This window comes from Haemorhous mexicanus, chromosome 3 (genome assembly GCF_027477595.1).
Source record: "Haemorhous mexicanus isolate bHaeMex1 chromosome 3, bHaeMex1.pri, whole genome shotgun sequence".
Taxonomy (NCBI): domain Eukaryota; kingdom Metazoa; phylum Chordata; class Aves; order Passeriformes; family Fringillidae; genus Haemorhous; species Haemorhous mexicanus.
The window spans coordinates 43517603-43659974 of NC_082343.1; the positions used below are offsets into that span (position 1 = coordinate 43517603).

General features: G+C 41.7%; 5 protein-coding genes across 14 annotated transcripts; 3 read left to right on the forward strand and 2 right to left on the reverse strand.

Annotated features, from left to right (window-relative positions):
- Positions 1-885: 885 nt before the first annotated feature.
- Positions 886-15601, reverse strand: ARV1 (ARV1 homolog, fatty acid homeostasis modulator). Its single transcript, XM_059841563.1, has 5 exons — positions 15467-15601; positions 6187-6306; positions 4361-4514; positions 2902-3126; positions 886-2289 (listed from the first exon to the last, which is right to left on the reverse strand). Exons 1-5 carry the CDS (start codon positions 15563-15565, stop codon positions 2183-2185), a joined length of 705 nt encoding a protein of 234 aa, XP_059697546.1. The 5' UTR covers positions 15566-15601; the 3' UTR covers positions 886-2182.
- Positions 15564-55153, forward strand: TTC13 (tetratricopeptide repeat domain 13). Of its 4 annotated transcripts, none has more exons than XM_059841559.1 (23): positions 15564-15990; positions 19689-19783; positions 22568-22643; positions 25439-25509; positions 27767-27832; positions 29319-29411; positions 30465-30581; positions 31420-31530; positions 33939-34021; positions 35140-35281; positions 36519-36693; positions 37118-37274; positions 37568-37698; positions 38037-38169; positions 38614-38706; positions 42842-42925; positions 44351-44435; positions 46759-46868; positions 48219-48354; positions 49028-49107; positions 50220-50298; positions 51767-51846; positions 55003-55153. In XM_059841559.1, the coding sequence occupies exons 1-23, from the start codon at positions 15564-15566 to the stop codon at positions 55124-55126; spliced, it is 2748 nt and encodes a 915-aa protein (XP_059697542.1). In that variant the 3' UTR covers positions 55127-55153. The 4 variants fall into 4 exon arrangements, with proteins under 4 accessions (XP_059697542.1, XP_059697543.1, XP_059697544.1 ...); XM_059841560.1 differs by having other exon boundaries at positions 46762-46868; XM_059841561.1 differs by lacking the exon at positions 42842-42925.
- Positions 55154-57879: 2726 nt separating this feature from the next.
- C3H1orf198 (chromosome 3 C1orf198 homolog) lies at positions 57880-79303 on the forward strand. The gene is made up of 4 exons (XM_059841565.1): positions 57880-58324; positions 65685-65735; positions 74416-74967; positions 76862-79303. Exons 1-4 carry the CDS (start codon positions 57977-57979, stop codon positions 76916-76918), a joined length of 1008 nt encoding a protein of 335 aa, XP_059697548.1. The 5' UTR covers positions 57880-57976; the 3' UTR covers positions 76919-79303.
- Positions 79304-93025: 13722 nt separating this feature from the next.
- On the reverse strand, positions 93026-119553 carry CAPN9 (calpain 9). Of its 2 annotated transcripts, none has more exons than XM_059841567.1 (20): positions 119216-119553; positions 114722-114791; positions 114175-114293; positions 113537-113670; positions 113015-113183; positions 112457-112540; positions 112131-112216; positions 110270-110347; positions 107746-107906; positions 106800-106957; positions 105973-106181; positions 105281-105317; positions 104084-104164; positions 103526-103583; positions 102884-102948; positions 100478-100546; positions 99019-99097; positions 98248-98364; positions 97153-97211; positions 93026-93139 (listed from the first exon to the last, which is right to left on the reverse strand). In XM_059841567.1, the coding sequence occupies exons 1-20, from the start codon at positions 119426-119428 to the stop codon at positions 93026-93028; spliced, it is 2160 nt and encodes a 719-aa protein (XP_059697550.1). In that variant the 5' UTR covers positions 119429-119553. The 2 variants fall into 2 exon arrangements, with proteins under 2 accessions (XP_059697550.1, XP_059697551.1); XM_059841568.1 differs by lacking the exon at positions 93026-93139 and adding an exon at positions 95933-96362.
- A 14019-nt stretch (positions 119554-133572) lies between these two features.
- Positions 133573-140621, forward strand: AGT (angiotensinogen). Of its 6 annotated transcripts, none has more exons than XM_059841574.1 (5): positions 133573-133664; positions 136039-136852; positions 139137-139401; positions 139826-139970; positions 140423-140621. In XM_059841574.1, the coding sequence occupies exons 2-5, from the start codon at positions 136066-136068 to the stop codon at positions 140612-140614; spliced, it is 1389 nt and encodes a 462-aa protein (XP_059697557.1). In that variant the 5' UTR covers positions 133573-133664; positions 136039-136065; the 3' UTR covers positions 140615-140621. The 6 variants fall into 6 exon arrangements, with proteins under 6 accessions (XP_059697557.1, XP_059697560.1, XP_059697561.1 ...); XM_059841577.1 differs by having other exon boundaries at positions 136042-136852; XM_059841578.1 differs by having other exon boundaries at positions 133583-133668; positions 136042-136852.
- The last annotated feature ends 1751 nt before the right edge of the window (positions 140622-142372 follow it).

A 142372-nucleotide genomic window follows, 5' to 3' on the forward strand; every position in this document is an offset into this window, starting at 1 on the left:
AAAATAGTCTTGGTTCTCTCTGAAGCAGTATATGCTTTCAAAAGCATAAAAAATGCACTCATCTGCCCCTGCCTCCCTCAGTGGGTGTCCTTAAGCTCCCCCTAGATTTGTGAAATATTAGTGTATTTGTCATGTTAGTTTCGGTAAAGGAGTAACTTTAACAGCAAACAATCTGAATGCCCTACATTACTAATGATGCCTCTGAAGACTGAGAACCTGGACCACACCTGCTTTTGTTCCACAGTTCTGTAGCTTTTAATTGTCTTCTCTTGCTTCAAAGTTGTGTAAGGGCAGTGGTGGCTCCTGGCAGGATTACAGAGTGCATAACTGATACATTATCAGTGTATGTGACAAGATAGGTAAACACTGCTTCTTTCAGAATGTGTTTGTGTCCATTCTAGGTGTTCTGGAAAAAACCTCAGAAAATACCTGAAATCAGTTTTTAAAAATTCAAAATCAAGTTTAATTTAAGAAGACTGTCCTCAAATAAAATTTATATACATTGTATTTACAATTTTGCTGCTGACAACATCATGTTTACATATAATAACCTGCATTAGTTACACCGAAATGGGCTCCACTCAGCCTCGAGACTGAAGCCACTGCCAGTGCCAGTCTGGATGTCAGATGCTCTCCAAAGCTGCTCTGTCACTCCCCAGCCAGGCACTGGAGAGAAAACAAAAGGAAGGGCTCATGGGCTAAGACAAGGATGGGGAGAGTTTAGTCACCAATTACTGTCATGGACAAAACAGACTCAACTTAGGGGAAATTAATTAATTACCAATCAAATTAAGAGTCTTACATACTTAAATATAATGCAATTGGGGTTTCTTGCTTTCTCTGACATGCTCAGGAAGTTGTGAAGTATAACACAAACAACAAAAGTGCTGTCAGCCTTTGATTTAATAAAAGAGAATTAGCAACCATTTGCTTTTCTGATCAAGTAACTTGCATAGCATGGGCAGTTCCATCAGACAAACACGTTTGATGTCTTTTGTGGTCATAATCTAGACTTGCTCTAAACCTGTTGGGAATTAACTTGAAGATGTTGCAAAATGTTTTTTGATTCACTCTGGAAAACACAGACATGAGACAGCATCTGAGGAAAACAAAGAATGGAAGTAATCCCAATGGACAGTACAGCCTTCCAGAACTCAAGCAGGAGAGTTAAATATTGGATGGAATGAATGGAAACTGGTCTGCACAAAAGTGGGTTTGTGCCCTTTTTACTGTCTTGTGGAAACTGATTCTGTCAGTTCCTTTGTGGGCCACATGCTCTCCTTTTGCCTGCTGAGGAAGAAGGTGCAGAACTTCTAAAAATGTTTCTTCATTAATTGAAGCCTAAACATTTTTGTTTGTTTTATTATTTTTAAACTACTACTCTATTGCTGAATGGCTTCATGTTTCAATTTTTGCTTCCACTAAATGTGCAGCCAGATGAAGACTGGGTGTGGGGGATGTGACTTAAATGCAGAAGAAGCAGTATCCTGAACAGCCCTGCATGTTGGGAGTCAGTCCTTTCACTCTCTCTTCAGCTTTCAGAAGAAAGCAGCTTTTATGAGATCACACAAAATTTCAAGTATTTATGAGATCACCTAAAATGTCAAGCCAGTTTAAAACTATCATTCTTAGAGGTTACTCTAGAACTAGATATTTTATTATTTTGGGTTGTTAACATAAACATTCCAGAGAATGCAGCTCGGTTTTCCCACTGTAGTTTCACTCTGGAATACTTGCCTTTTCTCTAATAAACTATTTGCAAATGTTCACTTTTCTCTTTGAAAATCTGGTTTTACAGAAATATAAATTTTGGCTTTTACATTTTTCCACTGACTCCCTTACTCTTAAGGGAACAATTCATCCCCCTCTCTCTGCCAAAATGCACTGATTGGTAGCAGGGCTGGGTTTTTTTAGTGTACCTTTCTTCTTACAGCCACAGCAATACAGCCAGATTTATAAAACTGTTAGGATAGTGAGACATTCATAATTCTAATGGGAAAGTAAACAACCTAAGGCTGAAGTTTTATGGCTCAGCACAGAAAATAGCCAAACTTCTAATGCTTTGCTGTTATCTATCACCTTCTTTATCCCTATGAAAACAGTGCTTTTGGAGCCTGCTGGCAGAGATCATTCTTAGAAAATTATCATCTTGTTGTTGGTATTTCTTCACTGAGCTGACACTTCAAACATCCCATCCCATTTTCTGGAACAAGCAGACCACACCATTTTCCAAAATTAATCCAAAGAAGATGGCAAACCAAGGGAGTATTCGGTTCAAGTTCAATGTAACTGCAAAAAAAAACCAGAACAAAATTATTGTGTACCATTTAAGAAGATCACAGAAATCATATGAGAATTCATATTAATTTGTGTGCATTAGAAATCACACAAATTTGTTAAAAGTCTGCATTCCAAAGACATGAAAAAAATTAATATGAAATTTTCATTTTTAAGACACTCAAAAGAAATCGATTTTATGAGAATTCATATTAATTTGTGTGTATTAAAAATCACACAAATTTGTTAAAAGTCTGCATTCCAAAGACATGAAAAAAATTAATATGAAATTTTCATTTTTCAGACACTCAAATCTATTTTTTGTTTCAATGATCCATGAGTTGCCTCAAATTGTAACAGATGGATCTGGTGGATATAATACCATACATACAAAGAGATGATGGTGAGATAAGAGGTACTTTTTTTTCTTCCTTTTAAATTTTTTTTTTTAGTTTCAATCACTTTCTATTAAAGTTTAAGGAACACAGTTTTAAACTAGAGCTATTTCAGTCATGTATCTGATATAGATTAAAAAGATAACAATAATAGTGACTTCTGTAACATCAGCAGTCTCTCACACATATTCTATACACATAATGCAGTATATAAAATGCAAAAATGTACCTCTAATTGCCTGAGAGTTTGATATCAAGACAAACACTTTTATAAATGCAAGGCACAAAGGCGTGTAGTCATGCTCCCAAATAACAGCTGGAATTAGCAGGAGCTTTCCATAGGTGGACAACAGCAGTGCTTTGAGAAGTAAGATGAAGTCAGACTTTCTTTTCAGCATCTCAGGTGTCATCCACCACAAGGTAATAAAAATGCCAATGAAAAATGAAGTTTGTTCTGAAAGGAAATAAGAGGCATTGGAAAGAGAGAACAAAGTGCCAAAAATCAAGTCCAGATCTGAATGACATGTTCATTAAAATGACATGTCCCAAATGCAATGGAGCCACTTTTTAAAAGCCACAGGCAAATACAAATTTTTGTTCTCTATCTCCTGTGATCATTTTAATAGCCAAATATTCCTTAAACCAATCAGTATCATGACATTCAGAATAATTCTATCACAGGATTCTATCTCTAGGATTATCATATTTGTGATTTCTGACTCCATATAGCACAGGAAGTTAAGCACAAGAACCTCTTCACTTTCACTTTTTAGCAACAAGAGAGGGGTTTCTTTCAACTGTCTGTTAGGCTGTAAAACAAAATCAATCCTTCTTTGCAAAAGGTCACCAGCAATGAACCCTTTTCATCCAGCGTGAGAAAGAACATCAAGGTGAAAATACCTTTGAGCTACCAGACCTTTTCTGACACCACTCCTGTGATATGCTGGCATTAATGCAGATATCAAAGAAACTCCCACAATAATTGTCATAGATGAGTCACTTCTGAAAAATCAGAAGTGACTCATCAATATTCAATATTTTGACTGACATATTATAAAAACCTACTTAAAACAACACTAGACAATAAAGGATTTAAATTAAGCTCTGAATGTGTAAGAAAAATACTAGTTTTAGTGTGCAAGTTTGACTTAAACACTATCATCTGAAAAAGTATGGGAAAAAATGTTTTAACCAGCATAGAACAAAACCGCTCCCCTGCCTTCAAGTGCAGTCTTAGAGCACAGAAGTATTTACTCTTTATCATGGATGACACTGGTCTATATTTTACTGTATTTCTTTAAAAAAACAACCCCAAGCAGATACAGCTTTTCCCAATTGTTTACTTTAGTAAGGTTGTATCACCTTAATGAACAGTAAACCTTGAAGTCAACAGAAACATGGAAAAAGGCTGAGCTCTGCACTGGTCTTCAAACTAGGTCAAGAGATATCAGGAAAATATTTCTGAATATTGCCACTTTTCAGTCTCTTCATATCTAATGCTGATCATATCAGTCTGAACTGTAATCAGGACAGGCATTTCCATTAAATGCAGGCAAATTAGAGAGTATGTGTGTAATTGTTTAACCATACTGGGTTGGATATCACATCCATTCTCTATCAATTCTTGCAGTATGGGCCTAAAGTTCTTCAATGCTTAAGGAGTATATAATACAAATCACCAACCTTACCTAAAGAAGCTATGCCAAACATTCTATAAAAATCCCATTCTTTGGCATATCTGATTAAGTCATCAGGATCTGTATTTTGGCTTGAATCCTGTAGTTGCAACCACCTGAGATAAGCTTCACAGAGCAAACAAAATATGCAGAGCTTCCCGTGAATCTGGTAAATGAAAGAATAATAAAAGGAGTAGTATTACATCAGCATAAATTAAAGCATTAGTATGAAATCAGCATTTAAAAAAACACCTCTACAGAAACTCTGTAGGAGTATTATTTTTCTTAAACATATAAGCAAAATTACTTCTGTTGAGCCACTAGTTTAGCACATCATCCTTTTAACATCTGTTGACATGATAGTCAAATTACAAGATGCACAAAACTGCATCAACAGTTCTGTACAGCAGAAGGTATATAACTGTGGTTAAGGCCTGATCCATATTATTTAAAATTGGGAAGGCTATTCAGCTAGGAATGAAAAACCAAAATTGTACCACTGCTAGCACAGAATTATACTATCTAAAATTTCTGTTTAAGGGCAACTGCTCCATTCAGCAAACTGGTTTAAGTAGCCTTGTTTCTCTTTTTCCCGGGGACAATCTCCATTAGAAGAAACTGGTAGTGTAGTTATACCAAAATATTTCTTACCTTATCTAAGAGTGAGGCACCAAAAATAAAGGAAGCAATATAACCTAAAAAAGCTACTTAAAATATCTTCTGAAGCGACATCAAAAATTATGTTGTGAGGGCCAACAGTTAACATGTTTCCACATTATACAGTCTATAAGCCAGTGCACATATGAGGTGATTTCTGGTTTTATACAGCCATAACAATTTTTGTGCTGGATTCTACTTTTTCTGTTGGAGGAAAAAGTTATGCCAACTGCACATACAGGCATAGGCTTTGCCAGTTTAAAATTCAACTCAATTTATTTTAATAGATGAACTTTTCACAGACAGTCCTTGCAGAAGCCTCACAGGAAACATCGTTACCAGTCTTCAGAAGCACCAAATTAATTAAAAATATTTAGATAGATTTATGCTTGAAAGATGAAACGAGTGTATTTATCTACACTGCTTAAAATGAAATGGCAAAGAGGTACCAACATGAACAGAGCACATACTTATGCTTAGAGATTTCGCTCTAGATTAGCTTCCCTCTCCTGGGAAATCAGTCCTTACAGTAAAAATATGCAATACTAAAACCCTGCACCTCTACACTCCAGACTGGCCATGTATGTAATTCTGCATCAACCACAATTCAACCACGATGTAATTCTGCATCAACCACAATTCAAGTGAAAGCCACCATCTTTTGCTCTGGCTTTGAGGGCATGGGTAATTACACAGGGAGAAACTTGTGAGCAATTAGTATGGTAGGTTTAACTGGCACAGGATTGCTAATTTGATATGTTATACTTCTATTGCTCATTTGAAAAATAATTGTTTCCAAGAGAAATTCAATTTGAAAATTAATTTGCAATTAGGTCTTTCTCTTACAGTGGAATTTAGCACATCATCATTTTAGCATCAATTAACATGACAGGCAGGTTAGAGGTTAGGTAGAAAACTGCATGAACAGTTCTTTGCAGTTCCTTCTCTTTAACATGTAATATGACTTTGTATTTGCTGGTACTGCAGCATCACTTCTGTGAAGACAGCAGCTGTCTTAGTAACAGTGGGAGTTTGAGATTCCATGTGCTCTATTCATGATATATCTGTGGAAGGGCAGGAGATGAACAGTCTTCAAAGTTTTATAACTATTACAACAGGCTTACCAAACCTAAATATATTTTTAACGAAAAAAGCCACAAGGTAGGGACATAGCAACTTACATTTAGCTTTGTATTGAAAAGAATGTGCCTGTATGCTTGTGCTTTGCATAAAACAGCATTAATCAAGATGATAACAGGATCATACTCAATGTATTTATCCACAGGTTTCTGGCAGGATTTCTGAAAATCAAAAAATAAGAAGAATTAGGGGAAAAAAAAAAGCAAAGGAAGAGTTTAGAGAATTATCCTCTGATCTTAATACAGCTGGATAAATACAAATCAGCAATTCAATTATTGGTAGTTTTTCCCTAATGTCATCTTCATTTTCAATACAGTTTTAATCTATCCAGAAAAATTGCTTCTTCTCCCTTGACACTACACTTGACACACAGAGTTCCCTTATAAAATAGAAAGATTTATTATTGATTTTTACAGGGTTTGGATTAAGATTGATAACGAAATATGCAGGAATGGACTTAGTTATCATGTTGTGCTCCACAGATGCAAAAAACTAAACTACTTTCCTAAGACTCAATAAATGCACCAGTATCATGCTAAAGGTTAACTGATCATGGCTCATCTACTGCACATTTTATTTGTGTTATTTTGGGTATTTTTTAGAAAGAAAATTAATTTTTTCTATCACTTCTTTATTTTCAGAGATGCTTTATCCTCCTCTCCTACCTTTTTTCTTCCTTTCAAGGAGAGAGGAAATGTTTTTTGCTGTTGCATTTTTCTTCCATACTGTCAAATTGTCTGGATGTTTCAACCAGTTTTCCATCATTAAGCAAACACCAATACATTCAGAATACTGATAATGTAGTTTTCACACAGATCCACAGCCAAAGAGTCAGTTGCCACTAAACAGTGGTAGGACACTAAACCATAACTTCTCCAACACATCTGCTGGCTCTGCTAGAGAGGTTATTTCACCCAGACCACTGGGAACTGATAGTCATCAATCCCCTCCCTGGCTGATCACTCCTTGATTTGAGTTAGGGCTAATAAAAGGCTGTTATACTGTGAGCAGGAGGGTTAAATAATCTTACAAAAAGCTCATCTAGCAGACCTAAGGGGGAAGTAACTTCTAGCAGAGAGCAGAGGAGCAGCAGCCACCACCTCAGCCCAAACAAGTGCAGTTGCAGCAGGGTGCTCTCCTGCAGGCCAGCTTTCTCCTGCTACCAATCCTCCAGTCTGGCTACTTGTTTCCTCCAAGCTGTCCTCAGCTAATCTTGGTCCCCCAGGCCTTCACATTAGCTGCCACACTGAGAACACAACAGTCAGAGAAATTATCTTTATTTTCATTTTAATGAGTGCATGGTGGTGCACTGCCAGAAGAGAATTGTTGGTACACCACTTTCTGAAATGCCAGGACAGTCAAAAATGCAACATCAGACAACACATACCTACAGACAAACTCCCAGGACAGAACAGACAGGTTTTTTAATTTTCATTTTTCTGTCATACTAAGACCAGCTAAGTACCACACTGCTGCTCACTCACCCTGCAACAGAACGAGGAGGAGACTCAGAAGAAGGTAAAACCCATGGGTGGTTAAAAGAATAGTTTCATAATTGAAATAAAGCAAAATATAATAATAATAGTAATGAAATGGAAGATAACAAGAGAGAGATAAAGCCCAGGAGAAACAAGAGCTGCACAACACGATTTCTCACCAACCACTGACCAATGCCCATTCCATCCCTGAGCAATGATCAGCCCCTCCTGGCCGACTCCCCCCTGTTCATTTACCAGGCACAACACTCTAAGGGGTATGAAGTATCCCTCTGGCCAGTTTGGGTCAGCTGTCCTGGCTGTGCTTCCTCCCAGCTCCTTGTGCACCTGCTGGCTGGCTGAGCATGGGAAACTGAAAAGTCCTTGACTTGGGGCGAGCACTAATAGCAACAACTAAAACATCAGTGTGCTATCAACATTATTCTCCTTCTGAATCCAAAACACAGCACTCTACCAGCTACTAGGCATAAAATTAAACCAGCCAAAACGAGGACAGTGTCCAAAGTTAACACTGCCTTGCTATTTAACAGAATTATTTTTGTAGAATCTGAGAATGCAGAATTTCATCTGCAAATTGACTCAGAAGTCCAACATCAATGTCAGGAAAAGCATCCGAACAAATGCATAAACTGAATAGAGGGTCTAGGGAATGCTGCAACCTCTAATCAATGTTTCTTGGTCCAGCTTAAGGAAAAACTCAACTCATTTCAATAAGAAAACACTGTGTATGACAGTACACAAGTTAGAGGTAATGAATTAAAAAACTCCCTCAACTAACCAAGAGTTTGATAAGTCTAAAATTAAAGTGAATTAAATGGAAAAAGGACATAACACAAGACCACAGTTATAAGATTTAACAGAGTGAAAAAGAAATTGCTACTTTAATTAGAGGCAGTGTCTTGCTTCATTTCTTTCTACTGGGAAATCATAAACAGATATTCTTATAGGTGGTAATTTGCATACGTCAAATCTCTGGGTTGATTTAGCATCGGATAAGTGCAATTTTTTAAATAGGTTTATTCACACAAGCACTGGACAAGTCCATTCAAAGTAAGATTATTTAACACAATGGGTGTCATAAAGGTTAGATGAAGGGTATCCTACATATACCCAGTTTCATTATGCTCAAATTCTCCTACAACAGAACATTTTCTGACCAGGACCAAAAATCTTTCTGAGAAAAGAATGGTATTTTCAAGTGGAAGATCCCAATCAAACACTGATCAAAAAATTTGCAGTTAAGAGATACTGAAAAATTTTGACTGACATCTGACGTGAATATTAGACAATGAAAATTTATCAAACCAACCATCCAGGCAAAACCATCAATTCAGAAATTTACTGCCGATATATATGGAGACTGCTACAAATGAATACACAAATAGTGGTGTCTTCTGCCCCACAGCTTCTGGCAGCCAAATACCAAACCTTCTCTGCAGCTGTGAAAATTATGTTAAATTTAGTATTTCTGTCTTCTAGAGCTAGATGAGAGCCCAATTCTTCATATATTTTATATTCCTAAGATACTTTATTTCTATCTGAGTCTCTGTTGCAAGAAGGAAGTCCTCTGTGCTTACCCAGCCAGCATCCCCCAGGGATTTGTGAGACCTACAAACCACCTTTGCTGCAAAAGACTTGTGTGTGCACTGCTACAGACTAATTGGATGATGGCTGCTGTACCATTAGTCCACTACAGAACTAATATGCCCTCTAGGAAGAATTTTTTCCATACCTGGCTATTTCATTATTTTTTCCAGCTACACAACTAAAACATCTGACACGAACCTCAAATGCCTAGGAAAGAAACCTGTGAGTAAAGCCTGACTTCAGCAAAATCAGTGCAAGCAAGGACTGGTGCTGTTTAATACACATATGTTTCTCTAGATAGTCTCAGCTAGTTAAAGGGATGTAACTTTGGGGACACTGATAATCACTAACACTTTGAGAGAAGATTGGTATGAGCAGCTCAGCTATGGAGAACTGCTTGCACACTTACTTTTAAGATTCTAGTCAGGCAGTTTAACTCCAATCCTGGCGCACACGTCTCGTTCCCCACTGCTGTTCTGCACAGCTGTAGTCAGTGGCCTGGGCAGCATGAGTAAAGAAGGCACACCTTTAACATTCCTGAGCTTTTTCATCCTCTTTGGACTTTATCAAAGACGTGCCTCAGTTATCACAAAAGCAGTAACAAGAGGTAACTGGATTTCTCTATGCTTTTAGCCATTTTCCAATTTCTGCTGTAAATATGTAATTGGCATCAGAAACAAGTAACTGGTATTTTTTCTTAAAAAAACAGACACTACTTTGATTAAAAGGTATTTTCAGATTACGTGCCAGAAGAAAAGTCAAGCTTCACACTATAAATTCTATTTACACATCTTCTGATTTAGTGAATTTAAGGAACATTATGAGTATTTGATACTGACATACAAAAGTCCAGAGATACTGTGCTCCCCTAAAAAAGGATGTTAAAAGGATATCAATATTCTAGCAAATTTAAATGGCTATTACTTTAAGAACTGTTTGACTAATCAAATATTTAGGAAGATTTGACTATGCTTGTTTGTTGTTTAAAAAAAATCTTCCGTTTTCATAACTTAGAAGTTTGCTTAGTTATCTTAAAAAATTTTAAAACCAATTAGCAAAGGCAAATTAAAGAAAAAACAAAACTTCAAAAGCAAATACAACCATCTTCTTCATAGTGTAGTATATGAGATTCTTTTTGATCAAAGCAATCCAAAACATTTAAGGAAAGTAACATAAATTTTAAAGTCTCAGTTGTATTAAATATGACCAAAAAAAAAAAGAAAAGTACTGATATGTTAATTCAAACTTCATGTTTATCAGCTTTTCAAAATCACTACTCAAACGACATAACTCTTGCTTTGTTCATCAAAGATACTCAGCTTGGAAACAGTGTTCACAAATGTGTGCCCAATACAATACAGTATACAAATATTTGAGAAATTACCTTCTGTCTCTGAAGGATAAAGTTTCTAAAGGATATGAACATGACTTTTTTGGATTCATCTCTTTAATTTTAAAATATTACTTATTTTTAAACAAAAATATTTTGGGATGGGGTTGTGGAATGTAAAAGAATTCTTTAAGAGGAAGCCATAGGACATGACAGAAAGTAAAAATATACACTTTTATATTTTTACTTTCTGTCATGTAAAACATGACAAAGAACAAAGCTTCATCCTGATCTAAAACTACCATGAAAAAAACACACCATGAATACATTTGCAAATCTCTGGGCATTAGAAATATCAATGAAAGAGTCTTATTAGAGTATTCCTTTCTCCAGGGTTTGGAGTTTGGCAAAATTAAGCTACAATTTTTTGCTGGACTACACATACAGCAAATTGTAACAGCATTTACATAGCTTCCACATGAACGGGGTCCATTTGCATAGGTTCACAGGCAAATTAAAGACTCTTGTGAGAGTGCCCTTAATCCCAATTGCACCCTTAAATAATAAAACACATTAGCTGTGCTGCTTTCAGGAATGGATTCTTTATTAGGGACGAAGCCAAGTGTCACAGTAGACTGAAAAACAAAACAGCCCAGTTTCGGGTGCATTCCCTTTCAGAAAACAAATTAAAAATATTGTTTTTCCAGTGGTGAGTTGGTCTGTAAATAGAGTTATGTAAAATTAGCATATGTTATTTTCCAGGATGATCTTTGTACTCTTGACAGATTCTTTACCATACCACATAAATGCTTTGTATTCAAAGAAAGGTCTCTCTGCCTTGCTGCAAAAAAAAAAAAAAAAAAAAAAAAAAAAAAAAAAAAAAAAAAGAGCTTTTCAATTATTTTTTAATTGCAGAAAAGCTAAATGAAGTGTGCACTGCTCAGGCAATTTGGCTTTCTTATTACAAAACACAAGGGGGATCCTGACTGTGCTCTATATATTGCAATAAGTAATTTATTTTCCTTTGTTATGGTCTGGAACATTTTTAACATTTTATTTTTAAACACAACAACATATATGAATTGAAAACCAAATTTTAAAAATGTTTGCATGCCTTTCCTTCTATTTCTGAATAAGTGAAATATGCTGATTTCTTTCTGTATCCATTGCACTTCATAGAGTTTATTTTAGGTTAGCCAAATGTGCTCCCACCCCATGCCCCAGAATTATTACTGTAGTAGCAGTGTTATTTGAACAGTATTTTTTCCTTGTTCTTAATGGTTGGTTTGTAATACATTCAGTGAAGATTTGCTCTATTATTTAGAGATCAATTAAATTTTAAGGGTCTCAATATAATTACCAATAACCTTCTCTAGAAGGAGCCAGCTAGGCTTACTTCCACCATAGCTTCTGGCTGGGAATAGGGAACACATCAGTAATTCACAGATTAGGACTAAACCCAGACCCAGGAGATGCAAAGTGAGTGCCAAACCTCACCTCCACTGGAGGCAATCCTAACATGCCCACAGATTCCACACCCTCCCCTGTCACTTCTGTTATCACACTGAACAAAAACCATATTGAAGAGGTCCATCTGTCTCTTGTAATGCTACTTCCACAGCAAAGTACATGCAGGATGAGAAAATGGTTCATCCACTAAATGTGCAATGCCAGAGGTCTGGGCTAGGCTTCAGCTGAAAATGGTCTTAATTAAACAAAACAGATTTTAAAAGAAGCTACAGAACTTGAAGAATTTGTGGCAGTCAGCCACCTTGCAGAGTTACTAAGAAAAGACCTTTCCAACCCAAGTGTACTGTGTGGACTTCTATGTCTATAGAAGAAAGTTTCTTTAGTTCCTTCAGCATCTATTACAAATTTATTCCCAGAGTGGATAATAATACTTGTGAGGTCTTTAATGCTTGCCCACATTAAAATTACAATACGAAGTTCAAAGAAACTTTCAATTATATTAAGAGCAGTAACTAAACTAAAGCAACATTAGGCTGAATTTCCAAAATTGTACTCTAATATTGTGGGCTGGAAACATATGTTCCTTAATGGAAGATTTTAGTATTTGCCTCTGGAAAAAATTCATTCTTCTCTTCAACAAATTAATAGCAGAATACAAAATCATGGTATTTTGCTTAGGCATTCAAATTTAAATCTTCCACCTCAAAATCACATCCAGATCAGGTTAAACACATCCTAAAATAAATGTAGGGCTAGATAGAAGTTGCTGCTGGGAGAACTTATATTCTTCAACCTTGAGATAATGTTCCAAAAAGGGCTGAATGACAGGGTTGTCCTGACAATGGCAAAGACCCTTGAGATGCAGATTTCTTAATGCATCAAGGATGACTTTAAACTAGTATTGGGGGAAGTCTGTAGGTCAGTATGAAACACTGATGATCTTGACAATGTTCTGTTTATTCCCAATTTTCAGGGGCCCTCTCTTTTACTTACTATATGGAACAAATGTTGGGTTGTTGTCTGTTTTTTTTTTTCCTTAAGGTGTCAGTTTTTCCAGGTACTGCTTGAAAACGGGAATGAAACACAAGCGCTTTTAACAAAAAAAATTATCTAGATGATGCCCACTGGCCTCACTTTGAGTATCAACAGACAAACCTTCTATGAATTTTTCACTTCTCTCTTAATGCTACAGTGGAGCAGCAGTACTCAAAGCTTTCACTCCATGAAGACAGATGAAAAATCTTCTCAGACTGAGTGATCACACCTTCTAATCTCACCTCAGACCTTCAATTTTTCTTAAATACCTTCAGCTTTCCTTAAGTTTTTAGAGGCCTACGCTCTGAGTTTTATATATAAATGATGTTTCACACTGATAAGTGGGGTCTTCATATATTTTTAAGTGAAGACTTCTAAGCTATCATTATTTTCAGGTTTGATCATCAAGAAGATTCATAACACCGACACACTCATATCACTACTCATGAAAGTCTGTGAAGGGTATCAAAGGACAATCAGTACTTGACTATTTTTTATTGTCAGCAGCATGATGATGAACAACTTTCCAGGTCTCTGTCCAGAGCACAGCCTTGCCTGCATGGAACAGAATGCTTGCAGAGAGCTGGTACAGTGACAAAACTATCCTTGTAGATTAAAAAGAAAAAAGTAAACCAGGCATTGCTCTATTGGAAACCATAGGGCCTTGGTAGCTGGAGATAACAGTAGGGCTTTTCTGCCGCATGCAGATAAACCCAAAGTCACATCAGTTCAACTGAAAGAATCTTTTGATCTTGGCAATCTTTCAACATTCTCATCTCCACTTTATGTGCCATGAGCTAACATGCCTCCTGCTCTCAGCACTGCCTGGGTGGCCAGAAATTGAGGGAAAGCTTTGTGATAATATGACATGTGCCGCGAAAGAGCAACTAGAACTGAAACTGAACCATGATGACTCACAACAAGCCAGAGCAAACAGACTGGTACGAGTCAGTGAAAAATGGTACAGATCTGGGGCTGCATAGAAAAGTTGGACATAATTCCAGATTGCTTTGCTCTTTTACTCAGCTCTTTACTCTTTTTATATGAGTTTAGCATTTGTGATGAATACAGCAACTGGGACTTAAGTCTTTGATTCTACATGGCATGCCACAGCTCCAACAGACCAAGTACTTTGGTCCTCAAATGGTTAAACGCCGAGGGGAATGAGTGCCATCTACTGGCTCCCAGGTTGCTTTAGATGTGCTTATCAGCACCAGATAAACGAGCAAGAGGAAGCTGTAGATTTCAATGAGGTCTCCCCTCAGCCTCCTCTTCTCCAGGCTGGATAAGCCAAGCGACCTCAGCTGCCCCGCACATGGCTTCCCCTCTACATCCTTCATCATCAGCTTTGTAGTCCTCCTTTAGATGCTCTGCAATAGCTTTACATCTTTCTTACTCTGCTTTGCCCAAACCTGCCCCCAGCACTGGAGGTGAGGCCGGCCCAGTGCAGAGCAGAGCAGGACAATCCCCTCCCTTGCCTGGCTGGTGATGCTGTGCCTGATGTCCCCCAGGCCAGGGTTGGCCCTCCTGGCTGCCAGGGCACTGCTGGCTCATGTTCAACTTACCACTGACCAGGACCCCCACATCCCTTTAAATAATCATCACTCAGACCCTGACATTCAGGTCCAGTGGCAGGGGAGCTGTGTTCAACCACGGAGCCACGCTCAGATCTGCCCTCCAGCAAGAGCCAGGCCGAGCACGCAGAGCAGCAGAGGCACTGCAGTGCCCTGCACAGAAGCACACAGGCCAGTCAGGACAGCTCCAGCACACAGGTGCACTCAAGGAACGGGAGGAAATGACATTGGGAAGCAGAGCAGACAGAAAACCTGCAGAATTGCAGAATGGGTGAGGCTGAAAAGGACCACACGGGGTCATCTGGTCCCACCTCCCTGCTCAGGCAAAGTCATCCTAGAGCACCTGACACAGGATTGCATCCAGATGGTTCTTGAACACCTCCAGTGAGGGAGACTCCACAGCTTCTCAGGACAATTTACTCTAGTGCCCAGTCACCTGCACAGTGAAGAGTTTCTTCCTCATATGCAGGCAGTACTTCCTGTGCATTAGTATCTGCCCATTGCTTGGCACCATTGAGAAGAGCCTGGCTCCATCCTCATGACACCCTCCCTTTAGATATTTATACACATTGATGAGTCCCCCTCTCAGCCGTCTTTCCTGGAGGCTAAACAGGCCCAACTCTCTCAGCGTTTCCTCACAAAGCACCAGGATTCAGGGAGAGGCCACAACGCGCGGGCATGGCTCCATCCCAGCGGCAGGGGGCGCTCCAGGGGGCTCAGCCGCCCGCGTGCCACCGGGCCCACTACCACGTGCCGCCGCCTGCTGACGTCAGAGCTTCCCACATGCATTCCTGGCCTCCCACTCACTGCTCGCCGCGTCGTTACTCACGCAGATGGAGATACGGAGCACCCCGCGCTGGTAGTCCCGGTACAGCTCCGTCGCCTCCTCGTTGCACTCGATACAGCGGTAGGCGCCGAGCGCCGCCATGGCGTGCGGGAGCACGCCCAGCCCTTTCAGCGCTTCCACACCGCCTCCCCGTTTCCGCGTTCGAGCCAGACCGCGCCGCGCTGCATCCCGGGAGCTGTGGTTTTCCTGCCGCTGCCGCACGCCCGACTGCGCCGGCGGAGAACTTCATGTCCCAGGGGGCAGTGCGACGGCGGCCCCGTGGGAGGGGCGGCGGGGACACCCCGCTTTCCCGGGCGAGGCGGCGCACATGCGCGCCGTGAAGATGGCACCTGCCGGCGGGCTGGCGCGGGGTCCGTGGGTGCCGCTGGCCCTGCTGGCCCTGCTGGCCCGGCCCGCGCTCGCCCTCACCGAGCGCTACCCGGCGCTGTCCCTGTTCCAGCAGGAGCGGCACCGGCAGCGCCACGGCCCGGCGGGGGAGTGGGCGGAGCAGTACTCGGCCGAGTGCGGTGAGTCAGGGGCGTCGCCGCGGTGACCGCCCGCAGCCCGGGGCAGCAGTGCCGAGGCCGCTGGAGCGGCGGGCGGGGGCGGCGGTGCTGGTGGGGGCCCAGGGCGGTGCGGGGTGCCGGCGGCCTCTCGGCTGTGCCGCCGCTGCCCTCGGCTGACTCAGAGCGAGGCGGGTGAGCGGCAGCGCCCAGCGCGCCGCGCCGGTGTGTGGCGCGGAGCCACGGAGGCTGTGGCAGCGAGCCGAGGAAAACCTCTCACCCCTGGGCGGGCAAGCCTTAGGTACCACACGGCAGGATCCCTGCTGCCCATTTACCTCCCGAGCCCAGCAGCTGGACTCCGCCTGCTTTTTAATTCCTGCACTCAGTAGTATGGGGATATGCCTGTACTCCGGGCTTATGTTACTGGGTTTCTCAGTACTGGGAGCTGCTGGAGCGGCTCCAGGGGTTTGGAACGTCCTTTACGAAGAGAGACTGTGGGAGCTGGGCCTGTTGAGTCTAAACGAAAGAAGACTGAGAGGGAATCTCATGAAGGTGTCAAGAGTATGGTGCCAGACTTTTTAGTGATGCCCAGAGACGGGATGAGGAGCAGTGACCACAAACTAAAATACAACAAGTTCCAGTTCAGCTTGGGGAAGAACCACTTTATATGAGGGTGTCAGAGCACTTGGAACAGGCTGCCCAAGGAGCTTGCGGATTTTCCCTATCTGGAGACATTCAAAACCCACCTGGATGTGTTCTTGTGTCACCTGCTCGAGGTGACCCTGCAGGAGGGTTGGACTGGATGGTCTCCATAGGTCTCTTCCAACCATATCAGTTCTGTGTTTCAGTGAGTGAGATGTGGCTCGGTTTCATTTCAGCTACAGTTATATCTATTTTACTGGTGAACTGCGTGCTTCTCTTATGAGTGCCAAGTTTGGGTAGCAGATCTTCTGCTATTTTTCAGGTTAATTGATGTCTTGTAATACAGGCATAGTTAAAACTATTTTTATCAGCTTTGAATATCTTTTGTATCTGGATCATGTGGTTTAATGTGTTATGATTGTTGATCTTGAGCATGGTGTGAATGCGCCATACAAAGATGCCAGTCTGAATCACAGTGTGCTCATAATACAGATGAAGAAAAAGGTCTATCAATTGCTTGGAATGTGATACTAAATTATGTATAAGAGAATAACCAGTGATGTGTCATGACATCCTAGCTGTCAGCATGGTTTTGTGATTTTTTTTTTCCTGCCCTTTATTTCATGCAGCCTGTGCTCATATCAGCAAATCCTGTAGTCCCTAACAACTAATAGAAAATTAATGTAATCCATTTGAATAATAGATTTTGTGGAAATAACTTCTTATGAGTTTCCTGCACCTGGGTTTTTGCTTTCTCGCCTCCCTTTTGTGTGCTTTTGTCTTTACTTTATAAAGTTCTTTGGTTAGTTTTTATCACCTTTTTGTGTGTGTGTGTGTGGCTACAGTGGCTGAGAGCCATAGTACGTAAACATGACATCAGATCTTGAAAGTTATCTCGGGTTACCATTGCTACAAATTATTCAAGCTTAAGCATAAAACAAGAAGACTTTCACCCAGTGTTGAGATTAAAATCTGTATACCCTACAAGTTAATAAATGGCAAAGCTCTTGATTACATCTGTTACTAGACCTGACGTGAATGATTGACTCGAGGCACTCCTTCAGAGGTGGAATTGGAAGATTAGATTTTGATTTATCGGCGGATGTTGTTTTAAAGAAACCGGTGTAACTAGGATTGGTACAAAGAATTCTGCTTGAATCATCAGTTATCTCTGGTACCTTGCATGCACTGGTAGTAAGATAGGCCTTACTTACAGAACAGCATACTTACCTTCAAATACCAATTCACTCCTTGCTGTTTAAGTGCTAGGACTAAATTAATTGCCAATTGAAAAATTCCCTTGAGCTCTCGGTCTTTGTTTTAGTACAGCTTGCACAGAATCTGTGAGAGTGTTTTTTTTGGTCTCAAACAGTTTTCCCTGTAGCCTACTACAAGGTCCAAAGTACTTTCTCTGGTTGGTGTTTCTGAAAATGAAGAAAACCTAATTTTCATTAAGTTGTTAATGTGGTTCAGGTTTGATCGTGTCTGACTTGCAGACAAAGGCAGATCCATTTCCCCATATGAGTAAAGCAGTTTGTTGCCCCACAAACTGCAAGATTTGAGGGGCTTTTCCCTGCTGTAGCTTGTATCAAGCTTGTGGCTTGGCTACCTTACTCCCTACCACCTCACAAAAATTTTTTCAGTAAATCCTTGCTGTTGTGAAGGAAATTATTCCAGAGCTAGGCCATGCACCTCTTTGTTTTGATGTCTGAAGCAAAAGTTTCTTGTTGAGTCTGCAGCCAAAGCTCTTAAGTTACTGAATCACAAGCACCAACAGGAACAAGAAACGTGTTAATAACGCTGGTGTAGCACAGGAGTGTTTGACCAATGTGAAGAACAAAGGGCAGCGATGAAACCTCGTGCTGGCAGCACTCTTTTTGGAAACTATGAGTGGTTTGCTGCTGTTCTCACAGGACTGACTTTAAACTTTGAACTTCTGCTTTTTACCACCCTTGCTTTTGTTGTAAGACTTCTCCCACTGGTTATCATTTATGGCTCAACATAAATCCAAGTTCCTATTTGCAGGGAATGATTTTAGATGCTGCCTTTATTTCTCTTTACAAGAAGAGCTGTTTGTTTTTCTTTTTTAGCTCTGTGCTTGTGAGAGATAGAGAATTAATTAACTGCAATCCTTAAGAAGTCAAAATATAAGAGCACACCCTGCCCCCCAGCCTTTCAAACTTAGCATCAAGTTTAGATTTACAAACATCAAGGGAGTTGATAAAATTTGGTATTTGTGACATGGTTTCAAGCAGATAATGCTGTATATTTGCTTTTCCTTGTTTATTCTTGAAATATTTAAAGATGATAGAAGCTTTAGGTTCCAAAAGATTCAAAAGTTAACAATTCTGTTGGAATAGCAATTAGAAGCATCATGTAGGGGAAGTAGTGGTTTCTGTAATCTATCAATCTGCGGGAGTGTTGTTGATTATTATTGTTACTTCTTTATTTGTTTGATATCTTAAACTTTTTCTCTTTGTCAACAAGCTGTGTTTGACTTTCAGGGGAAATGAATCAGCCTTACGCTTTTTGAAATTACATTCTTTGTAACTTACCTTTGTATATGTCCAGTCAATTATAGTTCATTATTCTGGCTGCTTTTTACAGTCTTTATACCTCTGTTTTCTGCAGCTTTCCCCCTACCTCTTTATGGTCCATTCCATTTATTTCCCTCTCTGGGATTGGAATGAATTTTATATGCTACTTTTTGGATGAGAAGGTGGAATCATAATGCTGAAAGACGACATGCCTACCCCAAGCCCTTGCAATTTGCTTCCAGCTTCCTCCTTTTTCACTTCTGCCCGATTTTTTTAGCGCCTCTTTTTATTAATCTATTTATAACCAGAAGCATAAATATAAGTAGGGATAAAACTAATTAGATAAAGCTTTCATGTCAGCTATTGCTTCCCTAGCTCTGCGGGTATAGTGCTATGGGCAGAGAGTGCTTCATGAAAGTTCTGCCCTGTGGGATGCCCGGTGGGGAAGGTGTCCAGTCAAACATGAGGAAATGTGAGACATGATAATAGAACGTATGCATAACTCTGTGAGTTCCTAAAAGTATTTTCTCTCTCTTCTCCCAGATTCATCATTTTTGCACTTCCATGAATCGGATTGTGACATAGGAGGATCAGCGTCCTGTGAATCTATACTTTCCTTGAATACAGAAAAAATTCTGGTATGTTATCAAGAATGTAACGTACAAAATAATTTTACTAGATTGTTGAAGTTGCAGATCACTTCAGCTGCATAGCCAGTTAGAATGAAGTTCAGGGAAATAAGTGCAAATAGATCTATTAATCTGTAGGTATAGCTGCCCAAAAGGCTTAAGTATGAATAAACTCAAGTTGCTTATAAAAGTATTACTTTGTAGTAATCTGCCGTGAGTCTTTAGGGCTGTCAACTAATTGAAGCAGAAATTGTCACTGAGAGCTAACCTTCACCTCAATTAATCAACCAATTAATTTTTTTGCTTTTGGAGGTGCAGGAGCTATGCCTGAAAAAGGGGGAGATGCATTTGCTTTTACCCAGATTATCTTCCTGAGGTTTACTACAAAACATGTGTAAAAGTAAGAGTAATGACTTTTAGTCTCTACAGAAGTAACATTTTGCAAAGATGAGACTTAGAGGCTTCAGACCGTGTTTCACTAAATGTAATACTGACCTGGCATGTGAAGAATATTCTAACAGAAGGAGAGTATTTTTTGGTAGAGAGACCTCAAGAGGATTATTTTGGAATTTGGGTTTTCTTGCAATACTACTCTTAGCCTTTTGAGAACAAAGGTTTGGGGTTGTCTTCAGTCCAATAGAATACAGGTATGGAAAATCTTCAAATACTTTCCATGTGAATAAACAAAGTAGCTGTGGTGAATTTTTAGAAATTACTTGTTGAGGGAGTGTGTAAGCAATATTTTAACTGGAAGCAATTTCTCCAAAGCTGGCACTTGGAATTTAAACTACTATACTGCAAATCCACTCAGCCAATTGTTTAACTTGAATATTCTCCTTAGATTTCATCATATATTGGTCAGAAGATCTTTCTAGTCTAGTCCAACAGTACCAGCAATTCTTTCTAACACAGTGAAATGTATATTTGTTAGAAAGAAATTTCCCTGTTAAAAAAACCAAAACAGTTGTTTTAAAGAGAGCAAGAATTAAACCCGTTGGGATATGGTGCTATGATGAAAATTCTGTTTCTTGAAGACAGAGTGACTGACATTTTTGTGCATGCAGAGCTGCAGGATGTTTAACCTGTACCTGAATTCAGAGTTTGTTGAGGAAGTATGAAACCACTTTCTTTGCCACCCCAATGGTTCTGTTACTCTGTAATGGCAGAACAGATGAGGTAGTGGTACTTCTCCTGCTGTCACATGCAGCTCAGTAATCCATAGGAATTATTCTAATGTATTGTGAGATCCTTCTGCTTGGGGCTTATTTTCCAATACCAGTGTGGAATCTGGCTATGTCTTATCTTTGTCTGCAGACAAAGATATGTAGATCTGTTTTTGTAAGTCCATCAAGGAAGAGATTGTCCTTCAGTAAAAATGTTGTGCTGTTTTTCCTAATATTAAGACAACTATAGAAGAATAATGTTTTGCAGAGTTAAGTGTTAAAGGTAATTTTCTGAATATTGCATGAAGGCCATTGGTGATATGAAAATGTTGTCTTTGTAAGTGCATATGGATTGCAATGTAGATTTAGTTTTCTTATTGTTACATCTGTTGAACCCTGCTCATTTTTATGCTGTTTTATTAATGTTTTTTCTCTATAAGGGTAATAACTGCCACACTGTGTTAGTGTAGAGGTGCAGATATAGGCAGAGAAACAATTTTCAGTGGTATAGTGTAATGTAGAATTCAAACATCGCCTTTAATTGCTGTAAAAAATAAAAAGTTTGTAAAATCCATTTGCTAATCATTCTTGCTTTCCAAAACACTCAAGTTCTTACAGCAGGCCAAATGTTCTCATCATTAGACACACAGGGCAAAAACTGTGCGAAGGAATTTGACCATTTAACTTTTGCACTTTTTAGATAAATGAAATGTCTGTGTCATGGACACAGTTAATGTGACTACTTTTGGACAGGCAAAACAACCTTAAAGGAGGGCAGTAGTGGAAATGAGCTACTTAGTTAAATTTTAGTTAACTAAATTTAGTTTTATTTACTTAAATTGAAAGAAGATAACTGAATGGAGAGAGATGTTATTTTTCCCCCTTCTTGTTTCCTAAAACAGTTTGAAAGACCTATTGATTTAAATGAACATTTTGTATTTTTCTAACATAAACTACTCTGGTAGGCTTACAGCTGTCTCTGAAAAGTACTGGTGGAAATAAATAGAGCTGAATATTTCTACATTTTTGAGGGGCTTGTCTTTGACGCTGTTGGTTTCTATAGGTGCATTATTTAGGGAACAGACATCCTAGATAAGACTACAGTTTGAACAAAGGGCAGAACTGATAGAATGTCGTTGTTGAAAGGACAGCCTCTTTAGTATGGCATTGTGAAGTTTAGCTTTTCTATATTGATGGAGTGATACTCTTTTCAGTGTTTATTTTCAGTGTTTTACTCTTCTGCAGTACTATTCCCTTGCAGGAGACAAAGGAATAATTATAGGGCAAACAGTATAAACTTTCATAAGAAGTAAGGTGTCTTAAAAAGGCCAGAAAACTTCCCCTTAAGCAAATGCAATTTGGAAACATGAGTCCCTGGTAAAATGCTGACAATGTTTTTTCTGAGGTTTGGTTACCCTTATGTTAGAGCAGAAAACAACAACATCTGACTGAAGAGAAGCTTTTCTCCCTGTGGTAGACTAGGAATGAACTTGATTTCAGTTAACTTAGTGAAATCACATTCATTTTAACTTTGTGTTTTAAGGCATTCTCTTAAGGATTTAAAACATGGATTTTCTGTTAAATTCGGTGGTGTTGTTTGCTGAACACTTGAAAATATGATGTTTTACAGAGTCAAGCGAAGTTGCTTGCCGAGCAAAAACGATTTCCATTTGCTACTGATAATGACAACACAAATGAAGAACTGGGTAAGATATTTTATATAAGGTTTGTGCAGGTGAAGGATCTGCTAATTATTAGCACTAAATGTTTTGAAAATTGATGATTGAAGTGATGAATTAACTTCAAATTAATTTTAATAAGTCTGTAAATACAAGTTTTCTCTAGTCATATAAAGCATATATTTATCTCTGTTGCTAAAAACCTTTCCTGATTTCTTCACTAGAATTTTTCACCATGTCTGCATAAACAGATGTGCAAAAAGAATTCTGATTAAGTCCTTTTTAATAGGCTCAGCTACTTCCTGTTCCCATTTTTCTGTCATTATTGATGACTAAAGCTTTTCAAACATCCACAAAATGCTACAAATGTAATATGCTTTCTATGAAGTATAGCTCTTGGATCTGTTTCCTGTTTCCACACTCCTCCCATCAAAATTTATACACAGCAGGAAGACTTTCTGAATTATGTGCAAGGCTGCTACTTGAAGTTTTTTCAAAGCACACTTGGCACAAAGAAATGGGGACATTTCTAATAAATGAACAGGAAATACTTTCCTCAAGGGACTCAGAAATGGAGTTGCACTTCTTCTTTAAATTGAGGTATTACGAGGTAGCAAAGAGATTGTTGAGGATGTGTGTCAAGGAAGGCAGCAGACCATCTTTTGTATAAGAGCAAAGAGAGATTTTAATCCCTTCTAATGAATTTAAAAAAATTAAGAAGGTTTTTTATGACATAGTTTCTACCTTCATGAATTTATCCAGGAAAATTTGGGGGCTTAATCTTTTTTTATATTCCTAGACTGTCTAGCTATGTTCGTAGTATCTTGCAAAGAATACCAGAATTCCATTCAGATGAAAATATCTGATACTTCTACTATCTGTTCTGTAGGCTTGGAATACTGTGCTAGAAGGTCTCTTTCCTCATGTTTGGCATGTAGGCTGGCACCTATCTACCCACTTTAGTCCAAGGATGTTGTGGTGTGAGGAGCCTGGTTAGGTCCTTCTTATTTGTGCATGTTGCTTTTAACTTTTACTGAGGAGAAGTAACACAGAATGTATGGGGCCTTCTGAAGGAATGTTGAGACTGAAATACTTTGGCTAACAAGCCATTGTTAACCATTAGATTTTTTCATAATGAAGTACTTGTAGTTTTGTAATATTAAAGATTAAAAAAATCAAAAAGATACTGTTTAAAAAGAAGCTGGTACTGTATCAGGTACTAGCTGTCCGCCACTTGCCGGAGTTTTACAGACAGCTCACAGTTCAGTTTGGCATTTTGCCAAGTGTCTTGTATAAACTAAATACTGTTGTTATCAGTAAGGCAACTGAGTGACAATATAAGTCTTAGTTATCTTGCAGCCTCCACATTTTCTCTTAACACTGGAATGGTTGAGTTGACTTTATTTTATGTTCCATCTTTCCTGTGTTCTGGGATTGAAACCCTAAAGATTGTACTAATAACACTACAGTCTTGAAGAAGAATGAAATGAGGAAAATTCAAGAGCTCTTCATCCTATCCTTCCCCCTGCCCATTTTTTCCCATTTTTTGGTAATAGTATGTATTTGTGCCAAGTGAAGCTTTTTATGTATTGAGGAGAAAGCTTATATTGCACTCAAATATTTCCTTCTTCATAATAGAAGTGCTTTGAGTATGAGACAAGCTTTGGATTAAATACGCCTCTTATTTCTTTTCCATTTAACTGTTTTCCTTTTATAATGAACTGTGCTTAGCAGCACTGCCAAAACAATGTGGCTCTGCCTGTCTGAAAGATAAGTGTCTGTGTCCTATTAATAATGCCTTTGCTTTAAATGACTTACTTGTCTCTTCTCATGTTTGAATAAATAATTAAGCTAAGAGGTGCCTCTTCTCTTGTTAAATTCATTGTAAGTGGGGAAAGGTAAAATCTGCTCACAGTTCCACTGCCAGGTGTTTGAGCAAACTGCCTGGGGAAAAGTTCTCTCTAACTTTCATAGCTGTGGTCTTCAAGGTACTGGGTTTTGTTGGCAGTGTTGACAGAGCTTAGTTCAGAGTTAAGAATTGTGAGAGATTAAAACATGCAAAATGAAACAGTCTTGATATTCAGCTGTCAGAACTGAACTTCAGTCATGCAAGCAAAACTACAGCATTCCAGTGTTGTGATTTGACTGTATTTTTATATCTTGTAGGGATTACAGGAACGTATTTCTAATAGTCTGTGTCTTTTTCAAACGCTTGGCTTCTACTTCAGAATGGGGGGATGCACAAGAACTTGAAAGCTTTTCATAATTATAACATAGCTGAAGATTCAGTTGTTTTTTAGTTTCAGTTTTATAAATAATGAAATCAGTTTAGTTGAGGTATTTCTAGGTAATTCAAATGCAGGAAAACCTAATTGTGAACTAATAAAGTTTATCAATATGTGTACAAACAATGAGAAGTTCCCTAATGAAATTGTCAAAAAAACTTAGCCAGGTGGCACTTCTAACTGAGAAAGCATCCAGGGCTATTGTATTGGGATCATAGTACCTTTTCTTATCCTGAGTTTTTGAGAAGTATCATGGGCCCTTTCCTAAACGACTTGTAAAAAGGAGAGAAAAAGCCCACAAGCAGATCACAAAACCCCAGAGAGCTCTGAAGAGCGCAGTATGAATTGAATAATTAATGAATGCTAGGTAATGGCTGAGGGAAGTCATGTCATTTTGGTGGCCATTCAGGAATCCTCTGATTAAAATAATCTTCACTGCCATGTAGGAACTTAAACGTTTTACAATTTGATAGTATTTAATAGCTTTTAAAAGTCTGAGTTTTTTCTGTTTTATTTACATTTTTAATGTTTTGTTAGCAATTGCATACGTGTTGATTGGCAACGGCTTGTATGATGAAGCTATACGTCATTTTTCAACAATGCTGCAGGTAAGTTTTCTGCTTGGACCCCAAAAAATAACTTAATGAAAATATCCATTGCCACCTATGGCTTTTAATGAAACAAATATTAAATTAAGGATTTTTAAATGAGAGTAATTATTCTACTGTTTGTTCATTTTCTTTTCCATCCAAACGTAAGCATATTGTTAGAACTGGGTGATCAGTATCTTGGTTATTTGGTGAGTATTTTTCCTCATCTGTAGGCATAATGTTTTTATGGCACTTTGACCAAAAAAACACATGTTTTCAGAGGCTTGACCTCGGCAGAGCTGAAGTTTCTTAGATTATCTGTTTGTTGTGTAGGATGAGATACTTTAAAGTAGACTTATTTGGGTGACAGCATGGTGCCAATTACATGAGAAAAAAGCCCTGACAGAGATAATTTATTGCTAGTGGAAAGTAACACATTGCTTTCACAATGATAAATGATTTTGTATGCTGCCTTTGTCCTTTTTCAACTGTAAGAATTTAATTAGTTTAATATGTAAATAAAACATAACTAATACTTATGAGTGTTTTTCCTGACCAAAATAAAGAATTCAGAACCTTCTGCAGTTAAGTAGGAGGAAGTCACATTTAAAACAAAATCAGCCCCAACAATTTACAAGCTTCAACTAAAGATGATTAAAAAATACTGCATTTTTATGGCTAAAAACCTGAAACATCCAGAAGCATGGACATACTTTTTCATTTGAACTGTTAAAAGTGCACAAATGCAAGCTGAAAGCAATACTGCAAATAATGGCATGTATTTCTTTTAAGTGTCATATGGCTTGTTCTTAAATTGACTGGAAGTGTGGCAATTTAATGGAATTATTCCAGGGAATTTATCTGAGGATAAGAGCATTTGGGGGTTTTGTGTGCTTTTATTTTTATTTGGTTGATATAGGTTTTTAGTGATAGCTGTCTTTGATTTGTTTTAATGTGAGGATTTTTTTTTTACCCTAATGAGAAATCCTGCTTTCATAACCACTGGATTTATGTATTGTTTCCTGTTTTTATTTAGAAGGAAACTTAATACAGGTGAAGATACGCAAGGTACACCAACTGTAGAAAGATACTGGGAGAGGTGTTTATGTGCTAGAGTACTTTTGCAGTGCCCACATCTCAAGTTTAAACTATGCTTTAATGTCATGCTTATGGTATGCCTGAAAGGCTGTCAAGTAATCATGATTGTTCACTCAGTTTTCCACAAGGCAATTTTAAATACATATAAAGTGAGCATTAAAACATTTAACTGAATAAAACAGCCTTGCTTAGCCATAGTATTAAGAGTAGGAAGCTACCTACTGTTGATGTAGCCAAGTGTAAACTTGGAATCAGCTGGAGTCTGGCAAGCTGCTAGCACTGATATGCCGCATATTCTGTTGTTTTGTCCACAGCAGAGTTTGTTTCTTAGGAAACAGTTTGTTTCTTGGCAGATGTCCCAGTTAAAAGAGACCAGGCCTGTGCTACAAACTTTTGTAGGACAGCTGTGTTCCTTGCAGGTGTGAAGATGGTGATTCCTGACTGGTTTTCAGGGAAAGTTCACTGTATAGGCATTGTTGTGTTGATAAAACAGTTTTGCTGTATAATTCTTGAAATTTGTATGGGAAACTGTGGTTGGAGTAAATGACATCAAACAAGAAGTAGATTTACTATGTTGGGTGCATCCTGTCTAATTGCCAAGTAGGAAAGTCACTAAATTAAATCTAACTCAAGGAAAGTTGGTTTGAATGTTACAGAACTATTTTACTAGAATACCTCTGGTTTTAGTTGCTGTCTGAATATAAATTTCATCAGGATGTCATAATATCTTGCTCCCAAATTTTAAATCTCAAATTTAAATTGCATGCAAAATAAGCTTTGAGTGGCCAAATTGTATGTTTCTTACCAGTTCAGTGACATGCGACAGAAGAAGTTACATAATTACGAGTAAAGTTACAAGTAATGCATTGGGTAACAGAGTATTCTAATGAATGTGTATTGTAATCTAGTCTGATATACACAGGGTAATAGTTTCTGGTAGGTGGCACAATAACTGCTCTCTGTTTGGCTTTTTTATCAGACAAATACTCCAGAACAATTCCATTAAATTGAATTGGAAGTTGTGAGCATATGAAAGTATGGGCTGTAATCCAATAAATTTCTTTGCCTGGTAGCTGTGATTGTTCATTGCTTACTACTTTAGATCAGCTAAAATTAAATACATATTGAAGAAACCAAAAAATCCACATGACAAATTAATATTTTATTTGTTTAACAGGAAGAACCAGAGCTGGTTAGTGCAATTTATGGACGAGGGATAGCATACGGAAAAAAAGGACTGCATGTGAGTAGATAATTTTTTTAATTAATACCCAACTGAATGATTTGAGTCTGAACTATAAGAAAGCCTGTAACAGGAATAACTAGACTAGTGAGAACATGTTAAGTACACCCCAAAGTCTTTGTGCTGCTCTACTTCATGAGGAGTCTGTCCCTTGGCTGGTGCACTGTATAACACAGAGGGATCTAGCAGATCATACTGCTCAAGCTGTGGGTATGTTTGCTTTGTGAGACTGTGGAAGAAAAGCTGTACAACATAAGTGTGCCAAAGGAGGAGATTAGGCACTGTTGTGAGTGTTAGATAGTAAGGCTGTGAGCCACAGCTTCTTGAAAGAGTTTCCTATTGAGATAACTGGCAGTGTTTTGCCTTTGAGAGGTTTATGAAGTCCCACTGAATTTATCTCCATATCTCAGCTGTATTTGGAAATTAAAGTCTTTTGCAGCCTGGGAACATTGTCAGCTCTTCCAATACAGTGGACTTTGCATCGCTTTTTGATTGCTTATGCCTCTTGATAAGTATACCACTTTGAATTAAAAAAAAAAAATCAAAGTTAAATTGCTTGCAATACTTACTGCTGAAATAACTTCTTGAGCAGAGAGAAATGTATGAGTAGACTGTGGTCCTTGTAGGAATTTGTGGCCAGTTGAATCATGGTTGAATAGTTGCTAGAATTCTGGAAGAATGAATAATTTAATAACTCCTTGAAAATTTTCTTTGTACAGAATGTTTAATTATCTAGGGGTGCTGACAAGAGCTTGAGGTCCCTCATATTTGCTTGTTTTTAACATCAGTGTGAGTTTGTTTTCTCGGTTTAGCTAGGTCTTGATACAGCTTCACTTTGTAAAAGTTTTTTGAGTGACACCTGCAAGATACAAAAATCATATTAAGCACAAAATTTCTTTGCTTTCAGAAAAAAGAAAAAAGTCTGTGAAATCTAATCTAGAATGTGCTATATAATTACTTCAAATTTTTTTCCAGTGAAGTAGCTACTTCCATCCTATTGATTACCTACTTAATTGAGGACAATTTAAAATTTTAGGTAGGCAGGATGCTGTTGGCATTACCCCATTTATCAGTACTACTTGGCTTAAGTTGCAAACAGTGCTCACAACAACACTGGTGGGTGTGAGTGTTCCTGTGTGTTGGAGTTCATGTGGGAGCTTGAACCAGCTTTGCTGCCAAGCAAGGTACCTCTGGAGCTCTAAATCTAATATTTATTCACAGAGTTGTATTAATAAATTGTTAGAGGTACACCACAAAGATGATGTGAAAAAACAAAGTTCAGTTTTGTTGTTTGTAGCAGACATGTGGTTTTTTCCAGCTATTTGCAGAATAATGCATCTTGATGTTTTTAGCAAAGGTGTGAAGAGCTTTTAATATAAACTGTTACACTTTCAGACACTTAGCCAATCTAGTTGTCCTTCATCTTGAGAATATATTAGTCTAAGTATGCACAGTTGTTCACCTTGTTTATTTTTCTCCTTTTCAGGATATGAAAAATGCTGAACTTGCTCTGTTTGAGCTCAGTAGGGTGATTAGTCTAGAACCAGATCATCCTGAAGTATTTGAACAGCGAGCAGAAGTGAGAATTTTTTTGTGTCTTTTCAGACTTTTGGAGAAGTTGCAATTATACAGTGTTACCAGTTATATCTTAACTGATTTAATGGCTAAAGCTTGGTGTTCTGTTCTCCTTTCTGTTAAAAGATATGCTTTTTTTCTAAATCAGTGTAATTTGTGGAATATTTAGTTTTAAAATAAGACACAGACCATATGGAGTTACTCTAGCCAATGGAATGGCATATATTTTGTGTAAGTGTTCAGTTTTTGACATACTATATAACAAGATTATTTGTTGTTTTTTTTATAAAATTGATCAAAATATCACTTGAACCTTACTGTTTGCACCTTTTGTCACCTTAGTTAATCTAATGTGAATACTAGTTGTTAAAATACCAAGTTTTTTAAAAATGAAATGTTTTGGGTTTATATTTGTGCATGTAATTTAAAAATCATTCCAACCCACATGTATTTATTTTAAAAATCAAGTTTTGTTTCGCTAACTAAATTACAGAAAATGTTAAGATGTTAAAAAGCAGCCTCGTAGACAAGCCAAAAGTATAAATATTAAAGTCAGCATGCTGTATAATGATAGCTGCCATAATATTCAGAGTTTTAATGTTTTTAGTGATCTCTTAGCACATTTGTGAACCTTGATCTAAAAATGTGAAGGGCATTTGAATAGTTGGAAATGGACCATTTTCAATTGGGGAAATGTTTTTTTCAAATTAGGCTATGGAGGATACTTTAATTACATTTTCATTTGAATATGTTGAAATGGCTTGAAATTGAGTATTTTGCTTTGACTGACTTGTTTTTAGTTTGGAATACAGGGTTTCTGTGAGTGTGGTGATGTTCACATAGACTGATAGTTTTGAGAAAAATTCTTTGAAATTTAGTCTTTCATAGGCGTTTAAAAGCCATCATTACTGAAATTTATAGTGGAACTTTCCAGCCTATTCTAGCAAATACAATTACTCTGTTAAAGTTGAACATGGAAAAGAATAATCTTCATAGTTCTAAAACAAATCCATTCAGTCTGTCTGCTCTAAACTGTGTTTTGGTTTTGTACTCTTAGATATTGTCCCCACTAGGACGAATCAGTGAAGCATTGTCAGATCTCACCAAAGCTATTCAGCTACAGCCATCAGCAAGGCTCTACAGGCACAGGGGTACCCTTTACTTCATATCTGAGGTTAGTGGAGTTTGGGGATTCTCTTTGGCTTTGGTTGTTTGGGATGTTGTTCATGATTTTGTTGACTTCTGTGCTAGTTGATAATTTTGTTCTAGAACTTCTTTCCTATTTAGTTAAAAAACCCGAAACCAATATAATAACAAAAGCCCTGGTTCTCCTGTAGCTGGCTTTCTGACAGTTCAGGAGTATTCTCTAAGTATTTCAGTTGCAAATCTATTTGAGAATCTATTTAATGCTGAGAATCATTAGAGGACAAGTACCTTGCATGCGCACCTCAGATTCTTTTGTGTTTGAGGAGTAGGAAGTAGATAAAGACTTTGACTTGATTTATAACTGGCAATTAATTAGTAGTGATAAACACCAGTCTAAAAAGAAAAATACTTACGGCCATGGCAGTAATTCTTCTATATACTTAAGAAAAAACACTTCTCACAATAAACTAAAAACCCCTACAAAAATGATAGCATCCCATTTTGCTGTGTGATCTGTGTGTGGTGTTCTTAAAGCTTTAATGTAGAACAAGTAACTTTATCTTCAAAGATTGTGTGAGTACTAGATAGCTGATTTCCTCCTTGATTCTTCTGATTTCACTCTTTGCTTCTAGCTATTTTTCCATTTGCTTTACCATGTTTTATACAGCACTTTCTGTAAAAGTTGGAAGTGTATTGTGCATTCTTTGATATTGTAATTGGTAGTTGATAATCATTGCTGCTTAGCCCTGAGACTGACTTCATATATTAAACAAAACTCTGAAGCTTATTTTTATGGAAATAAAAGTATATATTCCTCTTTTTTTGTATGGTGTTTTCTGTGTCATCTGAAATCTTCTTTATCATAGGATTATGCAACAGCCCATGAAGATTTTCAGCGCTCACTGGAACTAAACAAAAATCAGCCTATAGCTATGCTTTATAAAGGCTTAACCTTCTTTCACAGAGGACTTCTGAAGGTAAAGCTATATTAAACAATAGTTCATGAAGAACAATACCCTTTATTTGAAGTTATTTCCATAAAATAGTAGAAATATCATTGGCGTTGATATATGTATTTTCTCTCACATAAGGAAGATTTTTAAGGTAAAAGAGTGCAGGCAAAATAAAAATATTCCATTATATGATATGTGAATACTGCAGGTCTTGTTGAATCTCATTAGGTCAGTGATAACAGACATGTTTAAGGACAATGCTTTGAAAGATATTTGTATTTAACACCTCTGCTAGTATTTGTATGATTAGGTTCAAAAATTTTAAAATTAAATGGAGATTTCCTAGGTTTTAGGAAGGGAAGAGGGATGAAGAAGAAATTAATTTTGAACTCTTTCTTGAATGAGCTAGTGAGTAATAAAGGAAAGTGCTGGTAGAGCCTTGAATTTATGCATGTTTATTTCAATTCTATGTTGTTTCTGGAAGGCTGATATCTAACCTGAGGGAACATAACTTGCTCCTTCAGTTTCTAAAATCAGCAGGGAAGTAAGTTCATCCCATGTCTTTTTTTAAGTTTTCACCATTTTTTAACTCAAAACGTCTCGCTGTTTTAGGTGTAGTAATATTGCCCCTGTTTCTTGTTTGTAAAGTATTTAGAAGTACTGCTGCCATTTTCCAGAGGAGAGAGTAATTAGACAAGTTATCTGAAATCCTCAGTTTGAAAAATTAAGATACAATGGTGTGATTCCTGAATTCAGCAGTAGAAGCTGTCTTTTTTTTAAACCTCTAATAGCAGCTTGGGGTTCATTAAGGGTTGTATGCAGAATCTGGAGACAGCCCAGGACTCCTGAGCTTCAGCCCACTATCATTTATAGGCAAGCACTATTTTTTTATCTCTATTTTTTTTTGCAGTACACTTCCTCACTTTTTTAGTTCCCAAGCAGGTATTTTTTTCCACAGCCTCACTGTATGCTGTGGGAACATCAGACTGTCATCAAAATTTTATTGTCTGTATCTTTTTGCAGAAAGAAGAGATACTTGCAAATAATAGTCTGGATTTCTGATTTTTGTTGTAGGCAACAGAGACCCCAAAAAGTGATGGTGAAAATAAAAAGCTGACTGGAAAGTTGACAAAAATAAGTGCTGTCTCAGTTTGCAGAATAGAAGCAAAGTTTCCTCCTTTCTGATACACAGGTCAACACGTTTCTGTACTACCATGTCATTCCCCCCCAGTTTCTTTTCTCAAAGGAAGCATTTTCCCTCTCTGATATTAATGTTCAGAGAGATTGTCACAGAGTGGTTTTTCATCCCCAGATACACTTTAGCTTCCATTCAGCTTCAGGCTGCTTTTTAAAGGAAAACTTTACATGCCATCTGTTAGGTTTTATAAGACTTGCTGAAAATTGAAGAATGGGGTTGAGGGTAGATGTGTTCATTTTTGAGTGAAAAGAGATTTGTTTGAATCACTGGTTTTGGGAATAATAGTCTTGATTTTAAAACTTATCTATATGATATGAGCCTATCGATAGTTGTAGGTGATTATCCTACATTTTTGTTCAATGGGTATTTCTGTGCACATTGTAGTGCTCAGAATATATTTGATAGTTTTTCTAAATAAGAATTTCTAAATTGACTAAAGATACCAGTAATTCTTTACTTACAGCATCTAATTTATTGCATTGAAGACTTCAAGATACTTTTCAGGCATTCCTTAGAAATATAAAGTAGTTGATTATTACATCCTTAATTCGAAGTCTCAGTATTGAATATTCCAGTTTGTGTAGCCACTCTAGTTTGAAAAGCTGAGTTCTTAATCAGATTCTTTGAAGAGGAATATTTCTTTAACCACATGCTTATTTTGTTTGCTTTTTTTTGTATTACCTTGTATTCCTTACAACAGGAGTAGCAGTGATGGCAACAGTACACATGTTGTGTGAAGATGATCACTTTGTAATCCCTAAAGAGAATGTTTCCAACTGAGGCAATAACAAAGAATGCAAAAAGACAATTAAAGGCAGAGTGCAGATTTGAAGGGGTCTTTGGGCCTCCAAAACTTAAGAGGTGTATTATGAATGAAGGAAGACTGTAAGGAGAGATTGTTTTGCCTTTGGGAGCAGACTGTGCTTTGAAAGCAAACTCTGAAGGGATTTCATCTCTGAACGCTGTTAAAATACTAAAAGAACTGCTCATTCCCACTGCATATTAGACAAAGGAATTTCACCTAAATCTGTCAGTACTGTAAAGGATGTTTTGGTATTTCATTTATTATGTAATAATTTTTACTCTATAGATTTTGTAGTAAATTCATGCCTTGTTTGTTCTTTCCAAAGCTTTTGATATATAGCCATAAATTCCATAGCTAATAACTACTGAGGATGCTGAAATTTAATGAATGTAGTAAGTTACAAATTTTTCTGTTGGTCCCTTGCTGTAGGAAGCCATTGAATCCTTCAAAGAAGCTCTGAAGCAGAAAGCAGACTTCATAGATGCGTATAAAAGTCTGGGACAGGCCTACAGGTACTCATATTCAGAAGTAGTTGTAAAGTTATTTTTTCGTCTGGTTGTGTTCTTTCAAATGCCCTCTAAGTTTAACACATTTGTTACAAAGTTGTGCAGAACCAAATGTGATATTTGGTAGCTCCAGCAGCTGATATGGCTATGTCAGGATATGTTCAATATAAATAATTTCTATGTTTGCTTTGTATTTTTAATTTAGTCTCTGGTATCTCTTTGAGTCTCCCAGACTCAGTGGTTAGTTAAATGGTAGTTTTCAGTAAGATATGTTTTAAGTATTCTAAATGATTTTAAATGATAGAAGGAGTTAATACAACATGAGCTGTAGTTGATTAAATCCTACTTCAAATGTATTGGCTTCAGTGTTCATGCATTTATTTGAAATTAAAGAGCTGTGGTTAATCACTACTCTAAAAATTCTTTTTGGCAAATATATTTAAAAGTAGTAAATCTTGTTTTTCTTGAGTTGTTCTTGTTTGAAGTAACGAATAAAAAAACTATTATAAACTAAATTGTATACTATTTCATTTTTAATTTTCTCATGACAGTTTCTCTGTGACTGTTTTTACTGTCTGCTTACATGTACAGCTGTCCTGCACATGGAGTAATTCCAGTCAGTAATTTTTTAGTTAGTTTCAGTTTTCAAACCCCATATGCTTTCTTTTTACTCAGCATTTAAGTAGTTGGTAAAATTTTAAGAACATGTTTTGTACTTAAAAGTTAAAAAGTCTCCTCAAAGATAATTTTTTCCAAGAATGCTTTGTGTGGAAGTTTTATTTACTTTAGTTTCTGAAGAAATACCTTTGGTATGTGTTTTTATAGTTTTAATGTCTGCTGAGGGTTGTGAAGATCTGTGGTCTTGTGGGGTTGTATTTCAGAGTACATATTTCTGGAAGTAACAAACTCTCTGCAACTGTTCTTTTATTACCACAGGAGAATGGTTGCAAAATTACTGCTTTTGTTATAGAAATTTTCCTTTAGTACTTTGTTTCTCTTCAATTATATCCTCTTTGAATACCTTAAAATCACCTTTAACAAGTGGGGGTTTTTTTGGGTTTTTTTTTTTTTTTGTCCCTGTTGCCTTCTGTATTTTTCACTTTCCGTGTTCTGGAATCACCTAGAGAGCTTGGCAACTTTGATGCTGCTACAGAGAGCTTCCAGAAGGCTTTACTGCTGAATCAAAATCATGTTCAGACGTTACAGCTCAAGGGAATGATGCTTTATCATCATGGTAGCTTAGATGAAGCACTAAAGAATTTTAAGGTAAGCAGGCCCTAAGTAAACACAAAATTTAAATGTTTTAACAATGTCTTGTATTCAACAAGTGCAATAAAATGGACAGATTTCCAAGTTTTTCATTCTGAGTGTGTGTGCATTTGAACTAGAAGTGTTCTTTTCTGAAGTCTGTCTTAAAAGATAAAACTTAACAGTTTGTAATTAAAAATGTAATCTTGCTAAAACTAAGGTGGCTTCTTTAACTGTTTTATTTGTTTGTAAAGCCAAGCTCTGGCTGAAATGTTGTATTTTTCTTTTTAAACTGGTACTTGTGTTCTTGCTGATACTTTGACTTGAAACTTAAACTTTTTTCATATTGGATGAAAAGTAAAATGTACTAGTCTGTAATTTTCAGCTGAAAATAAGTTACAATGTTTATCTAATTTTTCTAGAGTATTTTCTTCTGAAAAATTCAGCATATGTTGTGATTCATTGTGCTTGCAAAAATTTTCATGTTGCCAAAATCTTGCCTATCTCTGCTGGCATTAAATAATTGCCTTATTTTGGAGATGGAATAAAAAAAGGCAGGTGTTATTTGTATGCCTATATTCTTAAAACAAGGAATGAAATAAGATCCCTTTCCAAATGAGTCTGTGCTTATCCCAAGGAGAACACTTTATGTTTATTATTACATACTCACTTTCTATAACCCAGTTTGTAGATACTGCTGTAATTGAAAAGGTACTTCAACTTCTGAGATAGAGATGCTCTTCTAAAGACATGTAATTACTGGAAGAATTGGAGCATTCATTTCTGAATCAAACAGGAATTTGCTGTATGTTTAACGTACAGTAAATAACTGACTAACATAGAAGTGTACTAATGCATGAAGTAGTGAAGAGATGAATGGGGGAAATGACAGAAAAGATATATATCTATATACTTAACCCAAAATAATTTGCAATATTGTCAGGAGTATATTTTGCCTAATTTCACCCAGCTAACATTGAGCTAATATTGTTAGAGCAAACTATGCAAAAGCATATTTGCATTGGCAAGGCTTGAGTTTACAGTTTTTTTCTCCTTTGATAAAGCTGAAAATATTTTTTCTAACATTTGCTAGCAGTTTGAGTGCTCAGCAGCATTTGAAAGAAAATTATGATGGAAGTGGATCTTAATAATCAGTAAATCTTTTCATGCGTCTTCTGGCCAGACAGGTTGGATGATTTGAAGATATTCTTTCTGTCTCTTGATTTATGGGTGCTTTGTTCCTTTAATCTCCTAGAGATGTCTACAGCTAGAACCATACAATGAAGTGTGCCAGTACATGAAGGGTCTCAGCCATGTTGCAATGGGACAGTTTTATGAAGGCATAAAAGCTCAGACCAAAGTCATGTTAAATGATCCTCTACCAGGACAGAAGGCCAGTCCAGAATATCTGAAAGTGAAATATCTACGAGGTAAGTTGGAATTATTTGGGGTTTTTAAAATTTTTTTTCTTAAATGCTTCAAGGACCCTAAAAGTGCATGCTTGCTTGTAATTATGGTCATTCTAGAGAAAACAATGTACATTCTCATGAGTACTGTTGACTATGTATGTTAAGAAAAAGATACACTGACTCTTAATGTTCATACAGTTAAAAACTAGGTCTAAAAATGGATCATACATTTCTATATAAGCGTAGACTGTTGTGATACTTAGTTGAAAAAGACTTATTTCTATCTTGGAAATTGGCTAATAGAAAAATGATATTGTCTAAAAATAATGCCTAATTTAAGTCATGTTGTTTAACTGTCAAGCATATAACCTCCTTACTGGTTTTGTGTAATGGCATAAGTAAACTGATTATGCAAACAGTATTTAATTTTATTTCTTTCCACCAGAGTATTCTAGATATTTGCATGCACATTTGGATACCCCTCTTACAGAGTATAATACTGATACAGATCTTCCTGGAAATTTCAAGGATCACTGGGCCAAAAACCTTCCTTTTCTTATAGAAAATTATGAAGAGCAGCCAGGGTTACAGCCACATATAAAGTGAGAATTTTTATTTTTAAAGCCTATGTTAAAGGGGGGGATGGGGATGGGGGGGATGGTCTGCCATTGAATTCAGTTAGACTGAATTAATTTGAGATATTGCATGTAACTGCAACATACTATGTATGTTCAGTGGACTGGAGGAGGAATGAGTGGTCTTTATCCTTTAAGTATTTCTCACACAAATGGTATTGATTTGTAAAACACAGATTTTTTTTTTTTTTTTTTTGCCAAATGCTTTCATGACTGTTATAGCCAATCTATGTCTGATGCATGTTTTTCTCCTCTGTAAGAGATGTGTTATTTCAGAATTTTGAAAGCTATAAGCCTGATGTGCAAGAGCTCATATGTGTAGCTGATCATCTGGGTTCCATGATGCAGTATGAGACACCAGGATTTCTTCCAAACAAAAGGATACATAGAGGTATACTGAAAATGTTCTGTAAATTTGAGGGGGGATGGAGGGGGGCTGGAGAGTCAAGGTGATAATTGAATGCTGTATTTTTTCTATCTTCAAATTGGGTTTATGCGCTGTTTCTTTCAAATCAGATAGAAACTTCAAAATAATCATTATGTCAGCATTTTCTTGACGTAGCTGGGCACTGGAAATCAGGATATCCCAGACTTTTCGATGTCCATTTTATTCCTTTAAATACACTGCTTTCCCACTTCAGTTTTCCTGTCTGTGCAACACTGAGTATTTGGCTCTAATTGGTTTTCTGTTTCTGTTGTTGGTACCTCTGTCCTTGTGCCTCATCTCAGCAATGGGATTGGCCACTCTAGAAGTAATGCAAGCTGTGCAGCGGACTTGGGCAAACTCCAAAGTTCGGATGAATGGGAAGACCAGACTGATGCAGTGGAGAGATATGTTTGATATTGCTGTGAAGTGGCGGAGGTAATGGTCACAGAGGACAGAGTTGTCATAATGATGAGTGCTTCTGCTAGCTAAAGGGCTGCAGTCAGGACAAGAAAATGAACACTAGCTGCCATTCTGTAACTAGAAAGGTTCTGATAAAAGAAAAGGATGGTGTTAGGTACAAGGAGTGTGCTTCTGAAAATACTCCAGAATAGCATTTTCGAATTGAAGCAAAGCTGTGAGAGACCATTGGATCCATTGCAGCTAAGGCAAATAAAAACTAATAGTTTCAACCCCAGAAACATCAAATGTTTTAGTTGTATGGTTTTTACAAGAAAAAAACTGTGTTTCAGGAAAAGTTCTTTTCTGTAATCGCTGAATTCTAATTTTTGCCTAAAATTGTTCTGTCTGTGAGTAAAGCTCCATTAGAAATATTACGTGGATTGAAATGTGTGCCAATGTTGATGTCCTTTGTCTTTGTAGGATAGCTGACCCTGACCAGCCTGTGCTTTGGTTGGACCAAATGCCTGCCCGGAGCCTTAGCAGAGGTTTCAATAATCACATTAACTTAATCAGGTATGAGAGTTTTACCAAACAGCATTCCCACACACACCAAGGGGTTGCACCAGAAATTACCAGCTCTTTGTGAAACAGCATTTTACAGCATTGAATGTATATGTGCTTATTGTTTTACTTTAATATTAATTTTATGATTTCTGATGGAACATTTGGGATTTGTGCATAATTTTCCCTTGTGACATTTCCTCTTTTTCCTGAATTTCAGTTGTACTACTGAGTTGTAGCAATATCTAACAAGGATCCAGAATTTGCGTATTTTCACATGCTGTTTTTATTTCCCAATAACTTTAAGTGTAAAAATTTTATTAAGTTTATCATAGTTGTAATTTTTGTCAGTGCTGCCTCTCAAAGGCAGTGGTATTGAAACAACACTGTTCTGTTAGTTTTAATATTGATTTACAGTGAAGAGGGAAAACAGTTCTCATAGTTGTTTTCAAGGCAGGCCAAAGTAAAAAAAAAACAACAAAATAAGTAACCTGTGAAATGTAACAGTTGCACTTCCAAATAAAGGTAAAATTTAAAAGATTCAACCACTGTTGTACGTTCCATCTTCTCCCATGCTGCAAAACTCTGTAGTCATGACAGTGCTACCCCCCTTGAAGTGGTACAAGTGTGATAGACTCGATGTGGCAACATCACTGTCAATCACAGGAGCAGAGTGTGTGTAAGTAAATATGTAGCCAGGTTTCATCTTAATCCACCCCCTGCTAGGAAATGCTGAATCTTTGATCTGTCATTCTTCTTTTATCTGTGTCTATCTCTTTGTTCTTTGAGAAGCTGTACTATAAAAGGAGAATAAGGAAGACAAAGCCTTCTCAATAATTATTTCAGGCAGAGAAAAATAGTGATGTTCGGATGTTCATATGCAGAGGCCAATGAGGATTTGTCCTCACTCTTCCTTCCAGTCTGTGGAATGGACCCTAGCAGCCTCTCCTTTACTTGGAGTGGTTAATGCAGCATTAAACTCCAGTGCAGATCATTTGCTTTGCAAGATGTGCTGCTTTTTGAACAGTCTTGTGCTCAGGCTTCTCTCTTCACTCAAACCAAGAGTTACATTTGGGCTCCAAGCTGTTTCCATCTTTGCTGCATTTCTCTCTTGTGGTATGTACAATGCAGCAGAAACCATAGCCATCTTACTTGGAGACAGAGATGCATTCCATACTTTACCTGTTTCTTCATGGATTTATTTCTAAATGGGAGAGTAAAAGCCTAACTTATAGGTGATCTGTGTTGGCAGAAAGGCATTCATGTAACAACACTTAATGTATGTCCTGAAACTAATACTGAACCTTTAATCTGCAGAAATATGTCCTTGTATAGGACCTCTGTGTCAGGAACTCTGATTTTGCAGTGGCCAAGGTACTTATTTTCCTTTCATCAGAGATTGCTAGCAAAACTGAAGATGTACTGTTGCAGCTGTTTTGGTCATTTAATAGAAGTCTGAAGTAAGCTTCATGAACATTCAGAATTGTAGGCCCACAGTGAACCAAATTCTAACCTTTTTGGTTTGGCTCAGCCTTGGCTTTTGGGGATCTCATCAGCATTTTAGTTGTGCTTGTTTGATAGCTAAGTAGTGGTTCTCTGAAAAAGACTGGTTTGCTGCCTGTTTTGAAGAAACAATAGATTTGAAGCAGCCTAAATACCACTGTCTTAGGAGTTGCTCGTGCTTTAGTACTGGATGGTGATTGCATTCTTTTTGACTCTGGAAATCTGGTCTGGCTGGTAATTCTCCAGCCTTAAGTAATAACCACTTTCTTTGATCAGCTTTCTGTTATTTGTTTCTGCTTTTGGCTCCATCCTGATTATTTCACGTGACGTGAGGGATAAAATAAGTGAACGTATTAAGTGGTAATAGTTGTTGTTTTACAGTTTTGAAGCATCTAGTTCACAGATTTCTAAATGACCATTTCTTCCTAAAGAATATGCAGATTTGTATAATTTTCTTTTTACATTACTCAGCTTGTAAAATGGCTGCTGATTGAAGAGACTAATAGGGCACAGAGCTAATACCCTTTTCTTGATAACTGAGGTGGCTTTATGGTCTTTTGACTGTCCTTCAGGAACATATACTTTGTTTTACAGTTAGGTTATTGTTTGAAAGTTATTCTCATACCCATATGACTAAGGCTGAATTCTTTCTAAAACAGCATGGCTACCTGACAGCCAGGTGTAACAGTAGATTTAGGCTGACAAATAGCAGTTTGCATGGTTATTATGTATATTAAGATAAAAGCTGTTCAGTCAAACAAGAAATGTATCAACAGCACTTAGGTGTTCTTCTAGCATTTGTAAAAGATCTAGACATGCTGACCTCAAGCTGTCTCTAGCTTTTATTTCGTCTGAACTGTACACCAGAAATTTCTGTGAGCAGAAATACTTGTCTTACTTGTCTGTTAGCACAACCAAGTCCAGTATTGTTCAATGATTCCTGTCAAATGAGTCTTGTCATGGAGGCATTAGCACTCAGTGTTTGCTCAATTAATTTTTTTTTTCTTTTCCAGAATGGCAAATGTTTGGAGGGTCTCAGAAAATAAAAAACTTTTTTGTTTGTTTTGTGTCAATTTAGGGACCTTTTTAAAAAGATATATAAGAAACATCTTGCACTTCACAATTTTTTATAGGATTTCAGATCTTAATGTTCTCAAGATGCAAGTGTGTCAGCTGTCTTTTTGTTGGTCCATATACAAGGGTGAATTTGGCTTATCTCCTTTCTGGCTTAAATGATCAAAGCTAGTAAGTTTGATTTAAAGTAGAGAAAATGTTTTGGAAAGCTTTAGTTGTTCTCATAGACAAAGCAAGGATTTGTGATCAGCTAAACATTAATGATAGGCTTAATGTTCTTATGAAAAAAAAGACACTGGAACACTGCAACTTTTGAATTTTTGGTGGTAGTGTTTACTAAACAAGAAGAAAGAGTGGGAATAAACACAAATCACTTCTGGCCACCCACCAAAATTCTTTCTTGGTACAACAGCTTCTAAATGGTCTTATAGAGGATAGGTCTGCTTTGGATGTATTTTCCAAGATGACACTAAAGGCGAATTCACTTCCTTATACTGACACACTGCTGCCTGTTGTACAGATATTTTTTAAATAGAGATGGGAAAGGATGGGACGTACAACAAGGGCAAATTCTGTATATTAGGCTTGTCTTCATCCTTCCGCTTTCCCTGCCTCCCTTTCCTATGTGCAGATATGTGTATGTGTTGTAATTCTGTTCCGTTTTTGAGGACTGATTCTGCTGGTTTTCTGAGACTAGGCCTCTTAAGGTGAGAGAGACTGTCAAGTGAGACATTAGACAGGGACTTGAGCTGACAAAAATCCCTTAAAGTGGAAAGAAAAAGCTAGGTGTACACAGCTTCCTGTGATTGACAGTGGTTTTGCTTCCTCAGAGAGCGATAACGCTTGCTTTATAAAATCTTGTTTTGTAGACTGGGAGAAGAGGAAGGACTCCTACAAATGCAGTAATGGTATGTAATTTTTCCTCTCAGAGTGGTTATAATCCCAACAGGTTTCTAGCACATCTTAATATTGATTTTTTTTTTTTTTTTACTTAGTAGTCCAAGGGAAAAAGCAACACCTTTTAATGTTTTTGGTTTTCAGTTCCTATTTGTAACTGTTGGGATAAAAAGCAAAAATACTTCAATATAAAGGGACACAGGTGAATAAAGAAAAATATGTGTGGACAGTCAGAGCAGATGAACATGTATATTGCCAAATATGTAAGCTGAAGCGTGTTGTTACCTAGATGTGCAAATTGAGAATTCTTTTCTAGTTGTGTTGTATCTATGAGTCTAGGGAAGATTATACCTTGTACAAATTGATAATTATTATATATAGACAAGATTTACTGGAACCAGGCACAATAAAAATGAAGAAATATGCATGGGATGTAGTTTATCAGAGAACACCAATTCTAATGATACATGAGTTTGAGCAAGTTCACTCTGTAATCTATATTTAAAATGGGAGATTGGCAATTCACCATGTAGATAAATCCTACATGGTTCGTTCCTTTAATTTACAGAGCAGCTGTGAATAAAATTTTGGCAAATGTTAATGAGTAATATTTGTGTCCTGTAATGTTGAGCTGAAAAACAAGGCTTCAAAAAACGCTTTCTTTTCTTTGTAGGGGACAGGTCATTAACATGCGATACCTAGAATACTTTGAGAAAATTCTTCATTTTATCAAAGACAGGATCCTTGTTTATCATGGGTAAATTACATTTTTTTCCCCCCCTTTTTTGTGTCCCTGGTAATAGTGATCTGAATTTTACAAAATAATCATTTCACAAAGTCTGAAAGATTTTTTTCTCAGTTTACTAAGTGCTGGTTTCCTTAGCATATGTAATTATTTTAATTTCTGCTGGAAATGGAAAATTGTATTCATTGCCAGATAAAGAAACTTAAATTAATAGGAAAAAACCCCTGTGAATTATAGTATACCTAGAAACTAATAAATGTTTTAAATTTGTAGCCATGGTTCTATCATGAGAGGATCTCTATTCTTTCTAAGCATATGATTTATGAAAGATGTTGGGTTTTCTCCTGGTAGAATCAAGTACAGTTACTCTGACTGTTGAGATAAATTTATTTAGAAGTGAGGAAAAAAAAGAGGAAGATATGGAAGATAATTTTCATTGGAACAGGTGTTTGACAAGTAGTTTTAAATGAGCAGGGACTCTTTATCTGTTACATAGATAGGCTGGTAGATGAAGAGAGTTGTAGACTCTTGAATTAAATAATATGGCTAAAGGTAATATGAAAATTGATGTTGGCATCTGTACTGAATACAGTATTCTGATAACATGAAAAACTAAAATACTCTTAGCTTTAAAAAACTCTTTAAGCTTTTTCCTTTGGCCTGGTAACTTTTATTAAATACTGAATTCTGTTTTTCAATCTCATTATGCTACTTAAATATCAAAAAATGAAAGTGCAGTAAATCCTTGTAACAGTTGAAAATGTTCAAGTTTTAGAAATTTATGATAGTTGCTGAAAATACCTAAGTTCTGTGGTAACTAGCAGTCTGTCCTCTGTTGCTTGGAACTTTGTTCAGAGTAAGCCCAGTAGCATTTGACCTTAAACCAGACCAATTTGTGGTGTGATTCCTAAAATAATTCTTTTCTAAAAATCTCATATAGCGTAATTAATAATTATTTGAGCAGTAATTTAGCAGGTTTCTTCATGATCCCACTGTGCCTGCATCTGAAGTATTTACTAGCCTTTGAGGCTACCCAGATGTGTATATTTTGTGAAGAATATTTCTAATTTTAACTCTCTTCTACTTCCATCTTCCCTTACCTAGAACCCCCCCTCCCACACACACTCATGCAAACACTGATGCTTTAGAGTGGTTAATAGCAAGAGTAAGACAGAGTAGTTGATTGGAATAAGATAAATCTGAATACTGAAATTGAGGTTTGAAGCTGAGAAAAATAAGCTGAGCTACTATAGGGGAAAATTGCTTCTTGAAATATGGGAGAGCATGTAGACATGTATAAGGGAACTTATTTTCAGAAAATAAATAACTAACTTTCAATAACTTACTTAACTATGGCTGATTAGGTTAAAGGTATGTGAATTTCCAGAAATGCTACATGTGTTCAACTATTGTATTTCATATATCTTTTTTTTCCAGTGCTAATAATCCAAAAGGACTGCTAGAGGTTCGAGAAGCTTTGGAAAAGGTACATAAAGTAGAAGATCTTCTTCCAATAATGAAGGTAAATTACAGAAAAAGTTTAATATATAATAAAAGACATAAAATGTATTCTGGGAGATACTCAGTTCCTCAGAATAAAACCATTACATATAACCTTAAAATGAGTAACTGGAAATTCTAGCTCAGGTTACTCCAAATTTGGATATATAGGGTCAGACCTTCCCTTTGATATGTGTGAGTGGGTAATGTATATTTGAAATCCTTGGCCTAACTGTGAACTGGTAACAAAATAATAGGAAATCAAAATGTTAAATGTAATTCTTTGAAGCCAACCTTCTCAACCCAAGAGGGTTTTTGTTCAGATCTGCCATAGTGGGCTTACTCTGTTCCTGTACAACAGGAAGGAAAAAAATGGATTTATGTGCCTGTAAGATTAGGAAAATGGAAGCTCTTTTTACTTTTAGGTTCACTGGTGCAGCTCAGTATGTGGTGGGGCTGGCACGGGGAAGTGGGAGAATAGTTGCTCTTTGTGATTGATAGCCAAAATGAAATCCTGGATAACATTTTTGAGCTTAGGAAGCCTTGGCAAAAAAGGAATGGGAAACTTGCAGGTTTTATTCCTCCTGCTGGTGGTCTTTGTAGAAAGGCTTTGGATATATGACCTGCTAAATGATTTATACTCTTATCTTAACTTGAGTAGTAAGGCTTGCACTGGGTTAAAGTAGAAGTTGTTCCCATTTTTCCCACCATTCCTCCAAATTAATCTTGGGTAAGCAGTGTGTAAGTATTTAGGGTTGAGGAAACAAAGTTACAAAGTATGTCTTTTTAAAGGATTGTACGGGATTTTAATCAGAGCAGAATAAAATTTGGGAAGAAACCATTACGCTACATAGAGACAAATTCTTTACTTCCTTATCTTGTGTGTCCACATTGGAATTTTGTATCTAAGCAAAGCAGCTGGGTTGCCATAGAGCAGAAACCTCTGAAGCTGCCTTGCTGCTACTCCTGACAGACTGTCTGGGTTTGGATGTGTTCTTGATACTACTGCTCACTTATGCACTGCAGTTATCTTTGCAGGAGCTACAAGGTTTAAGCACTACATTTTTCTCTGGGTTTTAAAATGTGTTGTGCATATATGATCTTTGAAGACACCCTAATTTAAGAGGTCCTTTTTATATTACTGTCGTGTTCTTGGCTTTGAAAGATGAAGCTAAATGGATACAAACCGAACCTTAACAAAAACTTTCGCTGAAGAGGTAGTAGATGTTGGGGTGAATGGACAGCTAAGTGTTCCCTCCTGATGCACAAATGTGCAAGTAGGACCCTGTAGGGCATCTAATCTGGTTACTTTTGAATTGTAGGCCAGAAAAAATGCTACCAGTGGATTCTAAAAATACAGGTTACTCCAAGAAAATGATGAAAAAATGTATAAACATAGTGGACTGTACATTATTATTTCAAAGTAATTGTCTCAGCTGGCAGTAAATATGCTTCCCAGTTTCCATACCTGTATGTTTTGGTCTGGTTTGAGTCTCGTGCATCCCATTCCGGACTGTATCAAAGTGGAATGCTGCTTCATTAGAGACTTTTTGTTCCTTTGAAATGAATGCAGATTCTCTTGAAACAAAACACCCTGGATCACAGGTTTTGGGTTAATATATTGGACTGTGTGAGTAAACACTAGTGCATACTAGTCTTTATTAGTACCTATATGAAATTAATGTCTTCCTGATAGTGATGTAATTTGGTTATCTGGGTAGCTGGCAAATGCTGTATGTACAAAGCTCGGCTTTTGGCTTTACTTAAATGCAGTTCTGCCTGGTTTATACAACTCTATGGCTGCAGTGTTACTCTTAGATAATGTAGCTTTGTAAAATTCTTAAACCTAGAGATATTTCCTTCTGATGAGAATAAACATCAATTGATACTGGATCACAGTTAAGAAACTTTTGCTTTGAGTTGTATTCTGGAATTCACACTTGGACTAATATAGTCACTTCTTAGTGTAAACATAAAATGGGGTCTCAGATTGCTGCTTTTCCATTTACATTGTTGCACCAAAAGGTCACTATCAACATGCAACTTGGGGACGAATCTGTACAGCTTGAACTGCTTTGTACAGTGGCTTTTCATAAGCAGTGCATTTTATTCACTATTTAGTTATAAAGTTGAATGCCACTGTGCCTCATTCAGTATTTATGGTTTCCATTCAGAAGGAAATAAAGGATGAATGAAATAATATCACTGACAGTAACTTTGTTCTGTTCTGTAAGTTGTCTACATTCATTTCTACTCCATGTATTTTATGTGCTTCAAAGCAATAGGTAGACAGTCTCTGTCTCTGCTACCTCTTATATTACTTTTTTTTTTTTTTCTTCTGAAAGCAGTTTAACAGTAAAACCAGAGATGGGTTCACTGTGAACACAAAAGTCCCCAGCCTGAAGGATCAAGGGAAAGAATATGATGGATTCACAATTACAATAACGGGAGATAAGTATGTTCACTGTTTTCAAGGGTTAGGGTACATTAAGCAGTGATGAACTATTAGCAATTAATTGTCTGAAATGCCATTTCTGTTCATATAAAGTGGGTTTTGTTTTTCACTAGTGGCATTTTTGTAAATAACTAAAGTTTATTCATTTGAGGGCTTGATTCCTGTTGTGTTTTCAAGAAGAAGGGAATTTGATTAACACTGATGGAACTGAGTTGATTCTCAAACATATAGCACAAAAATGAAAAAGATTAAAAGAGACCTTGTTTTTCAGCTTAGGCTATAAAATGCCTAAAGGAGAAAAATATCAAATACTTCAGTCTTTATACATATCAAAATGCATTTCTTCTTGTGAAACCTTGTCTTTTGTGTTGACTGAGAAGTCTTGAATGGAATGGAAATTTATATGATCTAAGAATAGAAGACAATGTCTTCTATTTAAGATTTTGACTTTTTTTATGTTTGAGATGCTTGCAGACCTTCTATCTGCAAGTGAAAACTTAAATAGTACCAGAATGTATGAGAATGCAATCAGGAGGCTTTGGGTCACTCTCTGGGTGAGATAGTAAATGTCTCACTTTATGGATTCTAATTCTTTGTCTTTCTGAAAAATTAGCAAATCTGAAGATCAGAAGCACTGTCAAACTATTAAATAAAAACTTTATTTTAAAAAAGTTAAAATACTATGCATTGGGATTTTTCCCAGAATTAGTGTGCTTTCAATGAGTGGAGTGGAATCCAGACTTCCCTGCTGAAATATTAATGTATCTCTTGTTTTTTTTATTTTACATTTTAAATTACAGACTTATATATGATGAAAGGGCATTAAATATATGGCCTCACTATTTTGAGGAAAACATTTTGGTGTCAGTAAATAGCCCAATTTTGTTCTGGACAAACTTTGTTCAGTGTCATTCAGTCTGTTTTGATCCATAGCTGGTAACTGCTTTATACCAAAGCAATCCTGTTTAGAAATGAAGAAAATTACATTCAACGTTCTATACAAAAATTCGAAGTCTGTGAAGATATTTTAAAATTTCATATTTCCTTTTTTTTTTTACCCACAATTTAAGTGAAACACTAATGCTTGTCAGGTATTCTTCAATGGAAATACTTCATCTGTGATTAGGTGGCAGCATTCTTTAATACTTAGGATGTGATGTAGCATTTTTAATTCAGTGATTTTTGGGGATTTTTAATTAAATGGGCAGTAATGTGTATGATCTCCTGCTTACGGAAGATGATAAGAAAAAGGTGATGGGTAACTGTAGTAGATTTCTAATTTACCCTGGATATGCATCAGGTTCTGTTAAAAAATGTCTTACCTCCTTTTCTTTTTCATTTGCTTAATAGAGTGGGGAACATACTATTTTCAGTAGAAACTCAGACGACAGAAGAGAGAACACAGCTGTATCATGCAGAAATAGATGCACTATATAAGGATCTAACAGCTAAAGGAAAAATTCTAATTTTGTCTGCAGAGCTGGGGGTAAGGCTGTTCAAGCAATTATTAGTTCCTTAAAAAAGCCTTTTATGTTTTTATACTCTCTGTTTAATAGTCCCAGTTGTAACAGTTTTTGACAGAGTTCATGGGTGATAAGTTAGTTAAAACCAGTTATGACAAGTACCATAAGAAGTTGCTATAATTCTATTTGTTATTTTAAAATTTGCTGGGCTTTGCCTGCAGTACTGGAGAGTGTCCAGGCAAGGTCTCAGTATTGCAGTGTGTTCTGGTTTTTTCTTATTTTTCTCATGGGTCTGTGTTCACCTTTGTCATCATCCCTGTAAGTACTGTTTAGGGTGTGGCTCATGGTGGTTACATACAAGATGAGTAACACAAATTTGTGAGAAGCACTAGAATTGTGTTTGTGTTGATTTGGTGTGCTAGGACAGTCTGACTACATTTGAGCTTGTGCTTTTTCTTTTTCATCCTTTATTAGGCGTGTAGATGAACTGTTTTTCACCTAAATGTTAAAGATACAACAAAGTAGTTTGTTCAAACTTCTATTCATCAGACTTCAATTTCATAATTTGACATTTTCACATTTGAAATGGTTCTTAAAAAATACTTGTGGTAATGTAAGACTTTGCAATGTGTACCTTTTGTAGGGTATTATCTGGCTATTAAATTATCTTTAATTCATGCTTTTTTCTTCTCTTAGGAAGTGGATGCTGTTTGCAACTTGATCCTGTCACTAGTTTATTACTTCTATAATTTAATGCCACTTTCCAGAGGATCTAGGTTAGTGTTGGTATTCATCATGTCTGTTACCTTGAATGCCTGCTGTACGATGTCCATGCCTTGCAGTATCTTAATGTATTTTTTAATATTAATATTATTTTTAATAGAGCTGTGTGCCCTGCACAGCTTTTCCTTTTGTGCTGCTGTGACAATGGGAACTGACTTGGTACTGTTTTACATGCTAGTTTGTAATTGCTAATGCTATCTATTCATAGCTGCATGTATATTTTAAGTGATGAGTAGTCTCAGCTCACACATTGAGAAGTGTTATTTTTAAATTTTAATGCTTGGTTTTCTAATCCATATTGTGTTACACCACTGTAATTTCACTTAGGAAGTTCTTCTGAAATGTGTATTTAAGATGAAATATACTTTGGCATAACTTTCTTTAAAACACTAAAATATTATTTCAGTAAATTGTTGCAACTGTTAAGGTCACCAGATGAAGCTGTAGAATAAAGTTCCATATATCACAGAGCTCTTCAACTGGAATTCTAGTTTAATGCAAACCATCTAAGGCTATTCTGAATCTCTGTTCCACAAAGCACTTAAGCACTTAACATCTTTAATCTTACTTCTAGATACAGTTCAGTATGAAAAAAACCTGAGATTTTGGCATTTTATAGTCAGATTTTGATTTATCTTACAGAATGTAAAAGTTAGGAGACACTCTGTCTGAGAGTCACAGTTAAAAAAAAAAAAGTTAAAAATTAAATAACTGAATAGCTTCACAGTGCCTCTAGCTCTATTGGAGTAGAGTACATAAACTCTTCTGGGCTACAGCTGATCTTCTTGGGAACAGGAGTCTGCTTTGTTTTCAGCCCTGTGGAGTCTTAAGTGCTCCAAAGTCTGAAAATATGTTTCTGACTAATGTAGAAAGAGTAGTAAAACTCCATAGGTTCATAACTTTCATTCTAGTGATGTTGGATAGTTACAGTGATTTCACTTTTTAAGTGTTTTGTGCTTGGTTTTTTTTTTCTTCTAAAATAACTGGCACAGTAATTTTAATAGCCTTCTATGAAACAATACTATGTTCCGTTTCTTTTGTAGTCTACAATAGCATTATGGAAAGACTTCTACTCCATTTATTGCTTTTCATTTTATTCTTTTAGTGTGATAGCCTATTCAGTGATCATGGGAGCACTAATGGCAAGTGGAAAAGAAGTATCAGGAAAAATCCCTAAAGGAAAGGCAAGTATCAAAATATCAAAGTACATTAGCTCAGTCTTACTGGAGGAAGTAATACTTGTAAATGTGGGGGAAGAGCTGTAAGAATGAACAGAAATTGCATGCTTATTTGCTGGATATGGGTCAGCTACATGCCATGATGTCTTGCAGCCTGAGAGAGTATTGCAAATTCCATTGCTGTTCTGACACCCAGTGAATTTGGAGATGGTATGTGCAATAATGCGGATTAGTCAAATGGTAGCATGGTCCCACAGGAATTACAAATCTGTTACTGAAGCATTTCCAGTGTGCTGAGCTGCTCTTTTCAGCTTGCTTTGAGAAGGGTTCTGAGAATACTGGGGCAGAATTAGTGATTCTTCTGGTGCACAGCAGAAATTTTCTGTTTGTACTCTCAGTGTATTGTAGAGCTTTTAGGGCTTAGTTAGTAGGAATGGATTTGCAGCTTCTCTTGATTTCTCCTTCCCCTCTGTATTCTGCTGAAGTCAAACTAAGTCCTAAAGTGACTCCATTTGAGTATTGTACCACCTTGTTTAATAAAGGATTTCCTTTTCTTCGACTGTTTGGGGTGAAAGGAGTGAGAACACCTCTGTCTCTTTAATGTGTTGTCAAAAGAATCAGTAAAATTCCAGTAGGAATCCAAGTTGTTGAAGAAAATACCCTGCATGGATAACTGAAGAAAGGATGATTTTCTCTTTTGTTCTAGAAAGCCCTGAAAACAATATACTTCTTTGAGCGCAGTGAACTGTAGTAGCTTTTAAGAGCAAACAGCATTTGCTTAGAAGCAAGAAAGTTCTTTTTAGTACATCATTAAGCTGGTATCTTCCCCATTCTGTGGGAGTTCAAGCTAAGGTTAAACACTTCTGTGGGGTTTCTTAAGTATTTTCTTAGGACTTGATAGAGTAGTATTTTGCTGACTGATTTTATGCAGGCAAACAGAGTTTCAGGATTACTACTAAGCAGGATTTCTGACTTACAGGATCACTGGGGACATCTTTACATTTGAGGGTTTTTCCTGAAACAGTGTGCCTGAATACAAATAAACTTGTTTTTTAGAAAAGCTTTCACAACGTGGAAGAAATTGTGGAATGAAACTGGAGTTTGTTTTTTGCTTGAGTTGTTTGAAGGGCTAAGCTGCTCCCAGACTCATGACAACATGCATTTTCAGACTGCTCTGAAGTCAGAGGTGCACAGTAGCCAAGAGTCCTGTTGTTGCCTGGCAAGTCATTCAGTAGCCATGGCCAGTGTAGCTCCCAGTATTGGTTGTGTTAGGGTGTGCAAACCCCACAGAGAATTTTAGCACCTGGACTGAACGCTGACTTCAAACGGATGGTGAGGGCACAGACTGGTTTCTAAGCTTATTCCTGTCTTACCAAGAATATAGGTAGCAAAGCCCTCAAAGCCCTTCCTGAAGTTAGAGAACTTTAAAATTCTATAATTTCTTAATATTTCTTTTGTTTTCTTGAATTTTCAGCTGGTTGACTTTGAAGCCATGACAGCACCAGGGTCTGAAGCGTTTACCAAAATAGCAAGGAGCTGGATGAATCTAAAAAGGTAAATCCTTTTGTTCAGATGGGGAGTGGGGAAATAAAATATGAAGGACTCTATGTAAAATTAAAAACCTATACTAAGAAATGTTACTTAGAAATTATGAGTTTAGTAAAGCATTCAGTGTATTTTTTAACACTGTTTAGAAATTGATGAGAAGATTTGTATTTACAGACACAGTAGTGTATTTCTAGTCTAACAGAGTAGTTAGTAGTCTAAACATCCAGTTATGTGAATAAACTCTCTGAGGAAATTGTTTGGGTTAATGTTTTCTTCATTTTATCCAGTGGGTTATATTTGTCTTTTTATATTATGGCTTATCACTTGCAATGAATGAACAAAGCAAGGGGAAATTTTTGACCCTTTTTAAAAATTCCTTTGCGTCTCTTCAAGCTCCAAAGTAATTTGCTTATCCTTTAGGTCTGTTTTGATTTGGAGATTAAGTGTTTTCAAAGTAGGTAGACATTTTAAATAGGGAGAATTACATTACTTAGTGTAAGTACATGACTTTTGTGCAATGCTTCAAATTTTTGATTTTCATATGAATTTATAATTTAATCCTGTCTACATTGACAAGGAATTAATATTATGAATTGGATACATTTGATTGGTCCCCTAGTTGTTATTCTCCATATAAAATCTAAAAATCAGGCCAGACGCAACACAAGTTTTTGTATGCTTCAAGTCAGGGTCAAGACACTTAAAGGGTTCTGAGAGAATTGGCCAAGGTCCCTACGGGGCCATCTATAATCTTGGAAACATGGTGCACATCAAGGGACATTCTTGGTTACTGCAGGAAAGGAAATCTTGAGTTCCTCTTCAGGAAGGCCAAAAGGAAACCCAGAGAAACTGTAGGCTGGTCAGCCTCATTTTGATCCCTGGGAAAGTCATGAAGTGAGTCCTCTAGGAAAGCATTTCAGTTGATATGAAGGAAAAAGTCACAGAAAACAATCAACATGAGCTTACCAAACATTCTGTGACCCAGTGATGGTTCTCTGTGGTAAAAACTGACTTTTGGGGGTGATGAGAACAATCAACATTGATTACTTTTACTTCAGCAAGGGTCCCACAGTACTCTCATATCAAGATAGCACATTATAGTCTGGACAAAAGGACAGCTAGATGGAGTAAGATGATGTTTGGATAACCAGATTTAGGGGATACTCAGCACTTTGGACCACACTTAAAATACTGCATTCAGCTGCAATAAAGACCATAATAAACCAGAACAAATTCAGTAGAGAGCCACCAATATGACCAATGGTCTGGAGAACATGCCTTAACAGGAGAGAGTTGGGCTTGTTCAGCCTGTAGAAGATCAGGCTTTGATCTATGAGCAGCTCTGCATGACCTGTGAGTGTTGGGTGGGAAGACAAAAAGCAGTGTGCATGAGTTGAAACAATGTTTAGATTTGGCCTAATCTTTTCATCAGCAGACTGCCCAAAGAGGCTGTGCAGTCTCCACCCCTGGAGATTTTCTAGACTTGGCAGGATAAAGCCCTGACAGCCTGAGTTGACTGCTCAGCTGACCTTGCTTTGAACAGGATCTTGGATCCCATACCTCCTGAGGTCAGGTCCAGCTTCCTAGAGTCTGTGGAACTCTGCAGCTGCTCTTAGTGCCAGACATCTCACACAGATGTGTGTCACTTAACTTTATTATCAGGGGTTCTGAGCCTGGTGAATTTCACTAGACTGTCCCTTTTCACTAGAAAATCCCTTCCTAAAGAAAGAAGGCTAATATGATTCAAGGACATCTTTGTCAAACTCAGGCTAAAAATCTGCTTGTAAATGAGTAAAATTCAGTATTCATTAAGGAGTGGCATTTCTAAACTACAGGTGTGGCAAGTTGTGGATTTTATGAGAAGTAGTCTGCACTACTTCTAAATATTGAGACATGCTTGTCTTGGAAATATAAAATATTTATGGCTCCCACAATTTTTTTCTGTAATTCTCTCAATTATATACTGTTCTTTATTAATCCTCTGTTCATGCTGGTTTTGGTTTTGTGGGTTTGATTTGGTTTGGTTTTTTTAAAGACATATTTACCAAAGAGAAACTTCCTTCTTGGGAGTAAAGTCAGCTTAAGATATTTCAGCGCTACCCAAAGGACTTGATGTAATAATATGAAGGTAATTAGCCTGAGTGGCTTATTTGTTTGTGGTAGACAAATAATAATGGATGTGGTATATAAGGCTGGAAGACTTAAAACAATACATTTTTTTTCTTGAAATTCTGCTGCTTTTGAAAGCTCTTCTATGTAGACATTGTTTTCATTTTGTATGGTGTAGTAGTCATGAAAAGCAAGAGCCATTTGTGAACAGCAGATTCTGAGAATCATTGAATCGTTAAGGTTGGGAAACAACTTTAAGATCATTGAGTCCAACTGCTCATCCAGCACTGTGTTCACCACTAAACGTGTCCCCAAGTGCTGCATCCACACACTTTTGATGACTTCCAGGAATGGTGGTTGCACTATTTCCCCGGGCAGGTTATTCACCCTTCCCATGAAGAAGTGTTTCCTAATATCCAATCTAAACCTTCCCTGGCACAACTTGAGCCAATTTTCTCTGGTCTTGTCCCTTGTTAACCTCAGAGAAGAGACCAACCTCTATGTGGCTACACCCTCCTTTCAGGTGGTTGTAGAGAGCAGTAAGGTCACCCCTGAGCCTCCTTTTCTCCAGGCTAAACTACCCCAGCTCCCTCAGCTGCTTCTCCTTAGACTTGTGCTCCAGACCCTTCACCAGCTCCATTGCCCTTCTCCTGGGTCACTCCAGCACCTCAGTGTCCTTTTTGCAGTGAGGTGTCTAAAACGGGGCACAGGACTTGAGGTGTGGCCTCACCGGTGCTGAGTACAGGGGGACCATCACTGCCCTGGTCCTGCTGGCTACACTGTTGCTGACAGAGGCCAGGATGCCACTGCCCTTCTTGGCCCCACTGCTGGCTCATGTTCAGCTGCTGTCAACCAGCACCCACAGGTCCTTCTCTGCCTAGCAGCTTTCAGCCACTCTGCCCCAAGCCTGTTGCATCTGGTTGATTCTTGTCACAGGTCCCAGATTTGTTGGAGAAGGTGATGAGGAAAAGTCTAAGTTAACAAAGTTAATGTGTTAACTTGCAGGTAAATTATAAAACTCATTAAAAAATAACTCTTTTCTTTCTCTTTCAGTATTTCACCTTCTTACAAGAGCCTACCATCAGTATCGGAGACTTTTCCAACCCTGAGAACGATGATTGAAGTACTAAATACAGACTCATCTCATTGTCTAAAAAAAACTATAGTTGTTGTATAATTTATACAAATAAAAGGCCAAGAGGTACTGCTTTGTAAATTATTTTGAATGATTAGTTATGGTCAAAATGGCTTGATTTTATTTTGGTTTTTTTTAATAGAACAAACTTAATTGACTACCACCAGTAAAAGAAATCTTCCTGTGATCAATAATATAAAAGAGGAAAAAAGAAGTAGAACAACTACTTTTTCATATTAAGACATACTCTAACAGAAATAGTTATTCAAGGGCCAAACTGAAGAGCAGTAAGAAACTTGATCAGTTACAAACTGAACATACTGGTGAAAATTTATTTAATAAAAAAAAGAAAAGTAATCTTCATTGGAAATAACGCTGTACTACTTCTCATTGTTTTTTTCCAAAGCCCCTGCACAGAAAACTTAGAGCTCTACCATGTGTAAGTAACTGGAGAATACATGGGCACTTCATGTAGTGCAGCCCAGTGAAGGAACAGATGTCAGCTTAAAAGAATGGGGTTCCGGGAAACATCATTAGGAAACAAAAGCAAACCAGTTACTTATTTGGAGTTAGGCTCTTGGTGAGTAAATGTCAGAAACACAACAGTCTCCCTTTCCAAGTACCCATTGGTGATGGTTGGCAAAAGTTCCTAACAGGGTGACAGGATTGAAGTATATTGGGAGCACTAGCTAGTGTTCCTTCAGTTGTTTTTTGTTGGACAGACTTGGCAGCATTCTGGAAAGGCAGGTTTCCTTAACCAAACCATAATAAAGGCAAATTTGACCACCTGTATGTTTAGTACTAATGAATATGAATTCTAAACTTTCTTGATTAGAATTTCTATAAAGGGCAAAAGGAATTTTTTTTTTTTTCAAGTAAGGATCAAGAAGGCTTGTAAGTTTTCATTAAAAGAATTGGGATGCTGTCCATTTGTGACACAGGTATTCCCAACATTCTGTTCTTAAGTACCTTGTTCTGTCCTACTAAAAATAAGCACAGTTTGCTCCTTCTGTTTGAAAGTCTAGAAGTTTAAGAAACCTCTACTACATTTCATTAGGGGGAAGGAAATTGTTATTTTTCTGGAAAAACTGCAGCCTGGAAAATATGCCTAACTTTTTACCTTGATTGTGTTCTAATGTGATCTTCTAAGCCTAAGTTTTGCTATGCCTTGTATTATTCATTGAGAAAGGGGAGTTATATTGGCATTTGACCAGACAGTCTTGGGAACTATAAATAGAAGGGGTTTTGTTTTGGGGTTTAGACCAGAGGGAGTGGAGAAGGGGGCTAAGGAAAAAACTGCCTGGACAAACAAACCGTGAGCAATTGGGTTTGGTCTGGGTTTCCGTGTCCTCATTTCTTACTCCCGTGACTGACTTCGTCTCCACCCCCTGGTGGCAGACAAAAGAGATTAATGGGAGATTACGGGAGGGTTCGGGGTAATGTGTGTTACACCTCTTATGAGTGTGTGTGTGCCTGCAAACGTGTTTCAAAGGCTTCTTTCTCTGGGCGTGAGGCAGATGACTAAGAAAAAAAGCGAGCTCAAGTCAAGTGCTCTCAAACAAGTTTAACAAACAAAACAGGATTATATAACTGGGCTGGTATGTGATGACTTGGGGAACTGTAATTACCTCCAAAGAACCAAGTATGTGGAGAAATCTAATTATCATTTTGCATCCTCTTCTGTGTCATCTTAGACAGCTGGTCTAGTGATACCATTTGAACTCTTAAATGGGAACATTAATGTATTGCAGCCCCAGTAATTTACCTACTAAGAATTATACAAAGAAAGCAGACCGAGGAAAAAAATAGCCTAAGCAGTGAAAAACCATTAATCTCAACCTCAATATTTGTGCTACTTTGTAATATATTTTGAAGATAATAAAAATTTCCCCTGCAACTACCTAGGCCAAAAGTCAAAATAGATTTAGTTTCACATAAATCTTCTGACATATTTGCCTATCTTAGGTAAGCTTGATTTTGTTGTTGTTGTTGTTGTTATTTGTTTGTTTTGTGGAAAGGAACTATGCTTCTCCCACCCCAGGAGACTGGTCATCTTTGGGGAATTTGTGTGTGGGACCTCGGTGAATCTTTTGCCAAAATAAGGACTTGTTACCAGAAACGAGCATTTGTACAGCAAAGGAAGAGACCAGAAAACTTATTATTTCAGCCTTTAGAAATCTGTTTTCCCAATGTAACTAATGCCTACTGCACAGACTTGTTACACTTAGGCTGCAGTTGTACAATCACATTAATACCGAGGCTTCGGACCATCTTGCACCCTAACAGGTGGAGTTGGACAGAAGTGCCTGTGCCAGGTATCCTCTCTTCTGACAGAAGCTGCTGGACCTTCTATCGTGTTAAGAAACACCTACGACTTATTTAGGAGTGAGGAAAGGCAGGTTCTTGGGCACGGTGCTCCTCCGCCAGCTGAGGCAAGTCCCTTCCTGGTGCTCCCGGCCCCGGCAGCGTGGGAATACTACAGCTTACCTCCTCGGCAAAAAGGGGAAGGGCTGTGGGAGACGAGCGCTGCGGGCAGGAGCACTTGAGGGCCGCGGGGCGCGCTCAGCCTCCACGCTATCGACGGTACCGAGACCGAAGCAAGCCCGGGAGGCGGCGTCGCCGCTTTCCTCGCTGTCGCCGGCCCGAGGCGGCGGGAGAAAGGCCGGCTCCCTGCAGCGGGAGCGGCGGGCGGGCGGCGCCGCGGGGGAGGCGGGCAGGGGCCGCCGGGGGCTGGGCGTGAGGGGGGCGGGCAACGCGGGGCGGCGGCCGCCCGGCTTTATAGGGAGCGAGGGAGGCGGTGTCTGCGGGAGGGGAGCGGAGGAGGCGGTTCTCTTCCCGTTCCCATCCCCAATCCCGCCGTGCGAGTGCGGGGCTGGCGGCGGCGGGGTGGCCATGGCCTCCATGGCGGCGGCGATCGCCGCTTCCCGCACGGCGGTGATGAACGGGAACCGGCCGCTGGACGAGCGGGAGCGCAAGCGGTTCAGCTACTTCTCCTCGCTGAGCCCCATGGCGCGCAAGATCATGGCGGAGAAGGAGCGGATCCGCGAGCGCTACGGGCCCGAATGGGAGCGGCTGCCGCCCCGGCAGCAGGACGAGATCATCGACAAGTGCCTGGTGGAGCCGCACGTCCAGGCCCGCTACGCCGCGCACCGCGGCACCACCCGCCCGCCCGCGCCGCCCGCCTCCTACCCCAGCCTGCGCCTCAACACCGGGCAGAAGGTGGTGCGCTTCGGGGACGAGGTACCGGCCGCGGGGGAAGGGGAAGGGGCGCCGGGGGGTCCGGGCGGGAGCGGCGCTGCCCAGCCCCGGCACCGCCGCACGGGCGGGGCGCGGCGGCCGCCGCCTCCCCGGGCTGCGGTGCCGCCGGCGCGGGGCTGCGCGGGGTCGCGGGCGTTCCGCGCCGTCGGCAGCCGGGCGAGTTGCCCCGGTGATGAGCTTGATTGCTTTCCCCGCTGCCTGGCTGTGCGGGAGGGCGGGATGTTCTTCGTGCGAGAGGCGCTGGGTCACACCGTAAAGGCAGGGAGGCGCCGGCAGCGATAGCGCTGAAGTGGATTTTGCAGAAAGACTTGGACGGTCTCAGTTCCCCCGACGGCGGGGCATGGCGCTGGACATAATCTCTTGCTGAAAATGGGCTGTAGGGAATGTTTACACTGAGTTAAATCTCTTCCTTTTCGTTTCTAGTTTTAGACACGGTTAAAAATACAGCGCTGAAAACATTCCAGCTCTTTGCATGTTTGACACCTTAGAAAAACGCAGCCTGTTCCATGTCACATGCCAGGAAAAACAAGGGTGTGGAAAGACAGATGGCAAAAAGTATGGATTTTGAACCTTCTGAGAGCCATCTATCCAGTGGTGAAGCGTGGCAGCTCTTCTGGAAATCCACAGTAAAAAAGTACCTGGTCTGGAGCAGTGGGTCGTGTTACCGAGTGTGAGCCCTTGGAGAGGAAGGTCTAACAATGCTTGAAGCAACCTGACAGTACTCTTCAGATACTGTGTCTCTTACTCCCTTTGTTTTCTATTCTTTTACATTTCTATTATATTCTTTTCTTTTACATTTCTATTATATTCTTTTATTCTCGTATGGTTACAGAGCCAGTTTCTTTCACTATGTCCATATAATAACTTTAAGTGACCTATTGTTAGTTATGTGGCTTCTACCAGAAGAAGAAAAAAATCCACTTCTGCATTTGTAATCATCAATCCAATTTAAAGAGAGCATGGCTACTTTTAGGCTCCTCTCCAATATCCCTTGCAATGAGATTTCTAAGAAGCATGTGGGGCACACTTATACTGGGCATCATGGTTCCCAACCAGCTTTGTGCCAGGAGACTGCTGCCTGTCAGGAAGGTGTGATGCTGTGCTGCACACACATCATATCTAAAGCTAAAGAGCACAGGATGTAGCTCAGGTTTGTCCAGTTCATGATGCCCGAAATTCTAGATTAATATTTGATAGTAATGGCCAAAAAGAGGTGTAGAAGAAGTACACAAGACAACAAATTTGGTTGTGCAAACAACCTTTGAAAAGAAACTTAAATCTGAAGTTAGTAGTGAAAGAATTTAAAGAGTGTGGAAAATAAATAGGTTCAGTTTTCCCAGCCTTGGAGAGCTCTGCCGTGCTCTCTGCTTTGAATTATGTGGATCTGGAAGGAAAGCAAGCGTGTTTGTAGGCTGTTGTGCTGCACTCTATGGAAATAATAATTTCCTCAACATCTAGAGAGTCCATCTGAAACTGGGCAAATAGTTTTCTTTCCCATCTTCTCCCCAAATACAGTTACAATATGCATAATGTTAATGTTTCTGTAGCCATTAACCAAAGAAGGCATGGTTTGTCCAAATACTTGATACAAAGTGTTTAATTTTGGAGGCATCTGCCTCAACCGACTTCCTCTTTGACTCCTAAGCAGAAGTTAATATAAACTGTTTCTCTGAAGAAAAGAGATTCCACTCATTTTGGCATTCGCCATTTCCATTTTAGTTCTTCCAACTGTACTACTGAGCCTTGGAGCCTTTCCTGGCTCTTCATCTGATAGCTTCCTCTCCCCTGGCTGCCTTGCTGGCATTCCAGCTGATTGCTGGACATTTGCCCTGGCTGACAAATTGTCCCTCCTTGTCTTGCTGGGGCAGAGCCACCGCCGCGCCGGTCCCTCGCCCGTTCAGTTCCGCTTCCCGGGCTGGCCAACGCTTGGCCTGCAGAGCTCTGCTGTCTGTGTGTCCTGCTCAGACTGCTCAGGAGCCCCTGAGCCTGTGTGAGACCCAGCTGCTGCACACACTGTGGGCACCGAGCCCTCGCTCAGGACGAGTGGGTCGGTCCTGGCTGCTCTCCCTGGCCATTGGTGTATGGTATCCTAAGGCAAGGAAACGGCGAGTAGCCCGCATGCCTCAGAATCACTTGTGGATGCTGCAGCGCTTTCAGTGAGAGTGTTTTGGCCTGATGATGTTCTTGCAGATACACCTGGTCCAAAAGTTTCATGTTTCCAGCCACAGCTCATCTTCCCTGTTAACTGATGTTGAAATCTGTAGTGATCTACCTGGGCTTGCTTAAGCACAGAAATTTGATCTCCCTGACCTCATGTTCTTTGGAAGACGTGGTAGAAAGCAAACCAAGGATGAATACTGAAGATACTGATTTGCTGGTCTGGGCCTCTCGCTGTTTCAGTCCCATTTTCATGCATATTTCCATTATGATAAGGTGGTCCAGAGGACATGTGTAGTGGTCTTGTATTTCTTTGTATTTCAGTTGCTTCCCTCTTTCTCGCCCCCACCATTTCCTATCTATTTCTTCTAACACCAAATTTATCTCCTGAACTTGTAGCCCAGGACTGTAAGTTCTCAAACTATAAACATCTCTTACATTTTCAAAACACCTTTGACTATGTTGGCTGTGTGGGAAGGGTGTTACAGAAAATAGCCGTGCAGTAACAGGACCGTGGCATCCTGTAGCCATGATCCAGTCATTTTATAATGCTAGAGCACTGCAGCACCATGTGTGAGTCTTAGCAAATGCCTGGAGTCACTGCTCCTTCTCTTCCACCTTATCCTCATTGCGGCATCACCAGTCATGGAGCTGGTAGCAGAAGCCGTGCCGGCACTGTGAACACAGTTTCAAAAGAGAATTAGGCTAACAGGGGCATTTCACACCCCAGTGAAATAAGTTTTGTCCTGTTTGCTGAAGATTGACTTGCTATCATCGCACGGGAGCCCAGCACAGGAAGCTATTTATTGCTTCACCATAATTTTCTGTGTCTAGACAGCCCAGGCCTCCTGACCAAGGGCTTTTGGGTGCTGCAACCAAGCTTCCTCTTTCCAGCAAGCCTCCAATTGCTGGCATTTCTCCATTTATAATTTCTTCCTTCTAATGCCCAGAGCGGTAGAAATGGAGATTACCTGAGCAGGGAGATATCTGGAATTACAAGCTGAGATTTAGCATGAATGTAATATTGATGGATTATTTCTGAAATATGCTGTAAACCATGAGGGGAATAGGTGGAGAACCAGCAGTATGTGAGAGGCTACCATCCTTTGCATGCTGTAGTGGCCAGCCTTTGATAATGCAGCTGTTTTGGTGTCAGTTGATGCTGCTGGGGTCTTTCTGTTTCAGTGAAAGATAGTTTAGATATTCCATTTACAGCAAGTTCTCACTGTTCTCTTAATACCATCCCTCTTTATCCATAAGCATGTGACGTAGACATGGAATTAAGGTCTGATTTTCCCTTTGTTTTTTAGTTGTTTTTTTTTTAAATGGATATAAAGTATTTGACCAGTAAAAGAGTTGGATGTGAAAGAATTAACTTTTCATTGGAAAAAATGCCATATGCTTTAGGAAGCGATAAACATTTTATGTAGAGGAAAAACAGGTAAGAGAGTTTGGTTAGCTTCATTCATTGTGTTTTAGAGGGAAGCTTGACTTACCTGCCTTCAGGTAGAGATGCTATTTGTTTTGCTTAGCCTTAAGAACTTTGGCACCAAACGATCGACCCTTTTACCTCCCTACTTAAAATTGCTTTAAAACAACAAATAATCATCATAGCAAAAACTTTTAAGTTTGGCCTTTTAGAGATTTGTGCTTTTTAAACACCCAAAAATGAAAGGCAGCTTTTGAGTGCAGTAAAACCTCAATAACCAGCAAGTCCTTTTCTAATAACACTTCTGAGAAGCGTTTATTGGTGGGTTTGTGTCTTGCCCAGCTACTGTCAGCTGTGCTGAACAATGCTCATGTCAGATACACAGGCACACTTCTACCAGTGCCTTCCATTTTGAAATTCAGATGTTGTTTTCCAGCAAGCTGCCTACATATAGCAAATGTAATTTGTGATTCTTTTTTATGTATTTTGCAGCTGGTTGTTGAAGTCAAGTGTATGACCAGATTTTTGCCTCTTTCTCACTAGTCTTTTTCAGCTTTGAAATATGTTGCATGAGGCCCCATTTCTTACAAATAGGTTCTTTTTTTTTAACCCTGCTGAACAAAAGTTTATTTATTTGCTTTCTTTCTGGAAAAAGGCATTGTTGTGTGCTGAAAACAAAGGCTGATCAGATATGGATTTTTTCTAATCTATGTTGATGATAAATGACCTTGAATCCTTTTTCTCTAGAATTTCCAGTCATAATTCACTTTTGTTATTATTGAAATAATTGATTCTTTTGCTCCCAATTTCTTCAAGCATGTATGAACTTGTTTATTCTACAAAAAACCTAAGTTCCTTCTCATTTTGGGTTGGTGATAAACATGAATCAGGCAGTTTAGACATCATAACACAGTTCAGCAGTGCCCTGTCTTTTCACTTGGTCCTCTGCATGTTCTCTGTGTGAATACACATGAAGTGGAGGCCACAAACTTCCTTCCCTTCCCTGCCAATGGGAATTTGTCAACTGTCTCCTTCATCCTAGCCCCAAGTACACTTCAAATAACCACAGACATCAATTGCTTGAAGGTTTGTATCCTCCAGCCATGTCTTATCCTATTTTATTCTTTTTATTCTTTGCTATATCCCACAGAAGATCTTTTGAATATGGACAGAGCTTCTCAGAGTTACTGGCTCTGAGGAGGGCTGGGCTGTGCAGCCCAAGAAACAATGAGCCATCATTTAAGTTAAAAAAAAAAAAATCCTTTTCTTTTAGAGAGCTGCTGCCTAACAAGGGTCTGCTACTTCTATCCTATATAATCTGTGAAACTCTTAGATTCTATCTCTGACCAGAACTTTTGACAGCTGTTACCAAAATTGATTCATTCCAGGAACCTTGTGCTTGCCCATGCTGGAGGCTGAGGTTACAGCTTGCGGTGCCAACAGGGACAATGATGCTTGAGGAGACATCAGCTTCTCTGAAGTGGGAGGCTGACTTGCTCTGTCCTGCAGGGAATGATGTATCCTGCTGTATGACAGCCTCATACCTTCACTCTGCCTTGCCCATGCTGCTTTTTTATCCCTCTGTGGTCAGCCTTTTGTCCTCAGGGCTCGCTCACAGCAGCGGTGTCACGGCTGAGCTGAGGGTGTGCAGGGAGCGTTGGGTCAAGGGCTGTCCCTGCCTGTGCTGTCTTCTCTTGCCTCAAATACAGCAAAATAAAGAACTGGATGTCTTGGATCCAGCATGAGGATAAACTTGGCTCACTGCCAAGTTTAAAACTGGTTCCTTGCTTGTCCTGTAAATGGCAAGAAGACAGAGCTTCCTTTAAACTCTTTAGATAAAACCCAGTGGCGCCTGTGCCTACACATCTGGAGCTTTAAGGTGCTGTGACTGCATGTAGCAGTGTCACAGTGTTCTCTGGACTTCAGTTCTGTCCTTTCCTGCTGTGGTTGAGGTCAAGCCCTGATTTATCCAGACCCCATGCAGAGAGAAGTGTTGTAGTCCTGCTTGTGTGTGAGACTCAGTCCAATGGTTAGGTTCTCCCATCTCTTTTCCCTTCTGGGCAGTGATTCCTCTCTCATGCATGCTTCAGAAATTATGAACTCCAGTTGTTCAGAAATGAATGGCTCCATTTCAGAGGCAAAGGATATTGTCCTAGAAGGAGTTTGAAATAATCAGACACACCTGCTGTGAGGTATCACACGTTGAGTGATGTGGCATTCCCATGCGGGCAGCAGCACACCACAGTGCAAATGCTGATAGATACTAAAAATCAGACTTCTGCTCCTTTTTTCCTTTAAATGTTAAAACATCTGAGAATCTGTTTCCTGGATTGAGAGAACCTGAATTACATTTATGTTCTTGGCAAAAATTTCCTATACCAAATTTCCTTTTGGCCACAATATGGGATTGAGAAGAGCCCAGGCCTTTTCTCTTAGATGAGCTCTAGCAGGCCAGTTCTTTTTAAGAGCGTGGGATCACCCTCACATATACCACAAATACCTTGCTGCTAGAAACTTTGTTTTTCACAGATGAGTAATAGTTGGAATATGCCATGTTTTTATGTTTAGGAGATGGTTTTAGACACTTCTAATCATGATCTCATAGCTCTAGGCCAAAAAAATCTGCCTACGGTGAAATAAGAGAGGGCAGATCAGGAGAATGTTATCAGATGTCTGAGAAATATATTCCTAGAAAGGCAGAGACCAGGAATAAGAAGAAAAAAACAGCCACAGTGAAATGTGGGATTCCTGTGTTGTGTTAAAACATGGTTGAGTTCTGCTATTCTCTGAACAGCAGGAGTGTGAAAATCCTGCATGGTTACTCCTGGCCTTTCCCTTTCCATATGGTGTTCCCACTCCTGTTCCTTCCCAGGTGTGCTGCTGTGTCCACCTGCTCAGTGTGGAGGGTGCAGCTCTACCTGTGGGACCATCCAATGTACCAGTGAGTCCCAGCCACGACTGGGAATAGAAATGCAGTCATGTTGTTGTAACTCTTCAACAAATATGAACAACAATCATTTTCCAAATTATTTTTCACCCTTTCTTTTTTCAGTGTGGGCTGCATGTATTTCTGGAGGGCATGCCATGCATGAAGGGATTGTTTCAATTTCTCCGTTAGGGATCATTTTCAGAAATGCAGCATCTTCAAAGAATGGATCTGAGATTTTGTGCTGTGGGTGCCTTGTGGCTCCTTCCCCACCTCTGAACATTCATTTCAGAGCACCATCGCTGCCGTGCTGCAGTGATGATGGGTCCTGTTGGATCCAGCTGTGCCTTGGCCCAGTGGCCATGCAGCTGTTTCACTGCCCCACGACTGCCTGGCTGTGCTCGTGCTCTTTGGTCTGCCAAAGGAAGGAAATGGGACTTGATTTCCCTGAGGCCCCTTCTCCTTTTGTTGTTTCTGACCCTGTGTGTTGCTAGTGGCTACCAAAGAAATGCCTACTAGAAGACTGAAAATATAATACATTTTAAAGCCATTTGTGGAGAAACCATTTCAGGAGATTTAGACCAGGCTAAACCTTCATATATTTTGTAGATTAATTTGGTATAGCATTGATAACCTTCCCCTTAAAGGACCTGCTTTCAGTCAGTCTTAAAATGTAATCAGTGCCATCTTTAAGAAGTGCTTTCAGTTTTTAGTCAGTTCTGTGGCAGTGGTTGTTATAGTCCCAGCAGTGTAACATAATGTCATAATGGTGCTTCTGAGAAGATGAAGATACTCTTCTGATTTTTAGTCATTCTTCAATTTTATTTCAGGACATAACTTGGCAAGATGAACACTCAGCTCCATTCTCCTGGGAAACGAAGGTAATTAAACTGCTTTTTTTATTTTTTTTTAATGCTGCTTTGTCATTTTATACTGTTCCTACTGCATTTATTGTCTTCATTTTCTTACTTGATATATTAATGTCACCTTTATTCCATGCAAGCGGTATAAAGTGACCTTGCTGCAAATCAAACAGGACTGGTATGGTTTGATTTACATCAGGAGAAACTCAAAATGTTCTTCATGAACTAATGTTCTGGCTTTGAGTGCAGATGTAAAACCAATTCATTACAATTTTATTTTTTGTTGCAAACTTTTTAATCAACTTTCCATGTTTAGTGAGACCGTTGTCTCAGATACAGATAAACATAGCTACATTTCACTTTTAGGTCAGGAGTAAAGTAGCTAGAAGATGGTGTGAGAAATGTGCAGGTATCTCTTAACTTCACTGGATTCTTTCTCAAAGCCTGTCTAGTACTTCATTTTTTTATTATGAACTAGAATGTTGTCTTAGGACAAAGGCAGTGAAACTTTTTAACCTAGGGCTGTGCTAGAAGCACTATGTTATTTCCTATCCAAAAGGCTCCTTAAAAAAAAACCCCATATTTTTCTATTGTGAGTTGGTTTGGGGTTTCTTTTACATCTCACTTTATCTCTGGTATTTTGTTAAAGCATTATTTATGATGGGATTCTCATATGGCTAACACAGAGCCAGAGTTCTCCATCTTTCTGAGCCTGCGGTGTGAGGAAACACAGTTGTGCCTCATGTGTGGTGGGAAATCAAGTTCAGTTCTTCTTGTTGGAAAAATTCTGGGAGCAAAACCACAGCTCATTGTCTTTCTCAACTGGGTATGGCAGGCATGTTAATTTAATCACACATTTCAGACTTTGTGTTTTCTACCCTTATCTGCCAGAGAAAGCTGCTACTGCCCTGTTGCCTATTTCTTTCCTACTTTTTTTTTTCTTTTGCCCTTGAACTATGTAGATAATCATGTATGACCTTATGAATATAATCTTAGTCTAATGCAGAGTAATTATTTGGAAATGCCAGTGAATACTAAATTAATCCAGTTGACCTGAGACTTAGCCCTCCCTGCTCAAGGTCGCTGCCTGTAGCTGCACCCCATCTGTGCTTTGCAGAAGCTGATTAACCTATAACTTGATGTGACTCCTGGGTCCTGGCAGCCTGCAGTGCTGCAGTTTGAGAGAAACCAATGCCAGTCTTCACTTGCCTTAAAACTCCCTTAAAAGCTGTGATGGTTCAGGAACTAGTGGAGGATTTTCTGTGTTTTCCTCTTTCTCCTCTCCCTCCTTGCTGACGAGAAACAAAAACTTTGCCACAGCTGTGGGCTGAAAAGTTGCATGACCTTTTTCTCTAGCAAAAGTCTGAGAATCCATGTTGTCTGGATTTATGAGGTATGGTTTGGTTGGTTCCTGTGGATTCTTCCTTTTGGTTTTTCCCCAGTGTAGCAATCTTTCAATCAAATCCTTCCACTGCTGAGTCTTCCTTTTCAAAAGTGGAGATCTTGATTTGTGCTTACTCTTTGATCTTCGCTAACTTTTATGAGGTAATACTGGAAGGCAGTTTTAATGAGGTACCAGCTGAGGAAAAAGTAGCCTTACTCAAGTGGTGCCACGTGAGGAAACCTGAATGAGCTGCTCAAGAAGGTTGGTGTGTTGTAATGCATTGTTCAATGTCCTGTGAGCCTGACCTCTTCCCACTGTTATTTAAGGCTATCAGGCTCTTTCCATTCCATGAGCTCTCCCCAGGATGTTGCTCTTTCCACAATACTCTTCTCCCTGATCTCCTTTTAATGCAGAACCTTTTGTTTGATTTGGGTTTTTAGCATGTTATTGCCTGAATGTGCACAAATATGCTCTGGCTTACCCAAGGAAGGGAGCGTGGCTTTTGCAGAGCAGAAGAAAGTAGAGATGTAAATCAGTAAAACCAATAGACTTTTTTCTTTTTAAACACTGAGACAGAAAAATAAAGCAGCAAAATGAGTATTTTCTGTAACTAACACGAGGGAAACTGTGAGGGGGTAGTGAGAAGTGTAGGGAAGAGGGGAGGGCATGTATTCTCCCAGGCTGAAGGTTCTCAGCTGTAGCAGTGATGCCAGTGGGGATTCTCGTTGATAAGGTATGGACAAATTTTTCTCACTGTAGCTAGTGCCATGGATTCCCTACTTCCATGGCAGTCAAACTTACCCAGAGAACAGTGTACTGAATTGCTGTCATTTTGTTCAGAACATTGGTGAAGGGCTTGGTGCCTTCACTTGTCTCACTTTCTGTATTCTCATTTTAAACACAAATTTGAGATGTGGCTGCAGTCGTTCATATCACAACAAACACTTGCATGAACATCTCCACTATTTTTAGATGAGTATTTCTTGTCTCACCTTTTTATTTTTAAATCCTCAGACAAGGCAAACAAAGTAGAACTGCAGGGTAAATTGCCAATTTAGCTGTTAGACAGCATTTAAAATAATCTTTTTAGTAGGTAACGATAACACTTCTCAGAAGGAAAACTTGGGAAGCAGTGAGTTCTCTTGGCACTGCAAAAGGGCTGACATTTGAAAACTAAAGATTGAATTGGAGGGAGTGATTTTGTTCATGGGTGGAGCCCTCATGGACATATAACATGTCTTGAAATGTGGGTTACATTTTTAACTGGAGCTCTACCCAGGTTTATGAATTCAGGGCATTCTATTTATGGCTTCAGGTTTACCTGAGATGAAAGATGACATTTTGGCTGAGTTTAGCCTTTGAGGTTTCTTGGTTTGTTTGAAGTGAAAATTCAGTGAAACTCAGCACGGACCTCAGGATATAAATGGAAAACAAGAATCATGCCTGAACTTGGAAGTAAAATTTCTCTGCAACTCTTCCTGAACTCTGAACTTCATGGATTTTGTGATTTTAGATTTGGGCAGGGGCGGGAGGGGGGATGTAATTAATTTAGTAATGGGCAGAAAATATTTCAGTTCGCCACCTCAGTTAACACACAGAATGCACTGAGCAGCATGGGAATAAATTGCAATTTACCTCTAGTTCATGCTATTAACAAAAATACGTTTTATTCCAAATGCTTTAAATTGACACATTTATATCTAAAGTTTTCTTTTTCTTGATGCAGGTAGAATAGTTGCTGATTCTCTTCTGTATTCAACAGTCCCTCAGGTATTTGTTGAAAATAGAAACCTCTGAGGTGTGTTTAAAATAAACAAACCAAAAGATAAAAAAAAAAAAAAAAAGGGTCAGGCTTCAATCCCATCAATAATCTGGTTGCTGCCTACCTGTCTGAATTCCCTAATTATATTGCTACAAAAGTGATCTAATCCCAGCAATGATTTAGGGAGAAAACAGCTATGTTCTGCTTGTAATAAACATGCTTTATCAACTGTTTCCTTTATCTAAAATTGAGGCAGTCTTCAGTATCCTTCTGTGAAGAAGCCCTAGTTGGTGTTTTGTTTTAAATAGGAGCACAGTGGCAGAAGAGAATTTTTTCCTTCCTTCCTTAGCAGCATGATATTATAATTGTTTGTTACAAGCTATAATTTGGTGTGATTATTTTTACCAAGCTGGCATAAATGGCAGCACTTCCTTGGAAGGAGAGTGATCCCTGAGCGTTTGAGATTAGCCTTCCCTTTTTGATTTAGACTACTTGTGTTTAAAACACAGTGCTGTAAAACTTCTGTTGACTATTAGTTCTTGAGCAAAAAAAAAAACCCAACAAACCCAACCTGTGGTAATAGAAGCTGTGTTCAAGGTTTATTTTAGTTTGTATGACCAAGTGTAGAGATTCAGTTACCTGCATCAATCTTTGTTGGTTTTGAGCATAAAACCAGGCACTGTCAGTACAAGCTTGCTCAAGCTAGCCAGAAACAGTGCCTGGCTGGATTCAGTTCATATCAGCAGAGTATGGGATGGAATTTCCTCCAAAGGTCCATACTATGTAACATTGGCATTGTCTTTCTGTATGGACTAAAATTTCTTAGATTGGTTTTGGTTGCTTCGCTCTATTTTTTGCCCTTGCAATTTGCCTCTGCTGACCTAAGGATTTCTTTCTGACTCTGAAAAGATCCTGAAAACACCCACAGTGTGCGCAGGAAACAAAGCAAAAACTGCAGCTGCTTTGAGCCCTGTATTTATTTTGGTTTTGTCCATTCAGCAAAGCAAAGTCATCTTCTAAATCTTTTAAAATTGGCTTCCTTACCTCTGCATTTATCAGGCTGTGCCTAAAACAAGTTGCTTTTTACAGTGTTTCTGTAGTCTTTGTCTCAACAATTTGGATTTTTCAGCCTGCCAAGCAAAACAATTTGTTTTGGCTGTATTTGCGTGACTGCTTAGTAAAATACTACACATTCCTGATGAGTGAATAAGAAGCTTTAAAAGTTCCTGGGTTCTTTGTGGTCGTCTTGTTTTTAATATGTCCTTATGAACTGAGACCTGATTTCATACAGTACAATTAAATAATTACATTCTCAGTGCCTCTGGTGCCTCTCTTTCAGCATACATTGTTTCCCATGAGTATGTACACCCACTATTACAGTTTAGTGGATTATTGCTGCAAGTTTGGTCTAAATTCTTTAATACAGTAAACAAAATTCCTAAATACCTTAATACAGTCTTTTTAAGGAAAGATGGACATACAACCTCCTGAAACCTGCAATTTATAATATTATTTATATTTATGATACAGAAAAATGATCAAGACAGGACATCCTTTATTTAAACCCTTGCAGTGGTTTGAGACCAGAGGGATGAGACTGAAAAGAACACAGACTTCTAGGTTTGCTTTACCTCAAAATACTCCTTTGTGCATGCTTTCACAAGCACTCTCTACCCCCCCTCTCTTAATGTGTTGAGAAAGACTGGCTCATGCAATATCTTGAAAATACAACCGCTGTTAATAGCTTTTATTTGAATTCCAATAATTTCCAGAAATTACAGTTGGGACTGTACTAGTCTGTCTGTAAACTCTTGAGACTTTCTGGGCTGAACAATTCCCAGAAATACCATTTGGACAGATGGTAGAAAAAAGAAAATATTTTTATTTTATTCCTCAGATGAGGGTTTATACGTACAGAAACTGGAGCTCATGTAAGGTAATACAAAATCAATGAAAGCAGTGGGGAACTGAAACCCTCTCTCTAGAATCCCACACTGTGCCTGAAAGACAATTCACTTTTGACCATGAAATCACACCCCACTGTTCAGTGTTTGCCTCCCCAGGGTGGCAGCTGGTGCAGTGCCACCAGTGCAATTCTGCTTCTGAGCCCTGCAGGAGCAGGTGCAGCTCACAGCAACTCTGCCCAGCCTGGGGAAGGCAAACCTTTACAGGTGAGCTGCTAGCCTGAGTTTGGCTGGGGCCACGAGAGGTGTGCATCAAGATATTCTCATGGCTGGCAAACCTAAAGGAAAAGGACATCTTTTGGGAGGGAGGGGGAGGTTGCTGTCTTTTAAATATAGTTTCCTTCCTCCTGCTGACGCAACCAATTGCCAATTTGTAATCTGATGTAAGAAACTGAGAGCAGAACTCTAATTAAAATCCCATTTGTAGTGTCTAGTGACTCATTAGAGTGTACAGTACTACTCATTACTTAGATATCAGCATAGGGTGTTTCACACATGGGCCTTTTCTATCTCTGTGAAATTATCTTCCTACTTAGGCTGCTGCCCTGTTGTTTGGTTTGTTTTTTCCTTGCGGGGGAGGGTGTTTTATTGCCAATTTTTTGACTGGAAAGATATTGCCTATTAATCATTTTCTTTCGTCAGCTACATTTCTTAGGGGTTCAGATGTGTTAAATAACCTCAGAAGTCAAATAGAAGCATTATATATTTCAGGGAAAACAGAATATCTTGTGACTGGTCCACAGAAGTTCTTGGCTTCTGGAATTAAATGCTAGAAGCAGAATTATCCATCCCTGTGACCTCTCAGAGCTGTATTTACATCACGCTGAGACACAGTGCTTTCAGAACCTGTCGGGGTAGTCTTGTCTTCTTTGCCTTCCTTGTGGGAGAACGAAAACTCCTGAAGAAGTATTTTCATTTGGATTACTCCGTGTCAGGCTATGAACTGTTTGATCTCCAGAGCGTTCCGTGAGACAGATATGCAGTCTCCAATGTCAGGTGGTCCTGTCTGCTGACATGGGTGCACCCCGTGGTCTCTGCACACAAGGGCAAAGAGGACATCCTCTCCAGAGCATGCATCCACGAGCAGGTTGGAAAGGCACTGAAGTTGGAAAGGCACTGCCTGAAGTGCTGCTGCAGTGCCACGCTCTTCTCTAAGCTAGGAGCGAGGTGCCACTTCCAAACCACATCTCTGACTTGGATATTCTGCCCCATAAAAAGAACATTAAACATCACCACCGTCAGAGGCTTTAGCTCCACAGCCTGAGAACTTCTCAGAAGGCCTGGCTTAGCTTGTCTGGCTAGCTGCTGTTCAAATGCAGAGCCGTCTTGTTGGTTTACTTTTTTCCTAATTTTTACTTTAACAGGCCCATACTTCCTTTCCATGGGCGTTTTTTCTGGATTTTATTTCCAGCTGTGCCCTGGGGGCTATGATGGCTGCTTTGCACTCTGGGCACTGATCTTCCCTCTCCCTTGGGCTGGGGGGTGAAGGAATCATTCTACTGAAAGTGACTGCTGCTGTGATGGCCTTTAGCTACTGTCATCCCCAGTGTGGGCCCCAGGACAGACTGTTCAGAAAACAGCAGACTGCTGCAGGACAAAAAGTAGCACTGTTTTAATTTCTACATGACATAAGTCTTCCAAGATGGATTTTTTTTTTTAACCTGTCTTTGATTTTTAGAATCTGCCTTTTGTTTTTTCTCTCGGCTACTGGGGAATTGCAGGTCTATTTGATATTGTGTTGTGGGTTTTTTTAAGCTGGGATTTTATCAGCTCTAAAGTCTTAAAGCATCTTAACTTCAGGGTGGTAAATCACTATGTAGTAGTACTGCCAAATGAGCTTAGGGAAATAAATCCCTGTATTTTAATATAGAGAATGGCAGTCACTGTAAATAATCCTCAACACCATTGCATCTATGGTTTGTTTATGCAAAATTTATCTGTGAATAAATATCCTGCTCTTAATTTTACGTCATGACTTGTTTAAAAAAAACAAATCAGAGCACTAAGGTATTTTCCTCCTAGTTTTTTGCAGGCAGGGTGGGGTGTTGAGTTGTTTGGTAAGACTTGTGTGTATCCTTGCCCTCACCTTATTCTAGCTGAGCTATAATTACTTGCAGCTTGTTTATGTTCTGCATCTTTTGATAGCACAGTATATTCTTCATGAGAACACGGATCTTGGTGCTCTCTTGCCTACAGCCTTGGAAAAATGATGCCTCTAATTCTTTAGAAAGGTCAGATCTAAGTCCATGAATTAAATTATGTGTAGTCAGCTGCTGACTGTTTAAAAAAAATTGTTTTATAAATAATCAGTTGCTGGGTTAACAGTTGTTCTTTGATGAGAAGTTTCTGAATATTAATTACTAGGCTTGTGAGTCTTGCTAGATCTAGAGTCCCTTTGAACTTCACATGCCCAATAATGTAGGACTCAAGATCAAACAATTCAGTGAAATGATATGCAACTGGGACTTGTTTTAGACTGAAGCCCAGAGATGCTATTGCAGTTTTATTCAGTAAAGGCTGGGCAATGAAGTAGAATGGTGAAAAAACATCCCAAATTTGTAATGAACTTCTGAAGTGTCTTTCAACCATTCGTAGCAAAAGCTACAAGTCCTCTTGAGTTTTTTTCAAACCCAATCAGGCCCATGATGACAACACCACAGCTTTAACAGTAAAGGCTTTTTTTTCCCTTGCATTATTTGTTCCTTTTTACAGACACAAGTCTGTGTATTAGGTTGTTCTTTCTTGGCACATATGCTTACATGTTTCTCAGAGGGTAATAAGGCTTAACTTTTATTAGCCTGAAGAGTGTCTAGCTAGTTGAGAATCATTGTACTGAGGCAGTGGTAAGTAAAACAAACATTTTGAAGTACTGTTCACTTTTCTGTGACTTGTAAGATTTTTTTCATGCATTAACTGTGGTCACTTGCTTCCTTGGCCCAGTGTTACCTCTCAGAAGTGGGTACAGCTATCTCAGCACTGCAAGTGAAAACCAACCAGGGTTCAGGAACAGGTGAAGAATGGTCTGGCTGGAGTTATTTCTCTTCCTTCAGAGGGGCATTAGAATTATAAAACTATTTACCTATGCATACCCATTACGTCTAATCCTTTATCTTGGAAGCAGATGGACCTGTAGCCAACTATTTCAAAGACTATAATGGAAGATTGCCTTTTGAGCTACACTCTGAAGCTTTTTTTGCTTAAAATTTTCATGTAAAACATCTCTGACTTTCAAAATGCATCTGCAGCTGTTGTAATGTTTTAGTGCTGCTATTCTAATGTTTCAGTGCTGTGCACTGCTGCCTTAGATGGCCCTGAGTAACTCTAATACAGTTGCTTTCTTTGCCTCCTCTGCAGCAGGTCTGGGACTTTTAATGTTTGCTTGCAGTTCAGACTTTTAAAAATCATTATTTCTATGAAACTACAAAGATAGACATTTATGGAGGAATTAAGTTAGCTTTGCTGTGGTATCTGTTGTCTGGGAGCTGTCTCGCAGTGGGCTGAAATGTTATCTGTGTGCACCAGGGTCAGAAAGTCAAAACTGTGTCTGTGTGAGGCTCTTTGAAATGCTGTTTTCCTGTCCCTGAACAGAGTCAGATGGAGTTCAGCGTTGCATCTCTCTCCATACAAGAGCAAGGGGGTGCCCAGCTGCAGAACGAGCAGAGGCAGCCTGTTAAAGCAGCACCTGGTGTCCAGGTCCCTAAATCTTCTCAGGCCAATAAGACCCCTGCCTCTGAGGGGTTGATAGCACCCAGGAAGGAAGAGGAGTCGTCCTTCTGGAAGATAAACGCAGAGCGCTCCAAGTTTGAAGGAGACAAGTCTGAGTTCCAGTCCCTGACCCCCAGCCAGATCAAGTCCATGGAGAAAGGAGAGAAGCCCCTTCCCTCTTTTTACAGACAAGAGCCTGTTCCAAAGGAGATGACCAAAGCTGAGAAGCCCAGCACAAGTAAAGCAGAGAAGTCTGCCGCCCCCAGCACACCTTCTGTGTCCCTCGAGTGGGAGAAGCCTCGACCTACTCAGCTCCCTACTAGTTCTCTAGATGACTTCTTTCTTCCTGATCCACCACAGGATCTGGCATCTTCTAGGACAAACAAGGAAGATACTGATGGTACTATACTTACAGACCCACAAATGCCTGGACAGGTGAGTACTGCTATACCCACTGTCCTTATATTTAAGAACTGTACAGCACATTAAAATCTGGCAAGGCAACTCTGGAAGATTAGGGACTCCAAAAATCACTAAGCCATAGCTCAGCTTGATGGCTTTTTTGTCTTTCAAATGTGAAGAAGTTTAATCTGCTATTTAACAGTCTGTTCAACACGTTAACTTCAATTAAGCGCTTTTTAACACATAGGATAAAGGCACAATTTAAATCTAACACCAGAAATGCTGACAAGGCACCAAGTAGCTCATTGACAGCAACCTAGCAAGTTGCTGTATCACATAAAAGAGCTTGTGGGGTTTTGGAGTTTTATTTGCAAAAGCAAAGCACTTAATGGAAAGAATAAGCCTTTTAACTTGAAAGGTGGGTGAACCCGGGTCTAGCACACTTTATTGGTACACACAGCATAGTGGTGAATGGTGAACTGGTTCTCAGCTGTTCCAAGCAGTAGCCTGACAGCCACTTCCCAGTGCTTTGTCCCAGGCAGCTGTGCTGCTTTCAAATGTGTTTTCTCTTAAAGTCCAAAATAGAGATAGAATGAGCTTCCAGAATTAGCCTTCTCAATGTTTTTTTTAATGAAAAAACCCAAACAACCCAACAACAAAAAATAACCCTAAGCAGCTCAATAGCCAATTGAAGCTATTTTAAAAAGCAGATGCTGATCTGTGAGAAAAGAAAGGAAACAGCAGGATATGATACAGGGAGGGGAAAAAAAAGAAAGAGATCAAAAGCTTGAAAACTGTGAAGTAGAGAAGAGGAGTGGTACTTCAATCAGAGCTGTGCAGTTCTGTTTGTAATCTGTGGCACCGCTCTGGCAACAGCCTGACACATTACTGTACACCTTCAGCACTTCACACAGCTTTTTCTTTTTTCTATTTTCTGTTTTCCCAACTGTGATTGTTCAAATTCCAAACGAAATGATGTAAAGTCAGAAAGATGCAGGGTGAGGTAACTGGTTGCAAGAGAAGTAAGTGGCAGCACTTAGGAGAGAACCATACTTAAGCCACTCCAGTATTTGAAGCCCTCTGTTTAGTTACCATTTTCTGAAGCTGAGGGATAATGCTTCCTGAGCTGCCTAGCTACAGTTTGTGAGCATGGTAGTCCTTTAATTTGAGTTAAGGGCTTTATCATGTTTTCTTACAGTTTCAAGTCCTTTGTGAATGTTTTCAAGATAACTGAAATAGTTTGAAAAGCCTGGTTTTTTCTCTCTGTGGAGAAACAACCCTCCCATGTGGAAATGGGAACAGAGGAGCAGACAACTTCAGTATCATAAAAATTTCTTCTGTTCTTTTTTCTGGATTCTCTTCCCTGTTCTGGGAAGCCATGCTCTAGGAAGAGAATCCAGAGACTCAGCTGTGCCTCTTGAATACTCTTCCTAAGCATTAGAATCACCTTGAATGTCATGGCTAACCCTGCAGGAGTGAGTATGTTCTGGATAGAGTAGTAAATAACTTGTCATCAAAGTTTAATCTGTGTAGTTTTCTGCAAACAACTGACTCTAATTGCAACAGACAATCTGTTGAATTGATGCTTGCCGTCTGTGTTTGTTTCATTCTCTGTAATTCCCAATGTAGTCTGAAAAATTGATCTTCATTAATTTTTTCCACGAGGAAAAAAACCAAAACATTTTGCCTACAGACCACAAGAATAATTTTATTTTTTTCTGGAATTGCCTTTTTGGTCATTGTGAGTATTTTTCCATGTCATGTGTAGGTACTTAGGTATCCTAGAGCATGGTAAAGATCTTGAAATATTGTCAGGCAACATTTTAAACTTTAGATTTTAGATAGGCAGTCAAATATTGAGTTTGCAATACCATAATTAACAACTACATCTTATTTCCTTTGTTTTTTTTTTTTTTTTACCTTGCAGACTAGTACAAGCAATGTTATCTTGAAGACTGGCTTTGATTTTCTAGACAACTGGTAAAAGATACTTCAAAACAGATCAAACCAATTTTGGGGAAGGAGTGGAACACTTTTCTCCTTGTATGTTAATTTACTAGCATTTGTGTCTTTTTCTAGAAGTAACTTTCAAACTCTTAAATGTTGCCTTTGTATAAACTTTTGTAATACCGTATGCGTTTTTGTTTTTTAAACAGTGATAGAAGTGTGGTTTCATTTGGATATTTTTTTAATATCTGTTAAAATTTTTAGTAGCTACTGTGTGGAGAGGATGGGAGAAGTTACTGTACACATGTTAAAGAAACACAAATGAGAGTCTCTGTATCCTAGAAATGGAACCTACAGGACCAGATTGCAGTTTGCAGTGGAAACCTTGCTAGCGTGGCTTGTAAGAAATTGTGTTGCACGTGCAGTGGTTCCAACCATACTTCAGATAGCTAAAAAAGCACCAGTATGAAAGGCAAGCATCCAGAATTGCATTGATTTGTAGATTTCGTTTCCTTTGAAAGTATCTTTTGTACCACTCACTGAAGACACTTTTTCATCTGAAGAAAGCAAAGGCATTGCCAAAATGATGGATCCAAAAAAGCACTGTGTTTGTACCCTATAAATCTGCTAAAATAACTTAAGAGTGTTAAAAAAATGACCTGGGGAAATGGTATTTCTGGTGTCTGGATTGAAGACTTGGGGATGGGTAGGAGGGAGTGGGACAACAGCTAATGAATAGGAGAAATTCTTCAGGGAACACAATTTCACTGCCTCCTTACTAGAGCATAACTCTTCACAATACTAGTGCTGGAACTGCAGCGCTGAGAATTTCTGGAGTGTAGATTACCTTTGTGTCAGTAAACCACTATGTTTATGGGAGGTCACAGCAGGGTGAGGCTTTTTTGTTTTTTAAGCAGCTTATCGTCTCAAGGACTCATCAATTTTGGTGCTTTTTCCTCCTTGTGGGTTCATCCTCTTTAGTGTTCAACACCTGGCTTACATTTATTCCTAAGGTGCAGAGAGGCATCTCAAGGTGGCCCTTGGCAGTGTTGCCTCCAGTTCTGCTTTTGAATGATCTTTAGTGTTTAAAATGTAGAGAGCAAGAGTAGCTGTTGTTTGGATCTGTTGTCTCTGAAATGCAGCATGATTTACACCCTGATTCTCACTGTGTTTACCTCACCTTGAAGCCTTAATTCCCCTACGCACAGCCAGCGACTGGTCTGCTCCAATGCCAAAGGTTTGACTTTTCCCTTTACCTCAGCAATAGTCCCATAGCATTTGTTTGGGGTAGAAGGCAAAACACAGGGCTCTAATGGGTCCCAGCCAAGGCTGTGAGAAGGTCACCATCTCCTAAGCCATAGTTGTGCTAGCCTTCTCATGGATTAGCACTTGACATTTGGTTCAGTGCCAGGGGCAGTTAAATGTGCAGAATTGGATGTGGCAGGATTTTTTCTGCTTGTTACAGGAAGAGTTTGCAATGTCCTGGAAGAATCCTTGCCTCTAATTGGTGTGCTGCTTGCTCTGAACAAGCAGAGTGTGCTGATAGAGCATTAAAATTTACTCGTTGGACGAGGAAAATGCTGTAAGCATGTCCCCCCTTTTCTTGCCCCCACACTCCACCAAAAAAACCCCAAAACACCAAGGCCAAAACCTCCACTTTTTCTAGTGTTTTCTTAAAAGGTTCCTTAGCTAAATGGTAAGATCACCACAGAGTAAAAGTTATTGCATAGCATACTCTTATTTATAGGCTTCTGAAAGCTTTTTCACATTCTTCCTGAGAGGTACAAACTCCTGTAGTTCGTGGATGTTATCTCTGCATTCAGCAGTTCAGAAAATATGTGTTGTTACCATCCTGTCCTTTTCCGCTGTTTTTTTCCTTTGTAGCATTTGCTACAAGCATCCAGAGTTAATACAGCTTAGAACAACTCCAACACAAATTCTTTAGGTGTATTATTGATATTGACTTGCACCTTCCTTTGAAACCTAACAAATGTTAATCTTGGGGTTTACAGTTACCAGTGAATCTGATTTTCCGTACATTCAGCTGCTGAAAAGTAGTAAATCAGAAATGAAGATGCACATTCTAATCTTATTCTCATTTGGGGAGATCTGAAAACAAAAGTCTCCTACTGTCAAGGAGCATTACTTTAAATCTCTGGTAATACCTTAAAGCTTCTTAGGGAAGAACTGGGGCTGCCTGTCTCTTCCATCGGCTCACTCGACCCTAATACACATTGGGACCAGCTGGTAGAACATGCTGCAGAACTTTTTACTTATCCTGGTAGGTTTTTCCTGTGCTTTGACAAGAGTTGATGCTCCTTCTTTCTTGAATATGTTTTTATTAAACATTCTTACAAAAACGAAATTGTATTTGGTCACATTTTATATTAACAATGTTTTAATAAAGTCACTTTAAATAGAACTGTCAAAGTTTTTGTGTTGCTTTGTATGTTGTCCTTGATGCTCTGCTTTCCTCAGTGCCATTGGAGTTGTTTGGGGCATCTTCAATCTGCCTGAGAGACAGCCAGGAATGATTTGAGTGAGAATTTAGAAACTAAATTTTTTATATTGGTGGAAAAAAAAAATCAACACACTTCAGCTGTTTTTTCAAGTCTTTAAGTGATCCTATATGGGGAGATATCCTTGCTTTATCATGTAGTCTGACAACTGGGGGCAGGATGAGGTTTGGGAGGACTAAAATCTATTTGTGCTTCATTGTAATAGACTTAAACCTAACACACACACCCTCCCACCAGTATCTCCAGGTAATCCAAAGCAGTATCTGGATCATTATTGCAGAAGAATTGGAAAACTGCATGTTGTGGTTTAGCCCCAGCTGCCAATGAAACACCACACAGCTGTTCCTTCACTCCACCCAAGCAGGATGGGGGAGAGAATGGGTTATGTGTGGGCTTTAAAAGCATCTCGGAAAAAGGAAGGTGCTAGCAGAGGCCACTGAGTAATCTCACTTCCTGCCTTTTGTGATTGGCAGCAAGCTCCCAAAGTGTAAGAGAATCAAATGTGCAGCCACAAGGATAGTTTTTCTTCTGCATGCTCACATCTACTTCTTCCAGAAATGTATTTGGAAAAACAATTTGGTTTGTACTGGAGCTGGATTTCCAGCAGCTAAAAAGGCATTTGAAGAAGAATTTGGTTTGGAAAGACTCCACAGCCAACTAAGGGTGGCCTTCCAACTATATTTAGGATCTGGCCTACACATCATTTGCTTCAATCTTGTCTAAGCTTCCTCTCAACTTTTAAAAGTTCTCTACTGAAGGCAAGTCCACAGCATCTGGGCACTGTCTCAGCACAAGGAGCCAGCAGGTCTGATCTATGAGTGAAGACTTGAAAGGGCAGAGTAGAGAAGATGCTGTGGCTGAAGAATGCTGATTGACTGCCTGATTGATTGATTGATTGATTGATTAGTGGTGACTTTGGTGGTATTTGCTGAGGTTGGGACAACCTTTGAGGTTGTGGTTGTGGCTGCTGGGGCAGCACCCAGCAGGCAGAGTCCTGCTGGTCACTCAACAACTGCATCCCCCAAAGAGCTTGCAAATCATGTCCCTGGGAGACAAACCCAACTTTGTAGGCATTATTTACAGACAGACCCCTGGGCTTTGCTGTCCAAGTTTGCCCGTCACCCACTTGAATCAGTATGTTACTGCATATTACTCTGAGATCAAAACCAGAATGTGGTGACCAGTGACAGGGCCTGAGGGAATGGCCCGAAGTTGTGTCAGGGGAAGTTTAGGTTGGATATTAGAAAAAAGTTCTTCACCCAAAGGGTGGCTGTTCACATGGCTGTGAAACTTGGACCTTATGCAGGATCAAGCTATAGGGCTAAACGCCCTTGGCAAGTCAGGATTCGACTGGGATGCCAACAAATCAAAAACCATTTAGCTGCCTTGAAAATAGCTTACTGTAGTTTTCCTATAATGCTTGAATCCAAAACAAACAAGGGAATGAAAGGAAAATGAAATGCATGGGGGAAGGAAAGAGTCTTCTGTGCTTTTTGGATGTTTTGACTTCAGTGAGCAAACAGAGGTTTACACAAGGGCCTGAGCTCTAGCTTCTCTTCTTACCAAAAGTGTCGAGTGCCAGTGATCCTAAAGTTCAATGGATCATTTGTCTCCTGAGTTTGTTCTCTGAAGTCCAATTACCAGAGTTGCAGGCAGTGTTTAAAAATCTCCCACTTGCAGTAGGTGCAAATTATCTCAGGAGAAATGTTTTAGTTGCTGTGAAATGTTGGCTGCTATGAAAAGATGGAATGGCATCCATCCAAGAAGAAAAGGTGATGGAAGAAGAACCAGAGTTCAGCTGGGAGGAGAAAATTCACCCCATGGGTCCTCTCCACCCTGACATTTCCAAGCTATGTGAGCTGGAGCACTGGCTCCACTTAGCTTGGTGGCAAAATTTATTTTGACTTGTAGGAAGCCCAGGCTTTATTACAGCTGTTTGTTATTAAAGTTCTAACTGAATATCCTGCTTTCCTTGACACATTTTTCAGACCTTACATCTGCCAAGAAAGAAACTTCTGGTGTGTGCCTGTAAGCTTATGGTTAAGAAACCCTGCTCTGGCCTGAGTGTTGCGCAGATCCCTTTGGGTTCCACCCGTTTGGCTGCAGCTCAGTTGCTCCAGGGCAAGAATTCTGCAAATGTTTGTGGCCAGTAATTAAAGCTTTTCTTCATAACTTCTCTGTCCTGGAGAAACTGGGCTGCTGCCAGTGATTCAGAGCACATAGGAGGGCACCTCTGCACTCCCACCAGGCTGGCAGCAGAGCAGGCAGCGACAGCTGCAGGGACTGAGGTGCTGGGAGCTGCTGCCCAGGGCTGTGCCACTGCCTCCAAGCCCTCAGCACGCCCCATGGCCTGAGTCTGAGACACACTGAGCTCCAGAAACTGACTCTGGCCAAAGTCCCTGCTAAAGTACCGACAGATGAGAGCTTCTTGGCCCACCGTCCTGCCAACACAGGGGTACTGCTTCGTGCTTGCCCTCTGTTTCATCCTTTCTGCCTCCCATCTCACCAGGAGAGTGGTTTAGCAGTCACTAAGAGCCATGCAGTGCCTTATTAGTGAGAAAATGTAAAGTTGTAAGGAAAATGTTGCAAGACGTTTTAATAACACAATGAAGCATCAGGGACCCGCTTTCACTGGGGTGCACCCGGTGTGTTAAATTTCATGCAGATCTTAACTGCTTTTCCACCAGAAAACACTAACAGGAGTTGAGAAAGGGAAAAAAATCCCAGATAAAATAATTTTGAATGCCCAGTCTTAGGACAAGTTGGATCAGGTCTCTACCACTAGCCTTGACTCAAGCTTTGAGTCAACCAGCTAACTTTGGCATCAAATCATCTGATTGTGGAAATCTAACAAAAGTCCCAGGAAAGCTTCCCATCACTGAGGTTTCACAAGTAACATTTCAGAAGCACTGAAAGCAAAGTACCCTCCTGGATGTTCTTTTCACCAGCTGGTTCAAAACCACCCTGGCTGGGAACAAAGCAAATCTTGCTTGTGGCTTTGAACTAACTTCTCCCCTCCAGCCACATGCAGTTCCCTGTCACTGATGTGTGCAGCACCGCTCCACCAGGAATGACACTCGTTCCCCTCTTCCCAGCATGGCATGAACATGCCAAGGCATGGAGCCAGGTGCCTCAGGCCTACAGCCAGTGATGGAGACCTCTCCCTGCCCTGTCCCTGGTCTAGGTCACTGCTGGCAGCCAGCTGTCCCTTCTGGGCTGTCAGGCTCTCCAGGGCTCCAGAGGTGGGTTCCTGCTCATGGATGGAGCAAGAACCAGGAGCTGGCAAGGTGGGCACTTGCTGATGAGCCTGTCAGCCTCCAGCCCAGCCTGCTCCAGCACTGGGCTTGCCCTTTTAAAGGAAGCTTCCCCCCACCCCCCCGGGCTCGCCCCCAGCAGCAGGGATTGTTGTTGCAGCAGCAGGTTAGCAAAGGGCCCTGTGCCAGGATGGGAAACTTCCCCTTCGAGGCATTTGACCACCAGCAGCTCATAAGCCAGGCACCAGAGCCCACCTGCAGCCCACCAGTCCTCATGACCCTCAGCACGGAAAAGACTTTCATCTTGATCTGTTATTCACTCTCCAGTCTTCTGCCCTCCTGCCAAGGCCCCCACCCCTGCAGCAAGCACCTCGGTGGAGAGGCCACAGGAAGGCTTCACCAGCTACAGCAAAGTCTCCTAAAACACTCTGTTAAAAACCCCAGGGCCAGCATCTCACACATGCCTGGAAAATCAGGCGCAGAAGTATTTGCAAAGCACGGCCATTAAGAGACCACTGGATTTTTGTGGGCATTCTTTAAATATGTTTTTTTTTGTCTCTATAAATTTTTTTCTTTCTTTCTTTTTTAGAGGGTGCAGAGCCCTGAGATGTACAGAGCCAGCCTTGGTCCCTTGCTGGCATCAGCCCAACCACCAGGTCTCCAGCCTCGCCCCTGCTCTTTCCTCACACTGGAGCCCAGGTCTTTTCTCTCTCCAACACCACTCTCTGAAGCCAAATTACTTTCATCAGTGTTGAGCCAGAAAAGCAGATGGAAAAACTGGGTTGTAATGGTAATGCCCCGGTAAGGGAAGTTACATGGTAATAAAAAACAGAATCAGGGGTGGCTTCTGAATCTGCTCTCACAGGTTTTACCCAGCACTCAGTAGCCCCAGTTATAAGGATTTCAACTGACACGAAAAAAATCCAACTACTGACTCCTTTTAACTGTACAGTTTCAGTTAAAATCCATGGAAGCAACACCACTGAGTTCTTCTTAGTTAATTTGCAATGAGTCCCCCAGGGTATTACTTTTGCTAGAAATGCCATTAGCATTTACAATTAAGTTCACTGTGAGGCACTTCTGGTTTTAATTATATAGCGTTTATAATGCTTCTTCTGGCACTCTCTTAGCATGGAAAAAATGAACCTAGGATGTAGAAAGATAAAAAAGCTATTAATTCCAGAGCTAGCAATGCCAGACTGGTACAGTTACAAACAGATTGCCCTCTGTAACCCAGCCCAAACAGCTGGCTTTCAGTGTTCAGATAGGAATGCACCAAATATGACAAAAATGTCTTTATCTGGGGAAGCTAATTTTAGACGCTTCTATTTTGGCCAGGCAGTAGAAATACTTAGAGAAGAAATCATTAAACTTCCAATGAAAAAGCTGTTTCTGTAGGATGCATTGCACGCAGTGTTTCTGCAGCAGCTTCCCCGTGAGTCCGTCACAGGGAGACTCTGGAGCGGCCGCTCAGCCCAGCCTGACCAACACCCAGCTGAAACACACGGGCTCCAGGGAAGGTTCATTTGCCAGTGGCTCCAACAGGGCTCTGAGAGGAGATTGCCAGCACCTGTGGAGTCTCAGCCTCCAGACCAGCACACACCCCACAGCCTCACTCACCCTGGGGAGACAAAGGTCGGGCACTGCAACCGGTGGGGGAGCAAAACAGCTTCCTGCTCCATGAAAGGGGAAAATCCAACATTTCAGAGCTTCCCACTCTGGATAGGGGATAGCCCTATCCTGCCTCAGAATAGGGCTGAGGTTCTTCACAGTTTAAATTTTTAAAAAATTGACCAACAGCTCCAGCATCCTCCTGGCACACAGGTGATGCTCAGTCTCTTCTCTGCTCTTGCAGCTGCTCAGGGCTGAGAGACTCCAAACCCACCTTGGTGAGGCAATGACTCCTGAGATGAGAGGACCGAATGCCAGCTGTCAGACTGGCTCAAAAAGAGCAGGCACGCCAAACAAGGGCATGCACCACATACAGCTTTGTAAAGAGAGTGATTATAAGCCAGTTACAGGGAGAGGGAAAGCACATGGCACACAAACAAGTTGTTACTGGAGAGGTGCACTGAAAGATTTTTAATTGATGCAGAGCTCGGCCGTTTAAAAATTCATAGGCTTCAAGTTACTCTTGCCATGTTTAAAATGAGTTTACCTTTTGAGTTTAGCAGCCTCAGCACTTGCAACCAGCTACCTACAAAATGTGGTCAGTTCATGACCTCCTGCAAACAGCTGATCCAGTTTTGTGCAGCACATGTTCTCTTTCCATGCCCAGTCATTGCAGGAGACTCAAAACCAGTGGTGGTTGTAGGGAAGGGGCATTCACAGTCCTGAAGGACACCGAGTGTCAATAGGATACAAACAAGGATATAAATATATTTTTAAACTCAAGAAGCTGGGGCTTAGAAATGCTCACTCTTCGTAACAGCAACTGAAACACTGAAAATCTGCCAGCGGTTCTGCTCTCAGCAAAACTCCGAGGCTCAGAGTCAGCTCCATCTGTCGTGTTGTTTCCAGAGCAGATTGGGGCACAGCCCAGCTCTTTGCTGTCCCTTTTGGCAGCAGCGCTGGGCCTCCACCCCGAAGCGCCTCCTCCTTCTCCAGTGCCGAAGGGATGACCTGGGATGGAAGCCATGGACAGCCAAGCTGCAGTGATGGGGGCATTGCTGCAGGACACCTCCACTGAAGTCTTTGCCTGCACACTTGGTGTGACCTCAGATCCCTCGCTTCACCTAGGGATGCCCTTACAGGCTGTCCTGCAGGGATGCTGCTCATGTGTGTGTATAAAGCACATCCAAGCCCAAGGACAGCAACACTGACATTTGTTGTCATCTTTTGAGGACTAGCTAGATGAAGTTATGGGGGCCTGTGGATTAGGTGTTTTACATATAAAATAGAAAATGAAAATAGAAATAGAATATGAAAACCTCCTGGCCGGAGCAGTTGCTAATAACCAAGGTAAAGACGAGGTGCTCATGGCCCTCCTGGCCTGTCTCAGCCTCTGTGAGACCAGTGATGGATGGCAGTGTTCCCCTTCCCAAACTACTCACAGCCCTCAGTTCTTTGTGAAGAGCCAAGAGGACACCCCTGCCTCAGCTGACTCCTTGAGGTGTAGCCCAATGACTGAACATGCCAATTTTGTTATTACAGGACATCATTTTTTCCAGTGTTGAAGTTATTCCAAAGAACTTTTCTGCGCTGAAATCCCTTGGGTATTCTCTTGACCATCAAGTACAAAGTACATCAAGACTCCCGTTCAGAGACTTCCAGTAAAGCAGTGGGCTCTGATCCTGGCATCACCTCTGGCTGAATGCCAGAACACAGCTCAAAGCATCATTTTAAACTCCTGAAAAGCTGCAAAAAGCATCAGCTGAAGTCACTTGGAAGCAGCTTCATGGTGGGAAGGACAAGAACTAGACCTTTGTAAGTCACTTGAGATGGTGGCAAAGATGCCTTTCTGAATGCTAGCTGACACACAGGCTGCTGGTGGAGTAAATGTCCCCACACTGTGACAGGCTCCATGCTGGGACCTGCACAGGAATGCTGCTGTGGGATGAAATTGTGGCAGGCCAGTCTACCACCAGCAGCCCCAAATCATTTCCCACACTGAGGTGTCCTGCAGAGGTGGCACCCACTGGTATGCAATGAAGACAAGCTTTTGCTGAAGCAGTAGAGTTTATTTACAGGTTACATTCAAAATTTAAGTTTTGAAACTTAAATTCAAAATACACTTACAAACAGAAAAGGCTGCCAAACATGCCCGAGAAAGAACTTTCTATAGCCCATGGATATTTCAGTACACCACACAAAGTAGGACAGGAACTGGCACATCCCAGCTGTGTGTAGCTGGTGGCCAGTTCTCAGGGAGTTCCCCGTTCTCAGCAAGGGTGCTCGCCCTCACATCTCTGTGTGCTGTGTTTCTGGCAGGCAGTTGTTGCCCTGAAATGGAAAAGTTTTCCTGCTTGGAAAACGGGGGTTTGTTGTGCTTCCAGGGGAAGGCAGAACCTGGCATTTCACTGGTGCTCATGCTGACAGAGAGACAGCACCTCCATGGTGCACACTGGGGCCAGCTTTGGAGCTGCTGCTGGATGCGCTTTCTACTCACGGATCCAGAGCTGTTTGTTTCTTTTCAACCTGCTTTGCAAACACAGCTAAACATCCTGTCCTTCGCCTAGAGGCAGTAACGAAGTTTCTCCACTAAGGATGTCCCACTGAAGGCACTTTTGCAGCTTTCACAGCTCCCCTTGGGCCAGGGGGACCCTGCTCAGCTCCGGTGGTCACCCCACTGCTGAGCATCGCACCCCAGTGTGACAGCCAGCAGGGCCAGCTGGAGCAGAGGAGGGCATCGTGTGCTGCCAAGGCCAGGATGGAGCTGCCACATCTAAGTTTAGCCTCTGGAGCCCTGGATGCCCTCCTGAGCTGCCACATACCTTGGTAAATCGTTTAAGGCAATGCTGCTTTCAGGTGGGAAAGGCCAAGTGCTGAGTGTCAAACGTAATTTTGACTGGAGCTGAAGGTGTCTGCCTTCAGGAGTTACCCAGGGCTTCTGAGGCTTCTAGGGACTTTGAACTAACTGAGGCATGAAGAAGAGGCAGAAATGCCTGGCATATTTTTGTTTTGCTTTCTCATGCAAACTTGACTGAGAAGAAATCTGTTTGTGCAATGTATATGCAGGGTGAAAGCTATAGGCATGGAAACAAGGAGAAAATACCTGCAGGGTGCAGAACATCCTTCAGGTCTGTGGTTGGACACCAAGGACAGCTGATTCCTTGTTTCAAGGAAACCAATCACATCGTAGAGGCTTCCACAGCCTACACAGCAAAGGGAACAACTGGGAAAAACCAAGACATTTTACAGTGAGTTCTGCATTCTGTTGCCTGCTTGACCCTACCACTTGGACAATATTTAGAGTTTTGAAGTCTGGCTCCCGTTTAGAGGCAAAACAAGTGGTGCAAGATTGTTTGACAGGCCTTTGTCATGACAAGTTTTGTTGCACTGGCCACAGGGGTCTCTTCCTTACAGCACCACAGCCTGGTTCCCACATGGATACACATGCACATTCCTATGTCTTTCCCTTCAGAGGTCCATGAAACATAAGGGAGATTTTTTGGGTTCCACGTTAATAAGTAACTGGAGAAACAGAATTTTGCCCTTGGGACAGAGGTGAGTCCATGATTACAGGCAATTTTCTGTGCAGGGCTTTGGTACTCTTTCCCAGTTAATTGTGAAATTGGATAATCCATGGATGGTGAACCCAAAGTTGGCTGTCAGTACTTTCAGGGGACCAGCTGCCTCCTTACTGGCAGTTGTGACTGAAGCCTTGTACACAAGCTGTGCTACGTGTACCTAAAACACATGTATATCTCTATATAAAAATAATAATTTATATTGCATATTTTATATTAAGTATATAAGCCTACCTTAACATACACATTAATATGCTTCTGGAGCACTAGATCTCCATATCTCCCTTCCATATCTCCCCACCTGAGAGATGCCTGAGAGCAAAGAGACTCTGGAGAGAAAAGGAATTGTGCTCCTCAGTCAAACAATGCAGCATTAGAAAACTGATATTAGGGCTTCATAAGTCTAAACCACAGATTTCCACTCTTGGGGTAGGTTGGTGTTAATGCTTTTCAAGAACTGGTTGTTAATGATCAGGAAACTACAAAATTAAAGACTCTGGAGAGTTAATTGACTGAACACTTTCAGTCATTTATTGGGGAAGGAAATCTTTGCCTGCAAACAAAGCTACTGTAGGGTTATTTCATGTCAGGAGCAGTAACAACACATGAAGACATATACAAACCATGAGTTAGGGCCACTGAAATCATCAACAGGGTTTAGACTTCAAAAATAATAAATTTGGATTAATCTTAATTTGTATTCAGTTTGCTGAGGCTTTAAGACTTGCTCTAATGCCATTTTATAAATATTCTCAGTAATCATAAAAGCCGAAACTTCCAGTAAAAATCCTGACAATTCTCACTTTCTCAGAGACTTCTGGAGTAAATGAAATTCTATGGCACTGCCAGCACAACTGCAAAGGCTGCCAGCAAGGAAGGCGCCTTTCTAATCCAGACTGAAATGCTGAGCAGATTTCCACCCCACATGAGGCAAAGAGAATCTTTTCAGTTAGCCCAAATCATGGGTTGTGTCTTTCTGCCATAAGCAGGGCAGAGGAACCATGACTGGTGTCTCTTGGGCCATCTCAGGTCCAGGTGTGGTAATGGAGAAATTTGCTGGGGTCTGTGGAGGGACATAAGGACAGGGCTGTGTTTGCCCTGTGCAGGCGAATTGTCCCCGTGCTTTGGGTGTGGTGGGAACATCCCTGCAGCCAGCCACAGCAGTGGGCTCCAGCTGCTGCCTGCCCAGCCCCTCACACCACCCTCATCAGGGTGTCTGGGGTGCTGCCCTGTGCACGCAGCTCTTCAAATGGGCTTTGGCATTGTGGGAGATTTTTACGGTCAAAAATTGGCATCTGTTTTTAGGAAATGGAGAAGTTAGGTGGCTGTCCTCGAGGATGTGCTTTGAGGAGCATGAGGGCAGTTTAAATGCAAAATCTGTACGCAGCTGGGAAAGTTTCTTTCCAGTGCCATAGCTGCTTGATTAATCAGATTAAATGGTTTTACTGGATGTCTCTGTAGGTTAAAATAATGAAAAAATTGTCCCAGCCCCAAGAACTGCATACAGGCAACCCTCTTCACTGAGAAGGATTTTCCCCATACATCATTCCCCACCATCACTGAGCTCTGTTAGACACTCAGCACCCTGACACATGGGTCTTTTCTCCTCAGAACGTTTGGGGTGGTGATGGAGCCTTTGCTTCTTGTTCCCAAGACTTTAACCCATGATAATTGTGGCTGGTTATGTCTTACACTCTTTCGTCATCCTGGAAGAAGGGAGCAGCACATTTGCTCCCTAGTGGGCCAGACAAGCTGTAATGCCCCCCAGTTAAGCCAGACTTGCTGGGAAATGTTTGCAGACTGCAGTGCGAGCTGCTGAGGGAGCGGTTGTTCTCCAGCTCCTTGCAGATTCCTCATCCCACACTCGGCCCAGAGCTCATTCTCTTCTCCTCACACTGAGTTACATATCTTTTCCCCAGGGGTTGTGCAAACTGCACAGTGACTCTTTTTCAGCCTCCCAGCCAGCCTGTGCACCTGTTTTTGATCAAAATTTTTCTAGTGTAGCTCTTGTTGGCTCAGAAAAGTGCTTTGACAAGCTTGAAATTTCCTGCCTCAGGAAGGAATAACATCTCTCTAAAAGAGCTCTGTGGGCTCTGTTGGAAAGGTATTACCCATGAGCTGCAGGGAAAGCTGGACTTCTTACAAGGATCAGAAACTGAAACAGCCTTTGTCATGGCAGGACTAAAGATGTCTCAGAGCTCCTGGCTCCAACAACGTAACCCACAACTTGGCCTGCTGCCCTCGTGACATGGCACATTTATTAAGACACTTCTCAGTCTCTGTTTCTTGTGCTCAAAAGTTTTCCTACCCCATTTCAAGAAAATACATCGTATATGATGTTCCTGTGAGGAATAAAGTCAGTCTCCAGCTGAACCTGGTAGGACAGAAAATTAAGCTGATGCTGCAGCTGATTGTGACTCATGCAGTCCCCTTTCCCCAGGGACATGAAGGAACCCTCCCCGAAAGTGCAGAAATATTTATGCAAGTTTCAATGCTGGAGAAGAAATCCATGAGGATGTCAGTGTCTGTACAACAGCCCCCTTGAGTTTTGTCTCCATTCTCCTTGACCTGTGTCCTGACAGAACTTTCAGTAAGCTATTTATCAGGTAAATAGATAAACCAGCCATCATCATATCAACATATGGTGACAGTGGCTGAGAGCTACCCTATTAATTGCTGACCTCATTTCTATTTCAGTCACTTGGCATGTCCTCTAGGAAATGAATGGGATCAGTCACGATAAATCCATTTTCTCTGGCACCAGATAATCTGCTTTCAAGCTGGAGCAGATGCTGAGATGCCCATACTGGCAGCCTGCTGCTGGATGACCAAGGGGGCTGTAGTGCAATGTGATTGCACCCCTGAAGACTTGTGTTGGCTCCCCTTTGTACAATAAATGGTTCTGCTACACAGTATTGTGTCCTAAAATGGCCTGCTGATACATCAGAGAACGGGTCAGGTTGGAAGGGACCAGAGGAGGTCATCTTGTCCAGCCTCCCTGCTCAAGCAGGGCCATCCTAGAGCACCTGGCACAGGATTGTGTCCAGGCCATTCTTAGACATCTCCAGTGAGGGAGACTCCACAAACTCTTTGAGAAATAAGGTCCCCCAGATTATTTCCTGAATGAATGACAGCCTTGAATTTGGGTGTTAAACTGATGCAGAAAAGCTGAATGGCTAACAGCCAGAGGAGACTGGAGAGAGGTAAGTGCTATTTGAATTACTCAGGGGTTTTGAGCCCAGATCTCCTATTTCAGCCCCCATCACTGGGATATGAGACACCATACTGTGGTGGTTGGGATCTTCTCAGCTCCCTGTGCCGGAGCTACTCTGCTTTGCAGTGAAATGGGGCAATTCTTTGAGAGGTCAGGGATGGAGGGAGTGTGCAAGCATTGAAAAGTACAATTTGCTGCTCAGACAAGGAGAATGCTTGCCATAAGACACTTAGCTGTCTAGGGGCACAGGAACTGCATCCCAGCAGTGGGTGCCCTGAGTGCTGAGCTGAAGAGCTGGACACAGACTTTCTCCCTGGCCCCAGCAGCACTCAGTGCCCTGCAAGGCATGGCTGGAGCTGGGGACTAGGAGAGCCAGGCGTGTGCCCTCAGCCAGCCTTCTGCAGGCAGCCGAGGGCTCCCACCCTGCCGAGAAGGGAAGCCAGCCCAGCCTGGAGCCCGGCTGCCAGAGCCCCTTCCCAAAGCCTTGCACTGGCCATGCCCTCACTCCGGCCTGGTGCAGTCCCCAGGGCTGGGGGCAGGAGGGCAGAGGAAGCCATGGCTCTGGAGCCAGAGTGCCCTCCCAGAGCAACGTGCCTGCTCTCCCTCGGGACAGCTTGTTTTCACTTTATTTGTGTCCCTGAGACCCAGCTGCTTAGCAACTGGATAAAATTGTCACAAAATGCTGGCATTGCCCCCCCCACCAGGGCAGTGGCTGGGCTGTCCTTGGAGGGGCTGTCTGCCAGGCAAGGTGGCCACACAACACTCATGAGGGACCCCCGTGCCTGTCCTTGTTTTCCTGGGTGGCCTTTCCCAAGGTGTGAGGGAATTTGGCCCTCGTGCATGGCAAACGCTGCAGGGCAGGTAAGGCATGTAGGCAGCTCCATCTGACCCTGGGGGCAAAAGAACCATGGACACTTTTTGGACCTGGGATAAATGCTTTTTCTTCTCTGAAGGACCGGGAAAAAAAAAGCACACTTCAAGTAGTCCAGTGAAGTACCTGAAAAGGAAATTATTCATCATTTCTGCTGTATACTTGGGGGAGATGAATACACCATCTTACTTTGGTTCAGGGCTTTTTATCTAAAAAAAAAAAAAAATTAATATGGCAATTAAGAGTGATAGTGATGTATTCCTTGGGCCAGAAGAAGAACAGGCATGTATCTAATGCCTGCTGCTATCTTTGCTCTGTTTGAGTCCTCTGCCTCTGTGGATAATACTCAAAGAGGTATCCAGGCTGCCCAGGAGGCCAAATCCTGCTCAGTGGAGCTCACTTCCTTTGAAGAGTCATGCAAAGGACAAAGGATGAAAAGAGATTTTAGGAGAGCAATTTATAACACACTTGCCCTTATAAGTGCCTGTCGTGCAAAAGATAGTTGCTGGCAATTGCTGACATCTTGTGTGTTTACCTCAATCAGCAAGTATTTATAATTAATTTTTAAAATGCTGAAGTTCCAGCCTTGCTGGGAACATTGCAAACTGCCCTCAGCACTCTGATGTTCTTCCAAAACACATGCTGCCACAAGTCAAAAAGCACAAAGGCTCACATATTTCAGGGGGGAGGTGGGGGACTTGTGGAGAGATAATGCAGTTCAAAGGAAAATTATTTAGATAACTCATCTCTATCCACAAATATTTAATTTTCATGACTGGAAGCAAGCACAACTGTTATAAATGGGGTGAACTGCCACATCACTTCTAGCATTTCTCCCACCTGACCCCACAGCACCTCTATATGGAGGATTTGCCAGCAATGGGATGGCCAGATTTCACTTTTCTCTTTCCCCTCACTCTCCCCGCGATGTCTCGTGCACCACCTGTGCTGACACACGAGTTTGTAGGCTCCCAAAAGACCTGGTGGGACTAAAAATAGGTCCGTAACAAAACCAAAAGAAAACACAAACAAACAAACCCAAAACACCTACCAAAAAAACCCCAAAAACCAAAACAAAACAACCAAACAAAACCACCCTAACCAAAACAAAGATGCAGCATTGCTGAGCCTCTCCTTGGGAGCTTTCTGAAGAACCATGGGATGCTTCTGACCACCCTTGTGCCCACAATGTTTACTGATGGTTTCTGTCTCTGTTTGTATGGAGAAAAAGCAGAGTACAATTTCACAGTTTTTCAGATTTTTTATTTTTTTAAGGCAGTTTTTTCATGGTAGTTTTCACTATCTACCTCCCTTCTGTCCTCAGCAAAAGGCTGAGAAGAAAACCTACTGCAAGGCCATTGCCAAATCTAGCATCGTGGTGGTTAGGGTGGTGGAGCTTGGGGCAAACCAGAAGTGAATACCCTCACCAAAGGTTTGTGCCTTGAGTCGATGCTGTTCCTTTAATCTCAGAAATGTGCCATGTCTTGGAGCACTGCCCAACATCTTGGGGTGCCAAGGTGGCTGAGAGGGCACAGGGGAGCAGAGGAAGGACAATCAGCTCCAGGACAGCAGCCAGCCCCTGCTAACATCTAACCTAAGGCTTTAGGAGCAGGCTTAGGGCGAGATTTCCATTGTGTTTGGTAGTGGGAAAGCACGCTCAGATTGCAACCCTGTAGCTAAGTGATTCTTGGTTTTTTCCACTCATATAATTATGAAAAATGACTCTCAAGTTCCCCATTAATGTTGCTATTAGCAGACAAGGCAGGGCTTCCCAGCATGAGCCATTCTTGCTAACAAGGTCTGCGTGCACCACATTAGGGAGTGGACCACTCCCAGCTTTCTGAGCACTGGAAGGGATTTGCCATAGCTCCTGTAATGGTACAGAGCCAAGTACGTCTGCATCTCATCTCATGTCAGAGAAGGCAGCAAGATCTAGCTTCAAGGTCCTTGATTAAAAGAAGAGAAGACCAGCAAGCTCAAACTCCTGCTTCTGGGCAAAGTCGCCCTCCTGCTCTAACACCAGGTGGGTGCAGTGCTGAGAAGGATGATTGTGTTCAGGTGGGGCTGTGAAATCAAACGTCTCACTCTCACACCCAGTCACTCACACAAACAGTCTAATAGCACACAAATCCCCCCTCCTCACCAGGGATTCCATCTCCAGGCTGCAAAAGGTACTGCCAGAGCTACTCTTCCCTTTTTAAGGTGGGCCATGCTCCAGTGCAGAAAGGAAAAAGTCTAGCACGTAGAACAAGGGGGAGCAATTACTGTTCTTCACCTTGATACTGGCAAGGCTTTCAGCACAGGCATCTGTAATATCCTTACAGCCAAAGTGGTGAGACAGGAGCTGTGCTGCAGCAGAGTCTGAGTGGCCATGGACCAGCCCAGTTGCAGTTACAAGTTCTCTTGTGCTTAACTCCCTCTGCTGTGGCTCTGGGTGTTGCGTAAGCCCCAAGGCATGACTGGGACTGGGCGCTCTGCAGAGCTGGCTGCCCAAGAAAGAGGCTGATTCCTAAAGAACTCAGATGTTACTTCCCAAGTTCCTTGTGGTACAGTCAGCAGGCAACTGCTCTGAGTGGGCAGAAAACTCAGGGGGTGTTTTTCTTAAATGCATGAATTTTGTTTTTAAACCCAAGGAGATTTTTGTTGGTACCTCATTGCTCCCACCTTTATTTATACCTTTTGTACAGCAATCCTGATTTCTCTAGACAACATCACCTCTGTGGAGAGCAACAGAAAGCTACACTGGTAATGCCACGTATTGAGACACCTCTTTTCTTCTGCATGGCAAGTGAACAATGGTATATTACAACAAATTTATATCCATCTAAGCTTGTACAGTAAGCCAGTTAAAAGATCTGTGTATTTGTTTCAAGTGTGTGGCTGAATGTTCATAGGACAGTCTAGATTTTAATCCAAACTTTCACAAATTTAGACAGCTGTCTCTGGTGCTGTAAAAGAGCATAAATCAGCACATCTGAAAATCAATACACCTCATGGGGCTGAGTACCTCAGTTAATCAAACACTGCAACCATCAGCTTTTGCTTAGCTTCCAGCTAGCTCCAGAGTATTTTCTGCATAGTTAAAAGTTTGCAACTGCTAGAAAAAAGGAAAGTTGGTATTTTAAACACCATGATCTCTGTGATTTTTCATTGTTTGAGCTTCACCTTTACTGCAGCTTGATTTTCTTTCCTGAATTGTTCATTAGGTCTAAATCTAGAGAAAACAAAACCCTGTCTGTCTCAGTGATCCCAGACAGCAGGGAATGCAAGGCTAGCCTAGGGCCATCTGTTACACTGCAAGAAAGGTTTTAGGAAACAAAGCCAGCCAGTTGATTCATTATAAAATAGACACAAGTTATGAAGATTATCATGGAAACAAATCCTGTGAAGACCTCTTAAGTCCCTGGATGCTATTACTGTTACTTTTTAAATCAGCACTGGCTACCCACATCATATGAGTAATACTGTGTAAGTCACAGATGCAAATAGCAACTGCAGAGATCAGGACCTTACCAATGGGTACATTTAGTTAATATAAAATGATTGTAGTTTTTCTATGCATGGCTGGTGTGGGACACAATCTCAGACTGCCTGGAGGAAAATGGCCCCATGCAAGTTCTCACTGTCTCAAAGGTCACGTGTTTCTCTGAAGATGATGACAAACTGTGTGCAACTCAGCAGAGACGGGCCTGTGGGACACTCTCTGGCTACACAGCAAAATGTGAAGCAGAGGAACTTTGCTGGTAGCAGAGGAAGGACTAAGAAAATGTGAGATGCAATAATTCTTCCCTAAAGTACATCTGTGATGAATGTCAAACCTCAGCTTGACCATCCTTCTAAGGAACCCTGGACCCGGAACCACAACTATTAAGTGAATTTTCATCCATACAGTCCCTAGTCTTTCTTTGTCCCCAGCTCACCAGACTGCAATTCATGTGGCCACAATGGGGTACCTGTCATGTAGCCACACATTATGCCCGGAAATAAATTCCAAACTGAACAAGTTTTATGCAACCTTGTATTTTCGAAAGCACCGTACAGTAATCAGGAGCCAAACATCAATAAAGACTTTTAATCACTGTAGTCTGTGCTATGCTGAAACTAAACACAATCCTATTTCATAAAAACCTGTGGTCATTCAGGAACAACAGTTTCAGCCTGCTTGAGAGGCATGTGTCCCCCCTCTAAATGCTCAGTGCCAAATCCAGTATTAGGCTCCACCAAAAACACATGATCTGACACTTGAACTCATCCACAGGGCTGGAGAAGAGAAAGTGGAGGTAGCATGCTTGTTTCTCTGCAGGAAGTCTCCTGGTGAAGTTTGCATGTGAAGGGGACCTCAGCTCTTGGGGAAAAAGTCTCAGCAGCAAAGTTGCAAGAAACTCCTGGCATCCAAATCAGATTTCTTCAGATGCTCATTCCCAGGCTGATGAACTAGTATTAGAAAAAGGTCAACTTTAAAATTAAATATTTCAGGCCCTTCTCCCTCCCCATGTCTTTCTCCAAATGAGAGCCATTCCAAAGCAGTGCTTTGCTCTGAGTTGACCCCAGGCAGGGAAAGGACCTTTGCTCACTTGGCTTTTACATCCTGTCATTAAGGAGAGACCTCAGCCAGCAGCAAGGAATAAGGCAAAGCACTAGATGCTGGAAACAGCAGTTACTTTATTTGCATCCCAGCCGTCTATATTCATTCCCACATTTCTTTTCCCTGGGAATTCATTGTGCCTCACCCCAGGAAGCTTTGGCTTAGTGTGAAATGAGAGACAGCTCAGAGCAACAGGGAGACAAGGAGAGTACAAGAAAATAAGAAACCTGTGCTGAGGATTGTGAGAAGTAAATTATAGACATGCACAGGCAAGGATGATCTGAATTCCTGGGGGACTCAGGGGGAGTGAAAGACCACCCCATCCCCATCTGCTCCTTCCTCTTTTCTCCATTGAAACCTGGCACCCAAGGATAGAATAAAAGCAGAGAAACTAGAAAGGGGCATGGGAAGCCGTCAATATGCCACAGGGCAAGGAAGGAAAGAAATAGTGTGGAGATTTAATCAGTGCATGGGCTGCAGTAGGCTGTAAAATTCCAGCTGTGGTGAAACCTATAGATACCCCTCTGCACTCTCACGGACACCTGAAGTGTCATGCAGAAATACTTCAGCTCTTAGAAGAGGACAAAGCTCTAGAGAAACCCCATTATTTTGGCAGTGTTTATGAATCTGTGCTCATACCTCGCCTATATTCAGGTTAATGAACTCCTTGTTTTTCAAACTCAGAGCTTGGAATACTCCTGAAATGAGAAGCAGACAGCAGTGCTATAAATACACCTCATTCATATTCATACACGAGCTCCCCCGCCCACGAGGACGGACGGACGAGTGGCCATGCCAAGGAAAGGGAGGGCCTGGTGCAAAGGCAGATTGTTTAGGATTGCTTGGTGGTGGTAGCTCCTCTGACAAAGCCCAGTCCTTGCAAGAGGAAATGTTTTGCTGACTTAAGGCCTTTATGGAAGGCTCACTTTGGGACTTGTCTGGAAGAGGTGTCTGGAATCTGCTAAACAGTCAGATTTGGAGTATACTCTGAAATCAAGCCAAGCAATTTGCATTCCTTTATATATCTTATTTAACTTCTGTCTCTCAGAAATTTAATAATTCTATTGCTAAAGTCAAACCAGAAATTAAAGAGAAGAACAAAACCAAGAAAATCAGTAAAGAAAGCTGATTTTTCTTCTCATAGAGTGAATTGGGTTTTATTTGAATTCTCAGCCACACTAATGAACACTTTATCCAGCCATTAATTAAGCCTTTTCAACTATCTCTACTACTGCTGCTTTGTTATGAGAGTGACCCTCTGCCAGAAGTGAACTGAGACCTGGGGTGCCTTGAGGTACAGGGAACCATATCTGAAGCCAAAAGGAACATTTTATGTAAAAAGTACAGGAGATACCTGCCCAAGCACATGCCAATTTTCTTCTTCCATGAGGCACAAGTAATATTTGAACCTTGAACTTGTGTGATCCCAAATAAAGCTCCTGGGTGAGCCACAAGAAGGGTTACAACATGGACTTCACCAGCATTCTTCACATGCCTTCAACATTGCTGCAGAGTTTATGTAGCAAGCTCTATTCACGTGGGGAAATTTTCCATTGGCAGCAGAACATTTTTCACATTTCAGGAGAAAAGCCACCCTAAATGCAAATGCTAAACACAGCTCCTTTCTCTTAGCCTTGTACTCGATCTCAGATATTGTGCAACATGCTCAACAACCAAAAGCAGAACAATTTCTTTTCCAAAGGGGATGAAATTCCAGAGGAAGAAGATACTCACGACTCGCATTCTCCAGGCGTATTAGGCAGTTCAAAAAATCATCAAAGTCAATCTGGAACTGCTCATCAGAGTATCGGAGGACAATCAGTTGCAGCAGGTAATTGTTGAGCTGGTATCCTTCCCAGAGACATACACAAAGAAAAAGTGAGCAACCTCATGTGTCAGGGGGAATCTACAGATCTCTATTAACTAATCTTGAAAGCCACTTAATGGGAGTATACTCAGTGGCACACATTCGTCCAGAAAGAGATCTAACCACAAAATTCCTTAAGTCTGCAATGAATAACAAACTCTGAACAAGAAAATTTTCAGGCACTGCAGTTTCTAGTCCATGCACCCTGTGATGCATGAGAGATCATTCTGTCATCTTGAATTTGGAGGGATTTCTGCAAAATTATCTGCTTTGACAAAAATAAGTTGTGATGAAATACTAATGGAGTGATTTCTCTTCATAGCAGCTTACTTGCTATTCCTTCAGCCCTTGAATGCAGATGGACTCTGAAGTGGTCTGTTTCAAGGTCTAACCCTACACATGTGCAGCCCTGTTGGGTTTAACAGAGCCCAATGAAACACAGAGATTGCTCTGACTGCCTGCCCTTCAGGACTGAGGGTAACTGGGGCAAAATTCCCCTATTCAATGTGCCCAGGTACTCCCTGGGGTTTAGACTTCCTTCCTGCTCAGGAGCACCTGGCCTGTGTGACTGATTGTCCTCTTCACTCACGCTGATTGGCCCAACAGGTTTGCCAGATGAAGTGCAGTGCTTATCTTACCTGCAGCTTTAAGAGCACCACGAAGCTCATAAGAGGACATGGAGCCAGATTTATCAAAGTCAAATTGAAGGAAGATACTCTGTTATGAAAGGAGCACACAGAAAGCTCAGTACTGGCATGTGAAAGGACAGGAAGGCAAGGTGTGTATTGCCAACTGCACAGCGTAAGCATTTAAGAAAGCTGACAAGACTTTGGTCTAGATCCAGTCTGATTTTATAATGGAGGAGCAAATCTTGGTCCCAATTCTCTTTGTCATATGAACAGGTTGTTGAGACTTAAACAAGTACTGCCAAATCCAAGCATTAAAAAATAATAATGAGTTGCTCTTCATTAAAAATGTTGTGATTTTTTTAAAAGTGATTTTAACTGGAAAGACATTTTGTTCTCTTTCTTTTAACTCTTAACTGACACATTCTCTTAATCTTCTTTTATGTTTTTCTCCGTAGTTCTGAACAGCAGAGACAAATTTTAACATGATGTTAATATTGTCACTTACTCATTTGCTTCTAAAAGATCTGAATAGCCACATTCATGGTACAACCAAGAGAACTGGTCAAACAGTTTGAGGTTTGACCTATATATTAAGCAGTTTTCAAACTGGGTTAAATTCCATCCTTTTACTGAGACGACAAATACGACTCTCCTTTGGAATATGAGTTATTTGGAGCTGTCGTCACATTCAGCTTAAAATTTTCCAGCAAATATATGTGCAAATCTTCCTACAGGATACAAGGATTTCTCAAGCCTCTTGCTGAAACACAATGTGTGCTTTGTTAAAAGAGATGTGGCATTAGTACCCAGAAAAAGTGTTGGCCATTTCTGACGGGCTAGACAAGAAGCAAAGAACTGCATATTTTGAATGCTTTGGTGAAGCTCGAATTCACAAAAACCTATTAATGGCCATAAGGAAACAATTACAATGTCTTTTATTTGAATATTCAGTCTGTGATTGATTCTGCAAGCCTACTTATTCTTACTGCCATATACAGTGGCAGGGAAATGTGTTTAAAATTAGAATCAGCACTTTCCCAGACTACAGTACAGTTGACTCCTGAGAGATCAGTAATGAAAATGCAGGGACTTAGGAAATGATTGTTTCCTACTAGTCATGAATCATCACTTTCTTCTTCTGTACAACAGCAATTACGGAAACTCCTTAAGTTTCCTTTTGAATGCCTTACTTTTTAGTGTCCACTGCATTCTTTATCCCAAACATAGTTGATTAGCTTACAAAAATCTCAGTTATTTCCAGAAAACCATTATGGTTTATCATCATGGAGAGCTAAGAATGTCTCTGACTATCCAAAACAAACCCCATGCTTTTAAAACATTTGTTTTGTGTTAAAATTCATGGCTTGAACACACTCCTGTCTCCATTTTTGTCTGCTTATACCTAATAAACTGTTCAGGAAGTTGCTAATGAAATGGAGGAAAAATTACAGTGGATAATGTCACCTACTATCCATTTCTTCAGTTTTTCCCAGAAAACTTTGAACTCACTGAATTCCAGTTTCCCGTAGCCATTGGTCTGGTAATACGAACTAAGGAAAAGGACTTGTTATATGAACGTCCAAATTCAGTCTGAACTTATCAGATTAGATCTCTTAAGCAGAAAATGTTGACTGGAAAGCCTATGGTGCTGCTGAAACTGGCACTGGAATTTCTCAAAAGGTAGAACTCCAGCAGTTACAGCCATGCCTGTGGCTGTGATACTGGAGGAACTTTATGTGATATAAAAACACAGCTGAGCAATTCAGGCACTACATGAGGAAGAAAGATTATTCTAAGGCAAGAACAGTTTTAGATGTAAATGGGATATAAATGACTCAGAGAATTAAATTACCTGATTAAAACAAATTGCTACTGTACCCAAAGGAGTTAGTCAACCAATGTGCTATTCAGTACTTTTATCTAGAGACCAGGCTCTGTTGCAATGGCTCAACAAAAAATTCGTGGGACTAGTAGGGTGAGACTGGGAAAATCTGGTCCTTATGGTCTGAAATAAATGCCTGTATAGCAGTTCTAGGAGGCAATGATTAGATCTGCCTGGCCTTCCCTCTGCCTGAAGAGAGGGACTTATTTCACTGAGTTAGTGATGATGAACTGAGCACAGTTCATTTCCAGGATGAGGCACCCGCTCTGAAATGCTAAATAAGTAATGGTCCCATTTCCCTTCCTTTTTCCATCTTGCCAGGACAAAGCCCTTGCTCAGATGGACACTGGCTCAGTGAGCATTCACAAAGGTCAAAACATGCCAAGCGGGGTCTGGCTAATACCTGCTGTTATTTGAGCTGGTGACATTATTTAGGGCACCCACAGATCCCAAGGACATTCTCACTTTTGCAAAGGGTTTTTTTACCCAGCCAGGTTCTTCTTCCCAGGGTCATGTAGAACGCTGTCCCTGCTCCTCACCACCCCATGGTGACAGTTCCCAGGGAATTCAGTAGCATGTGACACAGAGGAGGCTGTGCCAGCATTGAGTTGGATTTTCGTTTTTATGGTTTTGCTCCTCCATTGTGCTCCAAATAGCATGGCCAGAGCGGGATGACTGTGTCTGCATTCCTTGTGCTTCCAAAGCAGAGGAAGAGATGTCTCCCCATTTATCCAAAACTATGCAGAGATTTGCTTGGAAGCATTGCAAATCATGGAAACTATTCAGTTGTATCCTAAATAGTAAACCTAGAACTGCTGCCATGCTCCAGGGTCAGGCACAGGCCCTGGCTCTGTGCCAATACCATGTAAGGATGAGATGTGAACATGGACCAGCTCCCTACTGAGGCTTGATTTTTAAGCGAGGAAATTTAGGACTGGTCCCATTTCTCATTGCATGTGCAGGGTGACTAATCTGCATTGAGTTTTAATATTATAAACGAGCTTTAACAGGATAAAATTCTGTCTGCTTTTGTTTTTTCTTAATGTTTGAATGGATATTACCTCTGTCATGGGCTAGAGCAACGAAAGCAAAAGATAAAAACATCTCATCTGAACAAGCAAGACATAAACCAAACATTAGATTCTTGCCTTGGTAGGACTGTTTTGTCTCATGTGTAACAAAACTGATTATTGGGAAAGCATACTGCAAAAGCAGCTCTACCTGAGGAGAAGCCATGCTCAGCAAACTCAGCAGGAACCAGAACTCTGCAAAGGACAAGTCCGGTGGGGAAGCACCGGGACTGTGATTCACCTCACCTGATGCCTGAGCAGTCATTTAGCACCCCTCAGTCAGGTACATCCAGAAAAATTAATTACAACATGCCTTTTGCTATCTACAAAGGAAGTCTAGAAAGCTGGCTTAGATGTAGAGACCTACACCACAAATGCCTAAATTTGGACAGACAACTCTCACCCACATGTCTGTTTCCTGGAGTCCCAGCAGCTAGCTGAAAGACCAGATTTTCCAGTTTTTAAACTGATTGTCAAAAAAGAGCTTTGATATCAGCAATTTTTACCACAGCTGATCCTTAATTTCTGACCCATAACTTGCAACTCTGCCTGGTGAATTTATCCTACCCAAACAACATACTTTTCTTGAGTTAAGTTTTCTAGGTCTCTTTCACATAAACAACAGCTTGAAAAATGCACTGTTCTATTCAGAAGTAACTTGAGATTTACTTCTAAAAGTGGTCAGTATTAAAGTATCTGCCTCTAAGTCTGCAATATAAAACAGTTTGTGCTGAAACTCTTAACCCTAAATTTCTAAAATAAAAATCAGGATAAAATAGTCAGGGTTTTTTTTTTTTTTTTCTTTGGGTAGTGATCTGCCATGACATTACCAAATCCATTTCTGACATCCACGAGATATAATGTTATGGACAATTATATTCATTCTTCATTTAGTCTCACAGGCACTTATTTGAAAGGATACATCCATAAGAGAAATGATATTTCGGCATGAAATGAGACTTAAGTTCTTGAATTTTATATTCTTTGCTGAAAAAGAACAATAATAAGAAGGAAATCATGGGCAAAGCTGTCTTTTATAAACAGAAAAGAGAAAATAGGACCCATGAACAGAGATAGCTGACTCTTAGTTCTCATTGTGGGAGGGCTGTGAACTGGAAGATGAAGGCAACTCTCACCACAGAGAAGTCTCAGTCCAGACAGAAGATGCATTTACTGGAGCCATGACAGGAAATACTGTCCTTGATTTGTAAATCAGGAGATGAGGTCCAGGGAGTGACATGTTTCCCACTGTACAAAGGGCCTGTAGCAGGATCATGGGCTACATCCAGGTCTTAAAAGTCCCATTCAAGGGCTTATCCTTCCACAGCGGAGTGGCAGTGCAATAGAGAGGTGGCCTCACTGAGCTGACATGGATCATGCTGGAGGCAGGGCAAGCTCCTGGTTAGATCATGGACCAAATGCTTTCCTGCCTCTGCCCTCGCTGGCTCAAGGACACCAGGTTGGGGTCATAGGACAGCCTTGAATTTTTTATATGTAAATGAATTAAATGGCAGATTTTATAAAGTTATATACAACCCTTAACTTAGAAGTTATCAGCACTTACTTTTTTTTAATACAGCATTCAAAACATATTCAAGCTCTTCTGCAGATATCGCCATGTCCTGCAAGAAAAAAAAAAAGTGAAGCATCTGTTACTTGAATGTTTCTGTAATCAGACATACCAAAAACCTCAGGAAACACAAACATCACTCATCTGTACTTCATTGCAACTCAGCAAAAGAGAACCCATACAAAACCCAGAAAAAGCTAAAAAATGTAAGGGCTGGGAAGATACAGGACTGCTGCAGACATAAGTCTGCCTGAAGGAGATCTCAAGTGGGAGCTGTTGATTCAAAGAAAACTCAGCTTCAACTGAACATTAAACCAGGCAGGCTCCTTCAGAGCTTGAGCTCTAACTTTGGTTCTCCTGCTTGCTCACCAGGGACTGCACCCTTATCCATTGAGCCATAAGGCATGGTGACATCTGGTGCCCAAACAACACACTACAACTGAGCATACTCCCAAAATATTTTGTTTCGTGTATCCATGGCCCTGGATATAGGAGCAGAAGTGTTTCCCCTCTTTTAACATCTTGCTCTGACCCAAAGTGTTTTGCACTCACCTTTCCTGAAATGTGCTCAAACAGTGCCCGAAATTGCTTTTCTTCTTCAGTTTCTTGTGGGCTTGGGGTTGGATGTAGAGGCTGCAACACCAACCACACAAGTCCTCATAAGAATTGTAAAACATGACATTGACATTTCTCCTGCAAACGTGCACCCTGGACCAACGTACATCTTAAAATAAGGGTACACATGCTTGTAAAGTCTGCCAGATCTGAGGCCTCCAGCCACCTCTCTGCCCAAGGGGAGTCCCACCCTCTCATTTCCTTCACCTGGCCAAGTGTATAGTGTGCCATTGCCTTGATAAAAACCAAGAGGACCCAGCCTGGAAAACACCTCTATCTCCTCTCATCCCACCCAGCACCATTCTGTTTCCCTAGGCCTCCAACAACCACAGCGCTGTTGAGCTCTCTCCCACGGCATCATCCTGGGTCCTTCTTGAGAGCAGCAGCCAGAGGTGGCTCACTTCAGCATGTTACCCAGCACAGATTTATTTTGCTACAGAACATGGCCCTGAGATCATGGAAATGAAGATGTCGTTGTTCGCTGGGTCCCCGGAGAAGAGTTTTACTAAAGAGGGACAAATTAGATCTCAGCATAGCTTGTTTCCATGGAAAGACACACCACAATTAATGGCTTATTTGCAGGGATACATTTAAACAGGAGCTGACTCAGACCCAGCTGCAATTAGTGCTCAGCAGGCAGACCAAGCCATTCAAAAGCAAAAGGAATTCAATCATTTCAGTAGGCTTGTGCATGTGTAAGCATTCCCTCTCAAATCCTGTGAATACTGAGAAGTAAAATAAAGATATTTGTATGCAAAATTAATGTAAGTCTATTGGACATTCTCTTACTTCTTATTTTTCACAAGAAATAAAACGTTAAAAGATGTGAACAGCCGTGTGGCTCCCCAGTGCTAATGGGCAGTGCTTTCACTGCACTCGTGTGGCTGACACCCACATCTCATGCTGGCTGGCACTGACTGCCTTCAAGGACATGCAAGGCATAACAATTGTGATTTTGATTGTTACAGCTGTTTTACCATATTCAGCAGAGCTTAGCATTTCAGTGACATACACAAAGCTGGCAATAGTGTAACATTCCTGTGAAATGAACATGGTTTAGCCAAAGACAGCAAAAGCAATGTGCGCTGGCTTCTGCTGAGCTATTCTCTTGCTACTTTAACTCTGTAGACTTACCTCAGGAAGATCAATGGCAACGTTTTCATCTAGATCCCTGGAGAAAACAAAACCTTATTTGGTATCTGAAGGTAATCAACATCTGCTTGGGGTGGAAGCTTGATTATTACCTTTTCCCCAGGTGAATTACAAAACAGGTTTTTTTACCGTAACAGGTTATGTTTAGCTAAAATTCATCAAACAAGCAGAATTTTGCACTGTTTAAATTGTGGTATAAGCCCTTAGAACAGACATTAGGCAGGACTCAGGGAGGACACAGCTGTGCATGTCATCTACTAAAGAATTAATCTCATTCTTTATTCGTTATTCATTGTGAACACATTTTTTCCTCAGTATGCTTTTTTAACATAAAACTGTCTTTTGGACAAACTTTGGGAGGAAACAAACAGGAAGCAAACACTGCTGTATTCCCAGAGACCCAGACAGTGCCAGCTAGCAACTCTTCTCTGTCAAGCTACCAGCAGAGTCATCATGGCACAACCTATTTTCCCACCTTCTCAACTCCTCTCAAAAAAAGGTTGGGTTTAGCAAAAATGGGCAAGTACTAACAAAAATCCCCAAATGATCAAGATCTTGCCATGCTGGGTCTCTGCTGTAGGGCTGGCTGGGTGCCTGGCAGCCACTCTCCCCAGCAGCCAACAACCCCATGAGCAGGGGAGCACTGGAGGGCCCAAAGCTCGCTGCTGACTTACTCAGTGATGGCCTTCTTCTCAGAGAAGATCCTCAGGCAGAAATCTGCCTCCTGGTGCGGCTCAAATGTGCTCGGAATAAGAATGTAATCACCTGGTGGCAGCTTGAATCGGTGGGATACTTCCCTTAAATTGATGTAGGTTTTGCTCCTGGCCTTGGAGGCGTGGTACCTGAAGAAGTCTTTGCCCAAATGTCCATCTGTGCCAGGGCTCTAGGAGGGGAAAAACAGGCAGCGCTGCACTGTGCTGAAAGCCATACTCACCCCTTTCCTAATCACAGAGACAAATTCTGCCTGGCACAAGGGTCACCCCAGGCCATGATCCTGACTCTCATTCCCTCTCCCAGGAACTTACAGTAATTTAGCTCCCACCTTAAGGCAAGGACCCACTACCGCTGTCCTTTCCCACCCAGAAGGCAGTCTCAGAGTACTCTGGGACGTTGTCTTCCTACTTAAACATGTCCTGCCATTAAACACCACCATCCTAGATAGGGTGTCACAGAGCAGTGACAACAGATTCACCAACCTCAACCTCACTCGGGGACCCGTGTGTGATGTGCCCCAGGCTGCTCAGAAGAAGCAATATTCCCTCTCCCTGAGCCAGGCAGAGAGTAGCAGAATGGCTGACGGGTCTGTTCTAGGAACACCGTGGGGTGCCCCAAGGGGACTCCTAAATTCTCCTCAGAGAGGACTCCATCCTCCACAGGCTGTGATGTAACTGTTAGGTTACTTACTGAAGGTTATTTTAGGTGCAAGGGCCCCAAAAATGGGGCAGGGGAAAGTTGCAAACACCAATAGTGCAGCTCCTGTTCTGTAGCAGCAAAGGAGTACCTCATAAATAGAGTAGCCAATGGTCAGCATTTCAGCTCCAAGCTTCTTGAGTTTTCGGCGACCCTTTTGCATCAGTGCTGCTATGAATGTGCAGTCCTCTTGTCCATCATCCTTCTCTGTCAAATGCAGCTTGATTTGTGGATTTGTCCAGAAAGTCTCTGCCAATATAAAGAACACCAGAGAGTTTCTTGACTCAGAATAATACATCTCCACTACTTCTACAAAAATACCCCCACCAAACCAAAAAAGACAATAAAGATGAGGTTTCACTGAAACTTAGTTTTTCCATTAATTGTTATACTTCTTTCCACTAAGCTTTGCAAAAAATAAGCCAAATCCCAAAGTCCTGTAGGAAAGATTTTAGGCCTGGTGCCTTATTAAGTTACCATGATTCAAGTGAAGTTGTGAAATGAAATTTTGTTAAAACTACATAGCTACAATGATCCCATAGTGCTGGTGCCATTCTGCACTAACACAGTTTAGACTTATGACACAGCTTCAGAGGCACATAAACATGTTGGCTGATCTGGGCTTTTTGTCTCATTTTACACTTGCTGCTGCAGTTTAACTGGCTAATTTGAACTTAGTGCTGCTCATGCAAATGTCATTAAGAGGTAAATCAGATCCAATGAATCTTAGAGCAAAACAAGCAAAGTCTTTCACCACAAAGTCTCAAGTGGGACCATATGAACATTTATCAGTTTGTTCATTGCTGGTTTGTTCATTTGAAAAAGCCATTCACATGAAGGTCTTATCATTAAAGTACAGCACTCTTAAACCACACAGTGGTTTGAGTTTCCTCATTTGTCCCTTTGGCTGGCTCCTGTCAGCTGAACTCTCCTGCAACCACAGCTCTGGCTAAAGAGCTCCTCTCTGAAGAGCTATAGCTGAGGGCAGGTAAAGATTTCAGTGCCTGCTTCTCATTTTCAAACTGGCGTTTACTTACCTAGGAAATTTCTACATCCTCCTGCCGTGGCTCCCCGGACCCAGCTTCCTTGGTGGATGGCCACTTCCCATTTGTGGGCAGTGCTGTCTTCCAGGGCATCTGGAGTCAGGTTGCAGATCTCAACTTTGTCAAAATGCACTTTGAAGTCTTCAAACTTCATCCTGAGCAAAAGACGTGGTAAGGAACGGGCGGCCCTTCATCTTTGTGAAGGATGCCCAGCAGAAGTGTTTATCCCCCCCAGGGCCAGATCACCAGTTCATGTAGAGTAGTTTTGGTGACCATGGGTATATGCCAGCAGGAGAGCAACTAGCTTTCACTCACTTATACTCTAAGCCTGAGGGTAGCCTTGGTAGTCTCAACTTCCCTCGGTAAAAGAGCTAATGCATTAGGCCTTAGTGAGGGCAATTAGACATCCAGATATGTTTTCTGCTCTGAATTGCTGTCTGGAAGAGCCCCCCTCTCTCCCTGGGCCATTGAAATAACACACAGAAATGGATCTCCTCCCTAACACAAGCTTCTGTAACTATCCTTTTCCTCCTGGGGCACATGTCTAACAACAAAATGGAGTAGCAGGAGAGCAAAAGCCCTCCAAGATGCAAGTTTATCTGTGGCAGTGGCAGACAGGCTCCAGCAAGCCCCCAGTGTGCCTCGTCCAACAGAGTTAGTTCCATTTTTCTGCCTCATAACAAATAGATGTCTGTGGTGGTATTAATTTACACTTTCTGTGGACCATTTTACAACTTGGTTTTGGTGTGAAAAGAAACAGCAGGGTTTGCTTTGCTGAGTTCTACCCTTTCTTTTCAGCTATTCCCATATATTGCTTGCTCTAGGCACTGCTTATTCTCACTCTGATGCTTAGGACACTAAAGTGGGGGTAGCATAGCAAAATCTGTCTGTAAATGACTTGGTTCTCTGGCCACACAATGCAATTTTGTGCCTCTTGGAAATGTGCTGCAAAGCAGAGGAAGGGGTTGCCCTTTATAGATTAGATTTGACTTCAAGGAGGTAAAACTCCTGATTTCCCTAGAGCTGTACTGGGTTTGTACTTATGAAGGGAAAAGAAGACTCTGACCCTTTGATCTTAGGAGGGAAGGGACTAGGAGGACTGAGAAGCTGATTTCTCAGTCAACCACAAAATGCCCCTTTGCATCTATTAGAAGCATCTGGACAAGACCAATCTGAAATGCATTAGCCAAATGCCAAAACATCTTTGGGGTAATTAATGAGGTCAAAATGTCCTCAGCATGTCACCATGAAGATTTTCTTCAGTTCTCGCAAGTCCAAAGAACAAAAGGATCTAAAAAGGGATTTTTCTTTCCATTAATTTTACTGTTCATTTGATGCCTACTTGCACACTTTTATCTCCATCACATGGTCAGGCTTTAAGTTCTGCCCTGTACTGGGATACTTGCTGGAGTTACTTGGGTACCACGTAGTCTTTGTCTCCTTTACACTCACCACATAAGCTACAGCTGTAACCAGGTCAAAAACAGACAAAAAACCCCCACCAAACCCAAAACCCAAACAAACACAAAAGCTTTTTGAAGAAGCTGCAAATGCCCTAATGCATTCGCTATGTCAATCGAAAGTAACTCAAAATATTTTATGTAAAAATACAGTAATGGAACAGCCACTGGACCTACTCCCCTCCAGTTATCAAAATTTGTGATAAATTATTTTGTGTGACTTAACGTGCTGCACTATCTCAAATAAATTCTCAGGCCTGAAGTTGAACTTTTGTTCAACTTGCAGGCAAAATCTGGAATAGCTCTATTGCATACCTCTCTAGATTTACCTATGTGTAAAAGAATTGAGCATCTGGCCCTAGAAAATGTGACCCAACACATTGCCACAGCATGATCGATACAGGATGGGGGGAATTGTGTGCAGGTCAGCCATCTGCTCTGTCTGAGATCATGAATTTGGCATGAAGAACACTTCACACTTATAAAGAAATTTCCACCATGTTGGTTTCTTTTTTTTTTTCTCATTTCATAATTTTCTTTTCTTTTCTTTTTTTTTCTTTTCTTTTCTTTTTTTTCTTTTCTTTTCTTTTCTTTTCTTTTCTTTCATCTCTTCTTAAATTTTTCCACAATTTCACACATCTCTTGGTGCTGTTTACTTTATGCAACTAGTAGTATTGCTTCTCAGGACTCATTCTCTTCCAGTACATGCCCAAAATGAATTTTGAAGGCATTTCAGAGCTGGTACAGTGCAATACAATGCTCCCTTTCATATATCCTGCCTTTGTTCATGGGAAGGATTTAAAGGATGTTACATTCATGGGAGACACACAGTATTTGAAATACCAACGCCATTGACTAAACTGATTTTTGAGGGCTTTTGTTAATAAAACAGATATAGGCACACACGAAACACAGAAAACAAAGGGAGCGTTCTACCTGTCCTCTCTTAGGCAGAAACTGGGAATTTCATCATGCAAAGGTTTCTTCCTTGCTGCTTGTTTTGGCCACTTGCACCTTGATTTCTGATTAGTCCTACACTTTAAGAACCTGTGTCTTACCAGAACTCTCCATCATCCCGTGCTGCCTGAGACAGGCGTCTCTGCTCCGATGGGCTGACTGAGCGCCACTCTGCAGAGCTGCAGGAAAACAAAAGCAAGCTTTACTACAGGCATGTGGCAATCCATTTTCCCTGGCTCAGAATGACTGGCAGGACATAACATCAGGCTGCTCTTCTCTCACATGTGTTTTATTTGTGCAGCTTACACAAACACAGCTGCATTTAAGAGTTTCCTGATCCCGATGGCACTCATGGTCACAGAGACTAATTAATGCAGCCAAAAGCAGCACCTGGCCAAAAACCCCAAAGCTGCTACAGAGCGGTCTTACTGTGAGTTATTGACATTGGGACTGGTCTCAGGTGTTTGGGTTGGAGATAGTGGGGCTATTGGTAAACCTCAAGATGTTGGTAAGTAAACACTCTCCTTAAATCTGTATTCCATTGTAGCACCATCATCTTTTTCACTTTTGTTGCTAATTTAGGGCCAAATGTTTTTTTTCAAAATTGAGTCAATGGGAACTAAATAGGTTCCTTCCCCTGCACAGAGAGATTCAGTGGAGTAACTGGGGCCCCAGGTTAAGGGTCTGCCTCCTTTTCATGCACCCCTTTGACTCCAGCTGTGGCATATCAAAACCAAACAAAAACCTGATAAAGCTTTTCAGGAAACCTGGAAGTGCACTACTGTATTTCGAATCTGACATAACAAACTTAAGGAGTAGAAGGCACCTTGTGTTGTGGTTTTTAAATTCCAGCAACCACTGCAAAATGTTAATAGAGGCTCCTGTATTGACCTGCAAGCCCCTCTGCATCCTGAGCTCCAGAAAGCCTCCCAAGTGCAGAGTCAGAGCTTTGCTTTGCAGAGACAGCCTTTTTGATGAACAGCATAAACTGCCAGATGCCTGTCCTGATCATAACCTCTCCATCTTTTTCAGATTTAAGAACTCATTATACATGTCAATTACCCATGTTTTTCATCAAGATAAAGGATCTGAGCTGATGTGGACATATTTAATTTACTTCTAAGCCATGATAAGGACAGGGAAATTTGAAGTAGTCCTACAAACAGCTACATGTCTCAGCAATATTAAAGGGCCAGGCAGATTATGATTCCTCTCCTCTGCATCTATGTGTATTAAAAAACCTCAGAAAAAAAAGTGAAACAAAAATGAAACAATGCATATATGCAAAAACATACCGAAAAGTTTGAGCAGAAGAAGAATGTAGAATTGATTTATTTTACCAGGTATTTTTTTCATTTAGTATTGTTTGCACTTAGTTTACTGTTAGTAGTAAAACCTGACTGGTTTTCAGGCCAACCCTGCTGTGTTTTGGGGTCCTTCCACAACTTTGGCATGGAGAGGGTCTCATTTAATGGCCATTTATTATTATTAAGGTATTACTCCTGATGTGTTTAAGAAACCCCCAAACAATAAACAGAGATGCAAGCTATTCAGAGGGGGTAATACATTATCAGTTTCAGCTTATCTGTAGTAGGACAAGCTATGGATGTTGTGTTACAAGTGCTATTTTTATTTACAGCAACAGGCTTGTAAATATTTAACCAGAAATATCACTCCAAACATGTAATTTTTACAATTGGGAGTGTATTAATATTAACTTATCTCATTTATATTCATGCATGATTTCTGCTGATGCTAGGTTTTGGGGGCTAAACAACCTCAACAGTGTCCCTGTATTGCGCTGCTTTGAATATGCTGAGGGGGAGATGTTGTAGGGCAGAAATACTGCAGACTCTTGGTTTCATTTCCCATGGAGCAGCTGGGGCTGCAGGAAGCCAGCTATGGAGCAGAAGCTGGGATTTGGCCTTTGCAAGGCCAGTGTGTAAGGGACAGTGCACCCACTTGTCACTCCAAGGGCCGTTCCACTCCACCTGTCCCCACGGGTTCCTTATCCTGATGAGCTGCACTTGCCGGCCCCTGTAGCTCACCTGGAGAGGAAGGAAATACAGAAAATATCAAGTGCCAGGATCTAGGGAGTAAGGCTTCTCCAGTGTGCAGAGGCTGGTGTCAACAGCTGGGCAAAAGGTGCAGGGTGCCACAGGAGATATGGGAGGGAGAGTTGGATAGGAATTTGGTCAACTTCCCCAGGATAACCTCCCCCTGAGGCTGAGGGGACAGTCCCTTATCTTTTCCCCAGGTGTCTCCTTGCCCCGTGCTGCTGGACACACCTCCTCAATGCCAGTCACAGAGTACGCATGGCCTTTCACAAGGCCAAATGGGGTTCGGGCTTCTGATTCGGCAGCACTGCTGGTCTGGAACAGGGGAAAAAAATGTGAATTAACCTCTCTCTTCAGAGTGAGATCTCAAGTGGTGCCACCTGGTCCCTTCCAAGCACCAGGCTAACCAGTGGCTAACTCATACTACAAACAGGGAACTTGTCTTTCTGCTCAACCATGGTGCAGTGGTCCCCTTTTGGGAAAAAATACGGAAGGTTTTAAACATTGTTTAAAATGAGGTGGTTCCAGGGTGGAATTCCTCCTCTGCCCCTTTGATTTTGTTTCAGCACCATCTACATTTCCAGACTGAGATCAGGTGTTCACATGGTCTCATTTCTTGTAAAAAGGCTTTGATGGACAGTGATGGTGGTGAAGGGTCCCATTAGCCGGCTGAGTATCACACTGCCTAGTTCAACAAAATTTTAACCAGGAAAAGTGAAACTCAAACCAGAAAACACTGAACCCCAAAGTTGAGGGCAGCGAGAAACTGAGACTCCATTTCTTACTTACATCAATAGAACAGCCCACCATTGAGCATTTTTTCAGTGCTTTTCCTAGGATTTCATAGAAATTGTCAGGAGCCGCCTTAACATCATACGTTTCTCCTATACCCCCAGTGAAATCCTCCATGGCCTCTATTGTACTGCCACCCTTCAGTGACTCGTAGCTGCCATTCAACCTGGAAAACACACACTGACTGTGAGAATTGCTTTCAAGATATCCATGTTTGAGAGCTTTCTCATACGTGTGTAGAATTGCAGCAATAGCACTGAAGTCAAAATAAGTACCCCAGAGTGTACCCAAGCAGTAGTATCAGGGTCATTCTGCTTCCCTTTTTAGTTGCATTTTTAATTCGTTCATTCCTCCATATCTTTAAAGCCTAGGGGTGTTCTTTCTTTAGTGCCAGTTGTCAGGCTGGCAAGGGCAGCAGCAAATGCTAGAAGCTGCTCACTAGAATTGTGAATACCATATGAACAAACTGTGAATAATGTATATACAAGTAGCAAATTATGTATGTGCAGTGGGACTTACTTTGCATAGGCTTTCTCTAGTAAAGCACTCCAAAATTCATTGAGTTCAGCTGAGTGCAGGAAAACCAGCCGGCCCTTGAAGGTGGGCAATCGGTCATCAATCACGACATCCAGCCACTCGTTGTGCTGCCAAAACTGTTTAGAAAGGATGGTGCATGTAAGTCATCTGTTCCTGCTCTGCCCTGCAAGGCTGCTCTCTAGGAAGGGTGATCTGTCTTAGGAAAACAGCAAGACTAAATGTGTAGACCTGTACTGTAGCTCCCTGCCTGGATTGTGTCAATCACGTAGCTACACCAGTGTTCACCACATAATTCAAAACTCCTTTAGGACATATGTATGTTACAGCTACCAGTTCAACTCCTTTAAGGACTTACATCCTAAACGAGGCGTGTGTGCCCAGGAAAATGTGAAATTATTTCTAAAGCCATGTATCTGTTCACATAACAGGCGTGGCTGCATTTGTGCCTGTATAACGCTGATGTAGCCCTCTAGTTTGTTTCTCAAAACATGAACACTGTAAGCTCAGAAATCCTACTTTTTTCAGTGTCTCCTCTGCAGTACCTGTCAGCATCACTGCAAACTAGACCATGAAATGTAATGACAGCGATGGGTTCATTCTGTGACAGATGTTCACCTTACCTGGAAGTGAAATATTCCAGCATAATCTGGCCCAAAATTTTGATCCAGTGGCACCACTCTTGCTAGTGTTTTTTCATTCAGTGTGAGAGAAGCTATGGCTGCTAAAAGCCAGCAGTCACCTGTGGATTGAGGAGAGGGAAAGAGGAGAAAAAGGGGCCGGAGGATATGTTATGACAGTTAGCTGCCACTTCCCCTGAAACCCAAAAGACAGCCTGCGTGTCCCCAGAGAGGGTGTCCCTGCCTGGCCAGGGCAGACTGAGCTTCAGTCTGGAGGGGCTGGTAGACAAAAGACTCCCTTGGACTCACAGTACCCTCGAGTGGAGATCCTTCCCTGAGCCTGAATCCCACTGCACCAAGGTGGCCCCAGGCATGGATGGGTGGGATCTATCCAAGAAGCAGCTGTGGGCCAGGCGAGCCTGGGCAGGACCTCCAGCTCCCCTGCTGCCACCAGCTCAGGAGGGACAACATCCCCTCCTCTGTGAGGACATTGCTGCTGCTCCTCACGGTGCGTGGACATGAACACATCCACCCAGGGGGAGTCACTCACCAAGATCCCCTTGACAAATGTCAGTTCTGGTGGCTCCTCCAACGATAAACTTGGGGTCTTTGACAATGTCCTGCAACAGCGAGACAGAGAAATTACTTAGAATTTCTAAGGAAAAATAGGAAAATATCCCCATCACTCTGAACCAGACTTGCAGCAGCGCTGACAAACCCTGTGTGCCACACGAGCTGCATTATCCTGCAGCAGTGTTGCCACCACAAAGAACAAGATGGGGGATCCTTGCTAATTAATTACAGTGTAGAGCAATTAAAGAATCAACTATCCTCATTTTTTTCATAATTAGTTGGCTGCTAATGAAAGGCTGGCATTCTTTATTCATCTGTAGGCAATTGTTAAAATATCATAGCACAAACTCATCCAGAAGATTGATGTCAGGCTGCAGCCCTGGTTAACAAGGCTTTTTGTTAGCTTGCTTTCCTCCAATGGTTGAAAAAAATAAAATTGGCAATTTACTTTTAACTGAACTAGTAAGCCTTTTATTTACTTGCATGTAATACCTGGAACATACAGTGTCTGACAACTATGAGACAATTTCCTCCTCAAAAAAGCAAACAACAAAGCTTCAGCCCTGCTCCTGCTAATTTTTAGGAGGAGCTAACACTACCCACCCTGTGTGGTCAGAGGTCAGAGGGAATGGTGCTCATGGTGGCATTACAGCAGTTCTCAAGCATTCATTAGACTGGTTTAGTTCAATTACTAGTACCATGGCTGGATAGAAAAATTATAGTGATAAACCAATTAAAGTGCAGGAATTCTTCTCTTCTCCATTTTCCCACGAACTGTATATTGAATGTAATTGATTGAACTGAATGGAAAAGGGAAGAGGAGAATATCCAATATATTACTGGAGGAATATGCCTGTAGTTAATCAGCTGTCCTGATACATTATTGCAGACCCTCTGGCAAGAAGCAGATCCTTCTGCCTAAGTGGCAAATGAAACAAATTAATGGGGAGGGCAGGGGAAATAGAAGAGCACATTCAGTCATTTAATCCTTGCATTTGCTTAGATTGAGTTGCTTTGCGTTCATATCACTGCATTTTCTCAGACCATAGGGCAGAATATTGATAGCTTTGTTCAGCCTCCTGCACTTATTGTGGAAGCACCTGCTGCTGGAGTGAGGGCACGCCCCTCGGTGAAGCAGCACTGCTGCTGCGGAGCTCCCCCTGCAGAGGCAAGATCCAGAGGAAGCTGTTTTGCTTAATTTTTGTTTGCCTTTGCTGGGGAGGAGGTGGTGGCCAGGTTGTGCCTCAGGCACAGGTGCCCCGGGGAGGAGGTACCACAGCACACCATGTCCCCAGAGTGTGGAGCAAAGGGAAGCACACAGCAGCTCCTCCTTACCTGGCCCGCCTGCTAGTTAAATACACAGTCTCGTTGGGACAGGGCATGAACAATAAAACCACAGCTCATTGCCTTTAGACATTGATACAGTAATGGCTGATAAAGTAGCTGATGCTCAACAACACACTTTGTTTTTGCACCATTGCTCTCAGGATACATACTTTTCACTGCAACTAATGCATTTAGCTGTTACCAAGAAGCCCTGTGTGTTAGCAAAGGACAAGATAAAAAACCTTTCCACTGACATGGGTTTGATTCATGACTCATTGTTTATTACACATCTCTGTAACTCAAACATGGAAAAATGTTTTCAATCTCCTGTGTCTACAGCAATCAAAAATAATTTTTAAAAAATCAATAAAAAGGAATTGAAAGGGTGTTGGACTTATGCCACATTCTCTGCTGAACAAAAGAAAACACACTCTACAGTTTTTGAGTGGGTGTTGCAAAAATAATGCTAATTTTAAAAGCACTTTCACATGGTATAATAATGTATCAGGACTTTCAGCATGTTAAAGGACAAAACCCAGAATTCACACACAGCATGCAGTAATTTAAGGATTCACCTGCACAAAGACATTGCCTGGAAGTAGGAACATGCAGTCTTCAGAGAGATGAAACATAGTGACCTGTGACTGTCCTGATGCTGCATTAAGCTATGTTTCTTTAAACCCAAAAGAAAACAAATTGCATCCCAGTGCCTGTCTTGCACTGGTAGAGGGGGTGCATAGAGACCTAAAGCACACTGAGAGTGAGATTGTTTAGGTGATTTCTGTGATCACATTTCTCTTCCTGGTCCCAACCTGTCATGCTGGTTGTCGGCAGTTGTTCATACTAGGAATATTTCCTTCATATTTCCTCCTGTAGACCATAGACTCATCTGAAATTGGTAAAACCCATTTGTCTTTCCTTTTTTGGGTCGGATTTTTTTCATTCTTCAATTTATATGTCTACCTTTCCCAGACACTGAGCTGTTGAATTAAGGAAAGGAAATATAATGAGAAAAGAGTCCTATGTTCTTCAGATTGTTCTAAAATTTTGATAAAGGACAGTTTGAATTTGAAATTAAAAAGGATTTAAAAGAATTGCTAAACAAAATCACTAAATGTCTGAATCTGGGAGCACTTCACTTATGTAGAAAGTCAGATATTCTTCTGCTGCAGATCCAGGTAGCTCACTGATTGCAGTGGGAGATTTACAGATTAGTGCTAGTTGAAGGTCTTGCTTATGCTGCTACAAACATGCATATATGCAGATATATGCATGTCAAAGTAATGAGAAACCCTTCTCTACTCTCATTAGATTGTAAATCAGAAGATTTAGATTATTTGTCCCTGCAATCACCCTCACGTACTGTGCTACACCTCAACCAAGCTACTGTAAAATACTGGTGGGAGATGCAGTAAAAACCAGTCACCACGAAAAGAAGTGGGAATATAGATACCCTGCACAGAGGCCATGCTTTTGTGCTCAGCCTCTCCAGCTGTGGCAACTCACCTGGCACATGCTCCAGGCCAATGTTCCCTTTGCAAAGTAATATGCGTTAAGTTGAAATTGCTACACCACCTCTATTTTGCTGCTGCTCCTGATGGATAATAGAGATGATACTGATTTAGTTTAAATGCTGAAGAGCAGAGCATAACTAATACCCTGTCCTTACACATCCTCTCAGCCTCCCCTGAGTTTTATTTCTCGCTGTGCAGCTCACAAAAGTGCGTGGGGGGGAATTGGAGTAAAGGCAGATGCCATTTGAGGTAAGTTACTCATCCTGGAAATGTTTCCAGTTCAGCATACAAAGATCCTGAAGAAAACAGATAATTCTCCACTGCCCCTGTGTACCATACACAAGGGCACACAAGCTCTCAACCACTCCTGGTCACATTTTACACCAAATTTACTATTCCAAGCCCTAAAAAGACAAACTAGCACCTAAGAGCTGGGCAAAGGAAAACCATTATTTCGGTTTAATGTGACAGCCACGTGCATTTTTGATGCCTCTCAGCACTCTAGAGTCACCACACCCGAAGCATCTCAGCCTCACAGCCCTCTCCTGTGCTGGGCGGCAGCCCCAAAGGCCACCAGGCTTTCTGGAGCACAGATAGGCAGCAGTGCCTGTGGGGGCTGCACTTAGCATGTGCTGGGATCTCCAATTTTTTTCACAACTGAAACTTGTCCAGGAGTAACAGCTTTAATTCTGTTCTGTATCAGCACTATGTTAACTTCCAAATACTGAGGCACTGAATGCTTATCACTGGGAATTAAGATAATTTAAACCCTTCTTTAAGCTTAATTAGTTCTTTCTCTCCCTTGGTATCACTATCACTAAAGAAAAGTTTTTTATAAAGGAAGACGCTTCCAGACTACTATGAAGAAAACCCAGAATAAACATCAGTGCTTAGCAAAGAAATGAAATGTTGCCACATTTTTTTTTGTGGTTATTAGTTACAGAGTGAAGTGGGAAGAAGGAACCTGGAGTGATGCTGGGTTTATGATCGGAGAGCATATGACTGGTGCAGCTTCAGGCTCCCACTGTGTTATTAATGACTGTTATGCAAGATGCATTAAGAGATACTCACTGAGCCCTTGGCCACTGCTGAATGGCTCAGTAACCACGGCATGCAATTGTAATCTCTCAGTGTTCCCTGATGGAAGCGAGCAGGTAAGTGTAAGACTCCTGTACTGTAAAAGTTAAAAGGTTTGAATTTTTGAAGTTGATCTCATTTATGAATTTCCTACATTAAAAACACTCAATTTTACACAGTTAGAACATTATCATAATGTATTTTACCCTTAATTCCCTCTGTGCCCTCTTGTTTTAATCTTTTGTCTAGCAATAATGTAAGAGAGAAGCTGATTATGAGTTCTTTATGCATGCACATAAATACACATGCATAAGTGTGTCTGTACAACGAGCTACACCTGAAACACGGGGTGAAGCCTTCCAGCCCTTTCATCCTGCAGCTTGAGCTCTTTGCGGGGACATCCCAGTCCTGAGCCACCGCTCCTGAGGTGGGAAGGGTTTTCCCCCACACTTCATCTCCACAACTCCCTGAACAGGGGTTCTTGGTGCATCCCCCGAAGCGCAGCTGCCTGACCTCGGGCGGGACGGGAGGCACAAACACAAGAGCATACTCACCCCAGGCCTCTTCCAGACGAAGGGAATGGCTGGGTTTTCACTGAAGAAGAGAGACGAATTGCAGGCGGGGAAGTCGGAGTCCTCGAAGAGGATGCCCGTGCGCAGGCACTCCTGCTTCAGCTGCTCGTAGCCCTTTCCCGAGCTGTGCGTGCCACGGGCACCGCCGGGATGCGCAGCCGGCCGCGGCTTCGGGTCCTGCTGCAGGTAGGGCATGTCTGCCGCCCGGAGAGCCGGCGAGACAAGGCTTAGCCGGTGGTGGGGACAGAACAGGTGGGAAAAGAGAGGGGAGCAAGGATACAAGAATGCCTCACGAACCTCGTGAAGGACGAGGGGCTGGAAAGGACTCTGTGGTGGCGGAGCCGGCAGTGTCCTCCTGCCCTTTTCCGTGTCACCTCCTTGAGCTGCTGCTGAGCGAGACCGACCAGCACAGCACCAGAGACAAACACCCTGAAAGCAAACAGGGAGGGAAGGCGGCCGGTCCCGGACACCCAGGGAGCGGCCCGGGGCTGCCCTGTCCTTCCTTTCCCGCGGCTGCTGGCCCAGGAGGGGCGTGCGCGGCTCTGGCACCGCTCCCGGCCCGGCACGGCCCGGCGGCAGGCTGCCACGGCCCGGGGTGGCTCCGAGGTATGCGCGACTCAGCCAGGGCCTGAGGGCTGGGCCTTGGGAGGGAAAGCAGAGCCCACGGTGGGCTGCGGCCGCACTGCCAGCTCGCCTGGCTCTCTCTCCCGGGTGGGAGAGCAGTCTGGGCTGCCTGCGGCCCGGCTGCCTTGGCGGGCAGGGTTCTTCCCGCTGGACATCATGCAGGAGGGACAGCAGGGCCAGGAGATGCCGTGGCCATGGCCGCTCTGCTGGCAGGGGCCTGGGTGCCGAGCAAGGGCTGCGTGTGCACAAGAGGGATGTGCATGCTAGTGGGGAGGACTTGGAGCAGGATGCGTCCTGGGCAAACACAGGAAGAGCATTAGAAAATGTTATCCTGAGGAGGGGTTCTGATGGGCCACACGCTGAAGGAGTTCTTCATGCGCTGTATCATGTGATTTTAAAACAAATACCTATTGTCACTGGTTTCCAGGTTTCATGGCCTTGTTCGTCTGACCACTGGTGAAGGGTTTGGAGTACAAGTCTTATGAGGAGCAGCTGAGGGAACTGGAGTTGTTTAGCCTGGACAAGAGGAAGCTCAGAAGGGGCCTTATTGCTCTCTACAACCACCTGAAAGGAGGGTGTAGCCAGCTGAGGGGTTGGGCTTCTCTCCCGAGTAACAAGCAATAGAGCAAGAGGAAATGGCCTCAAGCCACACCAGGGGGGGTTTATATTAGATACTGAGTAAAAATTTCTTCATAGAAAGTGTTGTCAAGCATTGGAACAGGCTGCCCATGGAAGTGGTGGTGTCACCATCCTCTGGGATATTTAAAAGATGTGTAGATGTGTGCTCAGGGATGTGATTTAGCAGTGGACTTGGCAGTGCTTGGTTGGTGGTTGGACTCAATGATCTTATTACTCATTTCAAACCAAAATGATTCTGTGATTTTTCTGCTTACCAGCATCCACCTGCACCATTGTATCTCACATTGGGCAGTAAAACACTGGCTGGAGAGAATGCCGGACAATGCACCATGGATGCACTGAAGAAATAACACTCAGAGCCAGACATAGACATTCCTCTCTGCTTGGAAAGGGAGGAGATGCTACCCTCTTGGAACAAATTACAGTTCCTGTAGTATAAAACACACCCCTGAGTACAAACAGTGCTCAGCCTCCCTTTGCTTTAATTGGCCCTTTGGTGCACCAGTTTAGCCTGCTGCCAAGAGATGATTTATGGAGAGCAATTAAGTGAAACAGAATTAGTTCCTCTCTGTTCTGCTATTTTTCACAGCAGTGCTCGGAGGAAAGCTTTCTTTTTCAGAGCATATATTCCCATGTTTATTCCCCATAATTGCATCCATTGTTGATATCTTCAGGCTCCCTGCTGAGACCAAGTTCCCATTGTGCAAATATATGGATACTGTCCAGATTTGTGAGAAGAGGCAGGCCTGGTGCTCCAAACGTGGCTGTCATTTGACCAAACTTTAGGTTTGCAAATAAAGTCCAAGTTACTCATGAGAGCTTTTTCCATAGCTGTTGAGAAGACCGAAACCTCCAGAAAGTGACTCACTGTGTATTCATCCTTAAGATCCCTCTGGAGATGACTGTGTCCTTCACTTGCCTCTAGACAGACCCTCATGGACCAGCTCAGGGTAGATGCCCAGATCAAATGCATAGAGTCAAGTGAGAGGAATACTGGACAAGGGGTTAAGGCAGATAAAAGGTATTTCAGTGCCAACACAAGCCCAGAGATGTGAAGTACCCGAAATCTCATATTCAACCATCAGCAAAACCAGGAACTTTATCCACAGCACCTCTGTGTGGGCCAAGGCATATTCTCACACACCAGGATAACATGTTGACTGGGGAAGGAGACCTTCAGTGCCCTAGACACACAGACTGCGCACCTGCTGTGTCCCAAGGAGGGTAACCAAGTATCACTTCAGGAAATTTCTTCTTTTCAGAGTTCAGTTGCAGATGAAAATGTGTGGGCTGAGCTCTATGGGGGCTTGTCCTGCTGCAGGGGAATGCATGCAGATTCTCTCCTATGTGAACATTCTGGTGTGTAATAAGAAATTTTTTCATGATGTAGCCTTTCTCCCAGAGGGCAGGGACAGCCTTTCCCTCTCCTCACCCTGCTGCTTCATGTCGTGGCACTGCAGGAAAATTCATGTCTCTGAGATTTCAGCCTTGGTGTCAAGGCACTAAAAGTGCACAGGAGAGATGGTGTCTGGGGAGTGCGGGTGGAAAAAGAGGAATGAGCAGAAAACACTTATAAAATGTCTCAGTTTTTATGAAAATACAATACCTTGCCTGACATATGTTAAGAATCACAGGCTCATCTCTTGAAGGGCAGAAACAAACAAATCTATGTATCACCTACATGCTTACCCTGCTCTAGAGTTTTACAAGGACTGAGCAGTTTTGCTCTTTTACCCTGAAATCTCCTTCTGAGAGCAGTGAGAAAGCATTTTTCCCCTTAGGTGACTTGTTATTCATGCCACTTGGTGCTCTCTGCAGATATTCAGGGTAGGAGGGAAATGCAACGCATCCTGTGATAGTCTCCTATGGACAGACATCAGCAACACAATCCTGCTGGCTCAGGAGAGTGGTGAGCAGGACTTGAGCCGCTGACCTAGAACACCATTGCTCCTTGGGTGTCCTGGCTCAGTGGGTAAAAGCAGGGTGTATTTTAACACTCCCTGGAGCAGCAGGTGAACACAGATGGCGAGAGGCTGCGACACCAACCTGTGTACATTTCCATTTGGCACGCAGTCCCAGCGGACATATTGTGACATTTAAGCAGTACAAGTCAGTACTAACACGAAAGTCTTGTCACACTGAGTAATAAAGTCCTTCCTCCAGGATTCCACTGCCTCAGGAACTGTGGGTCTGCAACCCACCGGGCTGTCCCAGCAGGGGGATAGAGCAGGTCTATCCTTGGGCTGTGCAGGCAGTGAGTGAGTGCCTGCCAGCGTGTGAAAGCGCTGCTGGCAGACAGGGAGCTGTCAGATCGAATGCAATTAATTCCTAGTGGGACTGCTCTGGACACCATTAGGCTCCTGCAGACTCCAGAGATCTCTCTACAAGCCACATGACCAGGCAAGATTTCAAGGTGACAGCATGACAGCACGAGTGATGCACAGGCTGGCAACATATGTTAAGGCTGAACACCATTTTCTTCCAGGCACCATCATTAAATGCCTGTTCCTGAAACATCGGAAGTTTTATCCATTTCCTTCAGCCATGGGAGCAAAGCACTCTGGGAGTGTGAACACCAGTGCAATTGCAGCTGCCCACAGGCACTGCCCTCCTGCCAAGACACTGCTAATTCTATGACACCAAGAGAGGGGGCCAGATGGGCATTGTGCAGAAGAAGGAGTGGATCTGGCAGAGGGTGAGCATCCCCAACAGGCACACTTGCTGCTAACAGGAACAGAGTAAATTTTTTTCTAGAATAATTTTTTACTCTAGAAAAGACCCTTATTCACTTTCCAGCATAATTCATGGGATAGAAGGTGATGCAAAGGCTTGATGTAGGAAACTATGGTTTCCATTTCTTGGTGTCCTTGCTTAGCATCATGCTACAGCTCTGGCTTTCATCCTCTGCTGTTCAGCATTTGGCATGTGCTTTTTCTGAGTCACACTTATGTAATTCCTTCCCCATTAACATCAGATAGACTGGTCATTCAGGATATAAAGTTGGTTATTCAAATGACAGCAACCTAAAGTCTTTCATAACCCTGCTGTCATTATACCTCCTGCCCTGTCAACAGTTTAACATTGGAGGGTTTATCCATAGCCTTTGGCCTGACTGACCCCCTGTCCTCCAGTGCTTGTTTCCTGCTGGCTAAGCCCCTTCAGCATCATCTGACCTTCTCTAAGGGACTGGTTTAGGCTAGAATATTTCATTTTTGTACTCTTTCTCCAGGTGTTTGAGAGATATGACTGGTTTTGTCTAGGTCGCTTTATTGTTCTCCTTATATTTGCAAAGATTTAAGGGGAGATATTGTATGGACTGAGGTACCACCTGTGAAACTCAGCAGCTCTCTGTCCTTCCTCCTCCAGATCTGTATGAAGTTACATAAAACATCTTTGTTCTGTCTCTGAGATTAGTCTCATTTTGTACTGCTTGGCACCCTCTGATCCTGGCCTTGATTTGAATCCAAATGCCACAGTCACAGTCACATGAAACCACACTGTTTCTGATACTTTCCATTACTTTGGCTCAATGCGGTGCATGGACTTTTGCCCAGTAGCTTGCAGCCTGGCAGGCTTCACATATGCTCCTGCACACATCTTTGCTAACTGGGGACATCTTCTATTGCTCCAACAACAGCAGAGATCAGATAAAATTAAGCCCAGCTTGGTGCTGTTTTTTTAAGGAAATTTGTGTTGTTTTCTGGAAGTAAAGTAGTACTTTCTCTGGAGAAGAAATAGCTGGCTGCAGAGGGGCTGGAGTATCCTACTCTCCCTCATTTCCAGGCAGAAGAAGCAGAGGGAAGGAACGTGAGAAAGGACAGCTTTAGGGGTTCTGCAAGGCGACCTGAGGACTGGACAGCCCTACAAAATGTTGTGGACAGCCTAGTGAAAAAGGCTAGAGAGCAATGAGAAAAGGGTACAGAAAATCAAAGGGAGGGTTTTTAAGAAGTGCTCTTGAAAAATCTTGCAGATTAAGGGGGAAAAAAATACCTTGGAGGAATTGTAGGATATCAAAATCTCATTCAAGGGAGGATCCTAAAATAACAGTGAATGTAAGAAGCCTGGGTGCTTTCACTGTGCTGTGCAAAAGCAGTAGGTTCTTCTCCTAAAGAGGCAGCAGTCTCAGATGTGGTTTTAGGATTAATGTGTGCTCACACCTCCTGCAGCTTTGCTGTCACTGCCCACTGCTGTGGCTGGCTAGGAAGTGCTGGTGTGGCCCAGGCACGCTGCAGGGCTGAGGGCAAGGGGTGCTGAGCTGTCACCATGGGGTGGTTCCCCCACCACAGCCCAGCTTACCTTGATGCTGACAGCGCTGCAGTGCCAGGAGGCAGCTCTGCTCTGCCTGTCCCCTTTTTTCTCGGCCTCTCTGATGGGCTGCCACCTCTTTTACACACCCAGGAATGTGAAACACCTTTTTGTATGCTTGGGTAAGTAAGGGCAACATTATCTGTGCTGGCAGCTGAAATATCATCATTAGACAGCCATCTAAGTGCTTTACCCAGCCAAACAGCACAGCTTTCTGAGCTGTTGTTCCAGGCTTTTGTCAGAGCTAAGCACACAATGCTGCATTAATTCATCACTTTGGGGGAGCGGCAGCTTTACAAACAAAAGAGGGCTTTTGAGATCGTTTTTATTCTTTTTCTTAAGACTGTGAAACACCAAGTGGCAGTATGGGAGAGGAGCCAAGTTGCAGTATGTCTTCAGCTCCCTGAGTCAGAGGCAGTCCCTAAGGGAGCTCAGCTTTTCCTGGGACTAACAGAATAGCTGCAAGAGCACTCACTTTTTTTTTTTTTTTTTTTTTTTTTTTTTTTTTTTTAATGACAGGAGTTATGGTTTTCAAAGGCTTTCATCAGGGTATGTTGCCAGAAGGCAATGATAATCCTTTTTTCATCATGAATATTCTGGGCTCAGTAATACTGTTCCTCTGATTTATCCCTCAGGCAGTAAGCTAAATTGTTATTTCATGTTTTTACAGTTAAACAGAAAAGGTAGAAAAATAAAGAAAAGTAAAAATAAAAATGAACCCAAACCTGCAGAATGTAATCCTTTGCTTAAGAAACATCCAGCAAAAACAAAAGAGCAGGAAGTTCTGATCTGCCTGGAGATTGACTTTTGCCGCTCTATTGAAACCCCAGAAACTTTAAGTTATGAGCTCTCTCATTATTTCCTGTAGAAAAAAAATTACTGGATATAAATTTAACTTTCCCCTCCTCTTGCTTCCAAAATTAGTGGTTTACCAAAGGGCAGTACGGTAATAACATTTCCAAATGTTCCTGGCCGGGACAGCCCCGGCCGCGCCGGGAGCAGCGATGCGACGGAGCCTCCGCACGGCGGCAGCTTCGGCTAAGGAGACGGGAAGGGGAGGGGAGGGGAGGGGAGGGGAGGGGACGCGGGATCAGCGCCGGGATGCACACTGTATCGGTTGCACTCTTCCCGGCGGACCTCAGACCTGCCAACACTTCCACACCGGGGAAGTTGGGGAGTTGGTTCCCACTTGTGCGTGGCTGGAGCTGGTGCTGAAAGAGTGGATGGGTTTAGCACACCGAGCAGAGAAATCCTGCACGGCTCCTGCAAACTGAGCAGCCCTAATGCTGCCCGGCTTAGTCTCTCTGCTTTCTAGCAAGATCCGAGAGCAGGAGAGTCCAGCGTGGCCAAACACTCGTTAGTTGTGCATCCCTCAAATTAACGCCAGTCTGACAGCCCTGCCCTCATCTCAGGTCGCAAAAGGGTCTGTAGATTGTATTTGGAGCACTGAAAATTGCGGCTGCTGTCCCAAGAGAGTTGCAGTTTTGCCCCTGTAGCTGGATGAGTGGGAGCTGCTGCAGCTCCCGAAGATGGAAGAGTCCCATAATGCCTGCAGTGAGGAAGGAGCCAGTCTATTTCTCACTAATGAACTGCACAAGCTACATATCATTAAAAACACCCCTCGAGTGAGGCAGGAGACCACCACAGACTGCTCAGAGGAACACCACACAGTGCCCAAAATCTTGGAGTCCTGCTGGTTGCAACTATTTGCCCATCCAGGCAGAGGAGCGGGAGGAGGTGTGGAGAGAGGCTTGGCAAAAGATAAAGGGGAACCCGAGTTTGTGCAGGCAGCATGGATATCCCATCTTCTAAAGGTCTTTCTTTGGCTATGCTTTGAATTTCCAGGCTAGGAGACAACAACTATTGTGCATAGTGCCCTGTGGACAATTTGGCTGGGGTACAAAAATTACAACCAGACTTTCAAAACCTCAGTAGTGACAGAAAAGATCTGCCACCAGAGATATCACTTAGGAGATCCCCAGGGAGTAAATCACTACTGAGGTTATTGCAGCATACTTGCAGTACTGAGGGCAGCCAGATGTTTGGTGGTGGAGGCTTTTGGAGCTGAATATTGTGGCATTTCCCAGACAGGGGTCACCTGGCTGCTTCCCTTGCTCAACTTGGGTAACAGCTTGAAGGCTTCTGTGGCTGACCCAGCTGGCAAATATTGGCTCAATGCAAAATCCCTCCCTGACACAAAGGTATCTGCCAATGCTCTGATAACAAAGCTGGCACCAGCTCTTTCAGGCAGGCATTTTGCTGCGCTGGTGCTGCCATCCCTGCTGCTCTGCCTTATCCACAGGACTGTATGAAGATAGAGAGAGATAAAAAAGGTAAACACACTGGGCTGGGAGTAGAGAAACCTGGCTGTTCGTCCTTGAGATGGTGCCAACCTGTTGCATTTCTGAAGGTGATTCATGTCACCTTTTTTGCCCGCTTTCACTCTTAGGACAGGCTGCTCTGTCCTGGCCGCTTCGGTCTGGGATTGTCTCTTGCTCCTCACAGGCACAGCCTGTGCCACAGGAAAGGACCCAAATCAATTTTATGTTGCTGAGGTAACTGTTAGACTGAAAAGTATTTTAAGATCCTGGGGGAAGAAGGTTTCGTCTGCCCACACACACAGTAGGCCCACAGTCATGCCTCTGTGTCCATGTGCAGGCTGTGCACAGACCATTCTTAAAATGCTCTTAAAAACTGCATCTTCCACTGGGACAGATGAAAAAAATAGGGCTACAAAAATTAGAAGCCATCTTTACTCTCAGGGCATGCAAAGACAAGCTGTGACAAACCAAATGAAATTTTAGGCTGATTGTACTAGTGTTAATACAAGCTTCCCTGAGAGAGACAGCAAGATGGTGATGTTCTCTCCTCCAACAGGGAGGATTTGTGGCACTGCCAGGGTGAGGGCATGCCAGGCAGCTGGCTCAGCCAGAGCACCTTTCCTGTGGGGAGGGAGCACCGTGCCACACCAGCCCTTCCACCTGAGTCAGCTCTCAGGCTGCCCACTCACCATGTGCATTTTGGCATCATCCACGCAGACACGCTGTTTTCCTCCAACCCAGCAGGGGAATGGCACACGTGATCCTTGGGGTTTATGGGAGCCAAGTTACCAAGTTTTCCATTGCTCCTTGCTGTGAGAACCCATGGCAGAAGCAGGATAATCCCTCTCTTTCATCATCTGTACTTTGAATGTTATTATTGAAAAGCATTTTTGCAATCCTCTTTACACAGAAAATTGGGCAAGCTGAGTACATCTCTCATGCTCATCAGAAGCTTTCACAGAAAAGTGGTTCCATCCAGCATGGGCAGAGGTCAGGCATACAGAGAAAACACAGGAAAAATCACATGCAAACCTATTCCTGTTTTATTAAAACAGCTAAAAAAATATTACTTTGCACTGCCTTTCCCCACTAGAAACAGCAAAATAAACAGAAAAAATCAGGCCCATGGCAGCTTGCCACAATTCTTGCCAAATGGGAGGAAAATTGGTTTACTAAAGTAGAGAAACTTGCCAGAGTGGTACTCCTTTCCTACTTATTCACTCTGGAAAAAGTCCCCAAATACTCTGTCTGCAGCTGAAGTTAGAACAGAGCCCATAGGTCTGGCAGGAGACAGAGACACATTTTAGACCCCAGTGCAGTAACTCTGCCACAGTTTGTGCATGTACCCTGATTAAAAGAGAAAAAAACTGAAACATGGCTAATTAATATGAAAAGCCTACCCACAGCTTTTGAAAATCGTTCATATTTTCTATGGTTTATGTTGATTTTGAAGAGTTAGCAGCATGTTCCTAAATGCTCTGTGCACAGGGATAATGGTGAGGCTGAGGGTCAGGTTTGCTGAGTGTGTTGTTTCTTTAGTATAGCGCTACTGAAAGAGTATTCTCAGTCTGTGCTGCAAAATGAGCCAGCATAAGCTGGCCTCAGTCAGACATCTCTATTTCCACAGCAAGTTGAAGACAGTCCCTCGGAGAGAAGCATGAGAGATGCTGGAACAAGCAAAATTCGTGACAGCTGTCTGTCTGGGGGTTTCTCAAGTAAGCAATCACGCCTGGACCATTATGTTCTGCAGAGGCCAATGGCCACACCCTCTGCTATTTCATTTAATTGCTTTTTGTACCAAGGCCTTTGGTCTCTGCAGCATCCTGTGGCAGTATCTCCCACAGTTCAGGCATGCAAAAGGGTTCCTCCTTTATATTTGTAGACTGATAATTGTACTGGGAATGCACTGATTCTGGCAATATTACAAAAGAGTTGTTCAAGACTTTCTGTTCACCTTTAGCATTTTATGTTTATACTTCCCATACCAGTGGATTCTCTTCCAAACTGACATGTCTTGATCTCTGTAGGCACTCTACTGCTCCACAAAGCTTTTTTCCTGTCTGTCTCACAATCATTCATTCTTCCATTCCACCCCCACAACTGACTGCCACACCTGGGGTGACCCCTGCAGCAGCTGATGAAGCAATAGTCCCCAGTCTTCTTTTTGTCAGATCCTCCCAAAAAGGGATTCTCTTTTGCCTTTCCTCCCAGACCTTTTCCCAGTGCCTGTTTACCCTCTCCATTTGGAGCCTTGTTAAGACTCCGGGCTGTGTTTCCTTACCAAAACAGAGAGAGGGAACATTGTGAATGTTGATGGGATGGAGATCTTCACTATTACCAATGTCAACTCACAGGCTGCATAAACAAACTGCTTGTGGCCTGTTTCTCACTCAAGACACTTTTAGGCTTAATAAGAGAAACCCTCAAATTTAGTAATGAATTATATATGCCATGTACATGCTATTATGTCTAAATTAGCTGTACATATATTAATTCATAATCCATGTATGTCAGATGTGCCAACTCAGGTTAGGAAGACGTCATGTGAAGGTCTGTGGTCTGAGCTTGTGAGCAGAGTAATTTATTATCCCTCCTCCAGGTCTGCTGCCTCACAGGAGACAAGAGCATCATCACAGGAGTACATCTGGCCCTTTTGAGTTCAGGTCTCTGAGCAAAATTCAGGAAAGCTGGAAAACAAACGGAATGAAACAGAATAAAATATTTACTATTGTCTCCACACAAAGTGCTGAATTTTATACAGCTTTTCCCAGAACAATTCAGATCAATGAAAACACTTTTTGACAAAGTGGAGACGCAGTGTTCTTCTGCAAAAGAATAGCTGCCTGGTCGATCAGTCAAAACTTTAACTTTGACAAAAACATTTTCCCGTTCAAGGCTGAATTACATGCTGCTGTCTGTAGGGTTAGTGTTCCTCTGCCAGGGTTTAAATTTCTGAAGCCTTTTAGGCAGTATTTGCATGAAGAAGTGCTGGAGCACCATCATCAATAATTTTTTCGTGGGGCAGGGGAGTGCTTCCACATTAGCACTTCACAACAGTGAGGCTGACCAGGAGGTCTGATCCCTAGGATGGCTGGCTGCAAGGAAACCCATAACCGCAGCACCAGTGTTTTTCCACCCCTCTTTGCTCCCTCTCAGCAGCTACCATGAATAACAAGCAGGAAAAACAGAGGCAGGTTTTGAAGAGAAATGAGGGCAGCGGTGGGGGGGAGGGGGGCGGGCCTGGCTTATGCAAGAGTGGGTATAAGAGGGGGAGCCGAGTGCCCCTCCAAAATCGGAGAGTGGGGCAAAAGGAGAGCGCGCACCTCACCGCTGAACAACAGGTTTGAGAGCTCTGCGTTTCTTTGTGCCTTTACTGTGGCTGCTGCAGGGAGAGGTTCATTAGAAACCATGTATGGGCCACAGGCTTATTTTGGATAGGGGATGCTTGTAAAACAGCCTTGCTTTCACCTTCTTGGGTTTCTTGCTGCTAGAAAGCTCTTTGCCCAAGTTTGGCCCAGTGCAAGTTCTCTGGCACAACTCTCTTTAAGGGGCAAAATCCTTGGATGCCAGAACTGAAGGGCAGGATAGAGACTCTGCTTTTTAAAGTCAAAGCTCTATCTTTAAGTACATTCCCATTCCTAAAACCATGGCAACCCAACAAAAAAAGCCTGACAACAGAGTCCACATATATTGATTGGAATAATGCTCATGTACTCCCGCTTAAAAATGTCTCAGAAGTAAAATTAAAGACTAATTGTATTTAAGTACTACTAGGATCAAACGTTGCAGGTGTGGCAGGATATGTTTTTCATAATCTGAAAACTTCTCCTTTAGAAGAATGTGTTAAAAGATAAAAGACAAAGATCTAAGAAGTGTGCTGGTGTGTGATGCATCTTAATAAGGGAATATTAATTGAGTGAGCGAGCACAAGTAACTGGCAAATGAGGGGGGAGCTATATCTGAGGATTGTAGTAGTGCATGAACATGAGGTAAAATCAAAGGTTCTTCCTCATTACTGGGGCCAGCAAAATTCCCAGCGGCCCAAAGCAAGAGGAGGACTGTGGTGAAAACAGGACATTGAACATTTCCTGGTGAAACTTCTTTTTCTGGAGAAAGCTAGGTATTTTAATGTGATTACTTTATTGATGTAGGGGCAAGGGTGGGGGGCAAAAGATAGACTTCTGTGTTCCTCAAAGACACTGACCATTTTTTTATCGACAGAAAACAATAGAACTGAGTGCACAAACACCAAAAGACACCCAAGGATCAACTTGGCTGAAAACCCCGAGAATATTCAACTAAACTGAACTTTCTTTATGTGGCAGAGCCCCCAGACCCGCATGCTAGATTTGTTGTTCAGGTGACTCCTGCTCCTTCTCTTCTTCAGGGCAGCATCCCCTGCAACCAGGGCTGCCTGTTTAGGGCTGGTACTTACAGCACAAGGAGACGAACAGCTGCAGCACAGCTTGGTCATGACCTCCAGGGGAGCTGGAAGCAGGAGATAGCCAAACAACATTGTCTGGATACTACAGAACAAAGGCATAATGATCTAAGGGAAAAAATTACAGTGGGTGAAGGGTTTGTGATTTCCCTTTTCAGTGTTTATTGTCCACAGCAAACATGTAAGTCTGACAGCTGTGCTGTATGTTATTAACATCACTTGTAGCTTATTAGCCAAACCAATTATTTTTAAAAGTAATTATTTTTAATAAGGATACTTTTCAGAGTTTTATGGAATACAAGGTGCCCTTCCATGAAACAGCTTTCATTTGTGTGTCCTCAATACAGAGAGTATTGGGATGGGTTTTCTTTTTACCTGTGCTCAAGCCTCATCTTGAGGGATGCAGCAGACCAGCTCTAGCTCATAGGCTCGACATGGTCTGGCCATCTGTGTGCACTGCTGATGCCTGCCTAGTGCCTCGGGTGGACCCACATGGGTGGTGGTGCAGGAGAAACAGATCTGGGCTGTGCTCATGTCCCACCTGCAGCTCCACTGGCCTCTAAGGGACCAGCTGGCTCCCCTGGTCTGCCTGTGGGAAGAAGTCTCCAGGGTAGAGGGGAAAGAAGGAGGGCCTGAAACCTAACTTGATCTCTTAGCATTTAGCTGAGCAATAAGCATTTTTGATTTTTCATCCTTCTCCCTTTGCCTGTATTCTATACTCAGCTAGAAGCATTTTAAAACTGTCTGGAGATGGTACAAATGCTCAGGGATTGTTCTGTGGCCAGATGCTTCCTCAACTAAGATGCTCAGGCAGCAGGAGGACAAAACACTTTGAATGTTTCAAGCTGTTTGTTTAAGCCTTGAGTGCATGACAGCATGTTATACAAGCCTGGGCTCAGAACCACTTTTGAACTTCATTATAGTGAAGGTAATCAGATTGTTTAAATGAAAAACAGGACTGCAGAGACAGAAATTTCTCATTTCTTTGGCATTAGGAACCTGGCATACAGCCCTTGGGCTGGCAGGACTCAGCTGTCCCTGTCTCCACCTTTATCTCCACCATCTCCACTGCCCAGGCACAACATCCCCCTCTCTCAGCTCTCTCCTTGAACCCAACAGGTAGCTGGGCACTGCAGTACAAATCACGCCTGACTGACCTTCTAAAATCGAAGCACAGATGATAAATCAGCCCTACTCCTGTTAGAGCCATGGGATTTTAATTACTAAAAGTAAAGGACACTGAACAAGACCCAGTCTAACCAATTGCATTTATCCCTAGCTTGATTCATTGTTTACCTGCTTAAATAGGAAGAAGGGGCACACCAAAATTGAAAGACTGTTTCAAAAGCAGCACAAAGAACTGCAAATCCCAACCCCTTTTCCCAAACAAGACTTGAGAGGCTGACACTGGGAGGCATGAAGTCTTTGTGATCCAGCTCTGGCCATCTCCCCTATCTGGCTTTCATCTTCTCCATTTCAACATGTCCTGTTCAAGAGGAGAAAGAAGAAAGCCTTGACATTCTGAACAGTTCAAGAGGGAAAGAAGGGGTAAAAATTGAGAGCTTAATCACTTTATTCTGCAGTAGCATGCATGGTGGGTCCCCAGGCTGCAAGGTAGAGATTAAAGGCAATTTATCTGTGAAGTCAAAAGAGATCACTGTACAACAAATCAAAAAATCCAACTGTACAATAAATATAAGTACAAAGAAATTTGCATTCCTTTCAGTCTGGCACAAAATGAGGTCTTTCCTATGATCAGTTATTCTGTGTAGTAAAAACGCCTATGTCTGCCTTGGTAAATGTGTAACTGCAGGCTACACAGGTGCGCTGGGTCTGGCTAAAGGTTGTGTATCCATCCCTGGAACTTTCTACCCAGCCGGTGTTGAGCCGGGCTCAGGTCTCATTGGCCCGAGGTAACTTCTGTCGGCCCCCAGGCTGTGATGTAAAGCAGCTTTGCGCAATGCCGCCGCAGCCGGCCGCCTAGAAAGGGCAGAATTCCACCCTGTCCCGCCGCCCCGGGGGGGAGAGGTGTCCAGAGGAGCTCTCCTGAGGGACAGCAGCATAGAAGGGGCAACAAAGGGGTGACACCCCCAGGACAGAGGCGAGTACGCGCTCTTACTGCATTTGCTTTGAATGCTGCTTTTCCAGCTCAGGTGTTCATGCTTGCCCAAAGAGCTTGGCGCTCTCTTCTTTAGCCACATAAACCGCTGACTTTCCACAGATGGGGCTTAGGGTAAGTGCTTGGCAGTGAGAACTGCTCCTCTTGCTTCTGCTCATGGAACAAAAGCTGAACAGAGCTGGGAGCTCTGGCAAGCCAGAGAGAAGTGACCACTGGGTGCCAACAGTGCCTAATGGCATAGCCTGCCTGGGTGGCACAGGGTCACCCTCCTGCTGTGCAGGAAAAATTAAGTAATGCCTCAAAAGAATTGTGTGATGGAGAGAACAGTGTGGGAAGGGAATTCCTTCTAATTTGTGGCTTTTTGGTTCGTTTTCCTGAGCATGCCAATGTGAAAATATGCATTGAGGAGTCTAGAAATCCACAAGCACAGTAGCTGGGCTAACTGTGAAAGTGAAGTTAGGAAGACACCTCCCAAGATAATTTTTTAACCAGTCACAAGCAATGAATATGCTCTGTCATGCAAGTCATATGCTACCAGTGGGGTTGGGGAGGTGAAGAGGGGCCGGGAGCAGAGGGTACAGCAGCAGGACGGTGCTGCCCATACAGTAATTTTGAGGATGAGGTGGGAGTTAATGGGGAAGAACAATCCTTGGGTGAAGGCACAGGGACAGAGATCTACAGCAGATCCTCCCCTGCATGCCTCTGGGGAACAAATAGTTTCAAGCTTGGCTCACAGGCATTCAGTAGGAAGACACTTATACATCCTGAGTGACCATCACAGGAACATAAACTCCATTTGCAAGCCCAGCTGTTAGAGAGGAGCCTACAGCCAGGGAATGCAGACATCCATGTTAGCAGGCAGATATACTTGGCAAGGTAGGTCTAGTTACCAAGCATCTGCACATCTAAGTTTTTGTATGTGCAATAGAGTGGTGGTACAGCAAACTGGGATATCATTAGGCATGAAATATGTGGGAACCTCTCAGGGGAAAGAATATGGTTATACATTGTCAGTTAGGCTGGGAAGGGGCCAGGTCTTCAATAGCTGGATTTAAACACAAGCACTTCCACCCTGTGTAAAGTGTTGGTGAGACAGACGTGGCTCTGTGTCCTCTCAAAAGGCTCAGGTTACCAGAATTACAATACCTGACAGATTGGTGTGACTCAAAAAGCCTTGGAAGAAGAAAGCAGAGAGTAGGGCTTGGGTACTGGCAAGGCTGATAGCATTTTGCCCATCCAATGAGCTCTGCAGAACTTGAAATGGGTGAAAGAGGGTGAACAAAGATACAATAAACAAGGAATTACTACTGGAATAAAAATACAGCTCTGAATAACAGCATTTTGGCTGATGATATGTGTTACAGATACATAATTTTCAACACATTTCAATTTTGATTTCAAATACACAGATAAACAGCCATATATTAGAAATCCAAGAAAGGTGCAGCAGAGAAATTAGTTATCAAAAAAGTTTGATATAAGAAAAGAGAGAATCCTAAAAATATAAAATTTGTCTGTGTGTGTGTCCATGACATTCTCATTCCCAATGTGCATTACATCCTTTGTGCTAAAACACCAGTGACGTCCACATACAGTAAAATTCTCTGCTTCTTGTCAGGAAAAACAAGAGCAGCAAGTGGTCTTTTACCTCAGGAGAAGACTGCCTGCACAGCTGAGTAAAACTCAGCCTACCCCTTCTAACTCTGTATTCAGAAAAAGAAGGTGCAATGAAAAATGGTTTCAGTGTGAGCACATTTGTATAAGGGAGCCTGGGGTGTGTTTGCCTAGAAGCTAGAATGAATGTTTGCACTGGGCTATGAAAACATAGTGTGCTCAGCTAGTGCCAAGTATTTTGCTGACTAGACATCCATTGGTGATTAGACATATGTTCTGTGTTTGGACCTTAAGAGAACTGGTTTCCAAACCTACTCCCTGCATAACAGCAGGCACATTGCTTAGCCTGTCTGTGTGTCAGCAAGGCTCAGTGCAGCAGTTTGCAGAGATGGCTCTGACCAGGTCCCAGGAACAAATGTTGCAAAACAAGGTTTTGCAGAAATAGCATGCTCTAGTTTGCAGGCATAACCAGCATTCACTACCATTCCCATGATAAATCCTCAGGGTACTGCAGTGGGTAATGGAGTCACATCTATGCTTACCATTTCCCACCTCTGCCATTGAAACTGGTGTCTGTCTCATCCAGGGCTTTTTGGGGGCAGAGTCAGACCAAGCACCACTAAATATTAAAATCCCCACCTTTGTAACTCCAACACAGCACTAGTACCTCACGCTGTGATTAAGAGAAACTGTACTTGAAATAGACTGACCAGTCTCCTTTCCTCCTAATTTTTTCTTTCAGCAGACACGGTGGAGGCAATTTTCCAACATGAATCTGGTAGCAGATGTTCTCTGCTTGTTGGCTTGCCTTACTGTGGTGACTTGTGACCGGGTCTACGTCCACCCTTTCAATTTGTTTTCTTTCAATGAGAGTGACTGTGACAAGCTGGAAAAATTGGTTCAGGAGGGAAAGACCATTGTCCCCGTCTCCATTGAGTCCCAAACCACACCTGAATATGAATGCGGCATGAATGACAACAAGTTGGAAGCCCCAAGCCTCAGCACCTGGGGGGAGAAGGAACGGAGCTACCTGAGTGACCTGGTGTATGTCCTGGGCATGCGGTTTTACAGCGCGCTGCAGAAAGCACAGAGGGGCCAAAATGTGCTCCTGTCCCCAACCAGCCTCTACAGCTCCTTGGTGTCATTCTACCTGGGGGCCTCAAACCAGACAGCACTTGATCTGCAGGGTTTGCTGGGATTTGTCCCCCCCTCTGGAAACCCTGACTGCACTTCCACGGCAGTCGGAAGCAATTTCCTTTCCAGCCTGAGGACGATCGAAAGGCTTGTGAAGAGCGGGGACGAGGAGCTGCTCTTTTCCAAGACACTGAGCTTGTTCTCTGCCCCTGGCGTAGCCCTCTTCCAGCTGTTCATGGAGCACTTGCTCCCCAGTGCTGATGCATTCTACGCCCGAGCTGTTGACTTTGCCAACCCAGGCGAGGCAGCAGAACAAATCAACGCCTTTGTGGAGGCCAAAAGCGAGGGCCAGAGCAAGGCCTTGCTGGCAGACATCGACCCATCCGCCGAGCTGCTGTGCGCCGTGGATGTCCGCTTGGCAGGTATGAGGCAGCACTGCTCCTCTTGGAAACAGGCTCGGGGAAGGATGGGCAGCAACCCTGCTCCTGGGAAGGAAGCAAGGTCATGCCTGGCCGGTGGGGAAAGGGAAGGGCTCGGATGAAAGGCTGGATCTCTGCTCCCCACCACTCTGCCAGGGATCCTGCCTGCGCTCTGCCATGAGCCAGCAAGGGTGACGGGGAGTGAGGAGGAGGCAGATGGCCTCCAAGAAATTTTCCTTGTCCAGGAAAGGTGTGGAAAGGTGCATAAGAAAGATTTGTGCAGCATTTCTTGCTGCGAAGGAGCTGAAAGTCACGAGGGGCCTCCAGCAAGATTGATCAGGGTGTAGCTTTAAAGAAAACCAAAGGATCTGGGGGTGCAGGGCAGAGGTAGAGATACAAAAAAGGCTAAAAAATACAATGGACATGACTCCTCTAGTGGTTATTAAACACAGAAATCTGGAGGCAACATCTGGCTCAGGAAGCAACTGAACATCATCAGTTATGGAAGCAGGGCACTTACACAAACCTAGAATACGGTGATCCCTTCATTGCCTAGGGTCATTCTGTGTTGCTGCCCCAGAAATCCCCCTGCACTACAACTGAGCCTTCTCTTCTGAGTGTAGCTGCTTTCCTAGATCCTCGTGACTGAATGCAGTATCAAAGACTGCACACTTCAGACAGCTTGCCTACTTGGGAATGTATTTCAGAACACTTGCAGTGAGCCCCAAGTTCCTGAGTGGGCCTCTACTGCTAAAGGTGGAGTTGTGGTGCCCAGAAAACCTTTTTGTGCCTCCATCTTCCCACCTCAAAACTGGATGTCAGGTTTTCTTTGCCTTTCATGGGTGCTGTCATTCTCTCAGTGAGCTGTGGGCATCACCTTTCTCTTCATTGTAAGATCTAGCATAGATATGATACTACAAAAGTAATTGTGTTACACACTTGGGCATGGTGACAAAAGCAGTTTTCCTTTAGTAAAACCATTTTTTCCTCTTCTTCTGTACTGGAAACTTGTAATTTGTAAAAGCTTAGAAACACGTGTTCAAGGGTTTGCCTCACTGGGTCAGCTCTACTACCTTCTCTCTCAGAAGGTGCATTTTAAATGTTACAGTCCCTACACATGGGATGGACAAAATTGGCTCAAGAACAAATGAATTACACAAGCAATTACCTTCTAATAAACACAGAAGATGACTTTAGCATTTGCTTTGCCATTTGGTTGTGAAGGGGCACCCATGATAGCTGATGCTGTCATGCTCCATGTCTGTCCCTATAGCTGCAGAAAGGAAAAAGTACATTTGTTTTCTCTGAAACACATTACATAAGCTCTGAGATGCTATTAACAGCCATAGCACTGATAAAGTGACAGAAATACGTACAAAACAACAGCTAAATGCTCCAGTGGTCTTGAGTGCTGTTCACTTGCAACAGTTTTCTTCACATTTGTAGACTTGCTGCCAAGCAGGGCCTGCCATTTAGAATTCAGTGCAGAACATCAGGTGCAAGTTTCGCTGTGGGCAGTAAGTTCTTTAGTGCTGAACAGGACTATCTGCCCAGCTGGGCACAGCATTGATCTCTGGCAGTGAGAAGACTACATGTTGAAATGCAAAGCTGCACAGAAGTAGTGCAGGGTGAGAGCAAGGCCTCTCATAGTTGTGAACTGGAAAAGAAATTCATTTTAAGGCCTAGTAAGTGTTTGAGTATGTCCTTTTTAACTTCCTTGGCTCAACCAACACTTCAGTGCTGTGCTTACAACCTTCCCCATTGCTTTGGTTTGTAAGATGGTAAAGGGTGAGACCTCAGGCAGAGCTTGTGCTGCCTTCCCTCTCCTGAGCCCACCTGGCTGCCTGAGAGTGCTCCTGCACCAAGGGCTGCCCCTGATGGATGTGCTTCCAAACGTGTCATCACTGCACTCGAGGGACAGAGAGGAAACCAAGCTGACCCCATGCACAGGCCTGTGAGCCCCTGGGGACCACGTGGCAGCCTGGGAGGAAGCAGGCAACCAAGCAAGCAGAGACACTTTCCTGTCCCCAGGAAAGGCCACAAAGCCAGCAGAAATACAGCAGCTTTAGTCACAGTCCTGATGGTCATGGTCCCTGTGCTGGGAGCTTGATGCCACCAGAAGGCAGATTGAAAGGGGGAGACATATGATTACAGTAGCTAAATGTGATTTTATACGTGCAGTCCTTCTCTAAGGCACAGTGTGTTCTTGAAAAGACCAGCTGAGGGGCAGAGGGGAGGAGGGAAGGAAGAGGAGCACCAATTTCTCTCTTCTTGATCTGTTTTTCAGTGAATGTTAAGCAAGCCTTCCCGCTCAAAGAGCCTCAGGAGTTCTGGGTGGATTCAAGCACAATGCTTTTGGTCCCTATGTTGTCTATCACGGGGACATTCAAGTACAAAAGCGATGCCAGTGGCACTTTTTCCGTGGTGGAAGTTCCCGTCAGCCGGACGGCGCTGCTGGTGCTGCTGCAGCCTGTCAATGGCAGCGACCTGGAGCGCGTGGAGTCCCAGCTGACCTGGCAGTCCTCAGCCTGGCTCCAGCGCCTGTCCCCAAGGTAGGGAAGGGGCTGTGCACCCTCCCACGGAAGGGATGGATGGCATGGGGCGAGCCACACGGGCCTGCCTCTCACCTGGGGTCAGGTCCTGCGGGGGAGGCTCTACTGCCTGCACAAAGAGAAACCCCTGCACAGCCAGGGGGCTCTCTTCAAAGGAGCTCCACTTCGGTGGGATCAGCTTTTTAGCTGGGGGTATTTCAAGGAAACGAGCATCCCACCCATGAAGTGGGATGATCTGGGGTTTAGCAGCAGACCCTGGGTGAGTTCACACTTGGAAAGAGTAACACGCACCACTGTGTTTGTGCCCACACACCAGGCACTTGATGCAGTCGTTTTCACATGCCCATTCCCCAGGACTGCCCAACCATGATGCTCTCAGAGTGAACAAGCACTCACTTGCCTCTCTCTCTCCCTCTCTCTGCAGAGAAATTAAATTAAAGCTGCCAGCATTAACACTAGAAGACAGCTCTGATCTACAGGAGCTTCTTGCAGATATGGAACTGCCTGCACTGCTGGGGAAGGGGGCAGACTTCAGTAAGATAAGCAATACCAGTCTAACAGTTGGAAAGGTACAGTACATATCACTGGAATTTAAAAAAAGTTTCCTGCACAGTTTCAGCCTCCTAAACTGAATAAATTTAACTAGCACTAAGCAGTCAGAGCCACGTAGGGGACATGCTTAGTAGGGGACTGAGTATCACATACAGTGTTATGGTTTTGATTTAGAAGGAGAATAATGCTGATAATACAAGAGTTTTAGCTGTTGGCAAGTTGTGGGAGGAATGAGTGAGCAGCTTGGCTGCTGGCTGGGGTTAAACCATGACACAAGGGTAACAGCATTACAGACCAGCCCAGTGTAAAAGCAGTTATACAGCTTTTGCACGTTATGGACAAGCACTCCAACATCTTTTTTAAACATCTGTGGAGTACAATGTGTTTCATAATTTACTCAGACTCTCATTTGTCCCATCATGATTGTGCTCTGATGACTCCGGAGTTACTCATATGTTTTTCCTTACAGGTAATAAATAAAGCCTTTTTCAAACTGGCCAGTGATGGAACAGATCAGCCAGAAGACTCTGCAGCACAGAAGGAGGATGGGGTGTACCTGGATGTAACACTGAATAAGCCATTCCTTTTTGCTGTTTTTGAAAAGCAGTCAAGGGCAATGCTTTTTCTTGGCAGAGTAGTAAACCCTCTGCATGAGGATTAAATGCAAACACAGAGGATAAGAAAGGAGTGGAATGATGCACATTTCCCATCACCTTTTTCTTATTCATCAGATATTTTTGAGATGTTGTTGAGTGCTCCACTTAGCTTTGAGATGAAGCAGTCCGTGTTCAAAATACAGCTTTTTGAAAGCTAACACCTTGCAGCATTTCATCCCCATTCATCTATTTCATGTGAGGTGACTCACATCCTTCCTCCAGCTTCCATTTTATTCTTTGTGTCTCTTTTGCTCCTAGTTCCCTTTTTGGATGCAGTGGGGCAGGGCAGTGTTTCGATGCAAAGCATCAACTTGAAAAAACAGATAAGCAACTTTTACTATAGTATTTTTATTTACTGTAGAAAAGGACCTCTTCATTCTTTAAAAAGCTTTTTTAATTGTATAGCCAGTTTTGCAAGAGAGACTCCCTTCTACATTACACTGAAGATTTTACAATTATCCACAGGGATTTCTAGCTTCATCAGCAACATTTCCCTCTAAAATGCTGCCAACAGCACAGGCAGGCTCCACTTGTCCCTCTGAGACAAGATTTTTCAGCTTTGGAAGCAAAAACATGCTTAGAAGAAGTTTCTTCTTTCTGCAGCCCAGATGGATATGTTCACTTCTTAACTCTATGGAAATGCTAAAAATAGGGTTTGGTAGTATTAATGAACTGTGATGGATAAATTCTCAGAGCCCGACAGAATTATCTCTGATTTTTTTAGGGAAAAGATCCCACAAGGTCTACTTTTGCAACGCAACTCCATTTATTGGATTACTTTATAACCTGTGAGACATTTCTTACAGCCTTGTAGCAAAGAAGGACATTACCGGTTAGACTCCAGTTCTGTAAACTGTAACATAGCCAAACCATACGTTCTTTAAAAATAGCATTAATGGCAATAATATATATTAGTATAAATAGTGGATGTGGTGATGCTACTTGTGAATAAAATGATTACAGCAGTCCAGTCCAACTCTTAACAGAGTCATAAAATTTTGAAACATTTAAGTGGAACTACAGATTATTAGATGACTCTTTGAAGTGAGAAATTGGGACACAAACCTTGGTACTAAGGAAAGCCTGGAACAAGGATTTCCACCTCTCATCTCTAGATTTATTGTTAGCACTGATGGCATTTAAAAATAACTGCAAACCTCTTTGGCAGATCATGCGAGACGCATCCTACAGTGCACAGCAGCTCATTACCATCCACGGTGGCCCAAATGTGTATCTAATCTAAATGCACTAATGCCAGCAGCTTGGTGTCAGTCATGTGGATATGTGACACATCCCTGTAGCTTCATGGAAAATGCCACAACATCATAAATAAAATAACCCCCAGGAATGCTAGGATACAGCATCCACGCATTTATCCATTTATACTGTATGGACTCCAGATGCTCTAACATCTAAATATGTCTTGTATTATATACAGAAGTAATTAAGTATGAACATGCAGAGGTAGAAAGATGCAAATAAACTCACTTCCAAGTTTCTTTGCCACAGTTCAGTTGGGCTTTTTTCCATAAATGAGTTCTGGCTTATTTTGTCCATAAATAAGTTCTGGGTACACTGACAAAGTTAAGGGGAAAATGCCTTTATTCACAGGTGGGGGGCACATGCTCTGGAACTCAATATCCCTCTTCAGTGGTTACAGGCAGAAAAACAAAACAAACCCATCAAACACACTTTTCAGAAAAGAAATTTTGTGCTGGAAAGCACCTCTCCACTGACACCCTGGGTATGAAAAGGAAGAAGAA

Excerpts from the sequence above, each read along its gene's own strand:
- TTC13 (XM_059841559.1), top strand. The coding sequence starts at position 15,564 with ATGGCGTGCGGGAGCACGCCCAGCCCTTTCAGCGCTTCCACACCGCCT. Across the intron at positions 31,531-33,938 it reads TTCACAGAGGACTTCTGAAG|GAAGCCATTGAATCCTTCAA; the intron begins GTAAAGCTATAT and ends CCCTTGCTGTAG. Across the intron at positions 38,707-42,841 it reads AATCACATTAACTTAATCAG|GGGACAGGTCATTAACATGC; the intron begins GTATGAGAGTTT and ends TTTTCTTTGTAG.
- ARV1 (XM_059841563.1), bottom strand. The coding sequence starts at position 15,565 with ATGGCGGCGCTCGGCGCCTACCGCTGTATCGAGTGCAACGAGGAGGCG. Across the intron at positions 6,307-15,466 it reads TGCTCCGTATCTCCATCTGC|AAATCCTGCCAGAAACCTGT; the intron begins GTGAGTAACGAC and ends TTTGATTTTCAG. Across the intron at positions 4,515-6,186 it reads TTTTCAATACAAAGCTAAAT|ATTCACGGGAAGCTCTGCAT; the intron begins GTAAGTTGCTAT and ends TTCATTTACCAG.
- C3H1orf198 (XM_059841565.1), top strand. The coding sequence starts at position 57,977 with ATGGCCTCCATGGCGGCGGCGATCGCCGCTTCCCGCACGGCGGTGATG. Across the intron at positions 65,736-74,415 it reads CATTCTCCTGGGAAACGAAG|AGTCAGATGGAGTTCAGCGT; the intron begins GTAATTAAACTG and ends GTCCCTGAACAG. Across the intron at positions 74,968-76,861 it reads ACCCACAAATGCCTGGACAG|ACTAGTACAAGCAATGTTAT; the intron begins GTGAGTACTGCT and ends TTTACCTTGCAG.
- CAPN9 (XM_059841567.1), bottom strand. The coding sequence starts at position 119,428 with ATGCCCTACCTGCAGCAGGACCCGAAGCCGCGGCCGGCTGCGCATCCC. Across the intron at positions 104,165-105,280 it reads TTGCCATTGATCTTCCTGAG|CCTCTACATCCAACCCCAAG; the intron begins GTAAGTCTACAG and ends TTGGTGTTGCAG. Across the intron at positions 103,584-104,083 it reads TTGAGCACATTTCAGGAAAG|GACATGGCGATATCTGCAGA; the intron begins GTGAGTGCAAAA and ends TTTTTCTTGCAG.
- AGT (XM_059841572.1), top strand. Across the intron at positions 139,402-139,825 it reads CTCCAGCGCCTGTCCCCAAG|AGAAATTAAATTAAAGCTGC; the intron begins GTAGGGAAGGGG and ends CTCTCTCTGCAG. Across the intron at positions 139,971-140,422 it reads CCAGTCTAACAGTTGGAAAG|GTAATAAATAAAGCCTTTTT; the intron begins GTACAGTACATA and ends TTTTCCTTACAG.